At 40.8% G+C, this 144,179-nt stretch overlaps 3 protein-coding genes, 1 long non-coding RNA gene and 1 other non-coding gene across 12 annotated transcripts; 4 read left to right on the top strand and 1 right to left on the bottom strand.

Annotated features, from left to right (window-relative positions):
* The first annotated feature begins 7,935 nt into the window (after positions 1-7,935).
* Positions 7,936-41,510, top strand: KPNA4 (karyopherin subunit alpha 4). The gene is made up of 17 exons (XM_060242428.1): positions 7,936-8,389; positions 18,332-18,376; positions 20,427-20,516; positions 20,607-20,636; positions 20,715-20,767; positions 21,336-21,431; positions 21,580-21,665; positions 25,227-25,313; positions 26,676-26,845; positions 26,937-26,981; positions 28,280-28,411; positions 30,014-30,142; positions 34,212-34,316; positions 34,525-34,596; positions 39,002-39,164; positions 39,404-39,498; positions 39,623-41,510. The coding sequence occupies exons 1-17, from the start codon at positions 8,321-8,323 to the stop codon at positions 39,719-39,721; spliced, it is 1,566 nt and encodes a 521-aa protein (XP_060098411.1). The 5' UTR covers positions 7,936-8,320; the 3' UTR covers positions 39,722-41,510.
* Positions 30,962-31,275, top strand: LOC132574556 (small Cajal body-specific RNA 7). Its single transcript, XR_009555633.1, has one exon. It is a non-coding gene; the product is annotated as a small Cajal body-specific RNA 7 (non-coding RNA).
* Positions 41,511-62,290: 20,780 nt separating the features above from the next.
* On the top strand, positions 62,291-68,946 carry TRIM59 (tripartite motif containing 59). 4 transcript variants are annotated; one of them, XM_060242426.1, is made up of 4 exons: positions 62,291-62,410; positions 64,029-64,095; positions 65,404-65,577; positions 65,896-68,946. In XM_060242426.1, the coding sequence occupies exon 4, from the start codon at positions 65,899-65,901 to the stop codon at positions 67,072-67,074; it is 1,176 nt and encodes a 391-aa protein (XP_060098409.1). In that variant the 5' UTR covers positions 62,291-62,410; positions 64,029-64,095; positions 65,404-65,577; positions 65,896-65,898; the 3' UTR covers positions 67,075-68,946. The 4 variants fall into 4 exon arrangements, with proteins under 4 accessions (XP_060098409.1, XP_060098407.1, XP_060098408.1 ...); XM_060242425.1 differs by having other exon boundaries at positions 62,292-62,410; positions 65,404-65,507; XM_060242424.1 differs by lacking the exon at positions 65,404-65,577.
* A 7,488-nt stretch (positions 68,947-76,434) lies between these two features.
* Positions 76,435-138,244, bottom strand: SMC4 (structural maintenance of chromosomes 4). 5 transcript variants are annotated; one of them, XM_060242417.1, is made up of 24 exons: positions 138,021-138,244; positions 136,062-136,203; positions 134,817-134,995; positions 134,072-134,263; positions 132,325-132,501; positions 120,725-120,889; positions 119,472-119,599; positions 118,060-118,200; positions 117,763-117,913; positions 116,250-116,414; positions 113,133-113,366; positions 109,904-110,089; positions 107,695-107,856; positions 105,847-106,072; positions 105,684-105,763; positions 95,426-95,578; positions 93,057-93,183; positions 91,673-91,862; positions 90,788-90,932; positions 86,401-86,574; positions 81,479-81,661; positions 80,034-80,266; positions 78,762-78,945; positions 76,435-76,901 (listed from the first exon to the last, which is right to left on the bottom strand). In XM_060242417.1, exons 2-24 carry the CDS (start codon positions 136,189-136,191, stop codon positions 76,725-76,727), a joined length of 3,882 nt encoding a protein of 1,293 aa, XP_060098400.1. In that variant the 5' UTR covers positions 136,192-136,203; positions 138,021-138,244; the 3' UTR covers positions 76,435-76,724. The 5 variants fall into 5 exon arrangements, with proteins under 5 accessions (XP_060098400.1, XP_060098402.1, XP_060098401.1 ...); XM_060242419.1 differs by having other exon boundaries at positions 134,817-134,992; positions 138,021-138,223; XM_060242418.1 differs by having other exon boundaries at positions 136,062-136,249; positions 138,021-138,163.
* Positions 137,893-143,694, top strand: LOC132574177 (uncharacterized). The gene is made up of 3 exons (XR_009555593.1): positions 137,893-138,961; positions 139,162-139,364; positions 143,332-143,694. It is a non-coding gene; the product is annotated as an uncharacterized LOC132574177 (long non-coding RNA).
* Positions 143,695-144,179: the final 485 nt, after the last annotated feature.

Raw genomic sequence — 144,179 nt, 5'->3', positions numbered from 1 at the left:
TCTATGCCCTCTACAGCCTGTCATGAACTTTCACCTTTCACTACCCTGGACAATACTGGGCTGTAACTTGAAAGCCACTAGTTCAGTGATTGGTATCATTCCCCTAAAATTTCTGTTACATATTAAATTATAAAAATAGTATTTTTCGATTTAATATGCTAAATCCAGTTCTGGGATCACAAGCATAAGTGAAAAGTAATTAGCTTCCCCTCGCTGTTTCCCCATATAATACTTCTGAGTCTGTCCTCAAAACCACTTAAGCTCTTCTTTGTACTTTAAAAAAAATTCTGAAATGAAGAGTTCTGGATTATTTCTTAATATAGCTATGTGACAATGATCCTAATCTCCTTTACTGCTTGCAGAGGCACTTCTGCACGCAAACTAGGGAGGGTCAGTGATTTCCCACTGCAGACTTCGTATTTCCCTCCCCTTTCCCCACTCCCAGATACTTGCCAAAGTTTAGGAACAAATTTTGGAAGATATGGCCTGTAGCACTCTGTGTGTGTGTGGGGGGGTGTGTGTGTGGAATCTTTGCTGTGTGCCTGGCTTCACTCCCCTTATTTAAGAACCAGGACTATAGCTTCAACAAGTACATCTAAGTAAGCATTGGCAGTTGCTATGGGAAATGCAAGCTTCTTCAAGACCTTTGCTGAATCAGGAATCCTGAACCTTTAGCTCTTTCCCCCTTCAGGTATGAATTGGAAAAGGCACAAGGGACAGCTCTTTACGAACATCATAAAAACATGCTTCTGAACCCAACATGCCTCTGCCCTGGAGACAGTGGGCAAGAGCAGCAAAATGCTGTAGCACATCGACTACTGCATGTGATGCATCCTGAAGGCAGGCGCATCTTCGTTAGCACCTTCAATGCCTTCGACAAACACATGAACCTCATCCTCTGTGACTACAATGAGTTTCACAAGATCAAGTCTGTTGGACCGGGAGGGAGGGGGAGGCCCCGCTGCCAGCCCCCCACCCCATGTGTGGCCCTCAACACCCAGAGTCTCCTGGGAGGGCTGGGACTGGCAGTGTGTGTAGAGGAGCTGGGGAGGATGCATCCTCATTCCACCACCACCACAGCCTAACAGACTCAGCCAATAAAACCAAATGTAGGAGGGCGCTGACATTGTGGGGGGGGAGGGGGGAGGATCTCACAGCATGCTGGTCACTTCAGGACCATAAGAGAACTGGTGATTCCGTGAACCTGATTCCTGGCCCACTGCAGACGTTCTGCTGGCTGTGCCAGGGCCAGAGTGCCTTGCACTTGCAATAATGGGTTTAAATTAAGAGTAGGAGGGTACTGGCTGGATATCAGAAAAAAACTTTTTTACAGTAAGCATTGTTCAACGGTTGAATCATCTACACAGGGAGGTTGTGAACTCCCCTTCACAGGCAGTCTTTAAGCAGGGAATGGACAAACACTTGTCAGGAATGTTCTAGGCTGATCCTGCATTGAGCAGGGGGTTGGACTAGATCGGGGTGGCCAAACTTGCTTAACGCAAGAGCCACATTGAATAAACGTGAGATGTTTGAGAGCTGCAAGTCATGAATGTCAGATGTTTGAGAACAGGGAGGGAGAAAGATAAATAGGAGGGGGAGGAGGAAAGAAAGCAACATTAAATGCATTCTCCAAGTCACTCGCTGGCTTGGAGAAGTGAGTTAAAGTGATTTAAAGAGACAAATGCATTCTCCAAGATGGGGCAGTGGGGGCTTCGAGAGCCATACAATACATGTGAAAGAGCCACATGAGGCTCCCAAACTGAAAGAAAGTAACTTGAAATGCATTCTCCAAGCTGCTAGCTGATGAGGCAGTGGGGACTTTGAGAGCCGCACAATATGGGTGAAAGAGCCATATGCGGCTCCCAAGCCACAGTTTGGCCACCTCTGGTCTACAGTGATAACAGATTCGCAGAGAGGGAGTAAATTATTAAGATATAACAAATATGGTATTTATCCTAAAGAAAGACAATGCTGATTGTAAAAAAAACAAAACAAAAAAACCTCCTCTTGAAAAAAGTTATACATAAGTTTTGTTACTACCTCACAAACTGTAACTTGTATGCAACTTTAAGACCATCCCTTATTTTTTTAAAAAAACAAAAAAAATCGTATAAGGGAAATACAGAAAGAAAAACAAGGGTTATCTAACATAATTATATATATCAAATATGATTGTTACCACACATTTGTGTACAATACTTTTAACTGCTTCTCATTCTAAATTTGTCTGCTGCTTGCATAGTACACACTCCCTCTCTTCTCAAATCTCATAATTGATTTGTTTCTCAAATAAATTAATTTTGCCATTACTGCATATTCAGCAACTTTGTTTTCCCATTCTTCTAAGTGCGAACAGACTTCCAGTTTCCATTTTGCTGTGTACATAATTCTGGCCATTGTCACCTTGTATTTGAATAGCTCCCAATATTTTCAGCAATTTGTTAGGCAGTATATCTAATAGCTTAGCTTCCAAAGGGAATTTGAATTTTAATATATTCTGCATTTTCCAATGTATTTCCTTCTAATATCTTTTTACTTTTTTACATGTCACCACATAGGAAAGATTCCATCTTTGTCTTGACATTTCAGCATTATGCTTTGTAGTTTTTGTTTTCTCAATATCCTTTGGAGTTATATATCATCTAAAAAAATTATACCAATTTTCTCTTAATGCCTAGCTGGCTGTAAACTTAATGTCTTTTCCCCCTAACCGGTTCCACTGATGTATGGGTATTTGTTCTTTAAAATTCTGCATCCATGTAATCATACTTTTTTCACTTGTTCTTTTGTTTCTAGCTGCAGTAATAACTTACATGCCCATTTTAATAAATGCTCTTTTTGTTTTATAATCAGCTGTTTGAACTCAGTCACTTCTCTTAGCCCCACCTTTAGTGTTAATGATCTTTGGTCTTGAGGATGATTACTGACATTCCTGGGGCGGGGGGGAAGCATCTTTCTTTCAGGTAAACAGATTTCCCCTAATCCTTGGCAAGGTTTTGTGAAGGCTTTTAAAAAATGTTTCAGGATATTTTGAAATATGGCAATGACATCCTAAAGGAATAAATGTACATGTGACACTTTTTTTAAAAGGTAGACAGCCCCTTTGAAGCAGGAGGGATAGGCAAGACTGATGGCTGACTCAGCGTAAGTTCTATCAAACTAAATGTGTCATTCAAGGTGTGACACCTGGAGAAAACTGTATTCCTACAACAGGTGAAACAGTTGTGACCTGTCATTATAGATGCCTGCTTTCACTTTTTTAATGTATAATATAGTGGATTCAAAGCATTGAGGAGACAAGGCAACCGTGGTAACAGCTCTTTATTAGAGGCAGCATGGTACAGGGATGCCCGAACAAGACTGGAGAATGGGCCCACGGGCCAAATATATACACAACTACTGGTTCCCGTGCAAGCACATTATTGGGTCATTCAAACAGGCAGGGGGGCTGTGATTGGTGTAGGGCAGCAGGTATTTGGATCCTACTGTCCATTGCTCTGCTCTCATGGCTCCAATGAGCCCAGCAGGAATCATATACTAAAACCATAAACATAACGTAACGGTTGTGTTGTAGGCATCTACATTTCTAACACTGGCAAAGGGGGGGGGGGTGGAATCTGAGAAACAATGGTAATGCCCTGTCTGTGAGAGAAGAGTAAAAATGCTTGCACTTTGTCCTTTATGTATGTTTGTCCTGTGATGCTCAAGTGCTGTTCTGGGTGTATTTCAGTGCTGCATCACAGAAGAAGAGTATTGATTAGGACAGGACATAGGATACAGCACAGATTGGCCCTGATAACCTGTGGCCTCATTCCGGCGCAAATCAATAAATAGCAGGTAAAGATATATTCTAATTAAACCACATTATCTTAAATACATAAAAACAATCCTTAGGAGAATAGTATCATTAAAAACTTTAAAGGGGGTTAGACTTGGCATCAGTCCTCAAACTGCAAAAGATGAAAGTCCATTTTTGAAGTTCTCTATCTGTGGAGATCTGGGGCTCAAACCTGATTAAGCTAAGCAGTTCTGAGCTAGAAATGAGGCCATGTGACCTGAAAAAAATGTCCTGAAATTGATACAGAATACAATACTGCATGTAACAATAGCCTTCCAGTGTGTTATTGTAGTCTTCATACTTCCAGGAAAATAGCACACACAACAGCAAAAGCAGGATGAAACTGCTGCTGGTATTTCTGCTAATATCAGGAACAAGAATATTTTTATGATTTGCAGGAAAGCATTTTACAAATGCACTTTCTAACAAAACATAGAGAAAGTTGTATTTACTACCTGATCACGCCTCCTTTCCATCACTAAGATAAAGGATGAAGCCACTTCAGATGCCAAAATCCACAGCCTCATCAGGATCAACAGTAGCTACATTGCACCCAGCAGACCTATGTTGCCATATTGCACCTAGATTGCTTTTGGCTGTACCTGCCAATGAAACTAGCAAAAAACGGTGTGTTTTACCTGGAACCAGGATCCTACAAAATTGCTGTGAAATGGTAGTTCTGTACGCATTGCAGCAGTGGTGGACTGGGTCTAAAATATTGGTTGCCAGGAGACATAGGGCGCCCCCCCCCGCAACTCTAAGGCTATCATTTAATTTTTGTAAGAAATAAATAACATTTTCAAAAACTACATACAATTAAAACTTTTATATATATATATATATATATATATATATATATATATATATATATATATATATATATATATATATATATATATATATATATATATATATATTAGTAATTACAGTGTACATATATTGTACATATTACAGTAGATATTAAATGTAAATACAGATTGCATTTTCTCCGGGGGAGCTGATCTCTGCCAGCTGGAGATCAGATGTAAAAGCAGGAGATCCCCAGGCCCCACCTGGAGGCTGGCAACCCTATATACAACATAGATTTTAGTTGCATTGCAGTAATAATACTGGAACTTCTATTATATTTTCAAGCTACTAAAAGGTCATTAACATTTTTAACATATTGCCTAATGTTTAAGGAGGCTCACTTCATCAGGGGCCCACTTGCCATCAGGCAAACTGACACCCTGGCCAGTCCGCCATTGCATTACAATACAGGAAACATGAATACAATGTATTTACTATGTACACATATTATTTGCACACTCATTATTTCTTACATACAACATGTGCACACAATTTAAACCCAGCATTTATCAGGATGCCATTTTAGTTTCATTTTAGGGGCCATGGTTCAGTGGTAGAGCATTTGCTTTGCACCAGAAGGTTCAGTCCATGGTACCTTCAGCTAAAGGCACCAAGCCACAGGTAATGTAAAAGATCTCATCCTGAAACCATGGAGAGCAGCTGGCCAGATAGCACTGACGATAACTCAGTTTGTAAACTAAGTTTGTGTCTCTGAAGTGTGGTCTCTTTTGTACATTTTTTTAAAATGCTTGAATCAGATTTTTATTAACAGATTTTCAGTTTACAATAAAGAACACTGTAATCTATCACCTCAGATAATGCAGCCTTAGTAAGGATATAATTAACAATCTTTTTTTAAAAAACCAAGAAAAAGAAAGAGTAATCCTCTTTTGTATAAATGATGCATGAGTGTACATACATAATATATGCACATTCACTATTTTATTATTGTATTCATACGCACACACAATGACAATGTGAAAATGAGCTTTTGCAGAAAGATCAAATCTCTCCCGCCTCCCCATGAGAAGGCATAGTTAGGGTTGTCAACTCTGAGTTGGTAAATATTTGGAAATTGTCTTCAGTGGGGCATAATACCCTACAGTCCACCTCCCAAAGCAGCCATTTTATGCAGGGGAACTGATCCGTCAGTTGGCACCCCTAGGCATAGCTCATTTCATGCACAGCTTAAGTCATTCTCCAAAACTTGGGCCATCCCCACCATTTTTTTACCCAAAAGGGGTTAGACTAGACCATCTTAGATTCCCACCAGTCCGGCTTTCGTCCAGGTTATGGGACGGAGACAGTGCTGGTCGCCTTGGTAGATGACCTCCAGCGGCATCTGGATTGAGGTAGCGTGGCGGTGCTGATGCTGTTAGATCTGTTGGCTGTGTTCGACACGGTCGACCATCGGTTACTGACCCGCTGGCTTACCGACGCAGGGATTAGGGGGTTGGCCTTGCAGTGGCTTTCCTCCTTCCTTGATGGACGGGGACAAAGGGTGGCAATTGGGAGAAAGCTGTCCCAGAGGCACTCACTAGATTGTGGGGTGCCGCAGGGAGCAGTTCTCTCTCCGATGTTATTTAACATCTACATGCGCCCCCTTGCCCAGATTGCCCGGAGGTATGAGCTGGGGTGTCATCAATATACAGATGACACCCAGCTCTATCTACTAATGGATGGCCGGCCTGTGTCCCGAAAAATCTGGACTTAGCATTGCAGGCTGCGGCAGGATGGCTCAGGCTGAGCAGGTTGAAGTTGAATCCAACAAAGACAGAGGTCCTTTGCTTGGACTGCGGTGCCCTGGGAAGGGAAATCCCTCTTCCGGTTTTTGACGGTGTGCCACTGAAAGCAGCCCACAGGGTCAAAATCTTGGGGGTTCTTCTGGAGCCTACACTGTCAATGGAGGCACAGATAACCGCCACTGCCAAGTCCGCGTTTTTTCCTCTTCGCCGGGCAAAGCAGCTGGCCCCCTTTCTTGAGCGCCGAGACCTAGCAATGGTGATCCATGCAACGGTCACCTCGAGATTGGATTACTGTAACGCCCTCTACATGGGGCTGCCCTTGTGCTGAACCCGGTGGCTGCAGCTGGTGCAGAACGCGGCGGCTAGGCTGTTGTTGGGACTCCTGAGATGGGAGCATATACGGCCGGGGCTGCGCGAACTACACTGGCTGCCAGTGGTGTACTGGGTTCGTTACAAAGTGCTGGTCATTACCTTTAAAGCCCTATATGGCCGAGGACCTGCCTACCTGAGGGACCGTCTTTCCCCATATGAACCCCAGAGAGTGCTGAGGTCAGCTGGAAAGAACCAGTTGAATATCCCTGGGCCAAAAGAGGCCAGATTGAAGACTACCCAGGAACAGGCCTTCTCTGTCGCAGCTCCACTACTGTGGAACCAACTCCCAGAGGAAGTGCGGGCCCTGCGATGCTTGGACCAGTTCCGCAGGGCCTGTAAGACCATTCTATTTAAATTGGCCTTCACTTAATGCTGAGATAAGATAGATATGCTGAAGATGTTACTAGCCACTGAATTTCATAAGATCTATGTTATAGCACCTTAATGTTAATTTAATATAAGCTGTTTTAAATGATGGTTTTATCCAAATGTATTATTATGTATTATGGTTTTATTGTATACTGTATTTATGTGTTGTAAGCCGCCCTGAGCCTGCTATGCAGGGAGGGCGGGATATAAATAAAAAGTTATTATTATATTATTATATCAGGGGCGGCCAAGCTGTGGCTCTTTCACACATATTGTGTGACTCTTGAAGCCCCCACCGCGCTGTCAGCTGACTTGGAAAAGGTATTTCTGTTTTTAAATCACTTTTCCAGGCCAAGCCAGCCAGTGGCTTGGAGAATGCATTTAAAGTTGCTTTCTTTCCCCCTCCCCACCTATTTGCCTGCCTTCCTATCTTGTGGCTCTCAAACATCTGACGTTTATTCTATGCAGCTCTTCCGTTAAGCAAGTTTGGCCACCCCTGGACTAGTTGTCCAGCCCCGATCCTTCATTCACAACTCGGTCAAAAAGGCTCACACGACGCTGTAGGGTGAAGAGAGGAAGACTCCGCAAGCGGTGAGCGGAACTCCCCTTATCCGCTGGGACAGAAACAACCCCTTTCCGTCTCAAAGGCGTCCTCTCGCCGGCGTCTCCCCTGCGCCTCAGCCTCTCCCCGCCCCCTTCTTCCATTCCAGCCAATCGGAACGCGCCGCTCGGAAGAGGGAGGCGGCCTGGCGGGCGTGGCTGTTGCCCGTCTGTCTGAGAACGAGGCTGTTGCCTCCTCCCCTGTCCCGTGCCCGTCCCCTCCCCTCCCTCCTCCCCCACCTCTCTCGCTCGCCCGCTGCCTTCGCTACCGGCACATTCCGCCGCCCTACCAAGGCCTCAACCCACGGGAGCGGCTCGGGCGGGCGAGGAAGGAGGCCGCGCCATCCGCCAAGTCAGGCGCCGGGCCCGGCCGAGGAGAGAGGGTGGCTCGCCAGGGAGCCGGTGCGCTGAGGAGACTCGAGCGGGCGAGGCCGAGAGGCGGAAGGAAGCAGCGCCGGGAAAGGGGGGCCCCGGCTGGGTCCGGCCTGGGTGAGGAAGGAGAAAGAGGAGGGAGGAGGAGAAGAGGCCGCGCTCCCTGCCTCCCGCCATGGCCGACAACGAGAAGCTGGACAACCAACGGCTGAAGAACTTTAAGAACAAAGGCCGCGACCTGGAGGTAGCTCCTGACTGACTGAGCCGCTGCTTCTTGGGTCTCCGCTTCGGGGTCAGGGAGGGGCCCACGGTGGGCAGGCCTTGGCGGCCAGAGGAAGGGAGGGGAAGGAAAGGAAAGGAGGACAGGGCCGCTGCTGTGGCGTCTCTGCTAATCTCCCGCGGCGGTTGCGGGCCTTGCCTCCGGGCCGTGCGTGGGCCGTTCTGCCAGTCATGGAGGACGCGGCGGGGACTGGCTGGTCGGGGGTGGCTCGGGGGTTCTTCTCCTGGCGCTGGGGAAGCGCCGCCTGACGGGGGCGGGGAGGGGAAAGCAGAGGCCTAGGCCGCTTCCATTGGCGCCGCCTTGTGTTTCCCCTTTTCCCATCCGATCGGAAGCGCTACAAAAAAAAGGGGGTTGGGTTGGGAAGGTCTGGGAGACTTCCTTCAGTCCACCCCTCCTGCTATAAGATGGTGCGGCGGGAGGCAGTTAGGTGGGCCGGGTGGAAGGAAAGGGGGCGCCGCTTCTGGAGCGGATGGAGGCGCCCCTTCCTCCCCACCTACTCTCGGCTGCCTGTCGGATGACACGTGTATTTGTCTTTTAAGAAACCCTTACATTTAAAAATGGCGTTAACAGAGAGATGAAGTTAATGCTATACATACTGTGTTCAGCACAGAAATGAAGTTTAGAAGAAATTTCACCTGATAGTTGTTATGGTCTATGAGAAATATTTCCAAATCCTGTTCATCAGGCTGCCAGATCATGCTTTCTTTGTGAAAACAGTATGACTTACAAATGTCTTATCACAGCCTGATTTGGGATATACTCAGCTGCAGAAGGCCATCCTGAGATGAATAGATGCTGCTGTTTCCCTTTGTTTGAACAAAGTCTTCACAGATGTGTGTAGAATACTGGTTCAGCTTGCAGGAATGTAGGGTTCTAAATTTTCTGTGGCATATTACAGTGATGGCCCAATTTCTTGTCAAGTATGTGTCACAAGCAGTGTTGTGCAGGGTAAGAATGAGTCTGTACCTGCCTTTTGGGAGGATATTTGAGGCTGATTTTTGCTCCTAATCTATTGACTAGAGAAGCAGATAGGACTGTCGACCTGATCTGATTTTGTCATAGTTAGACTCACAGGCCTTCCTGCACCTGCCCAGGTATGCCCTCAAAACTCCTGCTACATGTACAACCTGTGCCTCCCATTACTGGCCTTGTATAGTACATAATATGCATTTGTATAGAATTGCTCCCAGCATGCCCAGAGTTGTCCTGTTTCACACAGTGTAGTGGAAGGGTAATCAAAAGTATTGGACTGTCTCAGTCCATGTTGCAAATTGCCCCTTGCCTCCCCTGTGATTCCCTTACCCCAGTTCTTCAGAGAGCTACAGCTTAGGGTTCTACTGTGTAGTCACACTTTAAATGTTTGCATTCTTTCATAGCAGAGAGATAAAATTCAGTTTGCTATACACTGGAAAACTTTTGGTCCACCACTAAACTGGCTTGCATTCCTGCCAGCATTTTTTTTTACCTTTGAATAACGTGATGGTGGATACTGATCTACAAATAATGAATAATTCTGCTTTTCTTACATTCTCATTCCATTTCTCCCCTCAAATATAAAAAATGATGGAATTATTTGTTCAGATCATTGAATCATAGAGTTGGAAGGGACCTCCAGGGTCATCTAGTCCAACCCTCTGAACAATGCAGGAAACTCATAAATACCTCCCCCTAAATTAACAGGATCTTCATTGCTGTCAGATGGCCATCTCGCCTCTGTTTAAAAACCTCCAAAGAAGGAGAGCCCACTACCTCCTGAGAAAGCCTGTTCCACTGAGGAACTGCTCTAATGGTCAGGAAGTTCTTCCTAATGTTGAGCCGGAAACTTTTGATTTAATTTAAGAAATTCTTTTTGATTTAATTTGATTTAAGATGTTGCCATGATTTTAATAATTATATAGTTTAAAAAAACTTCCAAGATATTTCTAATACCTTGAACACTTTTTCATCGTTCAAAAAGTGATGTACATCTTTAAAGCCCTTTCCTGGTTAATTTCTTTTACATATGTGCTCATGCCTTTAAATCTCTATTGTATAATGTCCCTGATTTTGATTCAGAAATACATTCCTCACAGAGCTAAGAATGAAATTGTGAGATGGACTTCATGTAGGAGGGATAGTTTGGAGCATCATAGCAAATGATAATGGCAGGAACATAGATGGCTTCAAGTTCCACTTCCCTGCCACCTCTGGAAGCAAGTTTGAACCCAATGCTCCTGGAGCACAGAGAGATTTCCCAGTACTAAGAGGATATAATGAAAGGTGAAATGGAAATTATGAGAGAAAGGGAACAAATCTTTCAAGAGTTAAAATTGGTAAATCATTATGGCCCCTCATGAATCAATTCAGGACTGTAGCCTGTGGATAACACTTCTGTCCTATTTTCCCTACCTCAGGTGGCCTTGAATTATTTGCGCTGTTAGGGAAATATGAAGGCTGTATATGCCTATATGTTTTCCTCAGCAGTGTTGATTAATTGCACATGGGATAGGGGAATTTGAGGTTAGGGTTAAACACCAAATCAGGAGCCTTGCAGCTGCTATTTGCCAATTTAAAAATGCTCAGGAGATCAGTTCATGGATTTCACAGTATTTTATTTTGTTGACCTTGAGTCATTCACAATCTAGCTGTCATTGTAATTGTGACTGGAGTTGTGCAATCCTAGTTTATCCCAGACCTCTAAATTAGCAATATTTTAAACTGTTTGTTTTAACTAAAGTTTTTATTGGAATTTTCAGAGAAAAGTTAGATGAGATATAATTTGCTTAAAAATACGTTTTCAGGGGTTTATACCTATGTGCCTATATGAGGTGCTATCGGATTACTCTTAAATTTATCATTTACTACTTCATTGTCCCCAATGGAGATTCAAACAAGCTTTCAGCATCCTTCTCCACTCTACAATTTTATCTGCTCAACAACTCCTCTGTGAGACTGAATGGCCCAAGGGCGCCCAACAAGCTTCCATGGCAAAGTGGGGAACTCAACCTTGGATCTTCCAGATCCTACTTGAGCACTCTTAACCATTACACCAGGCTGGCTCTCAATGAAATAAAAATTAAAGTATTCTCGCAGATACTATTCTTGGCAAACATGTGATCCTTGTGATGGAATGTAGGAAAAAGCCCTGGAGAAAACATGATCTGTGTCAATAATACTTCATGCTTCCTGTCATTTTGAGAATAAGTTGTCTAAGATTATTGCTTAGAGCATATGAGTTGAATCCTATACCTTCTTCTCACCAGAAGCCTTGAACCAATAAAGGTTCTGCTGATGCAAGCCACAGGATTTTTACTTATTTCTTCTACAATTAACCCACTTTGCACAGCTTAGTCTACATTCTCCCCACCTACCCCCAACTACAAGCAGTACCTTTTCAATGCTTACATGTGATTGCTGGGAGAAGGAAGAGTCATGAAAGATCTGCTTCTGCCAGCACCATCCAGTGGCTCTGCATGGGACCCAGTCCAGTGTCTTAATCTGTTAATTGTCACTTGGGAAATTTAATGTTTGTGACCTCCCTCTGTTGAAGTTAATAGGATAACCTGCATGTGCAGCATTCTGCATCAGAAAAACATTTCATGTGAATAAACCATAAGAAGCGAATTCTGCATTGTACTTGAGCATTACAGTAAAAGCCAGTTTGGTGTAGTGGTTAAGTGCATAGACTCTTATCTGGGAGAACCGGGTTCGATTCCCCACTCCTCCGCTTGCACCTGCTGGAATGGCCTTGGGTTATCCATAGCTCTGGCAGAGGTTGTCCTTTAAAGGGCAGCTGCTGTGAGAGCCCTCTCAGTCCCACCCACCTCACAGGGTGTCTGTTGTGGGGGGAGAAGATATAGGAGATTGTAAGCCGCTCTGAGTCTTTGATTCAGGGAGAAGGGCGGGGTATAAATCTGCAATTCTTCTAAAATATGTTTATGAGAAATCACATAATATTTGAAGCATAAGGTCAGTTTGAAGGTGAAGGAAAGATGGAATTGAAAAAATGGTTATCTGGCAGCTCATGATGGGAAGTGGGTCTGAAGTACAAAGAGACTAATTCAGTTAAGTTACCAGCAAATCCTGATTTAGCTGTATGACTTGATATGCTTCTAGGACAAGTGCTAGAACTAGGACTGCTGCATTTACCTGCAGCTATCCCACTTTGCAGCCCTTTTTTATTTGTGTTTGGAGGAAGGGGAAAGTAGATATGTGATGACCCCTTTGTCACTGCATATTGTTGCAAGATGTCACAGGATACTTTAGTATCACAGAAGATGCTGGACCTTGATTCCTGTGGAGTCTTGAGCCCGTTCACAGGATAGGGTGAAATAGAAATTAGCAAAAATAAATAAATAGAAATCAGCAAAATTATGACTGATTTTGCACAATAGTGTTGCAAGAAATCCTGAAGAATATGTTTTAGATTCTCTGCTATTTTTGTGGATATGGGTAAAGTTATTGATACAGTGGACAGCCTTTTAGCCTTCTCGTGCATGTGGGTTGGCCTTGGGAAAGATTTGGGGTTAAACGTCTTCCTGGAATGTTGAGGAATCTTTCCCTCAAACAGGTTTGTGGTATTTACTGGATTAATTTTAAACGGCTGGTGGTATGGGTACCTTTGTATTAGAATGTTCATTTAATTTTAATTGCATTATTGGAAGAAGAAAAAAACAAGAACTGAAGAAAGTGCCAGGACCAGTCAAGCATTTTGACAGCCTAGATAGCTATGCTACAAGATGGAGCAGGGTGGGGCATATTTCAGGATCTCTTGCTATGTTATCTAATAGTGTACCAGTAAACACTGGTGCACTTTGAAATATTTGCATAAAAACAGAAGGAAATACTGAAGAATTTGGAAGTTTGTTTGGTAGTCTTTGCACATTGAAGAGGCAACTCTTCCATTCGTTTTTGGTGTTTTCCAAGTGGCTGCAGTGGAAATTTACACAATGGGGGGGGGCATTAGATCTGTAATACATATGTAACAATATAGGGGTTTATCTTGACCTGGATAGCCACGGTTAGTCCAAACATATCAAATCTTAGAAGTTAAGCAGGATTGGCCCTGGTTAGTATTTGGATGGGAGACCACCAAGGATATCCAGGTTTGTGATGCAGAGGCAGGCAATGGCAAACCACCTCTGAATGTCTCTTTTTGAAAACCCTACAATAATGCCATAAGTGGGCTGTGATTTGATGGCACTTTTCACCACCAGTATAGGCTTTAGTGGATCATGGCCACAGAGCACAAATGCAGCAATTGAGTTTTAATTCAGAATCATTTTGAATATCCTTCCACGTTGTGATCAGAAATTTAAAGGACAGTCAAATAATGGTCCTCAGTACATAATAATTTAGGAACTGCTGCTGTGGAGGATGCTGTGTGTAAATGCTTTAATCAGGTGCCTTCATTGGTTCCCTTAATGTTTTCCTGCTGCAAGAATTGTTTGAATTCCTTGTGCAGGCAGCCTGCAAACAAGCATGGGCAAATTTTTATTTATTTACTGAGATGCAAGGTGAATTACAAAATATAAAAAACCAATGTGGACTGCACATATGAAATTAGAACCAAGATTACAGATATAATGCAGAAAGTGGATTATAAAGGTAGAATATAAACTGTGTGTGTTCTTTTAACTTTTGTGGGGATTTTTTTCATAGATGGAATTGGATAATACAAACTCACCCACACACACCCTGTACCAGCAGTCCTATCTTGAGACAGTTGAATCCCAAGGTTGTGAGATCCACAAGCACTGATGTGAAGGGATGAGGGCTGTACTGTGGAGAGGAAAGGAGACAAAAATTTCTTTTCTGCCTCTGTCAGTGGAGCTGTGTTAATGGATGAAGGGAAGGGTGGTTTTTGCCTTGTTTTCCCTTTTCAGTGCATCTGCCTGACCCGCAAGGGAAAAAGTCCATGCAGGCTGTAGGTCTGCAAACTCAGGAATCAACTCTCCCAGGGTTCAGTGGGATTGCTGGATGGAGGGAGCTCAGGAAAGATCACTGGTCATTGTGCTCTCTGATCACTCTGAGGTAGTATAAGGTTTTTATATAAGGGATTCAGGTGAACTTGCTCATTTTAATTGTTATATATTTTTTTCCTCAATTGTATTAAGCAAAGTTTTTTTGGTGTAAAATTTGAGGTTGGTAGAGATCTGAGTACAGGTAGAAACTGAACAGTAAGTGCTTTACTTTCAGTAGATCTCAAAATATTCTGCTGTCTTTACAAGCCGTATTTCATTTATGCCTAAGCTATTGTTGCTTGCTCAGTTTTTGCTAGTGTTTTAAACAAATAAGTGGGTTGCAAAATCCTTACTTGTGTAAGATTAACATTGAGGCCTTCAGGAAAAAATGAATGGATGTGCCTAAAGTGCTCAGTTGAAATGCTGATATTTTTAAAGCATGCTGCTGCCATGCTTTAAAATGTTACATTCTGATATATTTTCTGTCATTTAATGGGATAGCTTATTCTTCCTCACCAGCATTTTGGGAAGCAGGGGTTGGGTTTTCTTATGTATATGTCTATGGAAGGCTGAACCCTTTGAGGCTGGGGCTAACATGGGCATGGCAAAAACAGGCTTGCCAGTAATTTACAGATGCCATGATACCAGATATTGGGTCAACTTGCTCAGTTTTCTTGTGAAAGATGAAATGATTTTCTGTAAGGCAATAAATTAATGGAAGATTGTGTAATACTATGCAGACAAGACCAAGAGGATTCTTTCCAAGGCATATCACCCAGAGTTTTTTTGTAAAACTCTCCCAAATCAAGAAAAATATATCTTGCTCTCTTCCCATAACTGCTGTGTGGTGTTGATGCTGTCTCTTGAACCAAACTAATAATGTTCAGTTTCAACAGATGCCCAGTGTTCTAACACCAGGAAGTAAGCACAGCCACATCCAAAATGAGAGAGATGATACTAAGCATCTTCCTCTTTGGCAACTAAGGATCACTTTCAAGGGGAAAGAAAGGATTCCTGAAATTCTGGGTGGCTTCCCAAGCAGCAGATCTTCTCCTGAGAGAACCTCCCAGACTGGTGCTCTTGACAGCAGGCTGGGCAGCTTCCCCAAGAGAGGTCTTATAAGGAAGCCACACAGCCTGCCATGTTGTGTGTGAGGCTGAAGAGCTTCAGTTTCAGCAGCAGTCTACTGGTAAGAGATTGAGAAAGATGACTGCTGTGTGTGAAATGATTAAAACCATTTTGCAAAATGGTGCATGTTTTCACTTGTGGTGTTATACTAACAGCTACCACACTAACTGTTTGGACGCTACTGATAGCAGGGTAAAAATCAGACTTCAGGCAAGCTGTTTTTGCATTTATATAGTTGATTTAATATTAAGAATTCAGAGATTTTTTTCACATTGCAAAAATAGGGATGCAGATCCATTGCTGATGCTGTGTGCTTATGCCCAATTAATGTTCATTCTCCCCTCCCTCCAGTCTTTATTCAGTCAATCATCACAGTGCCTGTTTCACAGTGTGTGTGAGGGAGGGAGAAAGAGAGATGTGCATCTGCTTCTTTGCAGGAAATGGTTTTCAGGTTTGCTAGACATGTGAGCTATTCCCTAGTGCACCAGTCATTTACTGCTGTTGAGTTCTTGCATGTCTAGCCAAGAAAAAATTTAGATTGGCAGTTCTGTATAGTTTAATTTTGCTTTCCATTAACAGTATAATTGTAAAACATTTCTACTTCTTGAGTCTAAAAACGAATGTTATTCTAGTGCAATCAGCAGCTTAATTCAAAGTTTGTTCTCAACATTGGAAGTTGTTCTCAAACGGAAGTTGTAGTTACTTTTCAGTCCTATAGTGTGTTGACTTGTGGTGCTATTTCAGTGACAATTGACACACAGTTTTAAACTATGCTGGTTTGTTAGATTGATTGTGTTTTTATGCAGAGTTCCTAGACTTTAGCAGATACTGTATTCAGTCTTACCAAGGAATACCTTGGTGCCTGGTGGCAGGATGAAGAAATTAAATTTAAGAGAAAATGTATATTCATGGCAAATGTTGCCTTGTGGCTGTGATGCTTGTCTGGACCTGGCCTGATTATAGATTAATGTGAAATATAAGATCACTGGATTTATCCACACTAACTGGTATGTTAGTGCCATGGCTTCAATACATTACTGTTTGCAAGGTTCAACGTTTTGGTACTCTGCCATTTCTCTCTGCTATTTGGTCAGAAATGACTGTAAATAATCTCTTCAGGTTTTCTCAGTGATATGTGTGGTTATATCATTGTTTATAACAAAAACAACTGAAATATGATTTGGGGCCCACTTTCTACACTGTGGAGAGATTTCATTGTTTTGGAAGCAACATGTTTTGGGGATACAGTCCGCTTTCAAGGCATCACTTCTATTCTGAGTTGTGAAATTGATCCTCGTGTCTAAAAGTTTTCATGCACCTTGGTCTTTCCAGTTTTTGCATTCCTTATGACTTAAGGTGATACTTAGGACATAGTTCACAGTGTTCAAAGCACCTCATGTGCCAAATTCTTAGTAACCTCTTAGACTAAACCTGCAAGGTAAACTAGTTTTCTTGCTCTCATATTGTGGAGCTGTGGTTTGTCTGGTTTAGACTAGGATTGAAATGGAAACATCCCAGTTTATATTCTCAGCTACTAACACAATGCCAGCCTGACAGACACTTAAAACCTGTTTTTTTCAAAGGGTGATATTCTTTTACTGTTCCCTTATTTTGCTTTCCTTGATTAGCTTTTAGATGCTAAACAATGAAGTGCATAGCTGCTGGGATTTAATGTGGAATTTTTGAGGAAAGATCCTTTCAAACTTAACCCTCTGTGCTTATGTTAAGAAAGTGTGTGTATGTGTAGCAGCGCCTTGAATTTGATGCATTAACTTCCATTGAAGGGCTTTGGACAAACTTCTTGGAAAGTAGATGCAAGAAGACAGCATGGTTTTAACAGTATCAAAGCTGTGAATTTATAAGACAACTCTAAAAATATAGTTAGCTACTCTAGAACCTGGTTTGTTTATATAAATGTAAATATTGTATTTATTACATCTGCTGAATCACTTGTAAGTGGTTGTTGGAACACATCTTTACACTTCTGTATCAAGAACTGCATGCTTGTTGTTTTTAAAAACAATTGGCTGGCTGTTCTTTTGGATGAATAGGTCTTGTTGCTGACAGTCAAAAGCATGAGCAGAATGCTGACTTACAGGTGATTGCTTAAAACATTATCTGGTGCATCATGCGATGTGGTCTAGATGTTGCTGCATCATAGAATCTCACTTGAACAGAGAGTTCAGGCTGCCATCTTAATCCTAACCTGGAGCAAGTGTTTAAATCTATTGGTATTGTATACTGCATCCTAAATTTTTCATTTTTATCTAACAGTTTCAAGTGTTAAAGATGCAAGCAAAGAACTTAAGGCTCTTGTGTGTCACGTTTTGGATGATACTGCATTAATAAAGAAAAGGGCCTACACCAAAGGGGAAAAGTTCGTTCCTTTTATATGGAGGGTGAGATGTGAATGTCAGTAAATACAGATCAATACTAAATTGTTAGTTGATGGGGCAATATTAAAATTGAGAATATGTTTCTCATGGAATTGTATACAGAAGTCAACTCTAGCTTAGTAACTGGACTGAAAGAGAAATTATGATTCCAGTGTTGTTCGTAGTTGTGTACTGATTTATTGCCTTCACAGTTTTAATACTCAGATACCTAGTTTTCTTTAACTTGTTTTTTTAATGCCAACTGTTCATTTTTAAGCCTTGAGGCAAATTTATGAGTGCAAGTGGGGTGTTATTTCTTTTTTCAACTCATCAGGAATTATTTGAAGGAATTTCAGGTGAAAATTGCACCCACATATAAAAGTTGTTTCAGAAAGAATCTGGACTGTGCTTTAATGAATGTTGGAAGCAGAGTATAACTGTCTTGTTGTTGGACTTTGCAGACAATGAGAAGACAACGAAATGAAGTAGTTGTCGAATTAAGAAAGGTAAGGTTATTTAATATATTTGGCATTAATTTTTAGAACTGCTATGGACTCAGTGTGTGGAGACACTGGATTCATAGCGAAAGGGAGCACTTTTTATGCCCCCATTGTTCCTGTCTAGTCTTTCCCCTCTTCTTTATCAGGGTGCATTCTGTTCCTGTGTGTGGGAATACACATGCTGCCTATCTTAATCACTCTGAAGATCTGGTCTAGTGCAGCATTATATTTCCAGTGTTGATTATGTAGATCTGGGTCCTTTGGACACCATAGCACATGCTGACATCTTTCCTGGTACCCACCAAGTGTTTTGGAAAGTGGGTGGGACCAGGTTGGACACTAGCCCAGAGGGGGTTCTGATTGGTCACTGGAGATCCAAGTGGCTGGACAGATTAAAAGATAGCATTGTTGCAGTGACAGCTGCCACTGTCCTGTTGGTTTTATTCTCTCACTTCTCTTTTCCAGTGTATTTTTTAAACCACACCCTTCACTTGGGCTTCCTCTGGGTGTGTGGCTACACCTGCTGTGGTAGCCATTTTGTGGTTTTGCCCACCACCTTATGTCAGAATTCCAGAGGGGCCCACAGGATCAAAAATGTTGGGGAACCATGATGCAAAGCTTCCTGAAGCGCATGACCAAGACATGACAAGGCTTTTTAACCCATCAAAATCCAGAAGTTTGCTATCTCTGACCTTAGAGAATTTGTGTAACTTACCTGACCTCTAGCAATTGATAGGTAAATTAAACCACAGTATGTATAATATTACATCTTGCAGATAGTACTACAAATTAACTAGGAGAAATTTTATTCTTTTTGTACATAGTTCATCATTTTACAAACCTGTTATCCTCTCCTTTAGTTGTCTTTTTTTCTTAAGCTAAAAAATTACAAATGCTAACTTTTTCCCTAGGAGAGGAGCAGTATCTTTTTTGAATGCTAACAGGACAGTATTATCTGCTGAAGTTGCTTTGTGGGCTTTTTGGAGCTTAGCAGCCCTGAAGCGTTTGTTTTCCTTTACTATCCAAGACTTTTTTACTATCCTTGCCACAGTAGTTATTCAGATTGGTAAACAGCTGAAGCAGAAAGCTGCTCTACCTTTATCTGCCTCACCTCTCTCTGACTTCACATAAAGCATCTCAGCTCTACTAATACTGTTTTCTGTATATAATAATATGTAATAATGGATTACTTTTAAGCTCTGCACACGAGAGTGGATATTTGCTCATGTTATTTCCTTGCTCTGTGATGGACATTTTTTGTTATGTCTTGGACTTTTCTAGGTACTGTAGATACACAGGTTGTGCTTTTGGGATGAGTTATCTTGGACATATGTAATACGAAAATATGTTACAAATAATGAGGATGGTGTAAATTCAGTATATCTGAACAATATGCAGTAAATAAAATAAATAACCTTAGGTCTTCTGAAAATAATTGTCCTGATGATTATACAGGAATAATAACACCCTGCCAGTGTGTGCTCTTAGATACTGTAGGGGATCTCAACAGATCTTGCCGTTTCAAGGAGTGAATAGTTGCTGCTCTCAGTAGTGCTCTTCTGCTGTGGCTGCTGTTTCATGATGCTGCAGTCATGTAATACACATTTCTGTATATACTCTTCGTTAGTGGTATCATTTGTTTCCTCCCAGAAATTTTAAAGTTTTGTAAGGATAAAAACAGTATGAACTAAACATAGAAGTACAAACTTAACATATGTAGCAGCAGTAGAATTTCAGTTTCCTTGGTACATGTTAAAAGTTGGGCAGCAAAAAGGCTGACACATAGGCATAAGTCTCAGGAGACAGTAAAGCTATTGTATTATTGTTTCCTGATATTGAGCATGAAGAGAAAATCTGTTGGGCAAGTTAAGAGTGAATGTAAATACAAATAGCGTATGATTGTTTAGTATAAAAACTAAGTCATGTAACATCTTTCTGTACCACATAAGGCCTCTTTGTTCCCTAAGTAGGTTTTTAGGATACTTTGCTTTCATATTAATGACAATTTGGGGATATTGCTTTACTGGCATGTAATTATATGTTTTCTTATTAAAAGACAAAGAGAGATGAACATCTGCTAAAGAGAAGAAATGTACCTAATGAGGATATCTGTGAGGATTCTGATATAGATGGTGACTTCAGGGTGGTAAGAATTAAACTAGTATTATATATAATCAGTTGTTTATATGCTTTTATTAAAGCTTTTCTAACATTTGTAACTTCTGATTTGTTGTAGCAAAATACATCCCTGGAGGCAATAGTGCAGGTAAACATAGCCCCATTTTTCATTTCCCCATCCCATTTGATTTTCTGTAAATCTTCTGACCTCTGAACTTTTTTTTAGAATGCTTCAAGTGACAACCAAGGTATCCAGTTAAGTGCAGTCCAGGCTGCAAGGTAAGAGCAAAATGCACTTGGATTTCTAGCTTTACTGTGTCAGTTTCTGTCATACAGTATTCATTAATGGAAATAATTTAAGGATTTATTTAAGATCTTTATTAGCAGTGTTCTTAGAGATAGGTAACTATTTGATCTAAGGGTCTTGTCTGCAAGAGATATCTTGTCAAGTTTTTTTTTAAAAAAAACTTTGTTGTGTCCCTTGAAAAGTCAACAGGTGGATGTTACACTTGCCCTAGTATATCTGTCAGTTGAATCCAGGTTTATTTCAATTAAGGTGCTTTAGACATAGGATAATATTTCAGGAGCAGTTATGTTAGAAAAATAGTGGAGTATGTCTAAGGCTATCAAAATTGGTGAGAGTAAAAATTATTTAAATTGTTCAAATTCCTGGCATCTTTCTAATCAAGATATTTGAAGGGAAGAAAAGGGATGTCCAAAATAAATAACTGGTTACTTTCAATCTTTTTGGATACAAATGTTAGTGTTCTTCTAGTCTTGTTGGAACAATGTGAATGTTGCCTGCAAGGTTCTTTTTTTTTTCCTCCCTCTATGTGCTCCTAAACAGGAAACTACTGTCGAGTGATCGCAACCCACCAATTGATGACTTAATAAAATCTGGAATATTACCCATATTAGTGCATTGTCTTGAAAGAGATGACAAGTGAGTATTTATCTGTTTATTTTGCAAAATTTATTCCCCACCTTTCTGTCCTCATAAGGGCACTTTAAAGGTGTATATTGGTGTAAAAAGTTCTTTACCAAATTAGGCATTTGAAAGTATTGAAATAAAACTAAACTTTTTTTTATAGTCCATCTTTACAGTTTGAAGCAGCATGGGCATTGACAAATATTGCGTCTGGAACCTCTGAACAAACACAGGCTGTAGTTCAATCCAGTAAGTTTATCGCTATTTAATAGTAGGCAATGCATTAATGTGTACACAATATCTTTCACAAAAATTCCTTTGACGACCAAGTAATGTAGTAAAACTGTACACACATTGCATTTCTTGCTCAGCTGTGTTCACCATTGCAAACCAGTGGGTTGAAACTTATAATTTGGAAGGTTCTAAATAGGGATGGGCATGAACCAGTTCAGACTCAGAGATCTGGGCCAAACTGCCTGGTTCGAGGTTTGTGAGCTATGGCTCGGGAACTGTGTGCTCAGCAGGGACCTAGCCAAACTTTTCACTGTGGCTTGGAAGCACTTAGAGAAGAAATCCCACCCAGAAACATTTGCAGGAAAAAGCTGGTGGCGGTGGCCATCTGCAGCCCTGGAAATACCTATATAGACCTTTCCAAGCTTGACAGGCAGTGCTGCTTGTCAATCAGAAATGTCCATCTCCACTCTTCACGATGTGAGGGGGTGTATATAAGCAATGGAGCTGTGCATGTTGTCTTTGTTCATCTCAGGTCTTTTGGAATTCCGGGAGTCCTTGTGTTAATGAAATAGCATTTCTGGTGGGAGGATTGTTGAATCTCCTGGCCGTGATACGCACTGCCACACAAGAATTCTCATCAACCTTAGTCTGTCAGGGGCCATGGGGAATTGCTGTTCCCTAGGTTTTCATGCTGCAATTCCTTCTTTTTTGCCTGTTCATTTTGCTGCTGCAAAGGGTGTTACTGCTTTTCATCTTCAACTCCCCACTTTTCCCTGTATTGCCCATGTCTGGATCACTTCAGAGTGACTGCTTTGGGTTCCCTCACTCTTCTCCATCTCAAATCCCACCCCCCTGGGTTTTCTGTCAGAATCATCCCACAGTCATTGCCTTGACTTTGCCTCCTTCGTCTGCATCTCTTAACGCCCCCTCCACCTCACCAATTTTTGGTGTTCTGCTGCCTTTCTGCTCTTCTCCAAAACATCCCACTTTTCTGTGGGTGTTCTCCCTGTATTGTTCCACACTCATTGCATTGGAGTTGCCTTTTTTCTCTGCCTCCCTAACACTCACCTTACCACTTTCTGGGGTTTTGCTCCCTGCACTGTTTCAGGGTTGCTGCGTGGGGCTTGCTTTCTGCTCTTCTCCTATACCATCCTTCCTACTAGGTTTTCTGCCTGAATTGTTCTAGAGTTGTTGTCTTGGGGTTCCCTCCTTCATCTCTATCATCCACCCTACCTCACCACTTTCTGGGCTTCTGCTGCCTGCACTGTTCATAGTTGCTGCCTGGGGATTCCATTCTGCTCTCCTCCAATAAATCCCTCTTTCTCTGGGGTTACCGCCTGAATTGTTCCACAGTCATTGCCCTGGGGTTCCCCCCTTCCTGTGCATCTCTAACACCTACCCAACCCCTCTGCTTTCTAAGGTTCTGCTTCCTGGGGTTTCCTTTCCACTCTTCTCCTATACACCCCACTTTCTCCTCACTCCACACCCAACATCTCTCCAAAAAGCACCTTCCTGGGGGGGTCCCTTGCTTGGGGTTCCATAACTCAGAACCCCCTTCCCAAATTCAACCCACATGTAACTTTTTGGGGCATATGGAGGGGCATCTCCAGGAGACACTCTACAAGGATGCCTCTAGTTCAACCACGGTCTGTTTTGTACACTTCTGAAATGGTGCATGATCTCTCATTAAAAAGCACTGTCTGACAGCACCTTGTTTGGGGGTCTGTAATTCAGACCCCTGAAGTCCAGTCTTCACCAAACATGGTGGGTATATATAGGAAAGTCAGCTGGAGATCCCCTGTGATTTTGGAGCCTCTAGCCCTCCCCCTCCCACAGGTGCGTTTTTCATTTTGGTTCAGGTTCAGTTTGTGAACCAGTTTGGTTCATGAACCGAACCACAGTTTCCCGGTCTGTGCCCATCCCTAGTTCTAAGTATGCATCTTTTCTATGGGATTCGAAAGTAATAAATTGACTTGGAACTACAGATTGCAGAATACCTTTTGCTTCTTGATAATGTTAAGAAACAAGACTGCTTCATTCAAGCTCTTTTGGTGCAAAAAGCTTTAGATTCTTTGCATAAATTGCAGTTTGGAATATATTAACTGCCTTCAGAAACCGACTTAAAGAAACCATGCATAGCCAAAAGAAAATTTCTAGTACTATTACAGTTTCAATACACTATGAAATGTAGAAAAGTGAAATAAATGCATTGCATATTGTGTGTTAGTTGTACACTGATATAAATCCTATAATATAAAATGGAGTTCTTAATTTAACTTGGTTTGAGTAACAGTTTCGAGGGAGGAAATCCTCCTGTAGATTCCATTTTTAACAGATAGAATGAACAGTTATTGACTCATGTATATTTTGGGTTAATATTTTGGTTCCCTGACAGTAACTGCTGTATTTTTAGATCTGCATTTGGGCAGAACTCATAAAAATGCTGTTTTAAAACTTTCTAAAAGAAGGAGCACTGTTACGTTGTAGTCCACTATGCCCATTATTCTCCCAGAAACCATAATATAACATGAATCCTTCAGACACCAGGATGGGGAAGTATCATACATCTAATGATTCTCATCATGAGGATCAGAACTTCCGTACAATTAAAGTGGGCATAGCTAAGGAAGATGTTACTACAGACATGGGGACACCTACATTTGTGGAAAACTTAAAGCAGGAGGGACTTAAAGGGATAGGCTTGGAAAAGGAAGGCTGTGATGGGACAAGGAAGGCTTTTATGAAGACATATCGGTGATCACTGTAGTATTCATTTGGGCCTACAGGCGGAGTTGGATCTCATAGTTCCTTCTAATATTGTGTGCGGTAATGACAATTTGAATTAAACCGAGTTGGGTTTTTTGACCTATGCAAAAGGCTGCATTTTTCTTTAGCTTTCATAAGAAATTGTGCATGTATATCAGCTGTTTCAGTTTTATGTAAAGAAAAAAGTGTAGGAAAACTGTATTGCCAACAGAATTTTGCATAGTTGGAATATGCTACAGAAGTGTTCTTGCGGCAGAGGAATGGTGATGAGGAAGGCCACATGATTCATCTCTTTCTAAAGACTTGTGCTAAGAAGAGTTTCAGGCATTTGGCCAGTGCAAAGAAAGGAGGAAGCAAAGTGATTCCTAAGCCTTTGCATTGATATGCCTGTAATAGATTGATGCATCTCTTTCAGTGAGGACAATTTGTGCATCTTTCCGGAGTTGTGGGAGTTGTACTGGACATTGTGGTGCTGTGAAATAAGTTAAAAACAGGAAGGAACTCTTTACTCCTGAACAAATTCAGTTCCTAGCATTAGGCCCCAGAAATCCTGAATGATAACTCTACAAATTCTGTGCAGTTTAACAGATATGATTTGTAATTATGATATCAAATAATGGAGAATAGCTTTCTAAAACCAATTGTATCTAAAGTTTGACTTAAATAATATAAATCTTTCTTTTCTGAAAACTTGATAAAAGGAAAAACTTGAAGGTTGTCATTATGGCTAAATCACTGCTTTCCAGAATAATTTTCTTAGAGTACCAAAGAAACAGAGTTGCATTTTCATAACATTTCCTTATTTTGCAGATGCTGTCCCACTCTTTTTGAGGCTTCTGCATTCACCCCATCAAAATGTCTGTGAACAGGCAGTGTGGGCCTTAGGCAATATCATAGGTTAGTATTACACTATAGTCTACTATTGACGTGATGTTTTGATATCAGTCCTGTATTTTCTTTTATGTACTTTCACCAAAGTATCTTTTACAGTGGCACATCAAAGTTCACACAAATCACCCACATGGAGAAATATGAGTAATGCTTAGGTCAATATGTGTTGCCTATGTGTTGCAATAACTAAAGATTCAGTTATTTCTAGAAGAAGCTGTATATTATATAACTGCATAGACTTGCTGTGGCTCTTTAATTGGTTTAGGGGACAAATCAAGAATGGGGAAGGATTGAGTATTAAAGTTGTTACCTTAGGATAGTAGTTATTGTGGTCACCCTTATGTAATCCAATACTTTAAGATGTTGCTCTGGCAAAGGCACTTAGTGAAATTGTACAGCTATGACTGCAGTATGGAAAGACCATACTGTGAAAAAACTTGTGAAAGTTTTTTTTAATTACAAAATGCATAGCCTACCTTTTTGCCCTCACAAGGACCACCAAAACAACTAACAAAATATACATGATAAAATTACATTTTAAAACCATTAAAATAGCCCCTCCCCCAAAAAATCATCAAAACAATTAAAAACAGGTAAAATATGTACAAAGACATAACACAGCAATTAAAACATGGTCAGAGGGATGAGCACCTGGAGAGAGGTGATTGCGGGAACAATTCTGTGTCAACAGAAGCAGGAACTGCCAGGGAGCCAGTACCTGGTTTTTGTTTCAGAATGTATTGATTCCAAAAACACAAGTACTATGGCTTATAATTTAAACATTGTCATCCATAGACTGCTGTTCTGCATGTCCATGGACCACAGAGAAGGGATGGAGGGAACCAAGTGGATGCATGGTAAATAACCCATGCAAATGCCGACAGGTTCACAGGGCATTGATTAGGAACACAGTGCAGCACAATAATCACACCAACTTTGTGCTGCCTCCATAGTACTGAACTATCAGTTTTGCTTTCAGTATATAACATAATAATCCATTCCAGTAATTATTTAACACGTGACCACAAGCCTTGACAGTTAGAATCTTACCATTACCCTTTGCACATATTTTAAAGCTAACATTTTCATAATGCGGGGATTTTGGGAATTTTTGAATGTGCTTATGTATGCAAGGATGTTCTTATGCTGTGGGTGCATGCCTAATACTAGTAAAAGTGTTGGAATTGCACTGTTGTCATATAACTGTAAACGGTTTAGCTTTTCTAGCATGCACTCCTACATATAAATGGAAACAGTTACTTCCAAATCACTGGCTCAAAAGGCGATCTACCCTAACATAAAAAGTAGTTTTGCTAGATCACTGTTTATGGATTTTACACCATTGAACAAATTTAATGATTTGTGCAGGTGATGGGCCCCAGTGTAGAGATTATGTAATTAGCCTTGGAGTGGTGAAGCCTCTGCTGTCGTTCATCAGCCCGTCTATTCCCATAACTTTCTTAAGAAATGTTACTTGGGTAATGGTCAACTTATGCCGCCACAAAGACCCACCTCCACCAATGGAAACCATCCAGGAGGTAATGCTACTTTAATTGTTTGTTGATACTTTATTATGTTAATTTTGCTTCAGAGCTATAAATGCTTCTTTTTGTTTGTTTGTTCCTTTAGATCCTTCCAGCACTCTGTGTTTTAATTCACCATACGGATGTAAATGTGAGTATCAATTATGATAATACTGTGTTGTTGTTTTTAAAAGGCAGCTACTGAAAGCAAGTGTTCATGTTGAGTTAACAAGTTTATGACTATCAAAACATCAATGAAGCAGATCTGGAATAAAATATATTTCAAAAATCATTGCTGCTACAACACTGAGAGCTAGTACAAATGTAATACTCATTCCCTTAAAGGACCAAATCACAGGATTTTCCATGCTTCTGCTACCCTTCATCCTGACAGCCTTGACCATAATAGTGGCTTCTGCTGTTATTTAGGAGCACCATTGTTGAACATGTCATCTTAGTGTCCTACACAGAAACCTGAAATAGTTTGTGATACAAAAGAAGCAGTAGGAAAGAACAGAGACAGGGAAGGGCAGCTAGGGATAAATGTGACCAAATGCAGTCATATCTACTTAGTTACAGTTGAGAAGGAGAATTAAGGGGCTATTCCCAAAGTGGGTTTGGGGGAGGATTCAGAGCAAATGAAAGAAGTAAACTGTTTTGAAAGTACTTAGTAGATGGGATCCACACAGTGGCAGTAGTAGAGTGGATCTCTTTGCCCCCTTCCCCAGGCATCCTTCCATTTGTCCCTACTACTCTGCTTTGAGAGTCAGAAGAGCCTTGCAAGCCAATCACAGAACAGGTTGGGGTGCTGCCATGGTAAGGGGATGTCAGGTAGAATCCCCCTCTTCCAGATTGCCAGCAGAAAAAGAGGTGATTTTTTTAAAAAGCTGATTTCCCATTATTGATGCTGTGCTTAGTCCTGATGTGAATTTTCCTTGAGAGTCTTTTCATCCGCAGATAGGTGTTTTGGGACAAAAAGGATACTTGAGGGTGGGGAAGGAGATCTGCTGTGCAAACTCTTTCCCTGAACTTTCTCTGGACTGCCCTTGATGTGAGCAATCTCAAAACTGAAATCCTGCAAGCTCTTGGGGGGGGGGGGGAATTTGGTCACTGCCTAAAGAAGACCTTGGCAGTAAAAAGGTCCTCCTGATGAAAGTTGTGTTATCCTGATTAAGGGCACTGTGTCTCCATGGTCTTTCTGCAGTTCTGCATACAGGTTCTGTGCTCTTGCAGGAGCAGCTTCAGAGGATTATAGAGCTCCAACCCAGGAATTATTGCTGAACCACCTAGCTTATTTTGTGACACAGGAAACATTAAAATAACAAATCACCATAGAGTATATATTGTAAAGTTGAAGTGTCGTTACCATAAAAGTCTCACGTCTTATAGGAATTTTCTCTGCTTGTATTCCTCTGACGCATTGTATCCTTCTCCCTTCCTTTAAATTAGATATTGGTAGATACAGTCTGGGCCCTTTCTTACCTAACGGATTCAGGCAATGAACAGATTCAGATGGTGATAGACTCTGGGATAGTTCCTCATTTGGTTCCTCTTCTCAGCCATCAGGAAGTTAAAGTGCAAGTGAGTATTGGGCAAATTCTCTCTGTATAGAAAGACTTCATTCATGGTCATCATTAAAGTGGAAATTCACAGCATGAAACATATTTGTGCTTTTATTACTTCTGCACAGTCACTGTGTATAGCATTCTGACTTCAGAATATTTTTGTTTAGTGTCTAATGGCATTTTGTCTAAATTGCGAAAAATTGCAGACACATTGTATGCTGTCCTTAAATAGCCAGTGTAAACATGATGAGAGGGGCTAATTAGAATTTCTTATGGGATTTTTTGTAGCTAATTACTAGCCTTACTGTAATGCTTTAAAATATCAGAGTAGAGTTGTGGGAGAGGGGGTGTTAACACCGCTTTCTTTTTCCTTAATATAAATTGCACTGCCCCCTGTTGCTACAGTTAAGCTCACATCTGCAGATGGGGAAAACATATAAAACATTTGTTCCTATCCAGCAGAGCTGATTTACATAGGTAGTGTACATGTGAGCCCCTCCTGCTGGTATCTCTACTGATCTACTTGCAGTTTTAGAATAGAGGGATGAAAGAATTTAACAACGCAGTCTTAAAAACTGGACACAGCTGTTCATTTTTAAACAACTGCCTATTCCCATATGAACCTATCTTGAGCACTATGGTCATTTTGGGGACCCGTCTGAGGCTAGGCACATAGCAACCAAAGAAAGGGCCATTTCAGTCATGGCAGCAAGACACTGTAACTCTTTTTTCAAGATTTATCAGCTCCCCCATCACTGTTTTCCCCCAGCGGGTGAAGTTTTGTTGTTGTTATTCTGTTTTGGTATTCCATTATTGACCCTCCTTGTTTATTTTAATTACCATATTATGTGTATGGATTTTTAAGGTGGATTTTTAATATCTTTTAAACTGTCCATCACCTTGTGGTCGCTGATTGTCCGGAAATGTGGGATACGAATGCTAAACAATCCCATGGTACAGACCCTCTTTGGATATCTCTTGATCTGCCTTTGACCTGTGAATACATCTTGATAATCTATTTCCAGACTGATATATTATTTGACTTGTAATTTATATTATTTGCGCCTGCTATCTGACTCAGTTAAATGTTCAGTTCAGTCTATATTATAGCCCACAGGCGATACAGATGTAGAGCAAAACAAACAGATAAGTGCAGTATTATAAAATTATGTACATAAAACCTCTTTATACATTATTTGTCCTATCCCTTTGTTAAAGGGATAGAACTTGGGTACATGCACTGGATGTTACATCATCCTAGATTTTCATTGTATCACACATATTTCACCACATTTTATATCTTGCAAATCTCAATTTATGTCCCTCAAAATAGGAGGGCTGCACCAGTCACCAAGACAAAAGAAGGCAAAGACAAATGCTGATAGTGCAGTAGGAAAGTGAATTTTTTTGGCAGAATACTAGCAAGCTCCTAACATGTTTCGCCATAGCTTCGTCAGGGGATCTCTGAATGTTTTTAGCTCTAGCACTTTCCACACAGCTGCTAAACTCGCATAAAATTTTCAGATGCCTTAAAAGGTAACTATAACTATGGATATAAACTAGACCTAACTAACTCTTCCCCTTCCCACTCCTGAACTTTTGAAATATTTTGTTTCAGACTGCTGCACTTAGAGCTGTAGGCAATATCGTTACTGGTACTGATGAACAGACACAAGTAGTTCTGAATTGTGAAGCTCTTTCGCACTTCCCTGCCCTATTGACACACCCCAAAGAAAAAATTAATAAGGTATGTAAATGTATGTGGTCACAGAGCTCGCACTTACTGAAGCCTTCTGTTCTCTGGAAGATTACTGTGTGGTTGCCGATGTGTCACTTTCTTTCGGTCTTATAGAATTTTGTGACAGTTGTCAATTTCTGCACTTGCTGGGTGAAATTACTCTTTTTTATTTGCTTATTTTATAAAATTGAAGTTAATTTCCAGGGAGATAATTGGAAACATCAGGAAAAATCTTGTCAGATACCTTAATAGTCTTACCTGGTTGGTCATTCATTTTACACTTCACCTCCTCTCGTTTCTTTGTTTTTGTGTTTATTGACTGTTATGGAGGGCCTGCCTTGTATCAGTTCTGTGGCGCAAATTAATTTTTAGATCTTTGGTTTTTTAAAAAAAATCAAATCACTGGTTCCATGTGCAAAGTATTAAATAGGTTTTTGGAACTATTAGTATATAAAAACCAAGTATTAGCTAACTTCAGTTTTGCTTTGGCTTATTTGTGTTTTTTTACTACAGTTTCATAGATCATAGAATCATAGAGTTGGAAGTGACCTCCAGGGTCATCTAGTCCAACACCTTGTACAATGCAGAAAATTCATCCTCTGTATAGTTTAAAATCACAGAATAAGACTGACTGCTCTGGATCTTTTGACAGTTAACCTGTAACTGATCTGTAAAAACTGATGAGGATAAATGCCTTGCTCTATCAGATCAAGATGGTTTGAAAGAACTGCAACAATCGAAGGCTTTAGGTGGTCTGCTGGAAATTTGCTAGCAACCTACCAGTGGGCTTGTGATTTATTTTGTTTACCTTTGCATTAAGCTGACTCTTGGAAATGATGAAATAGAGGTTATTGATGATAGTGTAGGGGGGGTGTGAGAGAGAGGATGACAAATAGTTTTCTAATTGTGTGTTTGTGTTTGTGTGTGTGTTTAGAGGGTCATATAATGGTGCAGACTGTGGGCACTGACAAAGAAAACTGCTGATTTCGGAGTGCATCTGAGGCACATTTGCTAACTCATGGGGTCTTTGCTGCAATGTTGCCAATGATTAGAGCCCAATATGAGCTCATAGTTTGCACCTAGACATCTTAAACCTCTAACAGGTTCATTTTGTCATAAAAGGAACTTGTGATCTGATCAAAGAGTTCAGCTTAATGATTTTAAGTATGCTTGAAATAGGAAATTTCCTTTCCATCTGATGTGTGATGTTGAATAAGCATAGACTTAAGGTTTAATGGGGAAAGTTTTGTAAAGTGTTGATTGATTTTCACTGTAGCAGATTTATTAACCTTACTGACATTCTTCATTGGATAGGATTTTATTCCTTTAGCTAGGCCAATGCAATCAGAGTCATCTGCCATGCTGCATATAATATAACCAACATCATTCTTGTAGTCTGCAAAAATTGTAAAGCCTACCTTTAAAACAGCTTACATTGGGGGATTCTTCAAATAAAGGAGTGTGTGATCTGAAGGCTTCTTTATGCTAATGCATGACTTTGGGGGACTCCCTGCTCTTAGGATGTGCCTCCTCCATTGTGCTGGTTGGCCATGAGGGCTGGTCTACAGGAATGTCTCAGCAAGAAAGGAAGGCTATACATAAATATAAGGGTTGGATTATGTGCCTCTTCCATGTTAAATTGTACTGGAAAAGTGAATCTGTTAATTTACAGGCAGCACAAATTGCTTGATGGTGTTGTTATCAATTTAACCTTTATCTATAATACTACTGCTTCATGAAACTGGAAAACTGAGGGGAAAGTCCTCAAACTTTTTAATGCTGTACATCAGGGGTCCCCAAAATGGTGCCCATGGGTGCCATGGTGCCTGCTGACACCTTTTCTGATGCCTGCCAAGTGTTTTTAGAAAGTGGGTGAGACTAAATAGGGGGTTTGGCCAGCAAGGTTTCTGATTGACTGTTGGAGGACTGAGTGGCTGTGCAGGTTTTTTTTAAAAATGTTGCATTAGCAGCAGCTGCCACCCCAGCATCATGTTCCGAAAGTTAAGTTGTGGCAATCCTTTTCTGACTGCCTCCACCTCCTGTGGCAGCCCACCATGCTGTGTCAGAGTTCCAAACATACCCGCACACTGAAAATTGTTCGTGTTTATTTCCTCGGCCTTCTGATCACTTTCTGGATACAAATCAACATGTTGGAAAGGTATAATGAGCAAACCTAAGTGGTCCTTGAATAGTTAAGAGGCTTCAATATTCCTAGATAATTGCAGGCCAATTGTTAATTTTGATAAGCTGCTCTTGTAGATAGAATTCTGCTTCAAGGCTCACCACAGGTATATCTTTCAGTTCAACTCCCTGACCTGGAGCAGCATTCATTCTTCAGATTTGAAGCAGATCCTTTATTAGGAAGTGGCACACAATGAGTCATTAATATACACAGTTGTTCTAGTGCACTGGAATAAGTATGCATGTGGTTTGTTCTTGGATTACTGGGAGCTGTTTATCTCTGTCATTTCCCTATCTGTAAAGAATCTTTAAGCAGTCCTTTAGTCCCATGATCTTTGCCTATCAGTTTCTTAGCATATTTGTTAAAAAAAGTAAACCACTTACCCCCTTTGATATACCTTTAACTTAGAAGTTTCATTTTCTTTCTTTTTTAAGAGCCATATTGGTTCTGTACTGACTGAAATGTAGCTCTAGAACCATAGGTTGCAGATCCCTTCTCTGTGTCTTCAGAGTTCCCAGTTCAGTTATTCATCAACAAGGGCAAGTTATGATACATACTTGATTCAAAAGGAACAATCTCCGGAAGACAAGTTGTGACTGCTTGCCCAGTTGTGTGAAATAGACAAGGCTGAGTTAGCTGGAAAGGCTGATCCAGTAAAAGACATTTTGCAGCTGGGGCTGGCGCATTCCAGTAGGCCACGTAGGCAGTCACCTACAGCACTACCTGTCCTCAGGGATTGGCATCCCCTCCCCATGCGTGCCCTGGTGCCCCTCCCCCCCGCTGCCACGCTTGCCCTTGCTGCCTGCCTCTCCACCACCTTCCCCCAATTTGCTGCCTACCTGCAGGCGGGCAACAGTGGGGAAGGTGCATCGGGGGCAGCAGGTATGCTTGGAGGTGCCAGCCCTGTTTGTATCACATGAAGTTTGAAAGGGTTTATTTTTGTATTTGGTTTTTTGTTTGGTAGGAATACTGTTGGATAGTTACATTTCCATGGAAACACAAAGTTAATAATATTTTGTTCCATCAAGACAGTTGGCTCTTCAGTGAGTTTAATGTTGTGGGGCCGGGAAGAAATTGTGAAAAACAACAACAAAAAAACAGCTATTAAGAAAAGTAGAGACAATTTTATATCTACTCTAGCTCTAAAAAGCATGGACATTGTAAAGCTACCTTAACTGTCTGATGCTTTCTGCTTGGTTATAACTTAAGCTTCATACAGTAAGCTTTCATTGCTTGTTTGCTTTTTTCAAAATTAGTGTTACATCCAGCCTTTTAAATAGGTATGCTGTGGTGTTAGAGTTAACATGTGATCATATTCTTTTTAAAGAGGCATACAACATGTTAAGTGCTGCAGCCACAACTAGAAAGCGTAGTTGGCTTGAAGTTTTAAGTCGTTAGGAAGCACACATGTTGGCACATAGCATCCTTGAGTTACATATTTATTTGGGTTTCTGAAGACATGGAAATTCTAACTGCTTTAATTTTTCCTTAAATCAAGTAAAAGCCCACTGGTGTCCTGAATGTTTAAGGGTTTAGTCATTGGCAGAAAATACCTTCCTTAGTTCAAATGGGACATCACACCAAACAGTAATTAAGGAATTTGTCAGGCTGTGGTTTGTTATTGGCCAGCAAACTGCAATGAAAAACTGTTTTGAAGTGAGATACGGTGATTTATGCTAACATTGGTTTGATGCAAGGTCTAAAATTATAAACCTTTGCTTGAATAATTAAGCAGATTTTAATTTGATTGCAGTAGAAGTGGTAAACTTGGGATCTAGACATTACATTTGGCTGAATTGTGCTCTTACTGTACTCCTAACATATTTACAGAGATCAGTTAATGTATTAATTGTTCATGGTACTGCCAGTGTTTTAAAATGATAATTTTTGTTGCAGGAAGCTGTATGGTTCCTATCTAACATCACTGCAGGAAATCAGCAGCAAGTCCAGGCGGTGATAGATGCAAACCTTGTTCCAATGATAATTCACCTTTTAGATAAGGTCAGAGCCCCTCTCTCATTACAAAGTATCTTTCTTTTGTATAGATTATGTGTGTCTAGGAGATTTATGTCCTTTTTTTAAAAAATTCCATCCTTATGTTTGCTCTGTAATTTCTAGGCTGAGTAGATAACATGTTTACAATCCCCCTGCATATTGTCTGCATGGGGGTGACAGGTGGAGGGGATTAATCATGTTTTGTTACTTTTAGGGTGACTTTGGTACACAGAAAGAAGCTGCTTGGGCTATAAGCAACCTGACAATCAGTGGAAGAAAAGATCAGGTAAGTAACACTTGCTTGACCAAATATTTTATTTATTTATTATTTATCAAATTTATATTCTACACCCTCTTCCCTGGATAGGACTTGAGGTGGCTAACAACAAATAAAACACAACCCATAAAATCTATAGTTAAAATCTATCCTCTATCAAGTCAAGGTAGGATGCATGGATGGCAAAGACACAAGTGGAGCATAATTTACCAGCCTCGATCATTCAAAAGTTGCCTGAAAAAGAGTGGCCTTGCATGCCCTTAGGAACCTAGGGATGTCCTGTAAGGCACACACACCTCTTTGGGCAGCTGTTTCCACAGGATGGGGGCCACAACTGAGAAGGTTCATGCTCCTGTTGACACAAGGTGGAAGTTCGTGGACCAGCAACCTTCAATAAATTCTAAGATGATGATCAGAGAAGATGTGGAGGAACATGCTGAGATAGATGGTCCTTAAAGGTATGAGGGTCCTAGGCCATTTAGGGCTCTAAAGGTAAATACCAACACTTTGAATTGGCATCAGAAACTAAAAGGGAGCCAGGGCAGGTGTCGTAGAACAGATGTTATATGCTCTAACAAGGACATTCTTGTCAGCAGTCTGGCAGCTGCATTCTGGACATTCTGCATACAGTTTCCAAAGCATCTTCAAAGGTAGCCCTTTGTAGAACACGTTACAGTAGTCAAGTCTCAACGTGATTATTGCATGAGTTACCATGGCAAGGCCCACCCAAGGCAGATAGGGAGCCGTTTGTACCCAGTGAGTCCCTGCTAGTCTGTTGCAACAAAAACTGTGGTAATGTAAATACTAATACACAGGAGCCCCGTGGCGCCAGTGGTAAGCTGCAGTATTGTTTGCCCCCACATGCTTCGTCTTCAAAACTCACAACCTGAGTTCGATCCAGGCAAAAGCTGGATTCAGGTAGCTGGTTCAAGGTTGACTCAGCCTTCCATCCTTCTGCAAGTTTTGTTTGTGCTATTCCTAAGGAAATCCCTTAGAATCTGAGCCAGTTGAATAAGTTTTATTTGGGAGGGTTCTGTTCTAGTTCATGGCAGTTGGGATTGCAGAAACATCCCATGCTGGTTCAGGAAAGAAATCTTTGAACCAGTGTGTGGATTTCATTTTAGGTCACATTCCACCTTGTAACCACAGTGAGACTAGTCTTGACCGTTCTGAAGCCTGTCCTGATCTGTGGTAAGATCAGAGTGTTAAAATTAGGTTTTGGTAGTTGGATGAGTGGGCACTCATTTCTTTATTGTAATACCTGATCAAAGAGTAAAATGATTGCATGTCTTAAACTGGGTTCTTTTGTATATTCAGTGCTCCTTCTGGTTAATTTTTGAATTATTTGTTCCTACTGAGAATGTACAGGTTGAATTAAAATAATTGTAAACACAATGGTCATACTGGATAATGAAAATTAAAGCAAACACTAGGACCATACATGAAGATTTGATTTGGAAACGTATTTGGTATCAGAGCTCGGAAATTTACAGGCTTATGTCTAGAAATTCATTACCCACATTTATCACATCTATAGTTTAAAACAAATGGAAGAATTGCAGGGGAAAGGAAATACAGCTTCCACCTATGCTTCCAGTTCCCTTCCAGATGGCTCCTGCTTTCACCTGACCAGTCCAGCAGTGGGAGGGTAAATGTGAGAACCAGAGTGTGTATGACAAGGGGAAGATTGAGAAAAGGCACTAAATTCTTAAAGATTACCCATAGCAAGATACAAGGCTTAGTGCTCTGATGGGTTGCCTGTGCAACCAAAATGGTGCTGAAATCTCATGATGCCATTTTTTGTTGCCTCTTAGAAGCTGTACAAGTATGTATACATAAAGGTTCCACCTAATGTGCAGAAAGGGCTCTGCATGCACTTTGCCCCATTCACTGCACATAGGGCCAGGACTAAGCTGCTAGATATTGTTGTCTGATGTTTCAGCAGGAGGAGCTAATGGTTAGGGAAAGGACATCTGGCAATTGGAAATCTCCCTGTGTTTTTGAATGAGACACTCCTCAGAGCTTTTAGAAAGTGATATCCCTGTAGATTAAATGACAGGGTAGGGAAACAGTTAAAAGCAGTCTGGAATTTGAGTAAAAGGGGAGTGTGTTTGTGTATGTTTTGGCTGTGAAACTTTCCTTAACGTTTAGAATCTGATAGTTACTGACTTTTGGAAACAATGATAGCTGAAGGGAAGGGGCAGTGAATGAGAAGCAGTAGCTGACAATTTTGAAGCAAGGCTGCAGGAAGGCTGAAGATGAAGCATGTGGGGGCAAACAAAGTGTTCATCTTCTAATCTGACAGAGGGCAGTGGATTTGCTGCCTTGTAGGAGTGCCTTTTTGTGATATACAGTTTATTTATATGTAATATACTTTATTTTTTTTGTAGCATACACTATATGTATACAGTTGGAGCCTAAATGAAGGCAAAGACTCAGGGCTTTTTCCTCATCCAAAGGAAACTGAGCTTGGTAGCACTGCCCCTGTGATGTCTCAGGGAAGCTTCTCAGGGAAGCATGTAGTTTACAGGAACCTGCCTGTGGCAGCCTTTTGACTGGGGAGGGGGAGGCCTGTTTCTGCCTTTCCCTAAAAAATTTCATGTACACTGGAAGATAAAATCTCAGTAGAGAAGACAGTAAAATCCTCATTTTGCCCAGATGACTCTTCAGCCACAGCAAGAGCAGGTGATCAGAGGGGACAGCTTCACTCAACCTGTGAACACCCCTCACTCAGACTAACACCACTACCCCAGTCCAGCTCTTCTTTTCTAAATGGCAAATCCCCATATGCTCTAGAACAGCATTCCCCAACCTTTCTGACACCAGGGACCAGTTTTGTGGAAGACAATTTTTTCACAGACCCGGGAGGGGAGAGGGGAATGGTTTCGGGATGATACAATTGTGCACTTTGTTTTGGTGTAGTAGGAACTGGGTTTGATTCCCCATTCCTCCACTTGCAGCTGTTGGTATGGCCTTGGGTCAGCCATAGCTCTTGTAGGAGTTGTCCTTGAAAGGGCAGCTTCTCTCAGAGCTCTCTCAGCCCCACCTACCTCACAGGGTGTCTGTTGTGGGGGAAGAAGATAAAGGAGATCGTAAGCCATTCTGAAATTCGGCGTGGAGGGCAGGATATAAATCCAATGTCGTCGTCGTCTTCTCCTTCTCCTCTTCTTCCTCCTCCTCCTCCTCTTCCTATTACATTGTAATATATAATGAAATAATTATACAACTCATGGCCCGGTTGCTAACAGGCCACAGACCGGTAGTGGTCTGCGGCCCGGGGGTTGGGGACCCCTGCTCTAGACGAGAACAACATAATGCCCATGTTTGACATGCACAGGATGTTAAAATATAACCATCTTGATTCAGATACCAGACATCTCTTACACTGCAAAGCACCATATGCATTGTGTAAAGAAAACTAATATTAATAACCTGATGTAGAACAGGCTGAAAGGAAGATAATGTCCTGCTGGGACCAGGACCAAAGAGGTGGCTTCAAGGAGTGAGTATAGGGGGTACTTCTCTCCCCCATCTGTTCCCTGCACTGTCCTCCCAGAATGCACCTCCCAAATGAAACATAGAGGGCAATGACATTACCGTGCGCACCTAATAAGGATATTACCATATGCTGTGGTTTTCCCCCCAGTGGCTACCTGTGATTTTTACTGCCTTGAGCAAGTCTTTCACATTCCTCCATTGTTACAAAGAAAGGCACTTCTCCAGAAAGATACATGCACACTTAATGAGATGGGAGCAAAACTTCCTGTGAATTTTCCCCACTCTATGCTGTCCTTTCTAGGAAATTTGAGTATCTTCTGGGTTTGCAGAATCTGAAATCATCATCATGACTGGCCTTGTCATGTCTAATATATACTTTTCTCCTGCTTTCTCTTAAGTATTCCAAAGCAATTTATAGGTAAGGTCATAGTATAGTGCAAGGGCAGCCAAACTTGTTTAATCACAAAGAATAAATATCAGATGCTGAAGAGCCACAAGACATGAACATTAGATGTTGGAGGGAGGGATGGAAAGAAAACAACTTTAAATGTATTCCCTATGCCACTGACTGACTTGGCTTACAGAAATGATTGAAGGAGTCAAATGCCTTCTTCCGGGGTGGCAGGAGCTTCAAGAGCCACATAATACGTGTGAAAGAGCCACAGTTTGGCCACCCCTGGTATAGTGGTTAGTGTCAGATTAGGATCTGGGAAGCCCAGGTTTGAATCTCCACTCTGCCATGGAAGCTGCTGCTGCTGCTGCTTTTTTTTCTATTCCAAAAATGTTTTTTTCAAAAAGGATTTTTTTTTGTGTACTGAGAACTACCTTATTTTTCTGTAGGTTGTAAAATGCTGCTCTTTCAGCTCTTCCTTGTCCTTGATTGTAATTCAATTGGCATACTCTTTTCTTTCTCTAGGTGGCATACCTAATTCAACAAAATGTAATTCCTCCGTTTTGCAACTTGTTAACAGTAAAAGATGCTCAGGTTGTACAAGTAGTGCTGGATGGACTAAGTAATATATTAAAAATGGCAGAAGATGAATCAGAAACCATAGCCAACCTTATTGAAGAATGTGGAGGTATGATTGAATACTTGGCTAATGACACTATAGATTTGAACTTACTAGTTTCATTTCTTTGTAACTCTTGTATTGTAAATGATGTGGAAATAGTTTCTTATGGCTTTAAAGGACAACAGTACATTTGTAATTGTTTTGAAGAATGACTCTAATAATTATTTCTAGAACGGAATTATTTTCTTAATTTACTTTATAAAGCTAAGTATATAGTTTCTATTAATTTTTCTGAACTTTTATAGGGCTGGAGAAAATTGAACAGTTACAAAATCATGAAAATGAAGACATCTACAAACTGGCTTATGAGATCATTGATCAGTTCTTCTCTTCAGATGATGTAAGTAAATGTGTAGTCCAGTCTACTCAGTCGTATGGAATGTTACCGTTCATAAGACAGAATTTTTGTACTTGTGGACTGGAATCTAGAATTCTTATTTCTTGTGTTTGTGGTTTAATTACAGATAGATGAAGATCCAAGCCTTGTTCCAGAGGCAATACAAGGTGGAACATTTGGTTTCAATTCATCTGCCAATGTACCTGCAGAAGGGTTCCAGTTCTAGAGTCGTATTTTGGAAGTTAGGTACAATGCAGCACTGAATAAAAAAAGGTTTGATCCATCAAGCTTGGCTCATGGGATCCGCTGCTGCATTAAATCGGGAAAGAAAATGTGAAGATTTCATTTGGAATCACAGAAAAGCCCGAATGAAGTCAAGATGGCGAGTGGGTGCGAGTGAGAGTGAGTGGCAAAATGTAATGAAAAACTTCACACTGAATGCTTATATAGGTTGTTCAAAGGAAAAAAGGGCTACAGGTCAAAGATCTTCAGTGCCTGAGGAGGAACATTGACTTAATTAGCGCAAATGTGGGGGGGAAATGCAGTACTATACCATCATCAAGCCATGTAAGCATAAAGGAGAATAGGATGCCCATATAAGTCCAAGGAGAATGAGCCCAGGCCTTGCTATGAAGCACCGTGTGAATGGACAACATTGAGTGAATGTCTGGACTCAGTGCTTTGGGGCCACGTGTGTGTTTCAAATCTGGGGCTCTTTGCTCATGAAGCAGACTCCTAGTCTTGGAGTGGGGTGTGTACGAGAGTGTGGTTGTGATGCTGTATGTGAACGCATGCAAGCTTGATTTGCCTTCAGGGGGCTGATAATAACCCTAGTCAATCATCAAAAGGAGTGCATAAGTGTTAACACTGGACACGAAAAAGAGACCGGTTTAGCAGCAGACTATGGTTTTACTTCTGCAGCCTATGTTTTTTTCCCCCTTTTTAATGTATGGCTTATTACTAGTTGCTTGTAAAGTCAGAAAACTTTGAGGAAGGCTTCCCTGTGCATTTGCACCAGATCTATGATACAAAAAAAAATAAAGCTTTCCATATCATCAGAACTAATTTGTGTAGACTTTTGCATGAAATCCGTACACATTTCCCTCTTCCAACTATTGTGTTGCAGTACACAAATTGCCATAATTCTAGAAATCCGTAAAATATCACCCTTTTTCATTTTCAGAGATGACATAAAGCTATTTTTGCATGTGGTAATCTACAGCATAGCTCATTTTTAGATTTTGTTGAGTCTTGTAACCAGCTGTTTTTGTTGTGGTAGGATATACTGTGCTGTGTTTCAATGTTATTTGTTTTCAAACTTTGTTTTCTATGAAAATGATATGGAAACCTCAAAATAAAATTTGGTGCATATGTACTGCTGAATAAAGATTGGAGAAGAGATGTGAATAGATGTACAAATCAAGTCATGGTTGGAACACCGTTAATACCACCTAATCTGTCCAATTGTTCTAGACTTTTTATCTTTAGATGTAGGCAGCCATGAACAATCTATTTTGAGCCACTTTAGAGAGAACTTTGTGCTCTTAACTTGCATACAAAATGCAAGTGGTTTTTATAATTGGAATAATACCTCAGTTTTGAGGTTCTGCACACTAAATTAAAAGTGACATTAGAAATATGTAAAAAAAAGAACTCTTTATAAGGTGGCTCATTGTAGGAAATGCTGTGCCTTCCCCTTTGAGCACAAGTGTTGCATGAACAACAGTTTGCTATAAGAAAACATACCAGGTTAGCCACCATTAGCATCTATATCTACCTTGTGTTTTTTTAAAATCAGCTGGTAATTCTGAAACGCAGTAGAATGGATAAAAATTATTTTGTGATCATAACTCTTTGTTGGACTAGAGTATTTTTGCAGCATTCCTTGTCATCAGAAACATGGTTAAAAGTTTAAAACTAGATGCAGCAGAAAACTAGCTTGTGAAATTTATCCAAGTAGAATGCAGGCTAGGCTGTCTTGGGGAAAATAAACATTAAAAATTACAACAATGTTATATCGGTGTAAGTGTCTTTGACTTAACATGTATTTGTAGATTCTGGTAATGCAGCATTCACTTGGGTGCATAATCAAGTAGAACAGATTTATGAAAGAAGAAACTGCCCAAAATAAAACTTAATTGCCAAGTCTTTCTGTAAATTTCAGTTAACTTAGCTTAAAGTCATTCCTCTGTAGACAGATTTTATTTTTTTTGCAAAACATTTCCAAGTTCAACTGTTGGCAGTTTCCTGGATACACAGCTCAAATGTAGCACAATCAAGACAACACTTTATTTTCTGTAATATAATTCTATTTCAGATGTTCCTTCTTTACAGCTCTGTCTCAATACAAGCTGCACTAAAGCTTATCTTAGTACATTGAATCCCAAGACTGATCTTTCTGCTGACTAGAGAAAAACTGAAAGGGTAGGATTTGGCTAAAAAGATGAGATCCCTTGTTCCTGCTTCGAATTAACTGGATTGCAAATGTCATTAGATAGTATCCTGACTTACAATGTTATAGGTAATGTAGAAGGAACATAATCCTTACCCAGAACACTTATATTCTCAGCAGCGACTTAAACACTAAGACAGAGGTATTGAATTCATTTATTATGAGGGCCAGATCTGAATTCACTTTTGTTGGGCTGGGTCATGTAAAATGTAATGCCAGGTATCAGAAATATTTTAACACTGTCTGTGACTCACACCCGTCCTTAGCACCTAACTAACCACCCTTTGCTTGATATGCACAAGAAGTTTGGCACAGCTCAGAAAGCTACTGCCTGACAATCAGGTGCAACAATCAAATGCTTTTGATGAGCTGGAGCATGAAGTTGCTGCAGTTGTGGCAGCTACATACAGGTGGCCAAGTGGCATTAACCAGGGGAACCCAACAAGACCTGCCTTAAAGAAACTGCTATGGTCAGCAGACTTTGGAAAGGGGAGTGAGGCAGCTGCACAGTCCCACACCTCTGTCTGTCAAAGTCCCAAATTCAGCAACAGGTTTGAACCACAAGTTGAAATGTGATGCTTCTCACCACCACAAGCAGTCTTCAGGATGCATAAAACATGGGTTATGTTGTCTTGGCTAATGCATAAAGTATGAGAAACAAGCCAGGAGGAACTTGAACTCTTAATACAGGAAGGGGTCTATGACTTAATAGACATTACTGAAACTTGGTGGAATGACCCTCACAATTGGAATATTAGGATTGAGGGGTACAACTTGCTCAAAAGGGACAAATAAGGGCGGAGGAGTATTATATATAAAGGAGGTATGCACTTGTGAGGAAATACATTAATCTGAGCATAGAAGTTCAGTTGAGAGTCTGAGTAGAAATAAAAGGAGCAAGAAATACTGATATGGCAGGCGTGTGCTAGTATAGAGCACCAAGCCAGGCAGAGGATTTAATGAGACGCTCCTAGAACAGATCAAAGTCCTCAAAGAATTGGAACATATAGTCATGGGAGATTTCAATTACTCAGATATCTGTTGGAAGTCCAACCCTGCTAAAAACAAGGTCAAATAAATTCCTGACTTGTCTTGCAGACAACTTCATTTTCTAGAAAGTTGAGAGGGAAACAAGGGGATCTGCTATCTTGCCAACAGGAGAATTGATTGACACAGTGAAAGTGGGCACCCTGGGTAGGAGTGACCATGTAATTTGGGAATTTTAGAGTTGGAGAAGTGAAAAGCTGTATGTAGTTAGACATACAAGTTGGACTACAGGAAAGTAAATTTTGATAAAAAGTTATGCTATGGTCAGAAATACTTGAGAAGGGAGTTCAAATGATTCCTATGAGAAGGAAAAATGGGAGGAGCCTAAAGAAGCCAAGGTGGCTCCATAAACAGCTTTCTGCAGACTTGAGAAATAAAAAAAGATTCATTTAGGAAATGGAAGAAAGGCCCTGTAACCAAGGATGAATATAAACAACCAGTGCTTGTAAAGAGAGAAAAGCCAAAGCTCAGTATGAGCTCAGGCTAGTGAGAAATGATATAAGTATGCTGATCAACTAAATAGTTGGCTCAGAGTACATGGAGGGCCATTTCCACTCAGTTTCATGGCTGTCTGAGAAAAAGAATAGGAACAAAGCTAAGCTGTAGTTTTATAGCTGAAGTATACATTGCCACCTAAAAGGGACCCCAAAATGCCCATTAGGTCTAGAATCTAAAATTATCTAATTGCAGCAACACCTCTGCTTGTGTTATCCGATCACACACATGGTGTCTCATTGGGAACCCAGTTTAAAACTCAGTTTGGCTGGCTGGGAACTAAAGGGATGTTTGGGGCTGTTGGTCTCCAAATGTGTGACAGAGAAAGTAAGAGTGGACCATATTGATTTCACCGTTTGTATAAATAGGGAGTTGTCCAAAAAGACCGCCACAACCACGTTTAACTTTAAAAGGGGTAAATACACTGAGATGAGGCATGTGAGGAGCCACTCGTGGGAAGGGCGGGATATAAATCACGAATAAATAAATAAATAAAATAAAGGAAAGGTACATACGGTCAAAACCCTTGGGGAAGCTTGGACACTATTTAAAACTATAATCCTAGAAGCTCAGATAAAATACATACCACAAGTTAGGAAAGGCACAAACAGGCATAAGAAAAGGCCTGCATGGTTAACAAACAAAGTAATGGAAGCTGTAAAAGGTAAGAAGGACTCCTTTAAGCGGTGGAAAACCAGTCCAAGTGAGATTAGTAAAAGGGAACACAGGCTGTGGCAAATAAAATGCAAGACTGTGATCAGGCAGGCAAAAAGGGACTATGAGGAGCATATTGCAAAAAACAAAGACCAACAATAAAAATTTCTTCAAATATATTAGAAGTAGGAAACCAGCCAGGGAGGCAGTGTGGCCCTTGGATGACCATGGGGTAAAAGGATTACTGAAGGAGGATGGGGAAATGGCTGAGAAGCTAAATGAATTTTTTGCCTCCGTCTTCACTGTGGAAGACGAGAACTTTTTGCCTGCCCCAGAGCCACTAATTTTGGAAGGGGTGTTGAAAGACGTGAGTCAGATTGAGGTGACAAAAGAGGAGGTCCTACAACTGATAGACAAATTAAAAACTAATAAGTCACCGGGTCCGGATGGCATACATCCGAGAGTTCTGAAAGAACTCAAAGTTGAACTTGTGGATCTTCTAACAAAAATCTGTAATCTTTCATTGAAATCTGTCTCCGTTCCTAAGGACTGGAAGGTAGCAAATGTCACCCCCATCTTTAAAAAGGGTTCCAGAGGAGATCCGAGAAATTACAGGCCAGTCAGTCTGACTTCAATACCGGGAAAGTTGGTAGAAACCATTATCAAGGACAGAATGAGTAGGCACATTGATGAACACGGGTTATTGAGAAAGACTCAGCATGGGTTCTGCAAGGGAAGATCTTGCCTCACTAACCTGTTATATTTCTCTGAGGGGGTGAACAAACGTGGACAAAGGAGACCCGATAGATGTTGTTTACCTTGACTTCCAGAAAGCTTCTTATAAAGTTCCTCATCAAAGGCTCCTTAGAAAGCTTGAGAGTCATGGAGTAAAAGGACAGGTCCTCTTGTGGATCAAAAACTGGCTGAGTAATAGGAAGCAGAGAGTGAGTATAAGTCTTCGCAGTGGAGGACGGTAAGCAGTGGGGTGCCGCAGGGCTCGGTACTGGGTTTCATGCTCTTTAACTTGTTCATAAATGATTTAGAGTTGGGAGTGAGCAGTGAAGTGGCCAAGTTTGTGGATGACACTAAATTGTTCAGGGTGGTGAGAACCAGAGAGGATTGTGAGGAACTCCAAAGGGATCTGTTGAGGCTGGGTGAGTGGGTGTCAACGTGGCATATGCAGTTCAGTGTGGCCAAGTGCAAAGTAATGCACATTGGGGCCAAGAATCCCAGCTACAAATACAAGTTGATGGGGTGTGAACTGGCAGAGACTGACCAAGAGAGAGATCTTGGGGTCGTGGTAGATAACTCACTGAAAATGTCAAGACAGTGTGCGTTTGCAATAAAAAAGGCCAACGCCATGCTGGGAATTATTAGGCAGGGAATTGAAAACAAATCAGCCAGTATCATAACGCCAGTTTGGTATAGTGAGAGCCAGTTTGGTGTAGTGGTTAAGTGTGCGGACTCTTATCTGGGAGAACCGGGTTTGATTCCCCACTCCTCCACTTGCACCTGCTGGAATGGCCTTGGGTCAGCCATAGCTCTGGCAGAGGTTGTCCTTGAAAGGGCGGCTGCTGTGAGAGCCCTCTCCAGCCCCACCCACCTCACAGGGTGTCTGTTGTGGGGGAGGAAGGTAAAGGAGATTGTGAGCCGCTCTGAGACTCTTCGGAGTGGAGGGCAGGATATAAATCCAATATCTTCTTCTTCTTCCCTGTATAAATCGATGGTGCGGTCTCATTTGGAGTACTGTGTGCAGTTCTGGTCGCCGCACCTCAAAAAGGATATTATAGCATTGGAGAAAGTCCAGAGAAGGGCAACTAGAATGATTAAAGGGCTGGAACACTTTCCCTATGAAGAAAGGTTGAAACGCTTGGGGCTCTTTAGCTTGGAGAAACGTCGACTGCGGGGTGACATGATAGAGGTTTACAAGATAATGCATGGGATGGAGAAAGTAGAGAAAGAAGTACTTTTCTCCCTTTCTCACAATACAAGAACTCGTGGGCATTCAATGAAATTGCTGAGCAGACAGGTTAAAACAGATAAAAGGAAGTACTTCTTCACCCAAAGGGTGATTAACATGTGGAATTCACTGCCACAGGAGGTGGTGGCGGCCACAAGTATAGCCACCTTCAAGAGAGGTTTAGATAAAAATATGGAGCACAGGTCCATCAGTGGCTATTAGCCAGTGTGTGTGTATATATAAAATTTTTTGCCACTGTGTGACACAGAGTGTTGGACTGGATGGGCCGTTGGCCTGATCCAACATGGCTTCTCTTATGTTTATGTTCTTATGTTTATATTTGAAGACCATCCAAATTAGTTTGAAGAACTTTTCCAAAAACCCCGAGTTACATTGGTGGTGTGGGGATTAATAGGTGGTGTTCATGGTTGCTTTGTTGTAATAGTTTTTAAGGTGATTTTTAAAAGATACATCATTACAAATACTTTTTGGTCAGAAAGTTTGGAATGCATTAAATATACAAACTCCCCCCAAACTTTGGAGAAAGAAGGCAGGCATGTAAATTACAAGAGAGCAAAGCATTTTGAGTTGATTGAAGAGTAAGACTCCTGTAGCTCCTTAAAGACTTTAACAAAATCTGTGGCAGGTTATAGGCTTTTGTGAGTTACTGCTCACTTCTTCAAGATACAGCTGTATCTTGAAGAAGTGAGCTGTGTCTCACAAAAACTCATACCCTGCCACAAATTTTGTTAGGCTTTAAGTTGCTACTGGAGTCTTACTCTTTTCTGGTGCTGCAGACAGACTAACATTACCTCCCTTGAGTTGACAGAAGAGAAGTAAAGGTAGTCCCCTGTGCAAGCACCAGATCTTCTTCGTGGTCTCTGTGCATCACACTTGTGGGAGTAGGCGCCAGCGCCGATCTCGATCGGTAAACTTCAAAGCTGTGGATTTCCGCGCCTCCGGCCCAGTGCGCATGCCCAGACGCCCCACTGCGCATGCCCACTGGGACAGCCGCGGACATCCCGCCAGTTCTCTTCTGACCGCCGTGCTGATCGGTTGATCTCTCTGCCACGGTCGGTGAACTTTCTTTTTCCACCTTCGTGACGCACTACGCCCTGGACCTGCGGCACAGACAAGCTTCCTCGGTGGGCCGTGCAGTGTTGCAGTCCGTTTCTGTGTGATGGACTGGCATACCCTCCACCAGGTAGGCCTGAGCTTGCTAATCTCCCACAAGTGTGATGCACAGAGACCACGAAGAAGATAAACAGGTTTCCTACCTGTAACTGATGATCTTCGAGTGGTCATCTGTGCAGTCACACTACCCGCCCGCCTTCCCCGCTGCAGCCGGTCCCTCTGTGGGGCTAACGCGGCGGCCAGAAGGAACTGGCGGGATGTCTGCGGCCGTCCCAGTGGGCATGCGCAGTGGGGCGTCTGGGCATGCGCACTGGGCCGGAGGCGCGGAAATCCACAGCTTTGAAGTTTACCGATCGAGATCGGCGCTGGCGCCTACTCCCACAAGTGTGGCTGCACAGATGACCACTCGAAGATCATCAGTTACAGTTACCTGTTTTTATTTCCATCTCTGGGGTGATGTCACATCACGATGTTTTCATGGCAGACTTTTTACGGGGTGGTTTGCCATTGCCTTCCCCAGTCATGTATACTTTCCCCCAAGCAAGCAGGGGGGCATTTTAATAAGTCACTATCAAGGGATGAGCAGGCTTTGAGTATTTTGAGGGGACAAGCTTCAAAGTTTGGCAATGCTGAATGTGCTCTAAGGTGCAAAGCTAATCAGTTGCCAAAAATAAGCCAAATAAGTAGCAGTGAACTGGATGTGGATGGAAAGGGGAAAGTCTCATGATGTATACTGGAGCCATGGGAGACATTTTCAACAACAGAAGCCTGAAAGGATTATGTGCTACAAGAAATTTCCATTCCATCACAGATGCAATACTTTTTCAGAGGGGATACAAATACTTTGAAAATAACTTTTGGTAGTTCAAGCAATGATATTTGCACAAATATTGCTTCATTATTTAAACATCTTTTAGATATCTCATGTACTTTGTGGAAATATACTTAATGGCCACAATCCAATTAAAAAAACTTAAATAATGCGTATATGAATAATGGTGACATTTGCATAGCGAGAGATCTGAAAATTTCTCTGCAACAGTTACCACTACTGAAAGATGCAAACTGCTTTTAAAACATTAGACTTTTACTGAAGTGAAAATAAACCAGTAAATTTTAAGTATACAAACATTTTAAAAACCAAAACTTTCTCAACATTCTATAGAAGTCTCTTAAGATGTATTTAATAGGTTCTACATTTTGTTTTCTGTTGTCATTCTCACAGGACATGTTTCTTTTAGATGTAATGCAACCTTTGGTTGGATGCACTTATGAACTTGTCTTCTAAGTAGATCCTACTATTGAAAGTGGAGCAGTCTGCTCTATTTTGGATTCAGTCAGATTTTAATATAGAATAAATAATACCAAGGTGGAGGTAGGGACTTTTATATGGAAAGTGCTACTTTCTGGGGACAAGTTTGCCCAGGAGACAAGAGTACGTTATTCTCTTTCAGGATTGTTGCTAGATGGAAACAAGTTTTATGCAGGATGCTTCCAAGGAGGACTTAAGGATAATTCTTTTAATTTAAGGGCATTCTGTGAAAGTGGCCTATTTCTTCCTCCCATCTTCCTTAGCTGGCCAGCAACTTCTGTTAGAAGAACTCTTTTGAGGCTTAGCTTTTATCCACCAGTGCCCTGCTGGATGTGTAGTTTTGGCTGCCTTTTCTCCCTAGTTAGGGTTCTTGGCTTTTTTAGCTCTTTGCTTCCTCTCCTGCTCCAGCCTCCCTTATATAGCTACAGCTGCAGAGTCCTGTATCTCCCTGTCCGGGCTTTCCACTAAGCCAGCTTCAGCCGTCTGGCTTTCAGAAGTCTGGGATGTTTTCTCTCCACTTTTAACCCTTTGCAATTCAGACGCCAAAGAGAGCTGGAGTTCAGCATCTCCCCGCCCTGGATCTTCCTGGTCAGTTTCCTTCTCCCCCTGCTGCCTTGCGTCTTCCATGAAGGCGTGTAGCACAAGCTCTCTCTGAATTCCTCTCTGTGGCAAGGGCTTCGGTTCCCAGTGCTTCTCGATGCCTCTCTCTTCTTCTTCTTCCTCCCGAGCCGCAGGCTCTTGATGCTGCTGGCTTAAATCGCGCTCCTCTTCTCCGAGAGCGGATTGCTGCTGTTGCTCCTGCTCCGGTGGCGGCTTCCTTCCCCACAAGCGATCCTGCCACGGGACCTGAGCCAGCTCCCTCTTGAGATAGTTGTACCATTCCGCTGGCCCAGGGCGCTCATCGTCGCTGCTGGTCTCCAAGTCCAGAGAGTCGAAAATCCCTCTTTCGTCTTGCCACGACAAATACTTTGGAGAGCCGCTGGGAGACTCTTCGCTTTCTGCGCGGCCCGGGAGCTGCCTCCTGGGATCCCCCACGTCCCGCGAGGAGCGGGTCGTCGCCACTAGGGCCGGCGACGAGCAACTCATGCCGGTGGCGGTGGAGGCCAGAGCGCAGGCCAAGAAGGACAAGAAGAGGCTCTGCCCGGGGGTGGCGGTAAACTTCAGCGACTGCAGCTCGGGCACGACCCGCGTCCGGCCCCGCAGCACCGCGAAGAGGCTGGAGCCCAGCGCCGCCGTGCACGTGATCAGCAAGGCCGTGAGGGTGTGAAGCATCGGGCCCAGCCTCCGCCCCTTGCGCCGGCCCAGGAAATCCCACCCGATGGCCGACGAGCCCGTCACCACGCTGAGGAGGCAGCAGAAGGCGATGGCCATCATGAGGGGGCCCCCCGCCGGGCCCAGCAGCGGCGAGTCCGGAGACGGGTCGACTTGGTTCACTGCCCAGGACGCGCCCAGCACCACCTGCTGCTTCGAGTTGGTCACCAGCACCCAGCTGGGGTAGGCGCCCGCAGTGCTGATCACCGCCAGCGCCATGCTTTGGAGCAGGGCCGCCGCCAAGCTGCCCTCACGCCGGCTGCTGCCGCGGTTCAGCAGAAGCAGGCGGAGTTTTTGGGACTGTAGAGCTCGGTGGCTCCGCGGGTGAGCTTGAGCCATAACTGAAGCCACCGATTCGCCTCTCGCAGGTTCAACGTCTCTGAGGGAAGTTGGAATTAGCCGAAGGGGATTGTGGACTAGGCGGGCGGGCGGGCGGCCCGGGAGGGGGATGAGGGCCAAAGAGCGGGAAGGCGCCTCGCTTTTCCCGCCCGCGAGAAACGGGGGGGGGGAGTCGCTTTTCCTTACGACCAACGTTCTCTCTAAGCTGCAGAGTCTCGTGAGCAAAAATTCTACTTTGTGAGCTGCTGGCATTAAAGTTATGAGCGACTGCATAGATTACTGTGCTCTGGGGCCATTTTTCCTGACCTAAGACAAAAAATGTGTGAGCTAGCTCACACTAACTCAGCTTAGAGGGAACACTGCTTAGCACCAGGAAGCAAAATAACCCTTCCTTTAACAATGGAAAAGGTTCTTCCAGAAATTAAGTTCACTTTAGGTTTCGCCCATTAATTTTATGTAAATATTTTTAAAATATCCCCGCTTTTCATATTGACTCGTTGGCTTCCTATGAAGCCCACATTTACCTTAAAATCAATAAACCTCATGACAAAAAAACAACAACGGTATAATGCACAGACTCCAGCTGATGCAGGTACATAAGGACTCTGCATTCAACTACACTAATGCATTTTACGGCCAGATTTTTACTGTGTAAGAATAGCAAAAATCCAGATGTAAAACGCATTAGTGTAGTGTGAATGCACCCCAGTGTCCAACACTCAGGAGACAGAGCTGTATCCCATTTTAAACATATGTAAAGAATTATGGGCCTTGACATATTAGTTTAATAGTGGGAGGGGGGGCTAAGGTAGAGAGTGAGACTGTGGCATATAGTTAAGGAATATAAATGAAAATAATATAAACGTGCATTCTTTTACAGTATTGTGTTTTGCTTTGTCACACTATTCCTGATTTTGTTCTAGATTAGGTACATTTTGCCCTGGGTATTTTATCTATCAATTATATTTTTTTATATTGCCCCTTCTTCCAAGGAGGCTAAGACAACATAAATGATTCTCTCCCAAAAGAAAGAAACTGGGCATAGTTATCCAGTGCATTTACTGACAGATTCCACAGCAGTGATTGTCAGCAGAACTCATCCACACCCCCAATTTTCCTTGCCTCGCAGTCCCTGAGGTCTTTTTGTACTTAAAAGGATTGGTAGCTGATACATTTCTATAGCAACATGTAAATTACCAGTTTAATAAGGCACTGGAACAGTGAAAATGATGCCAGTGTACACAGGAAATTCTCATTTTCCCCATCCACACTAGTACAAAAGGTAACCATCTTTCAAAAGTGTCATTGCAAAGCAGGTTTATTATGAAAAATGGCAGCAAAGTAGGGGAGTGCTCAAGTGCACCACAGTACTATTGGATGCTGAGAAAAAGACTGTTTTGCATCTATGGCAGGGCAGAACAGCTATACTGAAGCAGCCAGAATGAGGATTTCAATCCAGGCCTTCTTGATGTTGGTGGGATACCAACCATTACAATTTACTGCCTCTTCTGCAAATTGTGTTTTTAAAAATGGGTTCCATCCAACCCGCTTTTCAGCTGGTAATGTCAACAAAAGGTAATACTTGGGATCATGGGACTTCTTTATTTATAGTTTGCCTTTCTCACATGGACTTAAGGTGGAATTTACATAGCGAGTCAGTACAATCAACAAAATGGGATATTCAATAACTAGTGCATTGGGATATTAGAAAGCTGGTACCACAACCAGAAAGAACAGGAGCATTGCATAAGTATTAACATGAGACATTAAGCAGTTCGGAAATTACATAATAGGATCCTATACAATAGGCTATATATAGCAGAAAAGACCACAAATCCCAATCATTTATCCAAGTAAGTTTGTGAAACCATTTTGCATTGTGCAGCCTTATTTAACTGCACAGAAAAGTCCTCTTGACTAGTTCAGTTTGCATAATTTGCAGAAGGCCAGGAGAATGGGAGCTTTCCTGTCCTCTATGGGCAGGCCATTCCACAAAGTGGGAGCCACAACAGAGAAAACACATGTACAGACAGTTCTTGATTTTGCCTATTTGCATGCTGGCACCCCTGCAGATTTGCATGGACAAAACCAGTACCAGGCTGGGGCTGTTGTAAGGAGGACAACTGGGCAAGAGAGTGGCCATTTCCACATGGGTTACCTGTCCTGGGTTCAATGCTGTCGGGCGTGGGTTTTTTCCTTCCTTCCTTGCAGCATCATGTTCAATTTTTGCACTTTCCAGGGTTTCTCCAGCTTTTGTCTGTTGGTTTTTTTTTTCCAATCCAGCTTTGCTCCAAATTTTGGGGAAAGATTGCCGTAAAGCCTGGGTGGCTAATAGAAAGGAAAATTCAGATTTTTCTGCCCTCATGACTGTCATTTTCTCTGACGCTATCCCTGAATTAGCCATTCCTCCCCTACTGGGAAGGCTTTTAATCTTTTTTAAAAAGTTGACAGTAGAATATTGATGGCTGGGGTGAATTAAAAACATCTTCCTGTCCTGACTCCATGAAGCTGCGTTATACTGAATCAGACCTTTGGTCCATCAAGGTAAGTATTGTCAACTCAGACTTGCAGTGGCACTTCAGGGTCTCAGAGAAAAGTCACTCATACATACCACATACTGCCTAATCCTTTAAACTTGAATTGCTGGGGACTGTACCTAGGACCTTCTTTGTGCCAAGTATATGCTTTACCACTAAGGCATGGCCCTTTCCCCTCTAGTTTATGATGGCCTTTTGTGGTTGTCACACAAGAGCAAGAGATGGTTGGAGGAGCTGATTCCACAACTTGTGGAAATACATCAGACTGTTATGCTGTCCCCAAGTGAATGAATCTTTGCACCAAAGGAGGAAGGCCTCAAATGAAGGGAAGGAACAAAATGATGTTTTGTATGTACAAATTATAGGTTTTATAATTGTTTTTATTGTTTTTTGTTTTATTTATATTGTAAGCTGCCTTGAGTTCTACAAGGGAGAATAGGCGGTTAAGAATGCTTTTTAAATGCAATAAATAAACAAAAAAACTTTTACCATGCCAAACAGTGGTTGTAAATTAAGGCTAGTTTCCACATTATTTTTGCATGCAAACTGTCTTGATAGTCCCTGTGTCCATATATATAACACAGCATATAAAGCAGCTGCTTATGACGGGGCTTTTTTTGTAGAAAATGCCCACAGGAGCATATTAGGCCACACACCCTGACATCACTTGTTTCATACAGGGCTTTTTGTAAAAAAACGAAACAAAAAACAGCCCAGCAGAAACTCATTTGCATATTAGGCCACACACCCCAACACCAAGCCAGCTGGAACTGCATTCCTGCTCAAAAAAAGCCCCGGATGTATATTCTCTGAAAACACTGCCAAAATTGGTAAAGTATTCAAGAAGAGTTAAAATATACCAGATAGGACCCAAATCCTTTTACCCAACAGGACTTCTAAGTAGCCACTGAAAATCTGATTGGTGTGCAAATTTCATAAAGTTGCCTCTGCACCAGCTGCCATCTTCACTGTCCGACTGCAGGTAAACTGTGCATGCAAGAAAATATTTTTAAACATTCTCTTCATTGCAAAAAGGCATCCTTCTGCCTAAGCAGAGCTTCTGCCTGAAATGCCGAAGAGTTGATATTAGAGATATGCTTGACCTTACTCTCCAGCATTCTATGGCTAGCTGTGCCCCCATAGCAGCCACTTGTGTCACCCTGTGTCAGAAGAATTCCTAAGGTGGCTGCAGGCTAAGAAAGGCTGGGGACCCCTGGTGCAGACAGTTTGTAGAACAAACTGTTTAGTAGTTTACCTTATCCAAGGGTTCAATGCAACACTATTGTATAATTCTAGAAATAAGCTAGAAAGCTGGACTTGAAGAAGTCAGTTCAAATCCCCAGTTTATCCTTTTGGTCAACCTAACCCAAGGTTGTAGTGAGGATAAAATAGGATAAGCCCCATGTATGAATTCCTTGGGGAAAGGACAGAATAAAAATAAGATAAATACATTTGTTTTTCAGTCTAAGCAAACTATTCTAATCCCCTTGACTAAAACAGGTATGGTTCTGATTTAGGATTGTACTGTACTGGAGGAAGCGGCATGTAGAACAGTACCAAATTGTAAGCAAGCTGCATTGAATGTAGGAAAAAAACAAGATCCAAATAGTTTAAACTGAATTAAATTAAAGATCAGCTTGTATTGCAGGGGGAAAAACCCAAATTGAATATACAAACTTTTACTGACAAAGTGCATCCAAAATAAAATTAAGATTATACAGTGTCAGATAGCAACACCAGTTAGAGGAAACATAGGTTTATATGGTTAACATTTTCATACTTAGGGAGGTATGAGAGAGGATTTTATCTTTCCAGACATAATTCCAGACATTTCCCAGATGTTTACATGACAGGCTTAAAATATAAATTTAATTTTATCAGGACAGACAGATGCTTATGTCTTCTGGAAAGATAAGCATATCATTATTTATGGCACAGTGGCAAATTTATATCATTATTTGCTTGTTCAAGATTACTTCACAGACAGTTCTCAGTATGTTTGAATTTTTTTCTTGTGCTTGATTCAATAAATTAAAAATAATCTTGTTCATATAATAGACATGAAAATATACATTAGATCTTTCACTTATGATGTATTGAGGATTACCTTGCAACAGATGGTAGATCACACTGTCAGCAAATGAAAGCAATAAAATTATCCTCAGCTTTTACTGAGCTATCTTTTCCCTGCAATGTCCAGGAGGGGGCATACTCTGCATTCTTTACTTTCTGTAGGAGAGTGCAAGGCAGCTTCTGACCAGGATTGCCTGTTATAAACTCATCAGAGAATCGCTGTAGCGCTTGACAGCGATGGTAAGCATAGGATTTTATTATTCTGTTCTTATCTCCTAAGACAGATCCAACACTTCCTTGGAAACAAACCCTATTTTCTCAATGAGCCTTATTACCTAGTTATTTATTACTTTTGTGTTCCCTTTTCCTCTGATAATGGCACTCAAGGGTACATGGGCTTCCCAAATCTCTCATCCAAACAGTGATCAGACCCCAACCTGCTGTGTTGTTATAGCATATCATAGTACCATGGATAATGTCAGCCTTACAGAATACTGTGTTTTTCTGATTCTGTTCAAGCAAACAACATTACCGTTTACTTAAGTGGAAGTGAAGCTAGATACAAAAGATAAGTAACTATAATGCAATTTGGAAGTTAGAACAGAAAAAAACCTTGCTTAATTAATTGGCTTCTTGCAATTTAAAAACAAAAACACAACCCTTGTCACTGTCTTAATTAAAACACCTTTGTGTCAGAGACAAAATTACCAACAAAACAGCTTCAGCACAGTGGCAAAAAAAAAAGATCTAGCCAGCACAGTGTACTGATTAGAGTGTTGAGCAAGGCTCTTGGGAGACCCAGGTTCAATTCCCTACTCTACCATGGAAGCTGACTGGATGACCTTGGCCCAGTCACACTTTCTCACCCAAACCTACCTCATAGGTTCGTTATGAAGATACAATGAAAAATGATACGAGCGGCCTTAAATTGGGGGGAAATTGAAGTAAATAAACAATCTGAAGTAAAAAGTACTTGGCTGTTAATGAACCAAATTACTAAGAATGCATGATAAACAAGTGGATATAGATAGTAAAGTGGAGAAGTAGAATTTCATGTCACAAGGCAGAGTACAAGAGTTAAATAAGGAGAGGAAGAATAACCCACTTTTTGCCCATAGCACTGGAAAGTAAACAACTGCGGTCTTCTATAGAAAGATGGAAACATTTTTATCTTTGACTAAAGAAAATAGGATTGAGAATGCTTTTCAACTTTCTTCTGGTTCATATAAATTTTTCTACAACATATATTGCTGATCAGATAGCTAAAAACTGAGGTGTTACCATGGTCAGATTGCTATCTGCTAAAGGTATGTTTGGATTTGTCTAGCCACATTGCCAGGCGTGTTGAACTAGTTAGAATAGTCTGCATCCTGGAAATTATGGATCCTTCAGGATTACAGAATATGGAGATTGTCTGGGGAAATCCTGTATAAGTAGGGTCAAAGCCCCAGGAAATAATAGCTAAGAAAAATGGAGACCTTTCATAGTTGATGGTGACTGATATTATAATCTCTCTGGTTTTGTCAAGATGATAAACCCATTTAATGGTTTAGAAATTCCAAGTCCTTATTAAGTCCTTGGGAAATGGTGTTAAATTTCTTGGTGAATCATCATCATTAGACAGTCTTTATTGCCATGCAAATAAATCAGTAGTTTCATGCTGGAGTCGTGCTTTGAAGTTCTCTATCTTGAGAATGATGGTTCTCAAATGGTTATATTCTTTCCTCTGTGATAAATATCAGGATGGAGATCATTGTGAGTACTTCTTTCTGGCGCTTGCACTAGGGCTACAACAAAGTTCTGTATTATCCCCAACTTTATTTAACTTCTGTGTGCAGTTATTACGTAAGATCTCCCATATCTATGGAATCAGCATGCCTGAAGTGAAGAAAATAACAAATTAGGTACAAGTGCTTAACACTGTTACATAATACATAATTGTAACACGATAACATAATTGTAACATAATTACATAACATAATAACATAATACATAATTGTAACACAGCTGAGAACCCAGACTAAATGTGATCTACTGGAGAAGGAAATGGCAAACCACTCCAGTAACCTTGCCAACAAAACCCCATGAACAGTAACAAAAGGCTAAAAGATATGGCGCTAGAAGATGAGCCCCTCAGGTCAGAAGGTGCCCAATATGCTACTGGGGAAGAGTGTTCAAGTAACCACAGAAAGAGTGAAGCGGCTGGGCCAAAACTGAAAGGACAGCTGTGGATGTGTCCGATGGTGAAAGAACAATCCGATGCTGCAAAGAACAATATTGCATCGGAACATGGAATGTAAGATCTATGAAAAGGTAAGCTATATGTGATCAAATGAGATGGCAAGAATGAACATCAACATTTTGGGAATCCGTGAACTAAAATGGACGGGAATGGGTGAATTTAACTCAGAGGATCACTACATCCGTTATCGCGGTCAAGAGTCCCATAGAAGAAATGGTGTGGCCTTTATAGTTAACAAGAGAGTGAGGAAGGCAGTAATGGGATACAATCTCAAAAAAGACAGAATGATCTTGGTCCATATCCAAGGCAAACCATTCAATATCACACTAATCTAAGTCTATGCCCCAACCACTGATGCAGAAGTGGACCAGTTCTATGAATATCTACAACACCTTCTAAAATTAACACCAAAAAAAAGATCCTCATCATAGGCGACTGGAATGCCAAAGTAGGAAGTCAAAAGATAACCAGAACAACTGACAAGTTTGGCCTTGGAGAACTAAATGAAGCCAGGCAAGGGCTAATAGAGTTTTGTCAAGAGAACAAGCTGGTCATAGCGAACATCCTCTTCTAACAAACTAAAAGGCGACTCTACACGTGGACATAACCTGATGGGCAACATAGAAATCAGATTGACTATATACTCTGCAGTCAAAGATAGAGAAACTCCTTACAGTCAGCAAAAACATCTGGAGCTGACTACGGCTCAGATCATGAGCTACTCATCGCAAAATTCAGGCTTAAACTGAAGAAAACTAGGGAAGCCATTAGGCCATTCAGGTTTGACCTTGATCACATCCCTTATGAATATACAGTGGAGGTGAAGAATAGGTTTAAGGAACTAGAATTGATAGACAGAGTGCCTGAAGAACTATGGATGGAGGTTCGTGACACTGTACAGAAGGCAGCAATCAGCACCATCCCAAAGAAAAGGAAATGCAAGAAAGCAAAGTGGCTGTCTGATAAGGCTTTACAAATAGCTGAGGAAAGAAGGAAAGTGAAAGGCAAAGGTGAAAAGAAAAATTCACCCAACTGAATGCAGATTTCCAGAGAACAGCAAGGAGAGATAAGGAGGCCTTCCTGAAGGAACAATGCAAAGCAATAGAGGGAAATAATAGAATGGGAAGGACAAGATATCTCTTCAAGAAAATTGGAGAAATCAAGGGAATGTTTCATGCAAAGATGGCCATGATAAAGGACAAAAATGGTAGGGATCTAACAGAAGCAGAAGAGATCAGGAAGAGGTGGCAAGAATACACAGAAGTCTTATACAAGAAGGATCTCAATGTCCTGGACAACCATGACAGTGAAATTGATGACCTTGAGCCAGACATCCTGGAGTGTGAAGTCAAATGGGCTTTAGAAAACATTACTAACAACAAAGCGAGCGGAGATGATGATATCCCAGTTGAGCTATTCAGAGTCCTAAAAGATGATGCTGTTAAAGTGATGCACACATTATATGAACAAATTTATAAAACACAACCGTAGCCACAGGACTGGAAAAGATCAGTTTATATTCCAGTCCCAAAGAAGGGTAATGCCAAGGAATGGTCAAACTTTCGCACCATTGCACTCATTTCACATGCCAGCAAGGTCATGTTAAAGATTCTACAAGCTAGGCTTCAGCAATATGTCGATCAGGAACTCCCAGAAGTTCAAGCTGTGTTTCGGAGAGGTAGAGGAACTAGAGATCAAATTGCCAACATTCGATAGATTATGGAGAAAGCACGGGAGTATCAGAAAAATGTCTATTTCTGCTTCATTGACTATGCTAAAGCCTTTGATGGTGTGGATCACAACAAACTGTGGGAAGTCCTTAAAGAGATGGGAGTACCAGACCACCTCACATGTCTCCTGAGAAACTGTATAAGGGTCAAGAAGCAACTGTCAGAACGGGATATGGAACAACTGATTGGTTTAGAATAGGAAAAGGAGTTCAACAAGGATGTATATTGTCACCCTGCTTATTTAATTTATATGCAGAGTACATCATGCAGAATGTTCGCCTGGATGAAGCAGAAGCCGGAATTAAGATTGCTGGGAAAAACATCAACAACCTCAGGACCTAAAGAACCTCTTGTTAAGGGTGAAAGAGGAGAGCACAAAAGTAGGCTTGAAACTCAACAAGGCATCTGGCCCCATCATACCTTGGCAAATAGAAGGTGAAGACATGGAAGTAGTGACAGACTTCACATTTCTGGGATCAAAGATCACTTCAGATGGTGACTGTAGCCATGAAATTAAAAGACGTTTGCTCCTTGGGAGGACAGCTATGGCAAATCTGGGCAGTATGATAAAAGTAGAGACATCACCCTGCCAACAAAAGTCCGTATGGTCAAAGCGATGGTATTCCCAGTAGTAATGTATGGCTGTGAGAGCTAGACCATAAGGAAGGCCAAGCACAGAAGAACAGATGCTTTTGAGATGTGGTGCTGGAGAAGACTCTTGAGAGTCCCTTGGACCGCAAGATCAAATCAGTCTGTCCTAAGGGAAATCAACCCAGACTGTTTCCTGGAAGGTCAGATGCTGAAGCTGAAGCTCAAATATTTTGGCCACCAAATGAGAAGGGAGCACTCCCTGGAGAAGATCCTGATGCTGGGAAAGATAGAAGGCAAAAGAAGAAGGGGATGGCAAAAGATGAGGTGGCTGGACAGTGTTACTGATGCAACAAATATGAATTTGAGCAGACTTTGGAAGACAGGAGGGCCTGGTGTGACTTTGTCCATGGGGTCGCAAAGAGTCGGACTCGACTGTGCGACTGAACAACAACAACAAAACACGATAATTGTTACAATTATTTTTAATAGTGAGTTTATATTATGAATTTGGCCCGCATAGATAAATTTTAGTTATGCCTTCTTCCTTTTTTGTTTTGTTTACATAAAAATATAGAAGACAAGTAAGCAATCTTTGATTTAAAAGGTAAGGTTAATAGGCCTGGCAGCTGGCAATGGTTTGGTGAGGTGGGAACATGTGGGGCACCAGCAGTAATAGCATGACCATATTTTGCTTCTTTAGAAATTGCAGGAAATGCTGCAGTAACCATTGCATTTCCAGCAATTCTCAGAGGTTTTCCTACAGCTGTCCCATCCAGGCACTGGCCATACTGAATCAAAGCAGAGTTACTCATACGATTTACAATCTCATTCTAAGACAAAGGTTAAGAGTTCCTTCCTCATGTCACACTTATGGTTCCAATTGCTCCACCGGAAGTGGCTTTTCCTATTTTTTATAGTTGTTGGGATACAATGATATGCATATATCAAATGTGTTGAATATTAAATTAAATCCCATCATCAGGATGCATTGAATTGAGCATTATAAAAGGTGTACTGCTCATGCTCAAACTCTGCATGACATAAAATGTATACAATTGTATCCCAACAACCATATAAAAATAGAAAAAGCCACTTCTTATGGAGGCAAGTGGAACCATAAGTGTGACAAGAGGAAGGAACTCTTAAACTTGGTCCTAGGATGTGATTGCAAGGCATGTGAATAACACTGCTTAGACTCAGTATGGCCAGTGCCTGGATGGGATAGCTGTTGAGGACCATGCTAGTTTGTAGAAGAAGAGCTAGATTCAAGTCCAGTTAGCACCATAGAGACCAACAACTTTTGTGAGTCAAAGGTCTTTTCACCAGATACTAAGGAACATTTTCTTGCATCTCTGGGAAGTCTGTCCACCAAGTATAGAGAAACATTTGTGGGTGCGTGCCACTGTTTCATTGCTCTGCATGGTACCATAATGTTCTGAAGCACTGATAACAATAATATAGTTATAATACAACCAATGCAAACATGAGGTTTTGAATTTGCTATAAAATCCAGGGCAGATTCACTATTGCTTTTAGGTCTCATCTATCTAAAATTAAGCATAGATGTAAATCAGATTCTTAAAGCACATGCCCTGTTCGCTCCAACAGTAAAAATCCTGAGGATGACCCTGGAGGTCCCTTCGAATTATATGATTCTTTGGAACCATGGTTTTGAGCAATGGCAGTACCAGGAAGCAGTGGATCTATGATGTTGGGGGTGAAATATGTGCTTAGGAGTTTGGGATGACCCAATGAAAAAACCCTGATAATCTATGAGGATCTGTGCTTTGAAACTATGTTTTTGCACCGTAGCAGTGCCACGAAGCTTTGATTTTTGTGGTGCAATCTGTGGCTGTGGACATGGTATGTGATTTGATGAGGAGCCTGGGGTGACCCAGCACAAAAATCATGACGACCCATGAGGAGCTGTGCATCAGAGCTACTTTTAAAAAATAATCTAGATCTTTTATCCAGTCCTGTTTTTGTACCACCTTGGCACCATAAAGTTGTGGATGTGTGATTGTGGTGGTGCTGCCTATAAGCAAAGATATGATCTAGAATATGACAATGGTTTCATTTTGTTTAAATGTAAAAATCATACAAATTAATGAGGATCCATGTTTTTGTATCTTTGGAGCACTCTGAAGTATTGGATCTAAGACTGCCAGGTCTCCCAGTGCCACCAATGGGAGATAGGGTTGCTAGTTCCATACTGGAAAAGTCCTGGAGATTTGGGAGCTGGAGCCGAGGAGGACAGGGACCTCAGTCGGGTACAATGCCATAGAGCCCACCCTCCAAAAAACATCCACCAGGGAAACGGATCTCAGTTCCAGGCGATCCCCAGGTTCCACCTGGCGGCTGGCATCTCTAACTGGATGTGTGTTTTGATTGTGCAGTCTGTGGCCTTGGCTTTGATGTGTTATTTGATACTGGATTTCGTGGAGTTCTGTTTAGCCAACTAAAACTAAACTAGACAATCTGTGGAGATCTGGATTTTGCTTTGTCTCCGCTTTAAAATGCTTGCAATTTTTGCACATTGACAGATAACAAGAAAGGAAGAACTGAACGACGCTTCGCAGCGTGTTCAGCTAAAAAGAAAAGGGGGCGGGAATGGAAGGAACATCTTGACTTGCACGACGAGAAGCTCTTGAGAATACCCAGAGCACTGCTCAGTATTCTATCCCTGCAGAAAACGTTACTGGAAGACTAAATGGGTTTTGCACAAACCCAGGAGAGGGCGAGGCTTGGGCGACGAGCGCTCCACAAAAATCGTTCGCGGCCGTTGGGCTCCCGCTCCTCTCCCCCCCTCCTTCCGTTTATTTTTGAACTGACCATCCCGTTGCTCTTGATTGGTTCGAGGCCTCCCGGATTCTCTAGTGCACATGCGCAGCACGGGAGAGCCGCGGCCCCTTCCCTTTCTCTTCCACAACGATTCTGATTGGAGGAAGTCAGAAGCCGCCGGCGGAGCCGCTTTCAGGAGCTGCTTGAGGGGTGGGGGCCGGGAGTTGCTGTCGCCTCGACCAGAAGGGTTGTTGGAGGTGAGTCTCTAATTCGGAGTGGGGCGGGAATTGGGTCGAGGTGGGGAGAGTTGCGAGGCGGTGAGGAGGTCTCCTGTTGCTTTGTGCTGGAAGAAGTGGGGGGGGGGAGCAGGTAAGGAAGGGCTGTCTAGAGGATGGCTAATAGAGTGCATCGATTTGTACAGCCTTGACTTGAAGGCGCAGCATCCTTAGAAGAGGGAAAGTGAGACCCCCCCCCCGGAAGCGCAACGACGCTGTCTAATATCTACCCCCCCCGCGTTCGTATCCCTTGCGAGCGATTCTTTCCTTACTCTTCTGCTGCCCCCTCCCATATATCCTCCTCCATCCATCCTAGTGAGCATTCTGATCTATAATCTTCCGTTTTATTATGTAACATCAGTCCCCCTAATCACTATGGATGGAACCGACTGACCAGAGAAACAGATATAATGGCCCATTCGTACTGATGCTTGGCTTTACCAGGGTCCTTCAAGCTCCTTTGTTGTAAGATTAAAACCTAATTCAGCGTTAATCGCTGTTTATTTAGTTGAGTCATTTGCAGTCTGCCAAATGCTAAGGAATGGGCTGTGTTGATAACTGTCAAAAAGGCTTCTTCAGAGTTTGCTTGAAAAATCTAAAATGATTAAAACTGACCTCATCTAGAATTTTGGTTTTGTATTTCCCCTTATGCATATTGTAATGTTTCTTGTCATATACTCAGGGCTTTTTAAATAGAAAAAGCTCAGCAGGAACATATTTGCATATTAGGCCACACCCCCTGACAACTATTGTTTCACACGAGACTTTTTGTAGAAAAAGCCCAGCAGGAACTCATTTGCATTTTAGGCCACATCCTCTGACACCAAGCTAGCCGGAACTGCATTCCTGTGCGTTCCTGTTCAAAAAAAGCCCTGCATATACTGTTAATTATACTAGACTGAATATTTATTTTGAATACTTCTTTAATTGCTTTTGTTCCATACAGAGCTCAGTTTACGCCAGTTTATTAAAACACAATTTAAATAAGTTTGGCAAACTTTCATTGACTTAAGACTTGGTTTGTTACTTCAGATTTTAGCTGCAGCACATGGCGAAACAGAAGAGCCTCCTTGATGAGTGCCTGAGAAGAAAGCTTCTTATTTGTGACAGTTGGCACAAATTGTGACCATGGGCACAGTTCACTGTAGATATATACAGGGAAATTATTCTTCATAGGCAGTTTATAAACATTTAAGTTCTAGGACATTTTCTAACACATGTCCATAAGCTAATATCTTGTGTGTCTCTCTGTGTGTGTTACTTAAACTGGAATTAATAATGTGAATATCCCCCCCCCCACACACACACCTTTTACCTGCAGAGGGAGATCAGTGGTTAACAGTAAAACTGAAGGAGGTGAAGTCAGTTTTTCTTACTGTATCATTACTGTGGAATGGTAAGGTAGGGAAAGCATAGAGGCAAACTTTACTTGTAATCCAACTCCTTTCACCAAAGCAGGATCAGCCTGTTTGTGAATTAGTAAGATTTTTCAAAATCTACTATAGATCAGAAAACAGGTCCAGCTTCTCATGACTGTTGCTTAAAATACTTCATCACAGGAAACTGAGATTCTTGTCTAACTCTTTTTCTTTTCCTTCAGATAAATCCTTTGTTTGTGTTAAAGATACTTGATCCTTTTGTTGTACCAGTTTATTGTCTTTTCAGTGGTGAGTGTTGGAAGTCTTGCTATTTGTTTCATTATATGCATTATCAGTTGTGAACTTTTCTCCAAGGCTCATTTACCACTCTTGGTTTGATTTTTTAAAATGCACAGTTCTCAGGTTTTTGTAGCTGTATAACTTGAATATCAAGACACCATATTATGATAGCAACTACTGGGCATAATTTCCAAAGTAGATTGTTTCCTCAAATCTCAGAAATCAAACAAGTATATTGTTGTAAATAGTACATTGTAAATAAGCTTTGGCAGAAAAGTGATATGTGGTTGAATTTGATGAACTACAAGTCTTCAAGAAAATTACTGTAATATCAAAAGTCTTAAGCCTGAAATATTTTGAAAATGTTATCTTGCTGTAAAGTGTATGGTAGGACCTAAAAATCATTTTCCTCTAGTGGAAAGGGAGACAATTTTTATTTTCCCTCTCTTCCTGTGGAGTCATGTATTCCTCTTAAAACTCCTTTGTCTTCCCTAGGCTGCAGTAGACAGGGAAGAGGTGGGAAGGTTATGTTTTGGTGACAGAAGTACATTTATCTTCACTTTATACATTATGACATCATTGTTGTTGAGGTGAATATCATACATTTGAGAATCTTGCTTTTCTTTTGGGAATGCGGATTGAATGGCTTTTCAGTATATGTAGAAGAGTACGGTGGAATTTTTTAATATTGGAGTCTTATACTTTCTGCAATGGATTTAGTTAAATTGAAAGATTTTGTGTATTTACCCAAATGCAAGACTGATTTTTTCCCCAGATATGCCACTAAAAAAGGAGGAGATAGTCTTACATTCTTGTATGTGTTAGTTATATCCAGTAGTAACTATATTTTTTGTGGAACATTTTAAAGAGGGTTATTTGTAACATGGTTAACTTACTTTTGGGGTCATTTTCTTTTTGAGTAAATAAATTACATAAGTTAAGACAACTTGTTGGCTGATTTTAGTTATGGGCAGATTTCTTTTTCTTTGCAGTTCATAGAAGCGCTTTAGTCCACTTTGGTTGAGCTGCAGTTGTTTCAGAGTGTAAAAGAACCTTTGGCAATTTTTTTCAATATTTTACAAGACAAGTTCTTAAACCATACCCTTATGCAAAGATGGAGTGTAGACGGTAGACTAGAAATGTTGATTTTGATCAGGATTTCAGGACTGTGAATAAGATTTAAAGTTAATTCTCTTACTCTGCCCTTTAAAAAAGATATATGATTAAAAGATATATTCAGCAGCCAAAGAGTGGCCCCCATGCAGACAATGGAGCAGGCAACTGTTTATGGTTATTATTTTTGTTTGTTTTCTTTAGTAGGGTGCCAAAGTGCCTGTAGCACAGAGGATAGCTGTAAGCACATTTGCTCAATAACACCAGCCTTCGTTCACCTGAGTTTTAAAATATCAATCCATCCACAGGTAATTTGTTCCAGTCAACTTTCCTTTGATCTTCCCTGGGTTGAGGTTTCCCAGGCCACTTTTTCATTGGGTAGGTGACAAATCAAGGATGCTTAGTTCACCTAAAATCCCCACATTTAACATAAACCCCCTCTCTCCAAAAAGGGGTTTCTTCATTGTACTCTTAAGACTAAGGTATTAACAGTTTCCAGACTTTACACTTCAGTTGTAACATGAGTTTGAGTATGTTTTTATATGCCATGTCACAATATCCAATAATCTATTTAATTTTTGCTTTTAAAATGATGACAAGTGTGTGTTGACATAGACATTTTACTAAAATTCTGATTTTCTTTCATTGACATGAAAATATCCATCTATAAATAAATCATTTTTTTTTACTTTTTAGGAAATGCATCATTTTGAAGAGGAACTCACTTGTTCCATTTGTTATAGTATATATGAAGATCCCCGTGTATTACCCTGTTCACATACATTTTGTAGAAACTGTTTGGAAAGTGTTCTTCAGTTATCAAGCAACTTTTCCATATGGAGACCTTTAAGACTTCCCCTGAAGTGCCCCAACTGTAGAAGCATTGTTGAAATCCCACCGTCTGGTACAGACTCTTTGCCTATAAACTTTGCACTAAAAGCTATAATTGAAAAATATCAGCAAGATGACCATCCAGATGTGGCTACTTGTACTGAACATTATAGGCAGCCACTAAATGTCTATTGCCTGTTAGACAAAAAATTGGTGTGCGGGCATTGCCTTACAATAGGAAAACATCATGGCCATCCTATAGATGATCTTCTAAGTGCCTACATGAAAGAAAAGGAAACTCCTAGTAAACTCCTTGAGCAGTTGACTGATAAACACTGGAGTGAAGTATGTTTGCTTATTGAAAACTTGGAGGAGCAGAAAGCCAAATGTGAAAGCATTGTCCAGGAGGATAAGAAAACTGTGTTGCAATATTTTAAGAGACTGAATGATGTACTAGATCATAAAAAACAAGCTTTGCTTGCAGCACTGGATGAAGTGAACACACAGATTGCTGCAGAATATGAGCCGCTCATTGAAAGGATGAAGGGAATACGAGAAGAGCAGCTTGAATTAATGTCTCTAAATACATCCATTCAGGAGGAAGAGTCTCCCCTTCTTTTTCTAGAAAAAGTTGAGGATGTCCGTCAGCGTGTCAAAGCTTTGAAGAAAAAGCCATTACCAAGTATTAGACCTGTTGAAATCTACCCTCGAATAGGACAGGTGTTAAAAGATGTGTGGACCAAAACTGAAATTAGTGAAATTAATAAGATTATCACTCCTCAGATAAAGTTGATTTCCAAAGGAAAAGTATGTCATGGCTGTGAAAAAGAGAACAGTAAACATAAAGAATTTTGGCCGTTGCTTCTAGCACTTACAATAATTTCATTGGTTGTGGCACATCTCCTTTCAGCTGAAGATGAAGTTGCCTTCCCTTATGTTCTGAATGTTTTGGAAAATGTTTATCATGACTCCAATAATAGGTTGCAGGCTGCAATGGAAGTTGTGCGCCAATACCTGTGTAAAGTAATTTCTTTGTTCATATGAATATTTCTAGTAGCAAGAGCTCCTATGTGATGATCAGGACAAGAAACAACATGGATTGAGTTATAATTTTTTGCAGATTTTTATAGCGGTTTGCTGAAGATGATATCCTAGGAAATAAACAGTGAGGATAGATTGCATTGACAGCTGGGTTACAGTTTCTAAACAGATCTCACCAACAACAATGGTTTGTATTGGGGTGAATGTTTTATTAAGAATTAAATTGATTCCTCAGACTTGCTGGTGTTACACATACAGGCTGCTACCTCTTCCAGCAAAGCTTACAAAGAGAAATTAGGGAGACATGTAAGGGCAGGCTGTGAGTCAGGAGAAACTGCTAATGAAAATCCTGTTCTCTTGAAACTAATTTTTTATAAGCATTACATCTTGCCAGGCGTCATTCCACAAGTAAGGGGTAGCTGAAATTAAAATTCTAGCAGTTCAAGGTATATTTAAATATCCTATAACCTTTTACTAAATTCCATAGGTGCCCATATTGGTGCTTAGGTGTAGAAAAGACCAAAGATTGCAAAATGCATTAAAAATATCTTAACCACTAAAAAAAATAAAATTGGACAATGGATCTTAAACTTCATTTAGGGTAAGGAAGTATTTGGTTTTTGACTTGGCAACTTTTGTTAAACATTAGAAATATTGTCTAATTGTATTTTAATGATTGTAATTAAGATTATTTACAGAAGGCTTACATGTTTAGTCTTTAAGAATTGAATTGTGATCATCCAAGACTGGTGGATTGTTTTGTTTGAACGTTTTCAGTGTTCACTGTATATATTTTGGTATAAGTTATCCAACCTGGGGATATTGCTGTAGACAACACTTGATATTAATACACAAACTATGTAGCCTTTCTCATATACTTCAGAATTCTAAGTCTTTGCTATGAAATAAATCACTCAACTTCCATGGACCTTAACTGTTGCATGTTATAGACTGGAGCCTGATCTTTGCAACAGCTCTGTGGGCTAATAATATGACAGGTCAGCCAGAATTTGAACTTGTCACTTCTAACATAAAATAATAAAAATTTGGAAATGGTATTTCCCCAGTGCTTGAGTTAGAAGTGCCTCCTGTACCTGCTCACTAAGGTTTGCACCTTATGTTTTTGAGACTGGAGAGTAATAACTAGCAGCAGGGGAGATGATAAAGATATGCCTCTAACCATGGCTAGTAATACTTTCACTCTTGGCAGGACAGTTGACCCAAAGTTTTTGTGAGGCTTCAGGAGGAAATTTGTCCTTTGAACCAGTGAACAGATTATGTTAGCACTGTACTAGAAGTTGTCACTGCCAACTAGATGTGCATTGTATGTGCTGAAATTGCCACTGCTACTGTAGGTGCATCTTAATTATGCCCACTCCCTTATAGTCTCATTTTGTGGGAGATGTGATATACTTTCATTTTGCTCTACACATGACATCTGCAGGTTCCTAGCTGTCAAATAAAATAGCAAAATGGGTTGTGTTAAGTATACCCTTGAATTAATTCAGTGTCATATCTTTTTTGTAACTCCCCAGTCTCATTATTCTTGGCCTCCATCCAGCTGTTGTGAAATCTAAACTTGGGCTATATATGTATGGTGAAACCTGTATGGTGAGCAGCTTGCCAGTTTACAACATCCTCCATATTTGGATTGCAGCTGGCGACCATACAATTACATGAGTGGCTAAGGTCCTTTCTCTAAGCCCTCAGGATTTGGGGCTAGTAGTGTACTTGGCTTCATGGCATTAATTTTTTAAAAGTATTACAAGTTATTTTTATGAGACTTGGATTGTTTTTAAATCTTAACCTGTTTCAATAATTCAGAATTTGTAATTTTCATCTACTAAGTATTTTAATAAACTTTCATTTTAGCTAGCTTTGCGGGGTTAGTGTTATTTACCTTTATCCTAAAAAGTGACACTATTTTGTGTGTTTTTACTGTCAAGTCACAGCTCACTTATGGTGACTCCAAACCTTTCCCTTAACTTAATACAGCAACAGGATGTGATTGAGTTTTGTTCCCCACACTCTAGTTTTGTGTGTTGAACTAAATTTCACTGAAAATAGATTGGATATGAGATCTATTCTTAGGCTGTAAAAGGCCAGATCCTGAAATTTAACAAGCAGCAGGAAGAGGTAAATCTAGACACAATTTCAATTTCAGACTTTGAACGGCATAGCATAAGAAACAGAAAAAGATTTAAATGGACAACATACGGATTAAACAGATTAGACATAAAATCAAGCATAGCCAGAGTTGTGTTGGAGAATGGCGGTCAAATATATTGCTACAGCACAGGTAATTTCTGAATTAGTTGTTCAGGAAAAATCGACAAGACAAATTGTTCTAATTGATGGTAGGCAGAGAGAATCTGTGAAAATTCCTGACAGGGTTTTTCATATAGATGACAATTAATCAATAAGTGAAAAATTGTATCAGGAGAGTTTGCACTGCAGGAACAGAGGCTTTCATGAAAAGGGGTTTGGAGATACCTCCCCTGCAAAACTTTGGAAGGAAACGCATTCAGTCTGGCTTACATAAAAGCCCTACAGTATGTAGAGATCACTAAATCAGTTAAATACCAGGAAATCCTACCACAACAAATGTCCAAACCTAAAGCTGGAAAGCAGACATTAGGTCTAGCTGGGCATAATTTAAATTTCTCTGAATCAAGTAAATCTTCTTCATGGTCTCTGTACTTCACTCATGGGATGAAGCACCAGTGCCAATTCCTGATCAGTAACCCCAAAGTCCGTGATTTTTCGCTGCCCGACCCCGGTAGGCATGTGTGACAGCCCCAGTGCGCATGCCCACCCGGTGGGCACGAATATCCCACCAGTTCCTTCTTTACTGCTGCGTCGGACAGACTTGGTGTAGTGGTTAAGTGTGTGGACTCTTATCTGGGAGAAGCGGGTTTGATTCCCCACTCCTCCCCTTGCACCTGCTAGCATGGCCTTGGGTCAGCCATAGCTCTGGCAGAGGTTGTCCTTGAAAGGGCAGCTGCTGTGAGAGCCCTCTCCAGCCCCACCCACCTCACAGGGTGTCTGTTGTGGGGGAGGAAGGTAAAGGAGATTGTGAGCCGTTCTTCGGAGTGGAGGGCGGGATATAAATCCAATATCATCTTCTTCTACTTGTTTTTCGTCACTCCGGTCAGTAGTTATTTACCTTTTTTCCTTCTTCGGGTTTCCCCCCCGCCCTTCTCCCGCCATCCCTGTCTATGGAAAAGCATTGGAGGTTTTTTAAGCGGTGCCTTTAAGTGTGGGAGCAACATCCCTCCTCCGGACAGACGTTCTCTTTGTCTGCTGTGCCTTGGAGAAGGTCATCGGGTGGAATCCTGCCATCATTGCTCAAAATTTTCCAAGCAGACTAGGAAAAACTGAGCAGCAAGACTTTCAGCAGCGCTGGTAAAATCGGCTCGCACCGCATATGTTGACAAGCACTTTGATGGCTGCCACCAGCATCGATATCGGTTCCGGCCTCGTTGAGCCAAAAGACCCAACCATTCCAGGGAGCCGACCGCCGCCACAAGCGTGCGGGGTCGGCATCCCATTCAGAACCATTGACCCCGGCCAAGAAGGCCAAAGGGGCCTGGGACTCACACTCTGCTGAGCCCAGAAAGCACAAGGAGAAAAAGATGTGCCAAGACAGGCAGACCCCTTCTCTGCCACCGAAGGACCTGGTGATCGTTTTGGGGGAGCCTCCAGAGAATATCCTCCCTTCATTGATTCGACCTAAGAGCCCCTCGGGTCCGACGAATGTTCCTCTCTCTCCGGCTCCGATCAGGAGGGCAACCCTATAGAACGGTCGGCAGACTCAAAGGAGGGCGGCGATCCTAGCTCGGCATCGGACTTAGAGGTTTTGCAGCCGAGGGATCACTCAACACCAAAGATGCCCTTAAGAACATAAGAGAAGCAATGTTAGATCAGGCCAATGGGCCATCCAGTCCAACACTCTGTGTCACACAGTGGCAAAATTTTTTTATATATATACACACACACACACACTGTGGCTAATAGCCACTGATGGACCTCTGCTCCTTCTTTTTATCCGTTTTAACCTGTCTGGTCAGCAATTTCATCGAATGCCCATGAGTTCTTGTATTGTGAGAAAGGGAGAAAAATACTTCTTTCTCTACTTTCTCCATCCCATGCATTATCTTGTAAACCTCTATCATGTCACCCCACGTTTCTCCAAGCTAAAGAGTCCCAAGTATTTCAACCTTTCTTCATAGGGAAAGTGTTCCAGCCCTTTAATCATTCTAGTTGCCCTTTTCTGGACTTTCTCCAATGCTATAATATCCTTTTTGAGGTGTGGCGACCAGAACTGCACACAGTACTCCAAATGAGACCACACCATCGATTTATACAGGGACATTATGATACTGGTTGATTTGTTTTCAATTCCCTTCCTAATAATTCCCAGCATGGCGTTGGCCTTTTTTATTGCAAATGCACACTGTCTTGATATTTTCAGTTAGTTGCTTCACCCCTTCGGGGTTCCCCCCCCGCCCTTCTCCTGCCATCCCTGTCTATGGAAAAGCATTGGGTGTTTTTTAAGCGGCGCCTTAAGTGTGGGAGCAAGATCCCTCCTCCGGACAGACATTTTGGAGAGTTTATCGGAGTGATTTTGGACACCACCCAGCATTTGGTTTTTCTTCCAGATTCCCAGGTGTTGGATATCATCTCCCTGGTTCAACTCCTTCAGGCGGTGAGATGCGCTTCTGTTCTGCAGATCCAATGCCTCTTGGGCCTCACGGCAGCTACTACCAATGTTCTGCGCTTTGCGAGGCTGAGGATGTGAGTCCTCCAGCTCTGATTCATCAGGAATTACAATCTGGTGAGAGATCTCCCATTTAAGATTCTACAAGTCCCTTCGCTGGTGCTTCAATCTCTGGATTGGTGGAGGATGAAGTCCAATCTTTGCAGAGAAGCTCCGTTTCATCTCTCTCTCCCCTCACTCACGGTAACAACAGATGCCTCACTGTGGGAATCAGGAGCACACCTTGGAGATCTCTGCATAGGTGGCCCATGACCCACATCGATGGCTCACCATCGTATCAATTTTTTAGAGCTCATGGCAGTTCATCTGGCCTTGAGGTTGTTTCTACCCCTAATCAGCGGTCAGATCGTAGCTGTGCTGTTGGACAACACGACTGCTGTCAGTTATATATATCACCAAGGGGGAACTGTGTCCAGAAGGCTGTGTGCATTGACAATGCAGCTTTGGGAGACCTGCATAGCTTCTCAGACTTTCATTGTAGCCACCCACCTACCTGGGGAGCTCAATGTTCAAGCGGACTCCCTGAGCAGGGGAGAGGTCTCCCATCACGAATGGGAGCTGAACTGGAGATACCTCGAACCTCTGTTCTGGGTGTGTGGTCATCCCAGAATAGATGTGTTTGCCACGGCAAACCATCGGAAGTGCGAACAATTCTGCTCCAGGGGAGGGACGGACCCAAGATCCCTAGGGGACGGTCTTCTGCTTCCGTGGGCGGACAAGTTCCTCTGCCTGTTTCCACCCTTGCCTCTTCTCACCAGAGTGCTTCACAAATTGGCCCAGGAACGCCCAGAGTGTATCCTAGTTGCTCCTTGGTGGCCTCGAAAGACTTGGTTTCCTGTCCTTCTAGCCATGACAGGGAGGTGTCACCACAAGTTTCTGTCGGAACCTGATCTCTTTTTGGCTCAAGGCGGCTGCCTGTTTCACCACTACATCCCTCACCTCAAATTGATGGCTTGGAGAGTCAGCTTCTAGAATTCTCTGACAGAGTGCAACATGCCATGTTGAACAGTAGAAAGCTGTCAACTCGCCACTCCTATGCGGGAAAGTGGTCTAAGTTCCTGTCCTTTCTACAGAACAAGGGTATCAATGCACGTTCTGCTGATCTTGAGCTTGTGTTTGAGTTTTTACTTTCTCTTGTTGATGCTGGAGTTAATCATTCTTCGATTCGAGTATATCTGGCTGCCATCTCGGCTCATCACGACCCTGTGGATGGCGCTTCGGTTTTTACCCACCAGCATACAAAACGTTTTTTGAAGGGTCTTCTGCGGCTTCACCTGCCGTCTTCTTCCTGCTTGGGATCTGACGCTCGTCCTGGACCGGCTCTCGAGACAGCCTTTTGAACCCTTGGCTACCTGCCTGTTGCATCTTCTAGCCTGGAAGACTGCCTTCTTAGTGGCTGTCACTACGGCCAGAAGAGCTAGTGGCTCTGCAATGTGATGCTCCATACATTTCTTTCCAGGACGATGGGGTGTCCTTGGCTCCGGACATCTCGTTCCTCCCTAAGGTGGTGTCTAGTTTCCACTATAATTTGGAAGTCTTTTTGCCTACTTTTTACCCTTCTCCTTCGGTGGAAAAGAGACGTCTGCATGCTTTGGATGTTAAGAGGGTTTTTTTTTGTGCATCACACCAAGCCATTCAGGAAGGATCCCAATCTATTTGTCTCCTATGCGGCACCTAGGTTGGGTCTCAAGATCTCTTCACAGAGACTAAGTGGATCACAGAAGCCATTAAACTTTGTTACCTGTTGGTGAAGCATCCCTTGACGAGGCCGCTCTGTGTGCATTCCACTAGGGCTATGGCTATGTCCACAGCGTTTCTGAAGGGTGCTTCTCTGGCGGACAACTGCTTGGCTGCAACCTGGGCATCTCCTCATGTCTTCATGCGACATTATGCTCTGGATGTCTGGAAGCGTTGCAGAGCACAGCTGGGTACCCTGGTTCTTCAAGCCGCTACTTCTGCATAACCGCCAGTTCCCTCCAGGTATGCCTAGCTTGCTAATCTCCCATGAGTGTGAAGCACAGAGACCATGAAGAAGATAAACAGGTTTCCTACCTGTAACTGATCTTCGAGTTGTCATCTGTGCATTCACACTACCCGTCCTCCTTCCCCTCTGCTGCCAGTCATGGTACTTGATAGGTGGCTGCGGGAAGGAACTAGTGGGATATTCGCGCCCATTGGGTGGGCATGCACACTGGGGCTGTCACGCATGCCTACCGCGGTCGGGCAGCGAAAAATCCCAGACTTTGGAGTTACCGATCTGGGATCGGCGCTGGCGCTTCATCCCATGAGTGTGAATGCATAGATGACCACTCGAAGATCATCAGTTACAGGTAGGAAACTTTTTTTTTTCTTAATACAACTAAAGATATACGATTCCTCAGAAGTAGACAGATCATAAAGTCAACCTTAACTGGTTAAGTTTGGACAGAAGGGCCACTGACCAAGCTGAAGTATGAGAGTCCCTCAACAAGTAGGGAATAAGACTGTTAGGCTCGGCCCTAAAATGAACATAGAGCCAGAACTTGAATGTTGCCATCCAAGCCTTTGATTCAATCAATGACTGACCTATTTCAGAACGGAGAACGAAATAAGACACACATTTTGGGACACCTAAGATCTGCCTAAAAAAGGCGGCTAAAACATTGCCCCTCATAAAGTTAAAAATGCTTAATATGGGAAGCAGAGTGTTTGGCAAGGTTAGTAGTCCTATTGTGAGGCGGTATCCAGCTGAGTCCATAATTAAAGGTAATCCTGATATTTTAAAAATTAAGGCCTATGCTGATTGTAAAAAAACCTTTTCAGACCTTATAGCTTCTAAAAAGAAAACTTATACCCAGAGCAAATGGGATCAATTATATAATTTGATAACATCTAATGATAACAAGGCCTTTTGAAGAATTATCTCAGGTAACTTAAAAACTGGTTCCATTACTGAGCCAGCTATTGCTGCTCAATCCTGGGTTGACCATTTTTCTAACATCTGCTGCTCCACATGTGTGTATTCCTAATATGGATAATTCAGACATCACTGATTTTCCAGTCTGGTCCCCAGTAACCTCAAACGAAATCAATATTTCATTGAGAGCTCTAAAAATGGGCAAAGCACCAGACCCAGATGGCCTCCCTGCAGAGGTCTTCAAAAAATTTGCTGACTGGTGGCTTTTACCCCTTGTGATATTATTTATGCTACCATCCCTGATTCTTGGCTTGATTCTATAATTCCAATTTATAAAAAGGGGTCCAGAACTCCCATAAAATATTTTTCCTATCAGTCTGCTATCAATAGCAGGCAAACTATATGCTAAACAATTGGGATCTCGTTTACTGGACTGGGTGCACCAAAATAACATTATTGGGTCTGAACAAATTGTTTTTTCCAAAAAGCTACCTGCGATCATTGTTACACCTTGGCCTTTTTAGCTGAAAAGTACATGAATAGTGGGACAAATTACACATTGTGTTTATTGATCTGAAGAGTGCTTTCAATTCAATCAATAGGGCTCTGTTATGGACCCTTGCCTTTTATTCCTTTTGAGGAAGCTTCACACTGACACATTTTGTCAAGTGAAATACTCTGCAAGTGATGACTTAACCAACAAAATTTCAGTGCTGGGGGGAGTTAAGCAGGGTTGCATGCTGGCCCCACATCTTTTCAATTTATTTTTAACAGATTTGGCCCAATATTTAAATTCCTTAAACGGCCATCGATACCACCATTCTCTCATGGTCAAGAGTGGGCTTGCACCGATATCTGAATGCCTTTCACTATTACTGTAAAAGCAACTCTCTATTAACTACTCCAAATCAAAAGTAATTGTCTTCTCAAAAAGTCTGTGCCCTTGGAAATGGCTTATTGGCAACCAATCTATTGAACAAACTCAAACTATAAATCTAGACACAATAGCACCTTAGAGGCCAACAGGATTTTCAGGGTGTAAGCTTTCCAGGGTCAAACTCCCTTGTTTGAGACCCAGAAAGTATGCATACCAATAGTGTAGATCTCTTTATAATCTAACTTTTGGAAAGCGAGTCAAAGCAACAACTGGTTTTGACATGGACTGCGCTATTTGTCTTGCATAAAGAAACCATTTTGAATCAAAGTACTGTGTCACCTTTAGTCTTTATGGCATCAATACTATGATCAAAAAGGCTCTTCAGCCCACAAATATAAGTGTTATAGGAACTGTTGTAGGTTCAAGAAGCATTTTTGGAGTGATATAACTATGCAGTTGTGATGAAAAGCTGGGAAGCCATCCATCTCAATCAATCAATGGTTCAGTGAAGCAGGCCAAGGTCACACACAGGGCTATATGAAGCAGTTAAAGACTCTTACTAGTCCTCTCCATATTCTTCTCACCACCAATAAGATACTTGCTTGAGGGAGGCAGTTATAGTATTTAAAGCTTATTTTACCAATGATTGACAAATTACAGCTTAGAGACAACTCAATATCTCTCTCCCTTCTGCTGTAGGAGGACTGCTGCAATTTCCTCTGCAACAATGAGGTGAGGAGAAGATAAAAGAGTTGGCCAAAAGAGCCAGGAAGCCCAGAGGATGAGAAACTCATATATAACGAAGATGGATTATATATATAATGAGTTTATTACACTTGTAAATAAAAACATGGTATAAAATGTAAAATAAAATTTACAACCTATAATCCCCAAGTAAATCTACTGTGGTTGTTAAACTGCAGACTTTTCATCCTGTTATGCTTTAAGCAATTCAGAGGTGAAGGATGTATCTTTTACAGAACGACATATTTTCAACAAGATGTTATATTTTAAAACATTTTTAAAACAAAATGGTGAAAGTTGTGTAGACAACGTTTGTTAGAAAAATCTACTTGTTAAAACAGAAGTAGTTTTCACTTTTATGAGCAGCCAACAGAACCAAGTTCAGCAAGTCCTTTCAGTGCAATCACTTTGGGATTAGTCGCAACACTTTTTGTTGTGTTGTAAGTCTTGTAGATGCCTATTAATCTATCAGCAATTTCAAACATGTTGTTCCGCAGAGAAATTATGATGAATTGTGCATTTTTCGTTTGTTCCTGGAAGTTGAAATATATTTTGTATTAGTACTGGTGGTAATACATTAAGGGACAAAAACCTCTTCTACTGGCTTAGAAGTAAAGGGCAGAGCTCCTCATCTGGCTTCTCTCTACAGGGAAGAATGGGAAGAGCTATCCTGTCTAAAACTATCCTCACCCCAGCTATGGAGATAAAAGCAAAATAGGGGCATACGCTGTCTAGTTCAAGTGGAATCATTCTAGGCGGTTTCTGATTTAATTAGGAATAAGGGTTGGATCGAATCACCTTTTCAGTTGGTGAAAATGGAAGGAGTCTTCTTAATAAAAAATGTACCCTGGCAATGCTGGGACTTGCATAGACAAAAGCCATGTTTCATGGGGTTATAGTAAGGAAAATATTTGGGGAAATTTGAGAGAAAAAAACTGGCTGGAACTAACCCATTGTATGCCAAGTATTAAATGCTTGTTGACCTTGCTATATTTAACAGCATAATTTCTAAAGTACTGTTTGTCCACATATGTACATTCTATGCTAGGGATTCATCAGGAAAGAAAGGAAAATAAAAGGACCATCGCAATGCTTTTCTATAGTGTTGTATGTGGACCAATATATACAACTTTTGTTTTCCTGTTCAAAAGTGCTACTGTATAGGACAATGTTTAGAGAGCTGAAACATTTACTGGTAAATGTTATGTTTCCAAAGTTATATCCATTCCATGGAAAGTGAAGAGGGACAATTTCCTCTTTCATATAAGACTAGAACTTGCAATTACCTATGGACACTGATTGTGAAGATACATAGCAAGCAAAAGAAAACCATCTTCACCTAACACATAATTAATTTATGGAATTTACTGTTGGAGGAAGGAATATCTATTTGGTTTAGAGTTTTAAAAAGCAAAGGAAAGGAAAGATTCCCTGTGCAAGCACCAGTCGTTTCCGTCTCTGGGGTGACATTGCTCTCACAATGTTTTCACGGCAGACTTTTTTCGGGGTGGTTTGCCATTGCCTTCCCCAGTAATCTACACTCCCCCGCAGCAAGCTGGGTACTCATTTTACTGACCTTGGAAGGATGGAAGGCTGAGTCAACCTCAAGCTGGCTACCTGAAAACCCAGCTTCCGCTGGGGATCAAACTCAGGTTGTGAGCAGAGCTTAGGACTGCAGTACTGCAGCTTTAACACTGTGCACCACGGGGCTCTTAATTTTAAAAGAGGATTAGACAATTCCATGGTCTATCAGCAGCTTTTAGTCATAAAAGCTAAATGAGTCTTGGAAGATTCAGAGTGGCTGGGACTGTTGCCTTGTCCTTACATATGAAGCTGCCTCATACCAAATTAAGCCACAAAAATCAGTATTGGCAACAATTCTCCATAGTCCTTCTGTCTTTCATGTTATTTGCTGCTTTGTCTTTATAACTGCAAATGTCTAGGACTGAACCTGGGACCTTCTGCATGCAAAGCAGAAGTTCTTCCACTAAACTGAAGTCCCCCTTCCCCTCACTTGTGGGATTGCTGAACTATATGGAATTTTTCAGATGATTTAGCAAAACCTTTCTGCTCTTTCTATGAAAGTATCTACAATGAAGAGGGGTACTGAGATGTAAAACCAGTGGAGTGAACCTAAAAACCTCTAAAAAGCCTTTCTCCAACTTAAGTAGCTCTTCTTCCACAGAAGAGCCACTTAAGTTGCAGGAAGGCTTCAGACTTGAGTCAAAAGAAAAAGGTGAGATACAAATATTTCAATCAATCAACTTTGCTCAGTGGAATGTAAAACGGGGAAAGACCCATCCCAATTTTTTGATCTTTTCTTATGCAAAACTAGCAGTAATTTAATATCAGTACACTAGTACAGGTGATTTAGACTACTACACAGTACTTACATATATGTAAAATGCTACAATGGATACATTTTTAAAGTCAAGGGCTGCATCAATTTCATCCATGAAATACAAAGGAGTTGGCTTGTAATGATGAAGAGCGAAAACCAAAGCCAGTGAGCTAAGTGTCTTCTCTCCACCAGACAAATTAAATATTTTCTTCCAGCTTTTCTTTGGTGGCCGAACACTGACAAAAATCAAGAGAATATTCATGAGGTTAATTGTTTCATTTTATTAATACTGACAACAAAAACTACATTTAATGTTTACACCACTGTCTATCTCTACTTTTTCATCCCACCCTTCCTCTAAGGAACTCTGGGCCTTCAACCACAGTTTAAACCCCACAATAACCCTGTGAGGTAGATTAGGCCAGGTCACCCTACTGAGTTTCATACTGGAGCCATCTCAACTAGGTTCTCTGGAGAGGCAGCACATATAATTTCTAAATAAATAAAAATACATAGTGCTTTTAGCACAAACATTCCCACACTGTAGACTGGGAGCTGAGGCTCAGAGGCTAGCCATACAATGGCTGCATAGCAAAAACAAAGGAATTCTAGGCTTGCTTGTAGACAACTGCACTACACTGGTTCTCACTTTAAATATAGCTTGACATAAGCAGCTGCCTTTGACCAATCTTACCCCAGTCCAGCTGTCAGCAGTACTCCAGGGTCTTAAGCAGAGGTTTTCCTCACTTGTTCTACCCAAATGTCTTAACCGAGAACTGACCCTGGAACCTTCTGCATGCAAAGCTTATTGTGCTCTACCACTTAAGTGGTGGAACCCAGTTAATGTACAATGGTGAAAAGCAGATTATCAAAATTCAATTTTTATCATTTATAAAGATAACTTTAGTTATATAATATAAACCTGTGAATCTGGAGTTCTGGTGGTAGTATCCAAGTTTCAGATACCAGAGACATCTCTGCTAACCCAACTCCATGAAGCTAGTGTTTAGTATTACAGTTGTATAACAGGATTGTAACTGAAAATGAATATTAGTCGTAGAGTCACCCAACACAATACTTCAGTACCAACACCAGCAGAAGCTATTTTGAATACCAGCTCAGGAAGCACACTCATAAGTTGGCAGCACCTCAGTATTGCACAGCCATGCCAGGACACTGTAGTAAAACACCCCCCTTTGATCTTCTGTCATTAATAGCAAAATACAGCATGGCTTGTTCTCATGTAAACATTTAATGATTGCACCATATAGTGATCATAAAATGGCTTCAAGCTTGGGCTGAGAAAGTTATAGGCAACACCTACCTGAACATGATTCCTTCAGAGAAAGGATCCAGACTGTCTACAAGCTCAAGTTCTGCATCTCCTCCCAAAGTAAGCATCTGGTAGTTTTCTTTCAGTTTATTTGTTATTATATTAAATCCTGCCATAAATTCATTAAGCCTTTGCTTTCTAAGATCTTCATAAGCTTGTCTAAAATTGTCTCTTTCACTGGTAATTTCATCCAGCTCAGCAACACGTTTCAAATATAATTCTTCCTGGAAGTAAACATACATAAATTGTTACTTACTGGGTATTTTCTTTATTCAAATATCACCCCAAGGTGATTCACACAAAAATATCCATATAAACAATCTTTTACAACATAGCCTGAAAATTCCAATCTAAAGCAGAACGTTAACAAATATCAACTAACCCAGTCAAAACCTTTTAAATCAGACCTATGTTATCATCAATAGCAATCACTACTAATTATTTTAAAAGTTACATATTTTCTGTTGGCCTATAATTGTTTACTCATATAAATAAAATAAATAAAATTCAGTAACCTGATGTCATATTAAATTATCAATAAGAAAGGCCTTTTTGACATTTAAACAAGATTTTCTAAGAATAAATGTTCTAGTTACAAGTTACAAATAATTCACAGATAACAGAAACTCAAAAACAGTTTTGATACCTACAAAGAACTGATAGATCAATTAAGTTTCATTGTAATTTGCATTTCCCCCCAAACACAAATGTATTTATAAAAAGTCTCAATTCTTTTTTGCTTTATGAAGTTCTAAATCCTTTAATATATCCTTACAAGGCTAGCAAAGAGACAAACTTTCACTGGAATGCAGTACTTCTTTGCAATGATAGAAGCAAAAGCACTTGCTTCAAAGTACAATACTCGCAAATTAATATGATCCTGTTATCATAAAAAACAGTGCACTGTCTTCACAAATGGCTCTGAATTTCAGTTGTCCCACAAGTTCTTTTCACATGGTCATCTAATGCTGTGATGCCATTTATCTGTGTTCTGTATCTTTGGCTTTTTTACTTTGTTAGTCTAGAAGCATGACACTAGACCAAGGATAACCAATTACTCCCTTAGCTCTGATCCATAAGGATTATTTTCAAAGTCCCAGTCAGGAGAGCCAGTTAAAATATTAAAGGCTTTCCTGTGAACCGAAAAATACTTTTTGTGTAGTGACATTCCACAGAGAAATTATTTGTTTACAATTTACATCCTGCCTAGTATGGATATACTTTATCTAATTTATCCCAGGTTCATGGTAAGTTAACAAATATGACACCTTCCTTGAGAATTTGCTACCTCACAGAAACTGTCTCCAAAAAGAGGACTCTACAGTGTTAAGCAGAAAATGTCAACCATAAAAAGAACAGAATTTGGTCCCAATCTTGCTACAGACCTGTATTTGATTTTAACTGTGCTATAACAATTGCAGTGTATAAACACTTACCTTTTTATTAAATTCAGCAATAGCACCCAAATTTGGTTTCATTTCATGACACTGAGCTTCCAAAAGAGCTATTTGACTAGTTATGATATTTGGGTCTTTAATTGCCTCAAGCTCTTCTTGACTGAGCACTGGAAGTTCTTCCACTTGTTCATCTTCTACAGAATGCAGAGAGATTTTTGATATCTAAAAAAACATTTCAAGCAATGAATACCCAGATCCTTTCCCCATATGCATAACTATAATGCTGGATGCTGAACATGTTATACTAGGCTATATGTGAGCAGAACAAATGAAATCCTATGCAGCTGAAAATCAATGGGTTTAGAGTAACATAACTCTGCGTAAGGTTCCACTGTTCATCATTCCTACTCAACATGTTTAGGATGCAACAAATTTGATCGAGCACTAGTAAATTACTACCCCAGAAAGAGTAAGGTCAGGAAACGATGTAATAAAATACTTGATAACATGGAATTTTTATTACACTGAATGGACATTGAAAGAACCCAACAGAAATAAGAGCACCCTCCCCCAGGTCAACAGGAGACTTTCCAGAGAGCCAAGAGAGATAACCTTAGATATCAATAAATATAGGATCATTGGCAGCAGCAGTCTTTTCAATGAAGAGAGAACATACTTGAGTGCATCCACTTCCAATGGGTCAAAATTCTAATCAAAAATTCCTCCAGCAGAATGAGGACCTCACAATTTTCACGAAAAACCACAGGAAGAAAGCCAGTGTGTGTGTGTGTGGGGGGGGGAGGGGTTAAAGGATCAGATTAGCATCTGGGAGAACCAGCTTTGAATGCCCACTGTCATGGGTAGCTTGTTAAGTAATCTTGGGCCAGTCAAACTCTCAACATAAACTACCTCTCAGGGTTGTTATGAGGATAAAACAGAGGAAAGAAGAACAAAACAGGATTGTACTGTTAGCCAAACTGCCTCTGAGATTGAATTGGGGAATTGTAATTAATAGGCAAATGGCAGGATCAGTAGAGACTCAATAATTATGATTGGTTTCTAAAATTCAAGGTGTGTTTCTTGGAAAATATAGGTTACACAATCATACAGTAACATTCACATACTCATAAAGAACTAAGAATACAGAGATGAAAACTGGATAGGGACATTTGCATTAGCAGGATTGAAGCAATGATCATGGGTGATACAAATTACCTGTCCGAAGGGAAGAGAAGATCTCAACAGCAACAACAGCAAGGGAGGGGGAATAGCAACAACCGACCAGCAGATCTTACTAAAGGGATAAGTGTCCCAATACTTGATCAAGGTATGGGGGTTATCTCTGTTGGCAATATGTGGGGGATACCAACAGGAGAACCCAGCACACCTATGGGTATGACCTTAAATAGTCCCTTTTCCTACCTTAGAAAAAGGGGGGGGGGCAATGGCCATTAGGGAATAGCCCTGATTGGAAGGGATACCTAATCCTTCCCCTATGGATTGGTTCTCAGGGTGGACCAATGAAGTCCAGGATTCTGCTACCATGTGGGAATTTGGGGTCCAGATGCTAACTACTTGTGACCCCCCCCCCCCCCCGGAAACCTTTAGCAAGACAAAAAGGAGGAAAGGAAAAACAATGGATATGGCCAGTTGGCAGCTGGTCTTGATGTTGGGCATTGACTTGTTGATGAGCTCTTGGCACTGTTGGTGCAACCGCTTTTCATCTGTGCCACCAGTAGTCCATATGCTTAGACGTGATTGCAGCTGTGGACATGATGTGGCTGCCTTGTAGTAATGGTGGCTGGGAAGAAGATGTGTTGTCCTTTTCCACCCTCCCTCTGAAAATGACTTTTCCTTTGTCTTCCTGGCTTTCTCAGCGTAGTGAAAACTGGTCAGGGATGAGGGATGACTGGGACAGTAGTCTTCCTGCCTGTTACTGTATGTTTGAAATGTGCATTCAGAGCATGGCTCTGTGTTAATCTCTGGGATAAATTCCCCATTCCTAGCAATATTTGGCAAACTGCTCAAGGAGTCCATTACAGATGGCCTCCCATAGTGCACAGTCCTCAATGGGTAGTTATGGAGGATTTTTGGGGAGACCACAGCCTGTTGTTCACAGTGCTGTGCTGCAGGAGCATGTGGTCCTTTGGGTAGGAACAAGTTCTGCTCTGGTGTGCAGCACTCTCTTGGAGGCTCTTAGCTATAAAAACTTACTGATGAGCAGGCCTGCTTATGTGCAGTTCCCATGTGGGACTAAGATCAACAATGAATGTTCGACGTTAAGTCCTCACCGGGAACACAAGTGAGTGATAAATGAAGCAATTAAAAATAGATGATGCTGTTAAAAAGATACTAGAAATATCAACATGGCACACTAGCAATACTTTTTAAAAAAGCAAATGGGGTGGGGGTTAAAGAAAAAGACTAAAACAAATCCAATTAGCTAATCCCAAGTCTGTTCAAAAGGTATTCAAGCGGAGGAGGATGTGCCCTGGCCACTGAGAAGAAGATTCACATTAACTACTAATGCTCTCCCCTCTCTTTTAATAGAGAAAGACAACATCTGAGATCAGCATGCTAGAAAAAGTAGTGTCTGCACATCAGACCCCTTTGAAGTACCCCTTCTCCCTAATTCTGGTTAATTCTCTCCAAAGCCGAAAGTGGAGACCCAAGTGGCAGAACTCTCAATACACTCCTGTGAGGAACATGTCTAGTGGACAGTGCAGTCCCTAAATGAATGGACACTGATTATTATTATTATTTATTTATATTCCACCCATTCCCCATGAGGGCTCAGGAATGCCTAGAGGGATGGGAAGGATGTTCTGATTCAAATAATTTCCCTGATCCAAGGAAGAGTTAAAAGCCTCCCTCCCCCACAAAAAAAATAATAAAATCTTCTGAAGTCTGCTTGTTTACTTGAAGTTGAATTCTGAGTACCCTATTCACAGAGAGTGTATGCCAGTCCTCTTCTCTAGTACAGGAGAAAGGAGCAGCAGCTGCTGCACCCTCTGATAACTAACTCTTTTTAGGACTGTTAATAAACACTACCCTATCAGCATGAATAATGACAGAGTAACCAGCTCTTCTGCCTGAGGGAGGGGCCACGGCTTCATGGCACAGAACACACTTTAGAGTTCAAATATTCTGCTTGATTCCAGAGATCAAGCAACAATACAATACCGTGATTAAGCAAAAAATGCCACCTACTCAGAAATATAAATCTTTTATATATTAACTCTCCAGACTTATTTATAACCAAGATTTCAATCCAACAATTCATAATACATTTTTAAAGTGACTCAGGTTCAAATGTCCATAGAAATACCGTATTTTTTGCTCCATAAGACGCACTCCCTCCCCCACAAAAAAAGTGTGTGTGGGGGGGAAGTGTGTGCAACTTAAGGAGCGAATACTGCAAAAAATTTACACAAACGCCTCTAAAAACTAGGTGCGTCTTATGGAGCGAAAAATACGTATATGCAGTCCAAACTCCAAACCTAAAAGGTAGAAAGTGCTTGTACCCGAAAAAAAAAATCTTTTTGTTAAGAACTTCCTGGAAAGGTTTAGAAAGACTTGACAAGGAGTTGGGGGAGGGTCTAGCTTTAGAAGTCGTGAACTGGAGCAAACATGCAACAGATTCCCCTGCCCTGAAATATAACAGAGAAGGGGCCTATTCTTCAGACTCGAAACCACAAGCAATATAATATCTGAAAGCATTTGTTGCAGATCCTGATGCAGATTATAAGAAACTTTACACTGGGATGGCCAAACTGTGGCTCGGGAGCCACATGTGGCTCTTTCACACATATTATGTGGTTCTTGAAGTCTCTGCCATCCTGTCGGCCAGATTGGAGAAGGCAGTTAAAGTTGTTTTCTTTCCAACTATCCCTCTGCCCATCATCTTCCTTTCTTCCTCTGATGTTCATCTTTCAGCTCTCAACATCTGATGTTTATTCTATGTGGCTCTTATGTTAAGCAAGTTTAGCCACCCCTACTTTATACTGAGTCAGTCCACTGTCCCTACTAGCTCTGTCTGGCTCTTCAGGGTTCCAGGAAAGAAAAGATCCTTCCCAAAGCCTAAGATCCTTTAACTGAAGGTGATGGGAACTGAACTTGAAAGCTTTGGCATTCAAACACATCAGCTCAGCAACTGAGCCCCAGTCTCTCCATACTGCTTTAAGAGATATGGTGGAAGACTGGTATATGCCAGAAGGGTAACTTACATCTTCTCAGTAGAGCCTACCTTTCTCCGGATGGTAGAGCAATATAGGCCTGAAGGAAAGGGAGGATAAAAGATTTGTAACTGTCGGCTGATTCAGGGCTCATTTGTCCATGACCAAGTCAAACAGGCCTAAAAATAAAGCTTTCCTGATCTAATGCAGCATGATTAATAGGTCTAACACCTCCTAGTCTAGTCTCATGTTCCTTATAAGTAGGGCTATAGTGCTGAATGAAACAGAGAAAGTTACGTAAACAGGCAACAGGACATTTGAGAGAAGTCAGTCAAGGCAGAGGGATAAAGCAGTCTTCACAGAAGTAGTGAAACTCTTTAGCAGCTAATAGTCATTCACTCATCTTAAGAGAATAACAGATACACTAATCATTCCTCAGCATAAATGCATGTATGTCTATGTTACTCTTCATTGAATGCAGGAAAGAAAAAACACTAAACTCACAACAGAACAAACTGTTTAACAGAAACTTCTTCATAAAATAGTAAGCACGGCATAATAGAAGTATTTGAAAAAGTAAGCCAGAACAGATTACCCCCGCGTGTTCTCAAATGAGATCTTGTTGAGACAGGCCCTAATCTTTTTAAGGCAAGCCTTTTAGAGGACCTTATAATTTGGTGCATAATCACATGTACATAAAAACTGAGGAAACAGTTATCAAGCCTCCCTAAAACAAAGATTTACCTTCTTTCTTAAAATATGTATATACAATAAAGTGTTTATTACCTCCTTTTGCCAATACTTAATCTTTGATTGATGTTCAGCAACATGACTATCTAGCTGTTCAATTTTAAGCCTAATACTCAGAGCTTTTTTTTGAAGTAGATGCTCTTCTTCTTGGATAGCTTTAATCTCCTGAAGAACAGATTTGTGATTCTGCTGAACCTCTGGTAAGGAGTCCTAAACAAAGATCATAAGTTAGCTGAGGCTTTGTTCGTATGTGACCAGAGAAGGCTTGAGTTTCTGGTGCTTCCTTTAAGCATTTAATTCTGAATTCAAACAATTCATGCATATACTACATGAATAACTACAGCTATTACCTGGAATTAAAAACTAGACACTTTGGAAAAGTTAGTTTTAAGCAGAAGTCTGATACCACTAACTGCAGAATTGAAGTTCTTTTTTAGATTGTTATATTATTCTATTATATATATCTGATTTTAACCTTGTATTATTGACTGTTGTTACCCGCTCAGAGCCCATTTGGGAAAGGGGAGGCTGTAAATTGAAAATAATAAACAAACAAACAATGCCAGTAAAAACTCAAGAGATCTCCAATGACAAAAATCATGTTCTGTCCAGTAATGTACAGTAATATGCGATATTAAGCAGAATTAATCATTAATAACCTTTCTAAAACAGTCAACTGACACCCAATTTTTCATTCTCTCCCCACCAGAACTTCTTGCATTTTTTCCTAGTATCCCAACACAGAAGGCTGTTTTCATCTAGAAGGCAGAACATCTAAAGCCCCATCACAACCATGTATAAGAGCACAGAACAGAAGTTTTATCTCACAGTGAATCTTCCTTCTTGGTGGTCCAGGGTTGGGAGAGTCTAAATGTCTGGTAAAAGCTCCTCCCGTATTGGCAGGCAGGCAGGGTTGCCTCCCCTGCACCGCTCCCCCCAATTCTTGCAAGGATGGAGCGTAGCAGATGGCTTCCTCCTCCCTTGAAGCAAGGCCAAAAAACTAGAGAGTGAAAGAGAAGCCCTTCCTGTACAGGAGTTACACATACACACAAAGCAGCGGTAACCCTGCCTGCCAATACAGGAGCTTCTCCCAGAGGTTCAGATTGCCCCCCTCCCCCCACCACTGAAAAATTTGCTTATCTACTTGTTCACCTGACAACAGTACAGATAGTTGAATGCTTTCCTCTGTCCACTAGGAGGCAGGTTCTTCATAGAAGAAAGAAATTGCCAGGGCTGGACTGGAATGCACCTCCCACTCCCCCAGAGCAGCTCTTGCGACCTCAGCAATAAGAATAACTAATCTTCTAGAGAAGAAATAACTAAGGATGAATGCTGAATTCTGAGTGTGTCCTTGATCACCATATGCCTTACTCCACTGTCTCCTACCATTTCAGAGCAGCCCTGGTAGAGAAAGTAGGCACAGAAAACCAGACACAAGGCAGAAGACTGGATTAAAGCACCTTTCTCAAATTAATGGACTTGTCTAGTAGTCACAGTGTACCAAACCTGCACAGAATAACCCAGACTTCCTAGTCTAACCCTTATGGCCTTCAGGGACAAATCTGTAGAAGACCCACCCTAGGGTAGAAGGATCCCTGACTGAGAAGACCAGGATGAGTGACAGCTGCATTGGAGAAGTCTTTGCACTCTGAAAAAGAACTGGTTGGCCTCTTTTCTTATCACAGAAGACTGGAATCTATGCTGCATTACTGTCTGTGTGAATCTCAGCATCTTTCTTTCAGAAGCTTCTGAAATTAGCACATAAACCAGCTGTGCCATTATCAGCTACAGAAAGGTTGATGTAGGAATTTCCTTGGGTTGACCGCCATTCCTTAATCACCAAGTCTGGAATCTCTCATTACAACAACCACTTGTGGATCACATAATGGAATTCCAGTCTGAAATATCACCAGGCTAGGCAAGACTGAAGGCTCTTAGCCAAGGATGATCATGCAATCCTCCCCTCCCACCTTGGCTGAGATGAAGTGATGGTAAGGTTGAAGGACCCCTTGAAGAACAATGACAGACACAGGAGTATCAAACAGGTGGCACTGAATGCTTTGACAGTCTGTAATCTTGACAACAGCAGTCTAGATTCTCATTTTGGGCAGCATCAATAAATATGACCAGATGCTGAATTTGGGCAGTCTCTTGGGCAGCATAAATAAATATGTCCAGAAGCCGAATTTGGTGTTATTGGGCGCTATGTGACTTCTCTCTATTGGTTATGAACCTGTGCTCTTGAAGAGAAGCAGTTATAGCTGCATGTTTTCATGTGCTAGGGCCTAATTAGCAAGATGGGTCATAACCTTTGCTAAAGGTTCCAACATTTGTTTTTGTTGCAAGGACTGTAACCAAGCTACAGTAGTTTGGCAGGTGATCTGTTCAGGGGAAGCTCCCTTTCCAACTCTTCTTTTGAAAAGGAGATGATATGTACAGTCTACTGGCAACAAAGGAAAAGAACATCAAAGATTCTACACAAAAATAAGCTAAAAAGCTCACAAGGCTGCGGCAAATGTGATGAGATCTGTGTTCCAAGGTGCTTGCAAGTCCACAAAAAACCTCCCCTTCCTGCCGTGTCATCACTCATGGGATTTCTGCACTCCCAGGATGAATGAAGTTGAGAAGACTCGTATTTCCCCTATTCAATTTATATGAGCGGGGTCTGACCCTGCATTCATGCCTTTCTCAGTTTTCTTGTTCTTTGATTTAAAATGATCTTCCCTTCATGTTGATTGTGAGGAAGGAGAGAAAGAGTAACAGGGAAGGACACCATCCTAGTTTTTATGTTTCCAGGAGGAATTTAATTTGAGGAAGTAGAGCCTCCATTTATTTTGCTTATCTTCTGGCACTCCAAATTATTCTACATCCCTTTCTGTCCCACTTACACTTGTGGGTTTTTAAAGCTTTTGCTGTATTCATTTTTACTCTGCAAGCCACACTGCTCTTTTGGAAGGTTGCTTCTAAATTTCCAATAAACAAGTAGCAATTCTAAGTAAAGTAGCACTTAAAATTATTCTCTACTGCCCTCTTGAGGTGAGCCACATAGCTGCACAAAAAAACTAAGACACAGAACAAGGAACCCTGATGAATGCCAAACCTGAGTGTGGTGGAAAGTCAGGAGAGGTTAGAAGCCCACCCTGTCATAAGAGCTGGGGAGGGGGAATGAGGGCTGCTAGAGGCCCCAAAATACCTAAGCAAAACACACAAACAATCAGGAAAAAAATTCTCAAAGCCAGAGAGGGGAACAGAGGGCATGTTTGGCATTCATAGGCAACTAGCAACAAATGTCCTGCTACCAAAGTAACTGCTGCCTAGACTCTCATAAATGGGAATGAGGACTGAAAATTTAAAAGCTTTTCTGATGACAGACAGCATCACCATTTTTGCATTCAGAATTTTTTTTGGAGGGGTGGTGGTGATGGTCAACTGTGTAACAGAATAATGTAGCTGCCCCAAATCCATTCCTCAGATGTTCCAGATTAAGAGGAAAAAAGGGCAGGTGAAACGGACAAGAGGCTGGCTCAGTGCTCTTACAGTCAACTTCTTACATAATTTTTTCTTCTTTGAAATTCTAGTCTGCAGGCCAAGGCCATACCATCTGGCTAAACCAGAACACACCAGAAGGAACCTGCAGTGGTTCATTAAGGAGGCAAGAAAAAGGCTGTCTCCAGGAAGAAGCCTCCTAGTCCTGCCCTGGCCTATTCTTTCTTCTGTAAAGAACCTGCCTCTTCGTGGATAGAGAGGAAAGCACTGTGATAAACAGAAAATAGTGTTTTCTGCAAGAACTTGAAAAACTGCTGGCAAGTTTTCAGTACTCATTTGCTTGCTGAGACCCAGAGACTGAGGGCAAACTAACAGTTGGTCCAGGGGTACTATATGCTTAACTGTGCCAAGATATGGTTATGACTTTTCCTACAGGCAAACTGCATCTGAACCCTTGAATTCTGGCATTCAGTAGCTTGCTCAGAGGCTATTTCTACTCATTCTGAGCACGCAGGCAAATTATAAGCCTGGGGTAAAAGATAAAAAAGGCACTGCCACTGGAAATCCTGCACTATGGAAGAGGTCCTCTAACATTAACTGTGATAAGACTTCAGCCTCCATCATGGGAAATATCGCTTCTTTGTATGTCTGAAAGTATTAATATTGTGGGCTATGGAGAAATAAATCTGACCTCATTTTTATGGAAAAGGAACACTACTTTAACAGACTATGGTTTAAGTGGACTGCATGGTATTCACTCGGTATTCTTTTCATAGTGTTTAAAAAAACTACTAATGCTGGACACTTGCCAGTGAACTCTTAAGTGCTTGCAGAAAAACACTAATCTTATACACTACAAGCACATTTAGTATACGCGCACATGCACACACAGTTCTAAGCTACATTCCATAAGAACAGAAGCCAGCAGCATACATACTTCAGCTTTTTTGCAGTTATTCATAACTTCAGCAGCTCTGTCCTCCAGTGTACTCAGCTGTTCCATTAAGTCTTGTATTTCCTTTTTATTCTGTTCAATTTCCTTCTCATTGGAAAGAACAGCATCCTTGGATTTTTTCAGGTTTCTAAGCACAGGGCATATAATGAAGCTAATATGAAGTCTTTCTTCTAATGGCATTAAGACCTTACAAATTATTTTATACCCCACCTTTCTCTCTAAGCGGCCCCCAAAGCCACTTACATTGTTTCCTCCATTTTATCCTCACAACAATTCTGTGTGGTAGGTTGAGAATGTGTGACTAATCTAAGGTCATTCACCAAGCTTCCATGACAGCAGCATGGGGATTTGAGCCTGGGTTTCCTTAGTCCAGCACTCTAATCACTACATCACAGTGAGTCTCAGTATAAAATTTCTGCAGAAAATAACTGAAAAAATGTGCCAGCAATACACATGTTAATATGGAGCATAGCACTGGACATTGATTGATTGAGATATAAAGGATTGGAAACAGGCATTTTTTGGAGGAGGCAGAAACTATATATCTAGATTCTTACTTTCTGCTACCATATTATCTATGATTTTCTTCCTTAGTGGATTTCCTATTACCCTATTTCTAGTCTCATGTATAATTTTTAAAGTACCCCATATACAGTTAATCTGTTTTTATGCACAGATTTACTTCAATCTGAATCTTCATTAAAAAAACAAAAAACCTCTCTTATCAAGCCGCAGGAAGAAACTGTTATAACCGTGTTCCAAAGCCATAAATTCAGATAGTCATTTTGTTTTACAATCTGGTATGTAATGCCATTTTATGCTCTTATGATGTTGGCAGAGTAAAGAATGTAAAACACTTTATAATACCTGTCTGCAGTCTTGATTGCCACCTGAGCTTTAGTAACAGCAGAAGCACACTGATCTAGTTCCTTATTTATCTTATCAAGGTTGTCTTGCTGAACTTTCAGTTTATTATCACTGATTTCAATTATGAGATTATGTAGTCTCTTAACTTCTGTTTCCAATATACCAGCCTTTGCAGCAACTTTGTCATAATCTGTCAAAAACAGAAGCAGTAAAATTGGGGAGGGACAAAAATCACTCAAGTTGTTACAGGTTCTAGGAGCAAAGTATTCAAGGAAAGAACTAATGAGGGCCTTTGTTCAAGTCCAAAACTGGAAAGGCAGCAGTGCTGGGGTGCCGTAGGAGGATGACTCATTGGTGCCCTCACATTTACATCTTGCGTCAGTTGAGGCCTCTTCCTAGTGGGTTGATAAGTGCACACTGAAAATATCCAGCAACCAGTATGAAAGAAGTCTGAAGGCTGGAAGGGCAAAGAGCAATAATTTTGTTTCACTGAAGTACTGGAATAAATCTGCACTCTTCTACTCAAATCCGAATACAGAGAAATACCAAAAGACTGATAATGTGAAGAACCCCAAGAGTCAGCATAATCTGGAGCTTTGCATTCAGGGAAGGTCCTTCAGGGTCAGGTAAGATTGTGCAACTTCTAATGTGCAGTTTTAAACAGATTTACACTCATTTAAATCCACTGAAGTCAATGGGCTTAGAAAGATATTTCTTTAAAAAACAAACAAAGCCCAAACAAAACACTACAACTTGAACGTTCACTCAGAATGCTAAATATTTTCCGAATCACTAACCTAAACAAGTTTAGAAGTAGGACATTTTTTGAGCAGCAGCAGTTTATAACAGCTCATTCATAAATACTATTTTACAAGTACTAGTTTGAAATAAAAATGAGATAGAATGCACATTAAGTTATAGAATGCATATTCCACATTCAAGAAATGTGTTTCTCAGTTACTGAAAGAAAAAACAAACACGTGCTTGAAATGGTGCAACGTTTCCTAGAATTTTTATAAAGGCTATATAAACAAGTAAAAACATAGAAGTCCACTACTTGAAAACAGAGAGGATTACCTTTATTGCTTCCACAGGAAAGCTGAAGACAACAGATAGTGAGTTAATTTGTGCCTTCAGCAACACATTTCTCCATAATGGAGAAAAGCACCAGTGGCTAAGTTAAAATACTGCCCTATAACCTTTTTACCCAAACTAATTGGAAGCCATGTCTGAATTAATTTTCTTACAAAGTGATTATCTTTTTAAATATGCAAAGACTTCATAACATTTTAAACAGACTGCTCCACTGGACATTAAGCCAACATCACTGCTATATGCATGTTAATTATGAACTCATCTCATTTCATAGGTGAAGTTAGCCTACCTTCTTTGTAGCTATTACATTTTTTCTCCAATTCCTTCTGCTTTGTTTTATCTGGAGCAGCAGCAATTACGTTGGCTTCAAGCTCTTTAACCTGGGCTTCTAAGTGAACTTCCTGTTCCGATAAACTCTAAACAATACAAACAGGTTTGTTGGTTGTCTGCATAGAATATCTGAATGCTGAACTACCATCCTGAAGCAGAAAAACGTGGCCAATCTCAAGTGCTGCAGCATTCCACTAGAGCAGAGGAGCTCATTAGGCCTCCATCCTTGCAGCAGTGATCTTCTGAAAAGCCTTCCTCCCCAGGTCAGGGAACCTTTTGAAGGATCACTCCATGAAATGTACCGTATTTTTCGCTCCCTAAGACGCACTTAGTTTTTGGAGGAGGAAAACAGGAACCCTGCAGCTCCTTCCCAGCCCCCAAGTCTTCCCCCCCAGCCCCAGCGCTCCTACTCCCAAGGAAGCGCAGGGCTCCCGCAACTCCGTGTCAGCCTCCCACAGACTGGCAGCGTCGCGCGACCCAAGCCGGACCCCCTCAGCACTCTTGGCCCCAGCTCGCGGAGGGGCACACGCAAATTGGACCTGCCCGCCGTCGCACACACGAGGATTGGACCCGCTCACCCTTGGCCACGCCCCTTTTTGCTCCATAAGACGCACGCACTCCCCACTTTTTGGGGGGGGGGGGTGCGTCTTATGGAGCGAAAAATCTGGTAAGTACTGCTACTGCCCTTTGCCTCTTTTCATTGTACACAAGCTGGATACCAACCCTAATTCCTGACTCCTGTCTATTACCTATACAGAATAATCAATATTGAGTTTTTATTTTATAAAGTTAAGTTTTGGAATTTACCACCATTGTTTATGGTTTTGTAAGGTAAGTGTCTCAGATGCTTCAGCTGGTACAAAGATGCAGCAGAGCATCTCTAGATTAGTATTGGGAAACAAAATCTTTAACAAAGTCTTTAGAAACAGTACTAGCTCTTGATTAGTGTATGGGCCCAATTAAATCGCTCTTGTTACTGATTATGTTACTGTAGAAAACTGGCTGAACAATAGGCTTTTAAAGAGCCAATTAATTCTGGCCGTTAAAAAATGGTACATTCTAGATCAGGAAACAAGGTGCATATTAGGAACAAAATCAAACATTAATCATGATGTTGCTCATTGCTGAAGCAGTGTATAACCCTGTTACAAGAGACTTATTTCTTTTTTTAAAATTAAGCTCAGATCACAGCCCCCCAAAAGGCTATGGAACAAGCCAGCAACTTAGTGGCTGAGAAATATATCAGTGCTCCCAGCCCCACCATGATACTGACAGGTTTGATGCTAAGTCAGTTGCCCATGCATTCTGTAATCCATCAGACTAAAATGGGGATCAGAGATGATGAAAGCTCCCTTCCCTTCGCAGGAGAAGCAGAACTCCTTAGCACTATTTAAAACTCCAGAGGATTATTCAGTCTTGCAGTATCTGCTGTCTCTTAATAACCTACCAGTAAATGCCTTTGCATAAGTTACTACAGTACTGTAGCCAAGTCCTGCAAGTCCATGAAACCCCCTCTGCCTATATAAGTGTCTCTGTTCTTTTTGCCAGTATTTCAAAAGACACCAAGCAGAATTCCAGTACGGAATGAAAAGAAATTGACCAGTTGTATCAGCTCTACTTAGGGGAAATGTTTCTTATTGTTTGTTCTCTAGGCACTAATATGAAGCTCAGGCATCTACTTGTTGTCAAAGATACTTGAGAGGAGTTTCAGCTCAGTAATACATTTAAGCCTGGCTCCCAAATCTGTGTGTGGAACCACTACGTGAAATGACCATCATTGCTGAAAGAACACCACCCCTTTTAAAATAAAGGTTCTAAGATCCATTGTATGAACTTCTCTTCTTCCTTTAATGTTTTTTTAAGCCTAATTACACAGAAAGAAGGGGAGGGGGAGATAGCTCACTCTGGTCACAAAAATATTTTAAGCTGGATTACTAAAAGGTAGGATGCCAGCGGCCTGGTGATATATGGGTCTTTATCTCATAAAAGAAAAGGCTCCAATTAATATTTGTGAGCTCATTCTTCTCAAGAATCAGGGTAATCCATCTTTTGTCTCTCCTCAATGAATCTGGGACATTTGATAACTAGATGAGCCAATGTACCTTATCTGTGAACTCTTAATATCCAATCACTGTTTCAAAACAATTCTCAAGTTGTATACCACCATTACCACGTGTTTTCTACATTTCAAAGCAAACTTAAAGCAGTTATAGCTGGTTGTTTCACCATATATTTTTGAAAAGTATTTGGACAATCTAGAGTTCACTTCCTTATTCTATCAATAAGTAGCAACATTTTTTGAAACCCTTCAGCCTTACGTAAAATTACCTGAATACTTGCACTGTACTTTTCCAATGTGCTTCTCATTTCTCTGACACTCTGGCTCAGCTTTGCTACTGTTTCTTCAAGCTGCACTCTTTGTTCTTGACACTGCATTGCTTTTTGGGAATCATTTTGCAGCTGAGATTCCATTTTACAAATCTATGAAAATAAAAGTCGTACATGTGAAAGTTACAGAGAAACATTACCTGTGTGTGACAGACACGTATGTAAATATGAGCAATCCAGTTCAGCAAAATCTATTATAGCACCTAGATTTTCAAAACAAAAAACAAGTTTTGTGAAATAGGGGATATGAAAGGCAATGGAAATCAGTTTCTGTTTGGAACAGAAAGAACTGGGCTGAGAAGAAATGCTAAGGGGAGAAGCCATTGTGTCAGAAAGCTCTTTGCCTGGAAGAACAGTTCAAGAACAAAAAACTAGAAGGCGATTTGGTAGACAGAATTTTCCAAGCTGTGTATTTTTTTTAACAAAGTGTCAGAACTAGCAGTAGTATTTTTTTTAAAAACCATATCAATATCCCTTCTAGACTGAATCATAAACTCCCATTTTATAGGAAACCCAAGACATTTGGGTGGAGGCCAAAGCCTAACATGTTAAACCTCCCCGTATTTAACCCCAAGTCACTCTGAGTTGGCATTGCCACTTACTATTAAGCTGGTACCCACAGTATGACATCCTGCCTATGTAAGAATCTCAACTTAATAAATTTCTATTTGGTGCAGACAGGCAGGATGGTTGTAAGTTCAAGTTTGGAATAATGCTAGGCCTAGGATAAAATTTTCAACCATGTGTAGACCCATCAAAAAAAAAAAAGGGGGGGGGGGTTCAATACCCAATCTAAGAATCTACTATTATGCAGCTAATCTTGCCCAAACAGTTAAAATGATTAGGACAAATCCGGTAGAAGCTTGGATCAGTATTGAACAAGAGTATGTTTTCCCCTTCTCTTTGAGAGGAACTTTTTGGTCTAAACATCAGAAGAGATCACATTTTTTACCAGCAAATCTCTTCCTGGAAAATTCATTAAGAATATGGGATAACCTAAGGAAGTGGATTGCACCGGGTATTTCTCTAGCAGGTAGCTTTTTCAACCAAGATTGGTTCCCACAATTAATTAAGGCTAACTCCAGCCATCCATGGGAGATTAAAGGGTTGGATAGAATTGGGGAGTGGATTCAAGGAAATAATGTTATTACGGAACAAGCAGATAAGAAATTAGGAGCTAATATCAATTGGTATCAATACCTTCAAGTTCAGAATACGGTCCACTCTCTTCAGAGGAAAGAAACTATTAGATATGAATTGATGCCATTTGAGTTCCTTCTTAAAAAGGAGGGCATTGGCAAGTTTTGCTTTCTAAAATATATAATTATTTAATTGACTCTCTTCATTCATATCCACCCTCTTATATTAAACATTGGAATTTAATGCTACCTCAAAGGCTAGAAGAAAATGATCTGGAACTCCCCTTCCACTAAGGCTAAAAGCATTGGTATTCAACTCCATTTTTAAAAAATATATTCACTTTGGTATTTAAACCCTGTAATGATGAGTAAAATCTCTAAAGTCCCAAGTCCAGATTGTTGGAGGAACTGTAAAAAAACAGGTTGCTTACCTGTAACTGATGATCTTCGAGTGGTCATCTGTGCAGTCACACACATGGGTCTTGCCGCAGGCAACGGATCCATACCTCGGAGCTCCAATAGCTCGCCTATAGCGCTTTTTGGCGCGCTTCCCTCCCGCTCTGGGGAGCAGGCATCAACCGCGCATGCCTGGAGCAGGGGGGGGGGGAGCGGCCATCCCACTCAGTTTCTTCCAGCCGCCACCGACAGTATATAAGGTAAACAACGATCACAGGAGGCCAGCAGCGGGGAAGGCTGGGTGGGCGTGTGTGACTGCACAGATGACCACTCGAAGATCATCAGTTACAGGTAAGCAACCTGTTATCTTCTTCGTGGTCTCTGTGCAGTCCCACACATGGGTAACTAGCCAGCTAAATGTCCTGGAGGAGGGTGCTGGTGAGAGGAAAGAGTTAGTCACACAATAAATTACATCACACCAAACAGGTTATAGATGTAAGCGGATGCACTCACCCATGGCTTCAATGGAAGATGGATCTGAGGACCGCTTGGCCGAAGGAGGCGTCTCGTCTCGCACGAACGTCCAAGGCGTAATGGGAGACGAACGTGGAAGGAGAGGACCACGATGAAGCAGCACAGATGTCCTCTAGGGAGACGCCCTGTAGAAAGGCCGAAGACGTCAAGACCGCTCTGGTAGAGTGGGCCTTAAGGCCTTCGGGTATAGGCTGCTTAGCCAGTTCGTAGCACAACCTGATAGCACTAACTACCCATTTAGATAGTCTCTGGGTAGAAATTTTGTGTCCCTTGTGAGGTTTACCGTAGGCCACAAACAGATTAGGGTCCTTACGGAAAGGTTGTGTACGAGCAAGATAGAAAGATAAAGCCCTTCTGACATCCAAGGAATGCAGGGCTCTTTGTCCTGCGTCAGTAGGGTTGGAGAAGAACGTCGGTAGGGAAGTCGATGTCGATAAATGGAACTGGGAGACAACCTTAGGAAGGAAGGCAGGGTCCGGTCGTAGGACAACTTTATCTTTATGGAATATCGTGTACGGAGCATCACAGCGAAAGGCACACAAATCACTTGCACGTTTCCCTGAAGTAAGGGCAACTAGCAATGCAGTCTTCCATGACAAAATGTTGAGCTCTATGGTAGCCATGGGTTCAAATGGGGTTTTCATTAGGCAAGAGAGAACTAAGGATAAACTCCAAGTTGGGGCAAAGGTTTTAATTGGCGGATGCAGGTGCAAGATGTCCTTGAGGAAGGATTTAGACAACTTATGTGAGAAAACCGTTTTGCCCTCAACAGGGTCATGGAACGCAGAAATAGCCGAAAGATGAACTTTTAAGGAGGAATAGCAGAGACCTGATCTCTGCAGGGAAAGCAGATAATCCAGAATCAGATTGAGAGGCACAGATTCGGCTTGGAGATGATTGGAAGCTGTGAACGAACAGAAACGCTTCCATTTTCGTTGATGAGTCTGGTGGAAGGCTTTCTCGCATTAAGAATGACGTTCGCTACTTCTGTAGACAGGAAGGAGGACGGATTCTCCACGCTGTCAGGGCCAGAGTCCGTGGGTTGTGATATAGCACCCTGCCGTCGGCTTGAGTCAAAAGATCGCCTACTAGGGGAAGGCGACGATAGGTGTGACAGGACATTTGAAGTAGTCTCGTGAACCATGGCTGCCGTGGCCACCATGGAGCAATGAGAATACAGTCCGTGCCGTCTCGAGCAATCTTGATTAACACCCGCGTTATGAGGGGGGTCGGGGGAAAGAGGTAATGTAGGGGACCTCTCCAGGTGTGCAGGAACGCATCGTTGCCCCTCCTGGTGTAAAAACGAGGAGATTTCGCATTGTCCCTCGAGGCAAAAACGTCTATCCTGGGCACACCGAAGCAGCGAAAGATGCGTTGGAGATAAACATGATTGAGGGACCACTCGTGGTCGTCTATCCGAATCCTGCTGAGGGAGTCGGCCAGAACGTTCTCCACACCTGGGAGGTGAATGGCAGTCAAGTAGATGTTGTGTTTGACACACCATTCCCAGAGCAGTATGGCAATGCGGTACAGCCAAAGGGATCTGGTGCCCCCCTGTTTGTTTACGTAAAACACAGTCGCCATGTTGTCGGTGGAGACCTGAACGTGACGACCTGTGACCAATGGCAGGAACGAATGGAGCGCTCTGTGAACTGCGATCAGTTCCAGGCAGTTGATATGAATGGCCCTCTCGGCCCGTGTCCAAAAGCCTCTGACAGTCTTGTCCTCTAAGTGGGCTCTCCATCCCCACATGGAGGCGTCTGTGGTTAGAACGACTGATGGCGGAGGAAGAAGGAAGGGCATCCCAGAAAGCAGATTCTCTGGTATAGTCCACCAGCGAAGGGAGTGCAGAGCTCTTTGAGGAACGGTGAGGAGAGTGCTCTGTGGCTGTACATGCGGGTGGTAAGCATGGACGAACCAGAGCTGAAGATGTCGCATTCTCAGCCGAGCGAAGCGAAGCACAGAAGTGGTTGCAGCCATAAGGCCCAAGAGCCTCTGAATGTTGTAGGCAGACTGGCGTGGGATGAGACGGACTAGATTGGCCAGGGAGATGATGGACTGTGCACGGTCCTGCGGAAGGAACGCAAGATGAGGGGATGTACATAGACGAGCACCTATAAACTGCAGGTCCTGGGTCGGCATGAGGTGTGATTTGGTGACATTCACACAGAGGCCCAGGGAGGCCAGCAGAGAGAGGGTTGTGTCGAGGTTCCTCTGCAGTTGGTGCTGAGTTGGTGCAATCAGAAGCCAGTCGTCTATGTACGGGAAAACTGAAATGTTCCGAAGCCGCAGGGGAGCTGCCACTACTGCCATGCACTTAGTAAACACTCTGGGAGCAGTGGAAAGTCCGAAGGGTAGGGATTGGTATTGGAAGTGTTGATGACCTATTGCAAAACGAAGATACTTCCGGTGGTGGGGGCGGATCGTTATATGGAAGTAAGCGTCCTGAAGATCTAGGGAAGCCATCCAGGAACCTTGAGGAATCAGAGGAAGTATGGACTGTACATATGAACATATGAAGCTGCCTTATACTGAATCAGACCCTTGGTCCATCAAAGTCAGTATTGTCTAGAGAAATCATTCTGAATTTCCTGTAAATTATGTGTTCGTTTAGCTTCCGAAGATCCAGGATAGGGCGCTTGCCCCCATCCCTCTTGGGGACCAGGAAGTACCTTGAATAGAACCCCGTCCCGCGGTGTTGAGGAGGAACAGGTTCTATGGCATTTTTCTGGAGCAAGTCCAGAATTTCTTGTTGGAGGTGAGGGGAGGGTGGAGTAACGGTAAAGTAACGGAGGTGAGGAGGTGAAACGAACTCGATTGCGTAACCTAGACGCACAATGGTGAGAACCCAAGAATCGGTGGTGATGGAATGCCATGTTGGGTAAAATGGAAGTAGCCTGGTGTGATAAAGAGGGCTCAATGGTATGGCTGCACTTGTATGAAAGTCAAAGAGACTGCTTGGTTGGTTGAGACGGCTTCTTGGATGGCTGCGCACATGGCCGTTGCTGGAAGGGCTGTTTTTGGTGCTGAGGTTTTTTCCTCCAGAGATCCTGCTGTCTGGGAGAGCGCTGACGACGCTGGAAGGAAGGTTTCCATGGTCTCTGCTTGCCGAAGGACTGGGTAGCCGGCTGTGAGACGCCCAAGCGTTTGGCCCTTTTACGCCCATCGTCCACAGAAGTGAGGATCTCGTCTGTCGACGCGTGGAATAGCCCGAGACCGTCAAACGGGAGATCCTCTATCTTCTGCTTAATGTCTGGCTGCAGGTTAGTCGAACGTAGCCAGGCGTGGCGACGTAGGGCCACTGAGGTCGCGAACACTCTAGAGGAGCAAGAGACCGCGTGTCTGAGAGAGTTTATCTGCTGTTTAGAGACGCGCAACAACTCCGAAACGAGCCCGGAAACGGCCTTCTGTGAGGAGTCAGGCATCGATGCAAGGTGAGGTGTTATTTGGTTTGCGAGACTGAATGAGTATGCCGCAAAATAGGCTAGGTAGTTATTCAGCTTAGAATTAGTAGAGGCAAAGCTGTAGATTTTTCTAGCCAAAGTATCCAATTTTCTGCCCTCGCGGTTGGGAGGAGCAGGGTGACGAGATTGCTTGGCCTTAGTGGCCGAATGGACTATAATAGAGTTGGGTGCCGGATGGGAGGCTAGAAACTTGCAATCTGTAGCATGCACCCGGTAGAGAGAGTCGAGACGTTTGGAAATAGCCGGGATGGAGGCAGGCTTTTCCCAAGATTCACGGAGGGCCTCCAGATGGACAGGAAGCATAGGTAGCGTTGAGCTGTCAGGGAAGTCGGTTTGAACAAGGTCATGCACCACATCGGAGACCCTAGGAGAGTCAGATGGCATAGGTATGTTAAGGGCTGAGGCCATTGTAGTAATGAGGTTGAGATATGCCTTAGAACTGTCCGATGGGGAGAGCCGAGTGGGCATGTCGGATGCAGGCGAGGCGGGAGGTCCCTCGGAGTCGGAATGGTCTGATGTATCCATCTCTGAATGTGAGTCCGGTCGTTGAGGCGACATGGACTTGGGCGGTGATCGGTCCCGAGACAGCTTCGCGCGAGGAGACCCTGATGGAGGTGGTTTAGGCACCGTCGCGGAAGGTGGCCTGGGAAGATCTCGGGTCCGAGGATAGGTAGGAGACTCGATGTCCTCACGTGACCGATGGGCATGGTAATGCTGCTCTCTGGTGGAGTCGACAGCCTCTCGGGTCCGATAAGCATCTCGGGTCCGATGAGCCAAGTACGGTTGGTCTCTAATGTAGTAGGGAGACGGGTGTCGATAGTGGTGAGATTCCCGATCCCCAGAACGGTATCGGGGAGAATAGGCATCCCGAATTCGAGGAGTTGAAACGTCACGGACGTACGGTTTGGGTTCGAAGTCCGAGTACTGCCTGTAGTAGCTTTGTTCAGATGGAGATCGAAAGTCTCTTCGGTACGCTGTACGGGGTCTAGGAGATGGAGACTTAGACGGGGAGTGGTCGTAGCGGTGACCCCGATAGTAATCCCGGTACGGAGACGGCGAGCGAACACGCTGGTCACGAACTGGAGAACGTGAGTGGAAGCACTGAGTAGAGACCTGAGTAGAAGTGTCCTTGAGTTGCGAGGAAGCTGGAATGTCCCGGAAGAATTCGGGACGGACACTTGGTGGGTCTGGTTCAAGAATGTCCGATGGTACCTCGCTGTGGATCGAAGGTGACCTGGAGCCAATCGGTATAACCTCAATCCTTGGGGAGTGAGGAGTTAGCTGTGGCATGTCTGAAATAACATCAGACGGTGCCGAGAGTTCCGGTGGTAAAATCGGATTCGAGTGCCCCGTCCCTGCCGAAGCGGACTGCGCAGCCGCCATAGCGTGAGCGGAGGTCGAAGCGGGCGGGTCGCGAGGTCTTTTCGGAGCCGAGGTCTTCGGGCTGGAGGCCCGAATCTCCCGCTCCTTGTGGGGGAGGCGGCGAATCCGAAGTGACTTCTCAATAAGGAAACTGCGAAAGCAGGCCGCTCTGTTCTTTCGCGCCTGTTTGCCAAAACTGGCACAGTGAGGGCAGGAGTTGACTCTGTGGGATTCCCCCAAGCAGAACAGGCAGTGAGTGGCCGTCAGAAGTAGGGAACTTGGCCCCGCACTTCCGACACCTTTTAAACGTAATTTTCCCTTCCATACGCTCCGGACGGGGAGGGGAAGATGGAAGGGAAGGGATGGAGGGGGGGAAAGAAGAAACAGCGCAGAAGAGGTTCCTTTTTTTTTAATATACCGTATATACTCGATTATAAGTAGAGATTTTCTGCCCAAATTTTGGGCAGAAAAACCCCCTCCTCGACATATACTCGAGTCACTATTCAGCCGTCAGGTAAAAAGGGAGGGAGAAGCCCCGGCGGAGCGGGATCCTTACCAAGTGGCGGCTCGGCCGGCGGCGGCGGCCCCGCTTTCCCCCGCGGCTTCCGTGCCTTCGCCTCCTCTCAGGGATGGCGACAGCATGGCGAAAGGGAAGGCTCGCCGGCCGGCCTGGGGTCGTTGAGGAGGGGGAAAAAAAATAATAATCCGCTCGCCGGCTTCGCTGAGGGGGCGGCAGAAGAGGCGCTTCCCTCAGCCGCGGAAGGCAAGAGGGCGGCGGAGCGGCTCGTCACGGCAACGCCGCCGCCGGCCCCATTTCGCACGTTGACGCGGCTTTTTTTCTTCCTTCCCCGCCCGGAAAAGGGGGACGGACGAGCCCTGCAGGACACGTGACCGGCGCCGGCCGTGGGTTCCGCCGCTCGGGGGGGGGGGGAGAAAGCGGCGGCGCTCCGCCTTCGCCGTGCAAGGGGGGGCTGGCAACAGGAAGCGGCGCATGAACTGTTTTGGTCAACTCCAGGTTGGGAAAGAGTACAACATAAATTGGAGCCAATTGCTGGAAATGTGTAGGATTCAACAAACAAAACACAAAAGAACACCCGCATTTGAGGAGGGGGAATCTGCAGTATTTCAGAGAATGCAGACTACTTTAGAAAGAACCCGGCTTTCCTGCATCTAGGGGAAAGAGCAGCTGTAGACTTGGAAGGGCAGGGAAATCTGTGCTGTAGGAAACAGAAAGAGAATTCCTGATGGCAGTTAACTGGGCACACTGGCCCAGCAGTACCTCCTTCAATGGAAGAGCTGCAGACTCCCAGTTTGGGTCCCTTCAGGCATTAGAGGAAGATGCCTTCTCTGCTCATATTGCTTAGAATCCAAGCAAATGCTTTTACCAAAAAAGCCTCAATTTAAAAGTATAGCAGGCATTGTACCTGTTTTCTTTAGGATACCAACAGCTGAAATTACAAGACCCTGATTTTAACTGATTTCAGGAATCACTTGGTTAATCCGTGCCTTCCAAGGCTCTAATTCTTGACAACAGGAAACCTGTTACAATACATTAGATTCGTCTGAGAATGTTCTTAAAAGGAGAGGTCTGACCGATGGTCTGGCTGGCACCGAATGGGATGCAATCCTACAGCTCACTCTTTTCTGGAAACAGTCAGGCAAACATACTATAAAGCATGTAAAAATGCATTATCTATGCTGTTATGTAACAGTGCAACAAATTAAATCCTTAACATAGATAAACAGCATAAAAAACCCTTCTACAAATATTTCAAGTAGTTTATAATAACCAGGAGTGGCCAAACGGTGGCTTGGATGATACGTGTGGCCCTTTCACACATATTGTGTGGCTCTCAAAGCCAGATTTGCTTAATGTAAGAGCCATCTAGAATGAACATCAGATGCTTGAGAGCCACAAGACATGAACGTCAGATGTTTGAGAGCCATAAGAGGGAGGAAGGAAGGAAAACAGAGGGGGGAGGTGGAAAGAAAGCAACGTTAGTTTTAAATGGATTCTCCAAGCGGCTGGCTGACTTGGCTTGGAGAAGTGATTTAAGGAGAAAAAAATGCCTTCTCCAAGCTGGCCAACTTGTGGGGCAGTATATGAAAGGTACCATAGGTTTACCAGTAACTGCTGCGTTTCCCACCCTCGGCTTATACTCGAGTCAATAAGTTTTCCCAGATTTTTGGGGTAAAATTAGAAGCCTCGGCTTATATTCGGGTCGACTTATACTCGAGTATATACGGTATATATATTTTGTAGGACGAAGAAAGTAGAAAAGGAATGGAAAGAAGAAAGAGTAGTACGATACCAAAGTAGAGGCGAAGTAGTAGGAGGAACGCAGCAAGGTAGGTGTTGTCCGGGCGGCGGAAGGGAAGAAACTGAGTGGGATGGCCGCTCCCCACCCCGCTCCAGGCATGCGCGGTCGGTGCCTGCTCCCCAGAGCAGGAGGGAAGCGCGCCAAAAAGCGCTATAGGCGAGCTATTGGAGCTCAGAGGTATGGATCCGTTGCCTGCGGCAAGACCCATGTGTGTGACTGCACAGAGACCACGAAGAAGATCTAAAGGCTCCCTTTACCATATTTAGTGGGAATGTTCAACAGTGTCAAATTTTTGAAATAAAGTGGTAGAGCAAATAAAACTTATATTCAATCTAACCATTCTAGTATATTTTAAACTTCTTTTATTTGATATCTGGCCTAAGTTGATGAGTAAAGATCAGAAATCTTTAATCTTGACAATGTTGGCGATAGCTCATATGATGCTGCTAAAAATTAGAAACTCCCATATACCCCCTTGATTGAAAAGTGGTATAAGTTATGGGACCAGCATGTAATGGGGTCTTCGAAAATGATACTGATTTGGCTATAGATTATGATTTGCTTTGGGCTCCGGTTTTGGAATTCTTTGGGAGTATTTCCTTTTTGCCTAATAGAATGAATTGTAGGTTATTTCTTAATACCTAGCATATTACGGTATGTATTATTTTTGTAAATTATTTGTTATATGCATCCAATGATCTAAATTGGATTCTTGCATGTTAGATTTATATTTTTATTATTTATTTGCCCTATGCTCCCTTTGTATTGGATTAGATTCAATAAAATAAAAACTATTAAAACTATTTTTTTTTTTAAAACCCCCAAGTGAGCTGAACAGGAGAACTCATCCAAACGTAATAAAGACAATGATGCAATACAGCAATTACTTAATTCAGTCTCTTTATGCAAAATGATACTTTCAGACAATAGCCAAGAAGGAATATATTTTTCCTCAGAATTTTAATTATATAATTATACTAACCTCATCTTCTGACATTTCAACTACAACAGATGATCCCATTCTACCCTTCAATACTTTTCCTCCTCCACCTGTCATTGTCCCTGTGGAAAGAGAAAAATACATTAGAATTGGCAATGTCATATTCAAACTGAATTTTAAAGTACAATTTTGCATTTTTAAATACCTGACTGTTCTATGATTTGTCCTTGCAGTGTAACAACTCTCCACCTCTTATGTTCTTGGAATGCAACTCTGGTAGCCTGATCCATGTTATCTGCTACTAAAGTATCACGCAAGGCAAAATAGAAGGCTTGACGAATCTTCTCATCTTTAACTTTTACCATGTCAAATAGACGTGGAACATTTTCAGGAGTCTGTATTGTATTCATGCTTTTCTCCCACACCACCATCTGGATGAAAGGCAGAAAAGCAATAATATTGACAAAGGACATCTGCATAAAAACAATATACACCCATATAGTTTAATTTTTGTAGTTTGTTTGCACTTTCATCTTCCTCCTAACAAATGTCTCAATACCTTGACATTTTTGCTTTCTGTAGGGCTTTCAGATGTAATCTGTTAATTAATCCTGCCCTTCAACTAAAATACCTCATATAACACTAATTTTGTACCTCTGATGGCAGCTATGATTTGAAAATTCAGACATCACACTTTTTATCTAACTTTCTTTCCATACAGCTCAGGATGGTTAGTGTACATAGTTTTCTCCTGCTAGGCTGTGCGCCTGGCCCAAAGTCACCCAGTGAACTTCACAGCTGTAGAGATCTAATTCTGGGATCTCCCGAGTCTCGTCAGACACCCTAAGTACTAAATTATACCAGCTCATACCAAACTATGGTTAATCTTAACAAAAAGAGCCTAGGTAATTGACCTTTCTATATAAAATTTGAGCATTCTTAATATCTGTAATGAAGACCAAAAGGCTAACAGGACTATTTAGATATTTTAGAATAAGATGCTCTTTATAAAAGGAAGGGAATTTGCCAAGCTGTAGCACTGCTGAGATAAAATTATATCTGGAACTCAAACTTCACACATTTATACGATTTATAGTGTATGGATAACTGCATTACATGGAAATTGGGTTCCTGTAGAAGCCCTAGTCTCATTGATAGTTACATTGTAGATTTTGTTGATGTACGTAGTTTGTGTATAGTATTTTCCTGAAGAACATATTGAAATACTAATGTAATAATTAAACAAAATGTTATTTTTCATATAAATCCTTTATTGTTCTAGAATGAATATGGGGAGAGAGTTGGCATCTTGATTTATTGCACGTTAGGAAGGGAATTGTCACGGGTGAGGAATTGTTTGAGATTAGGGGACTGTCCATGGGCAAGAAAAGGTTTGCCTCCCATACCTGTGGAAGAGGAGTACTGCATAGGTAGTTCTACCACAAACTAAGATGCCTACCCACTGAAACTATCGCAGAAATACTGTATGAAACTCTGGATGGCTTTGTGCCTGGGAGGTGAGTCAAACCTTCTCCTCTGTCTCTCCACCCCACCCCCCCAAAAGCAAGCAAAAGGCACTTTAACCTTTGAGTTGGGACAGACCCAGTTATAACAGACTGGGGGCAGAACACATTTCAACACCTCAGAACTACAAACGGGGCAGAACACATTTCAACACCTCTGTATAAACCTGTGGAAGGCAATAAACAAGGGCTAACACTAATTGCCAAATCTGATGCAGTATAATATTGTTCTGCATTTATGTTCAAAGACATACTTTCCTCCAAGCTGCTTGAAATTCTTTAATAAACATCACTGAACATACAGTAATATTGTCAAGATAAAAAATACTAATGACTAAGATAATCTTTTCATTGTGAGACTGAAATATTTTTGAAAGTCAGCTTCGGCAATAATAAATATGCTTAAGGTGTGTGTGTAGGGAGGGAGAAATCAAACACTTGAAGCATATCAGTGTGAACATAGCTACAATATGAACAAATTTACATGGTTTACATTTCATAGTATCTACTATTTCAACTCAAACACAAACCTTGTCAAGTCCAATAAAAGTTGCAACACCGATATTTTGTTTCTTCAAGAAATTAACACATTTTTGAGCTGTATCAATAGTATCAACAACAATGTGATCTAATGCTCCACAAGATGATGAAATGGCAACATCATATTTTTCATCTATCGCTCCGAGGTCACCCTATTGCAAAAAAAAGAATGGAAGAAGAAAACGGCGGGCACTTAAACACTCAGGTTAGTTGAGAGTAGGACCCAGCTTAAAAATGCTAAAGGAACTCAAGCAACTCTATTATTGCAACTAGCTTTTTTTTGTATGCCTCTAAAACTTACCAGGATCCATAAATGAGGAAGTGGGGCAATTGTGAACTCAACCCAAAGCAGTTAGGTAACTAAGCAGCACTAACTGCATCAGATATGAAACTGGTAATTTTATTCCAGCATGTCATTGGTTAGTTTATATCCCCCACTTTTAGTTTTTTTATTTGTCATATAGGACTGAAGATGGTCATGATTTTGATGATAGTTTGAGTGTTTTTAAAAATTATAAACTGGTTGCTTTTAATGAGACCTATTTTGCTAGCTGCTCTGAATAAATGTATTGGGAAACCAGAATTATAGCATTAATAAACAGTACGAACACCACCTAATGCTTCTAGAATTTAAGAGGTTTGAGTAATCAATGCCATACTTTTTCAGTATCAAGTTAATGCCACTCTTTTTCCTCAGTGGTAGACTGATGTAAGAATAAGAAACTTTAACTCATGAGAGTTAACTCTAAGGGAAACAGCATAAATTGCTTTCAAGGAACTATATGAAGACAAGCATGAGGGCAGAGGACCAGGACCAATTTTCACATACCTAATATAGCTAACTCTAAAAGTAACATTTGAACAGGAGGAGGGCTGGTTTTCATACCTCGCTCTTCGCTACCTGAAGGTGTCTCAGAGCAGCTTACAATCACCTTCCGTCCCTCTCTTCACAACACATACTCTGGGAGATAGGTGGATTGATAGAGCTCTCAGAGAACTGTGACTGGCCCAAGATCATACAACTAACTTCATGTGGAAGAGTGGGGAATCAAACCTGGTTCTTCAGATTAGAGTCCACTCCATGGCTCTTAACCACTTTACCACACTGGCTCTCTTCCCACTGATTCTACCTTTCTGCTTTAGCACCCTCCTCCAGTTATTCCTCAGAATTCATTATGTAGCATTTTGTGGCAATCAGGAGAGTTCAGAGAAGAGAGCATGAGAATTCAATTCCACTGAAAGCCCATTCAGAAAAGAAAACAAAAAGGAGAGGGAGGAAATGGAGACAATGGCAAGAAAAACAAAACAGGTCTAATGGTGTAAAGGCAGATGTATCTCTAGGAGGATTTTACCCCTCACATTTATCTCCAATGAGACTGTCTTTTTTGATCTATCAGCCTACTTTAAAAACCTCTTCATAAAGGATGAAAAAAAAATTCTGCATCAATTCTTTCTGTGGAACCATCTTCAGAAAAAAAGCTGAAGAACTCAAAAAGTATTATATTTAAGTTTCTTAAAGTGATCAAATGTTAAAGCACCCATTAAAATCCAGTCCCACCCTTGCCCCGATAGTGGGGCCAAACTGACCCTCAAAACTTAAGAAAAATGGATAAAAGCCCGTTTTCAAACTACAATTCCATTCTCCCTATTTTTATCAATTTTAATGAAGCCAACTGCCGGTGGCGTTTTAGGTCCCCTCCCATCTGTTTGTAAATTGCAATATACAGAATTGGAGTAATTCTGTCCTAAAAGTGGTGACGGTGGAAAGTACCACCAAATCGCAACCAACTTACAGCGACCTTGTAGAAGTGGTTTGCCAGTGCCTGCCTGCGTAGTGATCCTAGTATTCCTTGTAATCTCAAATCCAAATATTAACCAGCGTCAACCCTGCTTAGCTTCAGAGATCTGACAAGATTCGGCTATCCTGGGCAATGCAGATCTAGTCAACTGTATTAAATGTAAAATTGAATAGGGTGAAATCAACAGAATTATATTTATTATGTTTTTCTCCCTGATGTCTTTGCACTTTATCTAGACTTGTACTAAACCAAGGGAAATATTTCATCTATAGATTTTTTTTACAGCTGGTTCCAATGTTCACTGCAACCCTCAAGACTTGTTTTTATTATTTATTTTGGTGACTATATACCCTGCAGAGATTAGTAAAGTACACTTTTTATTCAGGCAAGAATAACTTACTAGTCTTCCATATATACCCGGGATTTGTCCAGCTTTCTTTTGCTGTAATAAAGCTTCAAGAACTTTTCCTCGACTTTTATTTATTGCCAGGGAACTTCTTGCTTCTTCCACCTTCTGACGCAACTCTCGAGTATAATTTTTTATTTCTGCTTCTTCTTTTACAAGTTTGTCAAGTTCATTCTTTCTCTTTAAAAAAATCCATTTATAATTATTGAAAATCCTACAAACTTTTAAGGAATTACAACTTTAGGGTTACTTACAATCTATCAATTAAAATATTTAATTTGTTTTTATGAAATATAAAATCGTAATTATTTTTAATCTATCCAATACTGAGATTTTTCTGAAGAAAATCTGTTCTTCCACTGACATGTCACTGTGGGATTAGAATGTAATTTATTTAAATTTCTACAACCTTTGCATTCAAAATAATCAATAGAACTTAAAACAATACTTTATAAACTCTGATGAATAATAAACATGTCTTCCCACTGTGCAGTGATATTTTACACTGATTCAGTTGGAGCTTATTCTAGGACAAAATCTAAGGGACCCAATTTGGAACTGACTCTACCATCCTATCATGATCGTCTGGCTGTGCAGTGGGAAATCGTGATCTAATTCTCTCCTTGCTTCCAAGTAAATGAATTTAGGGTCAAGATATTTGGTTGCACGGCAAATTTCAGATTTAGTTTCATCAATAGAAGACACACATGAAAAGATATTAGGTCAAACGTTTTTGGTGAAATTACATGAGTTGCAGAATTATGATTTCCTCAACAAAAATGTAATCATCACTTGGAAGAGACTGGAAATGAACGCATTATTGCCTTGAAAGCAAGCAGTGGTGACTTTCCTCTGCAAATGAATTGGGAAGAAAGTTTTTCTGGAATCCAGTGTCCCATTATTTATAGCTAATATTGTGTAGTGTGTTGTTTACGGCTTAGAACAAAGAAGTTATCACAATATAAACATTAAATATGCACAGGATGAGTTAGAACTCATCCAAATATAATAAAGACATGTGAGATGAATGGATCATACTTGATTTAACCATGAAGTCTTTTAAGTCTAGCAGAAGGAAAGTGACCATCAATGCACAAAAATCAGAGCATACAATGGCTTATGAATTTCTATACACAATTTACATTTCTAAATTACAATTCCCTACATGCATCATACTGAACAAATAACATCTATTTTCTGGATGGCAAAGGCATAGTCTATGTGTAACAAAATTTATTTTTATCTACAGAAGTATTCTAGATTTCCTCAAGAGTCACTGTGGAATGTAGTTTTAATGAGGATGCTTGAAAAACCTTTCCCTAAGAAGGGTTACTCTGAATATAATTAACATTTCCCACTGTACATTGATCAAACACATATATGACTGATGGTATTTTAGCATATCTTCTTCCCTGATGCATAAAAAATTTAGTTTGAAAACATAAGGAAGAAAAGGCCCCACAGGGAACAGAATGACTGAAGGTTTTTGGGGTATGATTCAATTCTTTAAAACACATAATTATCCCCGTGAAAAACAGCATATAGCATATCCCATCCATTTCTGCCATACTGACAGTCTTTTGTAGTCTTAATTTTAATCTATTTCTTATCTATAAGTGCAAATGGTCTCCATTTATAAAAGATCATTCCACTAGGCAATATATATATGTATTACTTGAACCAAAAGTTATCGGTGCTTTTTAACAACTTACATAACATTGTTTTGGTAGTCTTGACATTTCAATGTGTCATAATTTTAACCAATAGGACAAACATTCAACTATATGATCTGTAGTTCATACCACATCAGGTATGAATGTAGAATGTAAGGCTCCCAGCTTAATTGCTTCCAAATGTCCAGGAAAATATTTCATTAAACTGGATCCAAGTATTTCTGGAAAATTATAACTTCTTTTATCTCAACACTGGTTCAATTGAGTATTTTTTTTTAGAATTAAATACATGTACAGTAGTGTTAAGAGTGGTTCAATAGCACTCTTTTAAAACCTTTATTCCCAATTAAGTGTTCTATAGGACATCGCATCCTAGTTTGGGGAATAGATACCATGAGCATATTATCGATATTTAATTCAAAGATTTTGTGGTCAAGTTACAAAAGTAGTTTCTCAGTGCAAATCTATTACTTCTAGTCAGGGCATTCCACAGCAAACGTGCACGACCACCCAGAGCAGCCCCCCGTCGGGCATGCAGGGCTCTATAGGGGAAAGCAGAAGAGCAAAGCACTCTCCCTCCACCCACGCAATCTCAATTCATAACAATCATGTCTGAAAGGGGAGAGTCCCAGTCCTCCCCCCAAGCGCCCCCGGTAAAAAATTCATGGAGCACGTTTGCTGTGGAATGCCATGGCGTTCCACGGAGACTGCCCCAGAAGGCTCCGCTGAAGAAGGCGGCACAGCCTGGGTGCCTGGTGGAGTCTGCCGGTACTCGCAGTTCTTTATAGCGACGATAGTGGCAGCGGCCCTCCTGCAGACCTGGCAGGCAAAAAGGCAGGCCAGGCTCCGTCTCCCCACCTCGGCCCACCGGCGGAGGGAGAGGCAGCCAATGGGAACCGGTGCCACCCATCCCCCTCACCTCCCACCGCAGCGCCCCCCTCAGCCTCACTGGCGTACATTCTTCGCTCCATAAGACGCACACTCTCCCCCCCCCCACTTTTTTTGGTGGGGAAAGTGCATCTTATGGTCCGAAAAATACGGTAGTTAAGCCATTCGGCTTAACAATATTACACATATTAATAAATAGTCAAAACACATTAAAACAAACTTTTAAAAACAAATTGCACCATCTGTTATGTGCACAGTCTCCAAAACTGGTGCCACTGGACTCTGAAGTTTGTTTGACCTAGGCCATGTAAAAGTGGTGTCTTCAATCCCCTTCCCTTTCTCTCCCCCAAACAGGTACCTTGTGAGACAGGTGGGGCTGAGAGAGTTCTGAGAGAACTGTGACTGCCCCAAGATCAAGCAGCAGGTTTTATGTGGAGAAGTGAGGAATCAAACCCAGTTCTCCGGATCAGAGTTTGCCATTCTTAACCACACCTCACTGACTGTCCAGATCATTCCTAAATCATGATCAAAGTAGACAAATACTTCTAACTCCCCATTACTGGTTATTTAATAAGAACCTCCATCTTTCAATAGGGACTTGATTTTGACAACCTAAAATTAAAATGAATATGAAATACTCATTAAAATACAACCAATCTAACCTTCTTTAGATCGTTTTCAGCTTGAGGCAATTTTGATTTCAGCTCTTTGATAGCGGCTAATCTTTCCTTAAGAGTTTCTGAAGCAGACTGAAGAGCTTCTTTTGATTTGTTTAACTGAGATACTGCAGTATTGTGATGACTAAGGTAGAGATCAAGTTCTGACTGGGCCACATCAAAGTTTGAACGTGCTTCATTAACAGTTTTGCTGAATTCCATCAGTTCTTTTTCTTTATCCTATGAAAATATGGAAAAAAATAAATACTGCATAAAGTTGATTTTGCTCGCAATGGAAATGGACATAGCACTGGCTTCCAGCTACCTCAACAAATGTCAGGGCGTTTTCGCACTGACCTTAATCGGCAGCGACGTCCCTCTTCACCGCACAGGATCTGCGCGGATTTCGCACCAATTGCTGCGGAGCACCCAGAAGAGCCGCAAAGTCCTGCGGCTTTTGCGGCGCAAATGGAAACCGCCAAAAACCAGTTTCCATTTGCGCCGCAAAAGCCGCGGGACTTTGAGGCTCTTCCGGGTGCTCCGCAGCAATTGGTGCGAAATCCGCGCAGATCCTGCACGGTGAAGAGGGACGTCGCTGCCGATTAAGGTCAGTGCGAAAACGCCCTCAGTCTTCCACTGCCTGTACTGTTCTTGTTCATACGACCACTCCTTGAAGTTGAAACAACTCTTCCTTTGCTTAGTCAAATGCATCACCAGGCCCACAGTGAAAGGATGAATATGGGAACAAGACCTCCTTTAATATACAGTGCCCCCAGACTCTTTTAAACACTGTTTTCAGATATAAGGGAAAGTACACAAGTAGTTTTGTACTAAATGCCTAGGAAAGAAGTTTTAAGATGGATGAAGTTGAGTATGTGAAACCCCTTATGACCTATTCATTTTTATGTTCTTCTCCTTGTGTCATCTGATCTTTGTTTGTTCCTTTATTCATTAACATACATGGTAGCAAGTGGGCAGAAAACTGGAAATTTACACTATCTTGGGGATTACGCAGGGTCATGGAACAACAGGAACACAAAAATGAATGCTCAGTTTCACTAAGGCTATTATTTATTTTAATCTTTAATTGCAATTCACCTTGCTATACTTGCCACTGTTAAACCTTGTGCACCTCTGAACATATGCAGAATGACCCTTGGCACTTACCATGGGGGGTCCTTCTCCTCAGAGGAAAGGAGGACATCTTGGATGTTTCCCACCATCCAATCAGGGAAACACTTCAAAACACTTCCTCTTCCTGTATGGGGTGGAAACTCCCCTTTCTCAGTTCATTAAACTACAAGAAGTAGTTCCTATCAATCTTAAAGAACACCTTTAACTGAATAGAACTTTTAGTAACAAGAAAATATAACAGGAAGGCAGAGAACCATCTAAACAGATACACATCAGACACTCAGAGCTGGTAAGAGGGAGTGAACTGTAAAGAGTGCTGAAAGTGACAGGACGATAGAAGGGAGAGCAAGTTGTCCTTTCCTCTGAGAAGGACCCCTTGTGGTAAATGCCAAGGGTTATTCTCCCTCAGAGGTAGAGGACATCTTGGATGCTCCCAGAGCAGTAGCTTAAACAGGGTGGGAATTGCCCTATTCAGAAACTATGTGAAGTACTCTTCTTCTGAAGGCAGAATCTGTTGAATCATACATGTTCAACTTGTAGTGATGCACAAAAGTAGAAACTGAGTGACTGCCCTGCACACCTCCTCCTCCTTTTTTATCAAAGGCTGCATTGGTGGCTGCGCTTCTAACCTAATGAACTGTTATCCCTGGAGGAACTGTCATGCTGAGGGCTTTGTATGCCTCTAAGATGCACTGGCAAATGCATCGCAGCATAGCTAATGGCTGATTTGGACATATGCATTCCTACGTTAGGCGTTGTGATGTTAACAAACATAGAAGCAGTCTTACAAATGAGTTCCATCCGATGCAGGTAGACCTTGAGTGTGCACCATACATCCAAGGTGTGTCAAGAATGTTCCTTGGGATGTTTGGGATCAGGACAGAATGAAGGCAGGAAGACCTCCTGGGCCCCATGGAATCTAGAAGTTACCTTCAGTTGAAAGGTAGGGTTCTATGTGTAATTTTAATTTAATTTTTCAATTTATACCCTGCCCTATCCCACAAGCGGACTCAGGGCGGCTTACAACATTAAAAACATTAAAGTGAATCACTTAAAAAACCCACAGATATGTTCATCAGACATGTAGCACCACCTTATCCCTGTGGAAAATGCAAAGGTTCTGTTTAACCAAAAAGGCCTCTATTTCAGAGACCCATCTAGCTGAAGTTACTGCAACTAAGAAGATGCCATTTCAGTGGAATCCTTCTGATAGCTCAAAAGAACTAGGGTTGAGGAAGAAATAAAAGGCACTAAGGAGTAAGAATGAGGTAGAAAAAAGACTGGAAGAGATAGAAAAAATGGTAAGTAGCAAATACACAATGGAAAGGAGTAGGAGCCTATCCTACAATATTGCTCTCCCGTATTGAGGCAGGAAAGGAACTGGGAATGGGGAGTTTCCACACCATACAGGAAGAGGAAGTTTTTTGAAGTCCTGTCTCCCTAACTGGTTGGTGGAAAACATCCAAGATGCTGCCTCTGAGAATGTCTTCTATTTACCTACAACTGTCAAGATTCTGTTTTCACCTCCCAGAAAATGTGTGACTTGGGCTACAGGAGACATAAAGCTAAGACATGCTTAAATCCCAGAAACTTTCACTACAACAAAATCAGTACATCACTGCAGAAGGCCAACGGTCTGAGGGGACATAATATCCAGACATAGTAAAGATCGAGTACCAGGCTTCCTGGGTCAGGGGGCACTCAGGATATATGAAATACCAAGCCCAGCCTGTTAAACCACAGAGAAGAAAAATTTCACATCTTGAACCCCTCCACCAACACAGAAAATATACGGCTTTATAGTTGGAGTGTTAGCACATATAAGTTGCCAGTACTTTCTAGAGAGCAACTACTGCACAGCCAAGCAACTAAGATAATTACTAATTTAATTCTCAACATTCTGTAACCCTTCTTTTGTTCTTAAAAAAATATAATTGTTTATATGACTCAGAAGAAATAATATAACACATTGTAAGTATAGACACAGACCTCTTTCTCTTTTTGCAATCCGTGTGTTTCCTGCTTAAGGCTGTCCATAACCTCTTTTAGTTTTGCCTCTTCCCTTTCCTTTCCTTTTTCTAGAACTTCCCTCTTTGCTGTTGCTTCTTTGATGGTAGCCTCACTAGTGGCAGGAACACTTTTCAAGTCTTCAACCTATGTGTAAGAAAGCTAGCATTACTTGATATTAACTGAAACAAAAGGAATATTTTCCCCAATACGCAAACTTATCGTTTTGTATGAGTTTAGAAGTTAGTAACCAGATAAAATGTCCCATTTAAATAACTCAAAGAATGCCAGGATAAACACTATGTTGAAATAACTAGCCTTTAAAAGTGATGTTTAAACAATTGCCAGTGAAATATATCCACAAATTCTCACACACTGTTCATAGTGCTTTGTTGCACTTTTGATACCTCAGTTCATGACTGAACTTTCATTTCCTACTTACGAAGAAACAGATTCTCTAGCATTAATAACTGGCTTGCCATGCAGATCAAATCCAACTCTTTCACTCCTCCAATCCTGTCTCAAGGCCAAAGAGAGCAGAAAAGCTTATGGAATAGCCATAGCACATTGTTAAATATCCCTGCTAAAACTCAATGACAGAGATTACGGAGCAGCAGATATAGAAAGTTGATGTTTTCCCCAGCAGTGGAAACACTAAGAAGTTGAGGCTGCTCCAAGCTTGGGCTCTGAGCCAATACAGATGACAACACTGCCTTGAGTGAGAGCTACCCTAGAACAGTGTAATGGTTTATATGACACTGCCATGGGAAGGGAAGATTTTACATAAAACTGCACAAATGCATGGCAGAACATGCATCTGGATTTTTGTCTCTGTGCACTCTCTTTCAGACCGAAAAACAGAGAGAAGATGCATACGTTAGAGCAAACATATATAGCAGAGAGCTGCAGCATATTCTTGTACATCCAAGACAAGGGAAAACAATAGCATCAATAGAAACCACTGTGTTTATGGCTCAACGCTTTTAAACACTGTGCTCAATCCTGATTTCTTGCAAGGATTTTTTTTACCACTGCAGGAGACCAAGCAAATACCTAACAACAAAGAAGCTAAAGAATTATTCTTAATATTCAGTACTTCACTTTTGCCAGCAAAAATACATATTGGCCAATGTAATCTAGTTCAGTAGATTTTTGAAAGTTACTTTTAGTAAGTCTTTGTCACAGAGATGTCTTACACAGAAATAAAAAGCTGAAGTCAGTGAGATGTAGTTCTAAGTAAATATGAAGAGGATCAGGAAGCATTCATATCATGGATGTTTGAAATCAATGAGACTTACTTCAAGTAAAAATACTCTGGCTCAGATTCCAGGTTTGATATGCCTATTCACAGGTTCCTAATTTTTAATAGCATATCTCACTTAGAACATCCTTTGAGATATTTATCATAATGAAACATAATTTCTGTTTTGCCAACTATGTTTTAATAGTTTTCCCCCTGAAGACACAGTGAAAAGTTGGAAATTTACAGGTGTACCTTTTCTTTATCCTTCTGAAGCTGCTTCTCTAGCTTTTTAGACTTGCTTTTTGCATGTTTTAGTTTTTCCCTTACTTGAACATCCTCCAAGTCCAGCTGTGTAAATTTCTTTTTATTTTCTTCGATAAATGCAGTGATTTTATTGAGTTTTCTAAAGGGAAAATGCCAATTACCTTCACATTCAATTAGAATAGCACAATCACACTAGTTTTCTTTACTTTTACCGAAGATGAAAATGTCACACTTATTACTCAACAAATCTTGTTAATGCCTGTAACATAATAGCACTGTGCTTACTTTTCAACTTCTTTCAGAGCCTTGTTTTTATCTTTCATTTCATCCACCAGCTTACTGCTCCTTTCGTTAACTTCTTTAGTGTCTTCAAGTATTTTTTCTTTTTGAGTTTCCAGTTCACTTATCTGTTTCTGCAACTCATAACTGAGCAAATTTCAAAAGAAATTTTACATCATATCAGTACAGGAAAAAATTGTTCCCATTTCAAATATAGCTCCATCAGTAAAATATGCTCCATCCAACAACTGGCAGAAGCTCTGGATCAAACCCACTGATACAAAACTATATTTGTAACAAAAATAGTGGAGAACAGGGATTTATTAGACAAGATTAATTTCAAAATGTGCCAACCCTAATTTTATGTGTTGAGTTAATCTGCAGTACACAACACTTATCATTAGAATCAGGGGAAACTCAGTATGACACAGAAGTATAAAACCAGTGAATTATTTTCTAGTAAGGGCGGTAAGCAAGATCTGGACTGCGCAACAGCCTAAGCCAACATCCTAAGACACACAGGTAAAATTCATTTCCTTCTGCTGCTGGCCAAAATGTGTAACAATGCAACAATTTAAAAAGATAGAATATTTTACAAACTGTGTTCTTGTTTTGAATAATGATACTTCTACTGCTGTGTCACAAGCACAACATTAGGTCTCTTTGCTCAAAGTAATGGAATTATAAAGCTGCTCTTTAATTCAGTAATGCAAGTTTTACAGTATTAGCCACAACCCAACAAAGCAACAAAACTTGCTTGAATGCCAAGGTAATTTGTTTACTATGCTGTGGAGAAAGAACAGGATGGTGAACTGATGTTAGTAGGAGTTAACCACTACAATGTACCTCTTAATTTACTCAGAGAGGGAAGTAGGTTTAGTTTAAAGTGGAGGACCTATAACGACTCGCAGGGCAGGGACATTTCATTTTCCTTTGCACCCCCTCCCCTACTCTTCCTTTTCTGGCAGCCTCCATAACCCTTTACCTGCTTCCTTCATGCCTGTTATCTCCCCAAGTCCACCCCTGCTTCCAAGTCTTAGCAATATAGTTGTGGCTGCCTATCAGCCTCCAAAATGGCCAACAAGCATTCTTTTTCTTAAAGTTACAGGCATCATTTCTGCTATTTTGAGGAGTTTTAATTCCATTTTTTTTTAAATTGAGACTTTTTTTTGCAAGCTTGGGGCTTTCTTTGGGTTTGTAGAGAAATCCTCCATCCATCTGTTCCTAGCTCCATTTTGCTGATCTATTAATACACATCTATAGCCCAGTTTGGAATTAGATATGACCTTTCTTTCTACCTTACCCAATTCAGATCCTCAAAGTAAACAACAGGGTACTCATACACCACTGTTTATGAGTTATTTAATTAGTTCTGTAATAGTCCCATCTCCACGCCCTGCAAAGATAATCTTACTCACATGTAATATTGACGTATTTTATTCTTTTCCTTGAACATCTTATTTTCTAAAGAAAGAAATTCAAGGGCTTTGTTCCGTTCTCCTTCCAAGGCATCTTTTTCCTTTTCCACCATTTTAACTCTGTTCAACTGAAAGTATAAATATGAACAATTTACTGACTTGAACATTGGAACAGCCTTATTTATATGCTCATTATGTTCTTAATAAGCATTAAAACTTTATGACTGTCAGGGTATTTACTACCATGTGTACAAACATCCCCAGAAGGACAGGTAAAGTGAGCATCCAAATGGGCAGCCTCTTCTTTCCTGGCTACTTCAGTTCAGGAACACCTCACAAGTTCCTCCCACCCAATATGCATAATAATCCAAAATCTAATGAAAAGTTATAGCCCATGTGGTGACTGGGCCTGCATCAGCTAGCAGACCCCAGGTCTGCCTACCCCTCCTGGGATTCTGGCCTGAAGGGGCGGTTCCACTCCACTACCTCAAGAATATTGCTGCCACCACTTTCTCTGTTGTGGGCTCTGGTTAGGTGGGACAGCCTCATCTCCCTCCTATGCAACCAGAAACCTGCCTCAGGACTTCCCTGGAGAGTTGGTAACTGGCCATCTTACCACTTTTCTTCTTCCTAGGGATTCCCGACCCACTCATTGCATTTCCAAGCATTTGGGGAAACTATGGGGTACAGAGGGACTTCACTTCTTCAATAGTCAAAAGATTTATTTAAAACACTTAACTATTTACAGACATGTCAGAAGTGATCAGAAGTAATAAAACAACATAGCAAAAACACTCCATCCTCTCTCCCTACTAAAAACTCGTGCCCTATCTAGATGCTACACAGGGCAGGCACTTTATTTAGTTACTCTTGGATAAGCTGGTCACACATATTTCTCAAAACGGCCACTGACTCTGGCCCAGGAGCAGGACTTTGTCTGCTTCAAGCTCCAACTGACCACTGACTGGCTTCCTGCCCAAAACTCAATAATATCAACAGCAGTTCCCACCCAGGAACGGGCTTTCTCTCCCTTGCAGCATTCTGAGGGAGATCTCCTCTGACCTTGCTGAATTTCTTGTCCTCTCTACAGAGTTGCCCTTAGATTACAGGAGGAGAGGGGGGAATGAAGAGGAGACTAGGCCAAGTTTGATAGTCTCCTCCCATCCAACCCACAGAAAGCTAAACCCATACAAAAAATTGCATTTCTCCACAGCCCATTTTTACATTCAGTCATTAATAATGCAAAGTCTTACCTTTTCACCTCTCTGTTCGTTTAGTATCTCAACTCTTCGACATAATGTTTGAATGGGCTCTATGAATCGTTTTGATCCTATTATGTCTTCTAAATATTCAAGCATGCCTTCGCTGTGCTCATTTTGCCCTTTAGGTTTCATCATGGCTATTTGTTCAACTTCCCCCTAAAAAATATGATAAAAATTTTACAAAAAAAATAACTGCTCAAAGGTACAGGTGTAACACCACAAGGGAATGTTTCAGACTGAAGGCATCAGAAATCTTGTCAGTGATACTCAGTGACCTGAGTCACATGTGGGTCTTTCACCTGTCATTTGTGGCTTTTCTGAGCACTATTCCCCAATGTGGCATCTGCCCCATGTTTCAGAAATGTGGGCAAGGCCCTTAGCTAGTAGGGCTTGTGGCCAGCAGGTGGTTTTCACCTTGAAACAGCTGCCACCTGAGAAGCAGGTAAAGTCACACACCTCCCTAAGGTGTCAGGGATGAAAGTAAATATAGCTCTTTTGGTTGATGGTGAATGTGGCTCTCTTCAAACAGTGCAGTGAGTACCACTGTATTAGGCAGAACAGATACACTTGTCAACTTGATCAATGAAATATTTATGATGGCTTTCTGCTGGTACAGATCCCAAATACAGATTTTAAATTTCTACTCCCACCCTAAGACAATCAAGAAAATGTGCAAAAAACCAGACATAGTTTAACCACAATGACTCAGACAAGTTACAGTGAAATGTGAAAATGCTTTTACAGGTAAACCCATTGTACAATTATTAGATTGGATCAGAATTAAAAAAAAAAACTTGAACAAAACATTTTCAAAAAACTTGTATCTAAGAAAGTCCTAACTAACAATAGGCAAGAAGCAGAGGTTAGGAACAAAATAAGACCATTTTCAAAATCGACAAAAGTATCAAAAAAGAAACAGAAGTAACAAGACAGTTAAGGACTACCACACTGGGATGGATTGAGGCAGAATTTCTGCTTGTGATGGAGTTCTTGTGCAAGTTGGAAAAAAAGACTGCAGGGGCTACTTGCATTAAGAAATACTTCTTGTATCCCCAACTTGTGTTTCCACTTGCACAAGATCTCGTGCAACAAACTTCTAGCACTATAATATCTATGGAGGAAAGTCTTTGGTGTCACACAAAAATCTTATATAAGTGGAACCACATTAATTTCATTTACGTTTCCATTTGCACACTGCTGGATCAAACCGCTATGTTACTTGTGCAGCAACATTGTACACAAATCTTCTGAATTTACATGCAGAATATCCATGTCAGTGCCAAATAAATTCAATCTGAAAAATCCACAAGGCAAGACCAAATGAAACTGCTATATGGAAGTTATCACCCATACACTAATATTAGGGCCTCTACCCATCTCCCAAAGGAAAATTCTTAACAGAAGGCAATTGCAGGTTAAGTTGCCAAGGAATCATACAGATCAGTCATATATGTCCAAAACAGAAATCAATGTGAACAAATTCAACCCCAAGACTCTGAAGAATAGCTTTCTGATAGGCTGTCTATAAATTCAAACAGTGGAATTTTAAAGCTCTTTTAACTGGAAGAAGATGTGGCCCAAGCCTATTTAATTAAGAAATGCTAAAAATCCAAATCCAGGAAACAGGCAGGTTATCCACTTTAAATAAGTATTTTGAAACCATGAACGACTCACAACTGACATACTAGCTGTTAGATCTTGCAGGGACAGTTTCAAGTTTATTTCAATTTATATCCCGCCCTTCCCACCAAAGTGGCTCAGGGCGGCTCACAGCACATAAAATCTAACATAAAATTATTGAATTTAAAACATCTTACACAGTTAAAACAGTAAAATAAAACATATAACAGCGGTCTATTAAAACTACACTCAGTTTCCAATGCCAGTTAGTTATAAGCCAGCCGGAAGAGGGCTGTCTTACAGGCCCTGCGGAACTGGCCTCCTCTGGCAGCTGGTTCCACCAGAAAGGGGCCGTTACAGAGAAAGCCCTGTCCCTGGTAGATTTCAGGCGGGCTTCCTTTGGCCCGGGGATAACGAGCAGATTTTGAGATCCCGATCTCAGTACTATCTGGGGAACATGTGGGGAGAGAGGGTCCCTAAGGTAGGCTGGTCCTACGCCATATAGGGCTTTAAAGGTAATAACCAGCACCTTGTACTGAACTCGGTATATTATTGGCAGCCAGTGCAGAATCCGGAGCCCCGGCGAAATGTGCTCCCATCTTGGGAGCCCCGATAACAACCGGGCAGCGGCATTCTGCACTAACTGCAACTTCCGGGTTCGGCACAAGGGCAGCCCCATGTAGAGGGCATTGCAGTAGTCTAACCTCGAGGTGACCGTTGCATGGATCACCATTGCTAGATCGTCACGCTCCAGGAAAGGGGCCAACTGCCTCGCCCGCCTAAGATGAAAGAATGTGGACTTAGCAGTGGCTGCTATCTGAGCCTCCATCATTAAGGAAGACTCCAATACTACCCCCAGGCTCTTGACCTTGTGCATTGCTGTCAACGGCGCACCGTCAAAAACTGGCAGGGGGATTTCCCCTCCCAGATCCTGACAACCCAAGCAAAGGACCTCTGTCTTCGCCGGATTTAGCCTCAGCCTGAGCCACCCAGCCACGGCCTGTAACGCCCGGTCCAAATTTTCTGGGGCGCAGGCTGTCCGGCTGTCCATGAGCAGATAGAGCTGGGTGTCATCAGCATACTGGTGACAACCCAGCCCATACCTTTGGGAAATCTGGGCAAGGGGGCGCATATAGATATTAAATAACATTGGGGAGAGGACCGCCCCTTGAGGCACTCCGCAATCAAGCGTGTGTCTCCGGGACAGTTCACCCCCAATCGTTCATGGGCTGTACTTCCTTGTTTCATTGCAGGGCTACTGCCCCCTTGCCACCAATCATCATTGGCCTTACAATATTTCATTATTTAAGGAAGGCATTCACTTTTCCTGCCAATATGTCTGTTCTCTCCTACTTCTATGTCTCTCCTTATACAGTTTCTGTCTTGTTGGATAAATCCTTGACTAGCCCTCAGACTGGACTTTCAGTGGATAGCCAGCTTACAGGGTTCTTCTCCTTCCAGGGGCCACTGGAGCAGGCTTTTGGCAGTGTCCTCAGCCTCCAGACTTTCTTCGCCTCCTGATGGCGGGGCCTTTTTGTATTTATTTCTATTGGGGCCAGCCGTACTCCAATGCTGATGCCCAGCAGTCCCTCTTCTCTACACAGTCTCCTGTGTCATTATACAGGAAATGATGAACATTCAGAACTGGATTCTATGCATCGCCAGCAAAAGGCACTGAAAGATTCCTTCCCATCCCTCAAGAACATAAGAAGAGCCCTGCTGGATCAGACCAGCAGTCCATCTAGTTCAGCATCCTGTCTCACACAGCGACCCACCAATTGCTCTGGAGAGTCAACAACGGGGTATAGAGGCCGAGACCTTCCCCTGATGATGCTCCTGTCACTGAGATTCAGAGGTTGACTGCCTTTGAACATGCAGGTTCCCTTTCAGTTGCTGTGGCTAGTAGCCACTGATAGATCTATCAACCTATCTAATCTCCTTTTAAAACTGTCTAAAACTGGCAGCAAATTTGATGTTTTAATCACTCTATATGTAAAGGAAGTGTTTCCTTTTGTCCATCCCAAACCATATGAACCATATGTTATGCTATATCACAATTAACACTAACCAGAGAAGGGATATGGAATACATACAGGTAAGCGAGGAAAGTGAGAGGACAGCATGAGATTTCAATATGCTCTGAAGTTCCTAGCAATAATAAAGAAACTGCAGGGGTAATGTTAGCAGGCTGTCAGGCAATTCCTGGAGGGCTAATTTTCCATCAGCCACCTGTAACCCTCAAAAAGATTATGCCAATGGTTAGTAGTCATATGGATGAAAAAGAATGCAACATAGGTGGCTACACAAAGAGGAGAAAGACAGGACATCAGATTATCAGAACTGCCACTAGTGGAACAGTCAAGAGTGGAAATTTTACCCTCTTTCCTAGTCTCAGTATTGTATTGCATGGATTTTTATTAGCATGATTCCTCTCTCTTTGGTATCACCATCACTCACAAGTGGATGCTAGTGCACATGGCAAGAACAATTTGCTGCCTTCAGCATCTTCTGGTGGCATTGTACAGAAACCAGTCCATGCCTTAAGTTGACTTCGCCTCTAGAAGCCATCTCCACAATTTAGGAGCCAGAGTCATTTTTCATTCTTCAGTGTTCTATATTTTAATAACATTTTCTAATTATTGCTACTCAAAACCTAATAATGTTATTAACATTGCAACAAAAGTGCTGTGATATATAAATACAGGGGTAACCCTGGCTGTCATTACCACAAAAAAAAAATCCAACTTCTTACCACAGCCTGACTTCTCCCCAATTTTTCATAATTCCACTATTGCTTATAAAAGCTCCAATTAATTGAATGCTGGACCCAGTATAAAAAACAAATAGAAAAAAATTCATCCATCACCACTGAACGGTGTATAAAGTCAAATTTATACACAAACAAGATATAACAAAACGTTCTTGACTGCTCATTTTTATGTCAGACAATAATACATTGCAATGCAAAGTGATAAATAAATTGGGTTGAACTCAGCCAGCTTTTTTTTCTCAACCTCAGCCCCTTCCCTTCCTTACTATAACCACCATTCCACAGGACTTTTGTTCATGCATGTCCTATGTTCATAAACATAGCCTTTTGCTAGTTAAAATGAGATCTCTTTTACCAGTGGAAGAAACTGGGAGAACTTTGTACTTACACTGAGAATTGCCAAGAGATGCTATGATAAAATAATTGCTGAAATTTCTAGGTACCATGGCAACCTTGGCACTTGGATTTGTTGAGCCCTGATCCAGCCTACAGTTGTGGATGCTGTTAAGAGCCCAATAACATTTTATATTTAAGTGCATTCGATCTTATTGAAAGTGATTATGAGACTCTATCTTCTTACTATTTCCCTTTTCAAGACAATCATGTGAACTATCACAACTACAGTCTATGCCTCCTGTGCATACAAATAATAATAAAGACTCAGAGCTAATAAGATTTTAATATAAGCATGTTTTAAAGGGAAAGACACTGTATATTCCATAAGATCAGGGGTGGAATTCTGGCAGGAGCTCATTTGCATATTAGGTCACACACCCCTGATGTAGCCAACCCTCCAAGAGTTTACAAAAAAGAGCCTTGTAAGCTCTTGGAGGATTGGCTATATCAGGGGTATGTGGCCTAATATGCAAAGGAGCAACAAATACTGAGCCTAATCATGTATCTTGATAACAGCGACAGCAGGAATATTAAATGCCTAAAGGCACTTCATCATGAAGCTACAGATTATGCGCACACTTTTTACATATTATTAACAGTTCATAAATTTTGGAAGAGTAGCCATATAGGCCAGAATTCACTTCACCTGTACATGCAGCTGGCCAGGAAAATTTATGCCACAACAAATTTGTAAGATTAACAAACCAGTTCTAATCCCACATTAGATAAAACCAAAACTAGAATTATTGTACTTCAGTCTCATGGCAGATTTCCTACATGGGTTTTAATAGAAGAGGAGATTGGATTTATACCCCACCCTTCACTTCCCAAAGAGTCTCAGAGCCACTTACAGTCTGCATTGCATAATGTTCAGCTACAAACTAGGGACTAAAGAGTCAGTGAGGAATGGGTTGAGTCAAACTGCATAGTTTTTAGCCTGCCCTAAAGACTAGTAAAATTCTAAAAGCATTTTTTTTGTATTTGAGTATAGCTGATCAATCCACCCCATGCATATTTCAGTCTCTTTAGATAATAACAGCTAACAGCAAAACTGCAACAATAGGTGCCCACTCATCAGTGAAAACTTGAAACTGTCAATTTAAACCCATGCTATGTATTTGGATAGAGGGAAAATAAAAATAAAATTTAAAAATAGGTATGATACAAGTATTAAAAGGTGCCTATTTTAAAGGATTTATCCTTAATACAAACATACTAAAATCTACAATTTCTTTAAACTTATTTTTAATCCATTTCCATATAAACAATGAATCATAGCTTAAAACTTTATCGTTTTAAGGTCAAGAATGGCACAATAGATATGGCTTGATAAAATGAACATATAGCATTTACACATCACATCAGACTTTGGAGCCCAGGAAGTGACATCCTGTATTTTATCCAGTTCAGTGAATAATTTTCTCTGGGAGATTGAAAGGAAAAACACACACACACACACACGAAACCTCATACTCTGTGTGCTAACTACCCAGACTCTGTAAATATCTAAATTCTCATTAGATGTTTACAACTACTTATCAAAATTAATATCTATCTTGGAAAGATTTCAACTCAGCCCAACAATTTTTTTTTGTTTTTAGAAAATTTCAAGTACTTAGGCTATAAGCAGGGATCCAAACAGAGGCCTAGATTTTAAAATAAAATGTAATTTGTGATTTTATTTACCATCCTAATATTGCTTAATTGGCTGAACCAGACAAAGTGTGGGAATTCCTAACCACAGGCCTCCCTTTAAAAAAATAGCAGTTGGAGGATGTGCATGGCTAGTGAATATTTTGTAAGGGCAAATAGCAAAGTAAATAGCAAGGGCTATAAACAACAAACTGTGCATTCTTTTTCACAAAGTCATATATGTAGTAGAAATAAGATAACTATTTTAAAATCAATCATCCCTTTATGGGCAGATGTGATACACATCACACTATTCTGCTATATATTCGCCAAAAAGGGCATTTTCATTTTAGACTACTTTTTCATTAAGTTTGGTATATCCTCTTTCATTAGCCAGTTTTAGCCACCAAAGCTATCTTTTTGTATTATTGAATGTGCAACTGTACTGCAATCCAGACTATGGAATCTATAATTAATAATAGAAATTAAGGACTATATTTCATACATGTTTAATTTACATAAAAAAATTTCCTACATTTTTGCTAGAATTTTAATAATTTTATTTAGAAACACATGTAGATTATTATAATTTTATCAACAATAATTTAACCATATTATTCTATAGGGTAAATCATACATGAGCAGAAGAATTCCTACAGAATTAATTCTATTATTTTGGGGTACAAGTACATCTAGACAGTCAGATTACTGTTTTAAAAATATTATATCATTAGATTTTATGAAATACATAATTAGATTTTACAAAACACAAGTCATACAAATCCCCTCATTATTTTTTGTTATTCTGCTGAAGGGGTAGAAACAGTGGAGATAAAGAGCATGAGATACTTTAAGTTTGGGTATAATACCTTCAGTGAATTCAAGCAACTTACTGGGCTGAATTTTGTTTTAATTTACCAGCCCACCATATTCTGATTTCTCATAGGTCTTTAAAGTAAGAGGAACTTAACATCACTCAAACTGTTACACCATGTTGATAGAGTTGATAGTATGTATAGTGTTATATGCTCATCAGATTAAGAGTACCATACCAGTTCATAGGATAATATTTTACTAAGTAACATTTAAGAATGTCACACTAACTGTATATAACTTAACTACTTAAAACTTTACTACTGTTTGACCATAGCAGATTATTATTTTAAAGCTTGGGGGACCTCAGAAAGAAATCTATTACCTGAAAAGGCAAGACAATTATATATGGATAAACTCTAAAGAGGATTTGCCTGTTTAACTATATTACAAATGAACATAAGATCAAGCCACACCTACAACCTTCAGACCATCTTCACAATAAAAAATTCACTTTGTTCCTAAAAGCCATAATATGTTCAAAATCAGTTCTACTCATCAATTTAATAATTTAAAAAACTACTTTCAATTGAAAGTTTGATTAATATTATTTTTAAACATTAGATTAAAAGTATGAACCGTAGGCATTATAGGAAGGGTTCACAGAAGCTAAATTTATATGAAATATATAGTGATATTCAGAAATATGTTTGGATACATACAAAATAATCACAACTTATTTATCTGAATGGAAGAAAATTAAAAACATGCTTACTTCTCCTACCTGAAAAGCGTGGGGGTGCAAAATGCTCGGTTTCAAAGGATCATATAACAATTTTTTAAAATTACTTTTCCATTAAAAACACACAGATTAAATGTGTTTTCAAGGTCTCAGGGACAGAATTTTCCATATAATTTACTATTATTTGTGACATATGCTAAATAGTTTAGTTTAATAAGAATTTAAAACTGCTAGTTTACTCCCCCCCCAGCAGGGATCATAAAAGTTAATTTGTAAAAATAAAAATAAAAAATAAAACCATTGCAAACTAATATTTTGAAACTAGCCTAGTTAATGAATTATAAATACAAACATGTTCCAATAAAGTATACAAATATAATTTCTTGAAAATGAATCCATTACTAATATACACTATATTGTGTTAAAAGCTGCTATTCTATATAAGGGCAGAACTATCTCAAAATGCTGATAATATATTTTAAATATGTTATAAGTAATAGACCATATACCTTGGCTAGTATTCAATAACGCCATATAAAGGGAGTCACCCCCTCCCCCAGTTTACCCTCCCATAATAACCCCCATCCCCAACTATTAGAAGACTGTCCCTGAAGATGGAGGGGGATACTTTTGCATGAGATTCAGCCTTGGCATATTATGGGCTGCAGCTGGAAAGTGAAGCTGGTGACCCTTCAGAGCTATTTCTATCTGCACCTCTTTGGATTCCAGTCAAACTGTATTGGTGTTGACATTGGCTGCCCAGCAACAAATAGCAAGTTATAACAGGTTTATGGAATCTGTTGCAGGTTTCTAGAGATGCCATATTGTGTCTCATCAGGATATTCTATAGAACAATCTTGAACTGTTTATAGGCATGAAATAATCTCAAATGTGGTGCATCTAGTAGGCCACATCTGAGAAAGATTTTCCTACTACATCCCCCAAACAATTGTCTCAGAGCTCAATGAATCCACTGGAACAGCATTCTAATAGGCAAAAGTACAAATGAGCTTTGGGTGTTTTAATCTAAAAGTAAATGTTCTTGTTCAGTTTTGGCGCAGCTGTTCAGAAACAGCTTAAATGGACAAAAATTCAAGTTTTTCAGTAAAGTACACTCACAATAATTTTAATTCAGTCATTAATTTTTAGCAACTACAATAGAATATGACCAAAGAGTAAGTTCTTCTTAAACAATGTACCTTATTCCCTTTTTAAAACAAATACATCTATTAATAGAGCTTTTAAAAGAAATCATAACTACACCCTTTCTAAGCACGATAAAAATCACTACATAATTGTACATCAACTTATTTTTTAACAGTTGCGTACAGCAGTTTAGAAAGCATCTGAAGTACAAGTCATAAGTCTGTTTACAATAGGTTCTTTTCCTTGGTGATTTAAATTCTTTTCATTAAAATCAATCCACCTGCCTTCCAGTGTACTAAACGACATCAGAAAAAAGCAAGTTTCATAGTGAATCAATCCACTTTACTCATGCATTAAGTTACACATTTTAAAACTTTTAAGAGCAGAAAAGCCTAGCTACTTTAGAACAATAATGAATTGCTTGAAAATAGCAGTGATATTATCTGTTACCAAACCAAATACAAGCAAAATTAGTTAGCTCCTTGCCCAAGAAAAATGCAATTGCTTCTAGAGATATGGTTTGCCAGGCCCATTATTTAAGATGCCACGGGTAGATGTTAGTTAAGGGTAGGGCTGGTGCCTTAAAGATTATATTACAATTCTGCATAAACTTTGGCACTTCCCAAGAGAAGTGATATATATTATTTAATTTGGTTATATTATTTAATTTAGTTCCCAAGAGAGCAATATATATTATTTAATTGGGGGAATTTTTAAATGGAGCCCTTTCCAGTATACTTTATACTCCTTTTCCCACTATGAAAACTGATCTTTATGCAATCAGGTATGAAGCAGATCGTTACAAATTCATTCATCTCTTAATATCTAAGTTCATTATGTTTTGAAGTTATTCTTTCACTTATTATTGGAAATTATCTTTAGCATTATTTAAGTGAATGACTAATGAAGTCAAAAGCATTTTTTAAAAATTAAGAGCCCTGAATAAGGATAATGCAAACATTGGGATCTATATATTCAAGTACTATTCTTAATGCTGTGATTTCCAGAAGTCTTAATGAAGTTAAGAATAACTTAATGAAGGTAATGATACCTTGTTTGCATTTGGTAAAGTGAGAAGCCTCATTAACAAAAGAAAGCCTAAGCAGTATTTGAATATGTACAATACATATGTACAATACATATGTACAATACATACACAGTATTTGAATATGTACAAGCTCATGATACAGGATTCTATGTACAATACATATTCTATGTACAATACATATGTACAATACATACACAGTATTTGAATATGTACAAGCTCATGATACAGGATTCTAGAGAACAGTGCTTACAGGCCAGAGCTATAAGCCATAATTCAAAGGGCACCTTGTGTCTGCACAAGTGGCTCAGCACATGTAAGACTTCTTGCTCTCCTCCTACAGCTTTGCCTTGCCAGAGGGCATTCCCAAAGCCTTCCTATGACTCAGGAACAGTTTTGGAGGTTGATATGTGTCACTTACCACCTAGCTCTGTTATTAGCAAATCCTCAGTTTCCATGTGATTGTATAATATCCTTCAGGTTTTAACATAAATAAATTCCAGCATTAAAAGGGAAACCAGTCATTTCACTTGTTTTAAAATTACTTTAGGAGTAATATCTCTGAATAGTAACCATGCATGGTTTAAAGGGCTATTTTATAGTTTGTCAGTATTAATAGATTCAACTGAATATAATTCCTACTCAGTTTAAACAAACATTTTCCCCACATGATTCTTTTGTAGATATTTAATGTAGTGTCTGGACCACCATCATGAAACAAAATATTAGTATATATCAAATTACATTAAATTTTCTTCAAGGAAAAGGAATTGTTGGTGTCACATGAAACTTTCTTTAATCAGTACAAACTATGGGAATTTATTGTTGAAAATGTCATATAATTTTAGACCTTGACTTCTACAGTTGTGAAAATCTTGCACAAAGTGTACAGTTTTATAATACAACATGGAAATTTGTTGCCTTAGTTGTACATTTAGTGGTTATTTCCAGATCTGTTCATACATCTGAAGAGAAGATGTTAAAAGAACAAAGTAATGTTCATTACAATTGTTTACTTGACTCTATACTTTAAATGTACAGACATTACCATTTTATATAACAAAAAGTAACAGTGTTGCTTAATCCCTGCTACGCTTAAACAGCACAATAATATTGGTGTTAAGATTATCTTTACTACACCAATATTTACGTGCTGCTAGGGCGGAACAAGTATAACAATTGTTCTACTTCATTTCCCTATCACAGTGCAGCACTAGACACCACACTAAAAACTTCAACTGATTCTCTTCCTTAAAATTCTGAAGCAGCAAATAATGACTTGCATATTTACTATGACATACAATTCATGATGTGCTGCTAGGGTACCTTAAGGTTTCCAAGCACAAGGCTCACCACAATACCTGGAAAAATTTAGTAAAGAAAAACTTAAGTTCAGTAACAAAAGAAAAAAAAATTAAAAGGATTACCTGTAAAATTAGGAACCTGTTATGGTCCAGGTCAATCCCATGACTTCGAAGCAAAATTCCAACATCCTTAAATGTTGCTTTCTTCCCACTAATATGGTATACTGAAGAATTATCTTTGTAGGCTGTTCTGGAGACACAGAAATGGCTGTTGGGAATGACTTCATAATCATCCCCTTCCTGTTTTGAAGGAAAACAAAACCAGAAAAATATTAAGCCACAGAGCTCCCCAGTTTTCAAGTGAACTAGCTTTAGCCTCACAAATGCTATACCCTAGTTCACACTTCCTCTGAAACCTACAGCAAGTTCTATGCTGTACCATATTAGTTATGCAAGCATTTTTGTTGCCATATATTGACAGCACAGAGCCACTGGTCAGATTGTCTAAACTTTGAGAAAAGACTAGAATTGCCCAACGTGCAGCCCCATCATATGCATGCTCACTTGGAAAGAAACCTATTGTAGTTCAATGGGATTTACTCCCAAGCAAATATGCACATAATTGTAACCTTTGTCTTTTCTTACTTCTTGTACTGTAGAACAGTAAACAGAATATCTGTCTTACATGTATTTTTAAAAGTGTAGGTTCTTACACAGTTAATTGAAAAACCACTCTATTTAAACATGTGTTTACTAAGCCTGGACTTAAGCAGCTTTTTTTGTCAAGCTGTACAGTATATTTTGGTATCTCTCCCACCCATCCCCTCAAAAAACTATTTTTTCCACAAAAATGTTAACACAAATTAACAAAACTGATTTGATTTGAAGCCTAATTTAAGGGTTTAGTTTATTCAATTAATATCCTACCAAAAACAAATTTAAACATTTTAATATTTAAAAAATTTAATTACATATCATTTAACTGGACTTGTTTTATTCATTTATATTTCAAAATTTTATTTATATTTCAAATTTACATATATTTAGTAACATTTTAGTAATTTTAAAAAAAATTAACACTGCACTTTCTTCCACTCAGAAGGCACCCCCTGCTCTGGTAACTGAGAACACATCTAACAAGTATCTCAGCTGTATCCACAGAATCCCTCTCCCCCCCCACCCCGAATTATGCAGTGAAAAGACTTTCATCCAAACTTTGAACTGTTCATTTCATAATTTAAATTATTGTATTTAGTCAAGCACATCTGTATCCACCCTTCACTTCATTAACTTTTTACCAAAGCACAATCTTACTAGAAAATAAAAGGTAGATGGTCCTGAACATTGTTTCAAGCGTAATTAATAAGGCTTGTAAATAATGTAACTCAAAATATGATGTAGTACCTGCAGGTCTGTAACTACTATTAAACCCATACCAAAATATTTTTAAAAATTAAACTCATATATATTGACACTGATAGGATAATTTTAAAGGCCTTTCACAGCAGCTTAGTAGTTTAAATACACATATATCCCCCTTGCTAGTTTGAACCATAGAAAACGCCTTTGTTTCAACAGCAATCCTGTAATCTTAAATTATATGCGTATCTTGCTCATATATATTGTAATGAAAACAAAAAAAGCTTTACAGGATTAAGTTAAAATAGACCTACTTATCAATTACTAATTAAAATTTAAATATATTGTATTCCTCTCAGTAAACAATATTCTGAAATAAAATGTTAAAATGCTCAATATTTTCCTCATTTTATATTTATCTGAAATCAAACAGGTACACAAAATTTAACAGTAACAGTTCATGACATCAAGGGTGCTGAAGCCTCCCCAGCTTAAATGAAATGAAACATACCTTGTCAATGATCTTTTGAAAATGAACTTCTACAGTGCAACTCTGAATATCTTTATGTTCATCAGAACTGTGAATCAGTACTGAAAGCTTTTTGGATCTTATTTTTTGTGCCCGACAACCGAACACAAAGAGCATGGAATCAATCACATTGGACTTTCCACTGCCATTTGGTCCAATAATGCATGAAAAACGCTATGTAACAGAAAAAAGAAATCACTCAAGTTTAACAGTTACAAGCAATTATGCTTCATTGCTTTGGAGACAGTTTAAAATACTGTTACACCTAGTGCAGGAAATTGTGAACTACTGGAAAGCTTAGTTTTTACAGCCAAGGGTAAAAAGTACAAGCTACTCAAAGACATACAGTTAGCTCAAATTTCTAAAGTGTTATCCCGTAAATTATATAAAAGAAAATGTATTCAAAATTTTACAGAGAAATGTTTATAGTTAGCATCACAAACATCAAAATGCTTCAAATTACGCAAACTTATATTGTGCAATTTAGTCATCTATTATTATTATTGAGCAGTTCAAATACAGAAAAGATTTTATTCAAGTTGCATAAACTCCACAGAAAGCAAGATTTTGAAAAGAGAACTACAGACAATAGTAATCCTAACTTATTCCAGTTTAACCCGCCCCCTCCGCCCCCGTGTCAGTTCACAATATGTAGTTTTCATTTACTTTAAGCAGTAGTCAGAATAATCTTACCTCAACCTAGAAGTCACTTAAAATGCAAATATACCTTATGAAATGGTCCTAGAATCTGCTCCCCAGCATAAGATTTGAAGTTCTGGTTTACAATGTGAGTTATCATGAGACGAGGAGCTCCAGCTTCATTGGTCATTGCTGGAGGTGGGGGAGGAGAGATGCTACTCAAAATCTCTTCTAAACTTCGATTGTCAACTACTCCGTCTGACACTGCTAGAGATAGCCAAACACAGACAGTCGCTCACTTAATGACCTCAACGATCTTAAACATCTCATTTATGATAAAAAAACAACAAAACCTAAGAATCATCTTTTCTTCCACAAGCATTACTACACAAGAGCAAATACATTTCCACCCACAGGCTGAAATACCCTGAAACAAGTCTAAAACACAACTCTTCTATTTAGTAGTGGACAGTCAACCTTTAATGAGCTGTATTCTAAAACCAGCCCAACACTTTTCAAATTGATACACTGCTCCAATAGACTCTACCAACATAAATCCAAGAAAACAGGCAAACCTTCCTACGATCTTGTTTTCTCAGGCATGCTCAGAACTTACGTACACTGTTAAGGAGGTGGTCTGCTGCACAATGCCCTGCAAGCTCTAATGACAGCAGCAGCACTATTCCTCAAAGACAGGAAGTTTGTCACCAAAAAAAGGCTAGCCACTTAAATTTCAACTGCAGTCAGAACAGTTTTTTTTCTTTTTAACTCCTTGAGACACATTCTTTGAATGTCTGATATCACTTTCCAGAAATTAATCCTTTCACCAATAAAAATCTGCATCTCTTCTCAACAAGTGTATCATGCTTCCTTTTGCCTACTTTATGCAGACATTTTCAGTACAAAATGTACAGCTCAAACATGTTTAAGATATATGCAGTGATTGCCAAAAAACACATAAACCACAAGTAGCTACTCTCACACCACCTCAAAATTATATCTGTTTAAATCATTGGTTGCTGTTCTGGCATAATGTAAGACGTATGGACTGAGCACTAGAAATAAGTAACACTGGCTTGGTTCGAAATAAAGAAACTGTCTTTGACGCCATTTTCAAACAAAAAATTTTCAACCAACACGTCAACTTTTAGAGTAAGCTGGTAAAAATTGGGCTTGTCTTAGTCTGAAATGAAGAAACTGCCTTTGAAATCATTTTCACACAGAATTTTTACAATGAATAAGAAACCTCCACAGAATAAGCTAGGCTGCCTTAAGTTGAGCACCTTTGCAGCCAAGTTTTTAAGCCAAAAAAATATGATGATAAGAGACTGACCTTGCTGAAGTACTTCTGTGATATGTACTCTGGCTTCTTTTTCAGCTTCCCCATCGTTGGAGGACTCTTCCAAGGACTCATTGCCTCCATGATGGGCTGCCGTAGATATTTTAGTTTTTTTCCTTGGCATGATTTCTGCTGGCTGTTCCAATTCCAAAAAACGAAACTACATAAGAACCTTATCCTCTCTGCTAACACAAACAAGAAAAACCTCTTGACCTAAACACTGGGCATACTACTGTATGCCCAGTGTCTAATATTAAGCCAAATTTAGATGAACTTTGTAATTTGGCATACTATCATGACAGGTATGTTGCAACACAATTTTGCAAGTTAAAAATGAAAACCTCCATCATACTTGTCTTACCTTGTTAAGAACGAACAAAAATAAGTACCCCAATAATGTACTGGTAGACAGAATATATAAACGCTAAAATACACAGGTGTGATTTTAACTGTTTCATTTGAAATGTAAGAAATAATTCCATTTATGCTTAAGACGCTGAAACAGTCCTAATACTTTTTTAAAGTTCTTACCAGCATGCTAGGCCAGTATTTTAATTCTGAAAGGTAATGACAGCCAACTAAAGGGACATAGTTTTTAACATTTTGAAATTAATGTTGGATCAGTAAACAATTCAATATGAAACACCACAACTTGGTACACAAGAACAGTGTGTGTGTATATATATATATATATATATATATATATATATATATATATAATTTGTCTTTAAGGGACTAGAATCTAAACTATGAGATCTCAACAAGCAGCTAATAAACTGATCTTGAGGATGTTAACTAACTTCTGATTAAAATTTTAAAAATTATTGTTAGAAAATTTTACCAAATGACTGACAACAGGTTTTAAAAAGTCTTTCACTACATCCAATAAGCCTTGATAATAGAGACTTATTAACAGCACTTTTAAAAAGTCTATCGTGCATGATACAAAATTATTGGAATGGTTCTGTTTCAGTGACTTTTATAGACTCTTAAGAGTCCAGAAGAATCCAAAGGATTGGACCAAAAAGTGTCCTAAGGAAAAGACCAAAGTTTGCCTTTAAAAGTTAAAAACAGATAGGCTTAAAAAGCAACAATCTATTTGCTTTTGTGCACATTATATCAGAATTGTTATAGAAAAAATAAGGTTTTTTTAATAAACGAAGTAGGCTTTTACTTAATAACCATAAATCTATCACCTCCTACCCACCCCCTTTCTCCTTCATAGTTGACGTCCAGTCAAGGGGGGGGGGCAAATTTAGCGATGTTTTTCTAAAAGCACTTGCAGAACTACTGCCAAATATCACTCATCAGGTCAGGATCCCGAAATTATGCCTCTGTTGTGAGCTAGGAGCAGATTTTTTGTTTTAATAAAGGTCGGCATTTTCAAGAATTTAGTTGAAACTCCCCCCCCCCACCCTTTGACGTGAACGTGCCTCTTCATTGGACTTAACTGCCAGAGCAAAAATACGTGGACGTTATATTTTAAAAGCAGTACTTCACCGCTAAAAAGGCTAAGAATGAAGACCACAACAATTATTTTTATGGAAAAAAAAATAACCCAATCCTGACAGCCTCCCCCAAATCAGACTAATAAAGAACTGTGCAAAGATCAAGATGAGGGAGGTGACTTGGTATTTTATCGCTTGCAACGGAAATCGCCAGCAAATGCAGCCTCCCACCCTTCTCAACGCCCTCAAAGGAAAGAAGAGGGTAAGATAGAAAGGCGGCCAGCTGAAGCAGAAACGAAGACTGCTGCCTTTTTCATCCCCATGAAGTAGTGGGGATTTTCCCCTCCTTATAATTCGAATAAATATTTCATCCTCACCAAAGAGAACCACTTAATCGGCAAGAAAAAAAAAGAGTCTCATTCAGCAGTCTAAATCAGAAAGAGGAAAGCTTCTCAGATCTCTCCTTAGGCAAAAGCAGAAACGAGGAGTCCACCGATCTGCTTACCAGGCAGCTACAAAGTACACTTTTCTCAGCAACCGGCAACTCTAGTCAGCGGGAGCGCGGAGCCAGGCGAGTCTCGGAGCAGCAACGATAAGCGCACTAGAAAGCCCAGTTTCTTGCCTGCAGCCTTGGCGGCTTCTACACTCGAAAATGGCGCCCAAACGCCAAACTCGAAATGAAATTCGTTAGAAAAGCGCAAAGCATGCTGGGCGAAGAAAGGGGCAGGCTTCCCACAGGTTTGAAAGGAGGGGGAGAAAAACCTCCCACGCCGCCATCTTGTTTTCCGTTATTTAGCGGAAAGGCGGCTGAAAATATTTTCACGTTCTGTGTCCTCAGAGTTTTTGTTGTTGTTTTAAAAATGTGACAATATTTGCGAGAATAAAATATCATTTTATTTAAAAGGGGAACAGAGTTTGAGAGGGCGAAGCGGGTTGAGAGAGACGTAGCCCCTCTTGTGGGCGCGCGAGTTGGCGGCGTAACCTAGCAACGGACTGAAAAGGAATGGAATAGTGAAAAAACAAGGAACTGAGGGTTGTCGGGGTTTTTTTTTTTTTTTTAAAAAGATGATTATAAATAGAAAACGAATGTTAAAAGTGCGCATTACTGTATGACAAGTTTGACAGGATGGATCCCTGACGTCAGGAGTGGCGTCACGTGCCTCGCCGGTCTGCGAGGTGGAAAGAAGACTTAATAAAACCTCGCGGGGGAGGAGGAGGAAGGTTGCTTGGGGTTACGAATAGGAAATCTCGCGGGAAGTAGCTATAGAGACCGAACGGCTTCCCTTTTACAGTTGACAACAGCGGAGGAGTAAAGAGCCGGGAGCACTTTCCTCTGTGACAAATTAGGGAGTCACCTGGAATACCTGGCCCATAGAGGGACCCCTGCTTCAGGAAGCCTGCTTGGAGGAAGACCTGCTCTCTTCCCGGTGCCCCAGATTTCACAAGGTAAGAGTTGTGCCCTTGTGATTAGGTCCTCGCCTTAGAGATGTAAAGGTGCTCGCCTGAGAGATGCAGGAGGTACTTTCCTCATACACTTGAGAGAAGAGCAGTAGTTTAATGATGGGTGGCTGGGGTTAAGGGAAGCGCATTTGTAAACCAGAGTCAAGCAAGTGCAGGGGCACTTTACCTTATTATTGTTTTGTTAGTCTTTAGGGGGCCGCTGGGCTTCTAGGCTTATTTGGATGCAGCGGACGAACACGGCTCCCCCTCTGGAATTGCTTCTTAACTAGAATGACTTCGCTGCAATTGTGCAAGTCTGCAGTGTTGAATTTTCCGAATCTGAGACTGAGATGGGGTTTTAAGAGCTCTGAGACTGGGCTTCCTTGATCTTTGTGCCTCAGCAAGAAAGGTGGGTTGTCAATAAAATAAATTATAAGTATGGATTTCTTTTCTGCTGTGTTTGAAACATGACCAACCTCAGCCTTGCCTAACTTGTTTATCAGAGGCAATAGAGGAGGGGAGCTTTAAATAGCAGCCAAAGATGCCTCTACCATGTAAAGTTCAGTATGACCTTGCAGCCCTCTTTAACACAATGGGATACTATACAGAGTTATTCCAAACTAATCTCACTTATTACAATTGATTTAGACTGGAGTAACTGTGGATAGGATTATGTTATTTGTTGGGAACTGAGACACATTGAATTAAGTGGGTTTTACTGCTGAATAAACATTTGAGTGCTGTGGAAAAAGAATCCAGTCTGTCTTCAGCTTGAAATATCTCTTGGGTTTGTATTTAGGAAAATTTCTTCCCATAATCAGAGCAGCTTTCAGAGCCCTGAATATAAAGGAGTGGTTGATATTGATGAGACTGTACTCATGCTTTGTGTCATGCTTGTTGAGTTCTATATTGTGTTAGATGAAATATTGTGATAAATATGCAAATCTTTGGATCTGTCAGTTATTCTATGGATAAAAAGTATGATGAGGCGATGGGGAATCTATACAAATTGTGCTTACAAATAAGACAATGGTATTTCAAACTGTTGTTGGATTGTTGTGCATGTAGTTACCAGATTTGCAAGTAGCCATAGATGATGCAGGTGTGTTTTTGTGAACAAAAAGCCACAACTGGGGAGTTAGTGCTAAAATATCTCTTGGAGATGCATTTAAATCAAATAAGAAATTGGAGGCTGTGAATTAGGTGCTCAGAACCATCTGCAGCCTCTGCATTTATATGATTCTTGTCATATCCAAAACGCCCTAAACCATTGTTTGAGGCAGCAAAAGTGGGGGATTTTGTTTCAAAAGACAGATCCCAACAGCAGATCTTAACATACAATTTAACACTGTGCTATAAAATGAGATACTGAACTTTATGTCAGAGCAGATTCAACAGCCTATAATCGCATGTTTGCCCAAGCCTATAATCAAGGATGCCAACTATGATTTAGTTAGATTTTATTGCACACTAGTAGGCATGGTTTTGTGAGGTCTGGGTCTTGATGATGCAGACACACACACCCCTCTCCATTTTAAGCATGTGCTGTTTGTAGAATTGGGATTCATATCCATGCTAGTGCTTGTCAGTTATTAATAATAATCCCATCATTGTCACTGGGTGTTCTTGGTTAATCTTAAATGATAGGAGTGACATGGGTGTTATTCCAATATGTTAACATGCTCCAAGGCTGTACAAACAAATTGTCCTGAAGCAGAGTTGAACAGAATTAAACAGCTGAACACTGAGCAGTTTCTGGTGGGTAGTTCATGTGAGCAGCTTGCTGAGATTCTTCTAAAGACTGCCACAGTGGGTCTTCTTCTGATCTACCAAGACACTATTTTTCTTAAGACTCTGTATTCAGGATCCTGGTGTAGATTAATAATGCCTTAACAGTTAAGAGATTCTCAGTATACAGTCTTGCTCTGTAAAGTTAAAACATACCAGTCAAACTTAAAGATTTGGGGGGGGGGGGGGATGCAAACAACAGAAGTCTGAAATTCCTCTGTAATAGATATATGCTACATAATCAAGATTAGTTGTCAGACTTAGTTACTGCTTAACAAACTATAACCCATTTCTTTGTTCTTGAAGTAAAGATTTTTTTAAAATAATAGCATTAAAAGATGCAGTTCTCCTTCTCTATGTGTATGTCTATAAAAGGACTGTGGATTCAAGTTTACATTGGTGGTTATGATTATGGAACAAAAAGGTAATTATCTAGACTAATGGGTGGTTGTGCGTGTCTCTAGCCTTAAAAGATTCATTAGGGTCAGTACTGTTCCTAAAACATCCCAACAAATACCTATCTTTCTGTGTGTTTGAGATTTCCATTGAAGTAAACTCTATATGTTTATTTTCATGCTGTTCAGAGATGATTTAATATAACTACTGTGAAGCAGATAGTTTGTGTTTTTTTCTGAGAATAGATTCAAGTGGGTAGCTGTGTTGGTCTGAAAAAATAGAAAAAAGTTTCAGTCCAGTGGCACCTTTAAGACCAACAAAGTTTAATTCTGGTTGTAAGCTTTTATGTGCACAGACACTTCATCAAGTAATCTGTGGGTGTTATTCCGATATAACAGAAAATGAGACTTGTACTTTGGATATTTCCAACAAAATAAACAGAAAAGCAATACTGATAGCAAAACAAGTTTCAAATCAGTCCTATAGATGAAAGTAGACAATAATAGAGGACTTCTATAGTAGCCATAAGAGCCCCATAGCGCAGAGTGGTAAAGCTGCAGTACTGTTCACGACCTGAGTTCGATCGCAGAGAAAGCTGGTTCAGGTAACCGGCTCCAGGTTGACTCAGCCTTCCATCCTTCTGAGGTCAGTAAAATGAGTACCCAGCTTGCTGGGGGGAAACTGTAGATGACTGGAGAAGGCAATGGCAAACCACCCCGTAAAAAGTCTGCCATGAAAACGTTGTGAAAGCAACATCATCCCAGAGTCGAAAACGACTGGTGCTTGCACAGGGTGCTTGTACCTTTATAGTAGCCATGCTAAAGCCCACATAGACAACTTTATAAAATGAGGAAGGCAGAATTGTGGTAAAAGCAATGCCAAATACGGCATATCTTTGACTAACCAATTCTTAAAATAACTCAATTTCTAAACAATGGACCATGTAAAGCTTATAGGTGTTCCATAATACTGCTGGCAAGATGCCACTGGCACAGAGCTTGACAGGTGAATTATTTGAGCTTGGTGAATGAAGTCAACAGCTGGATTTCTTTTTAAGTTTGTTTTAGGGAACTTATTAAAATTATCATCGATTGGCAAATAGGAAGATGGATGCTGGCTTCATTCTTTGCAAGAGGAGGAGAATGGACTCTCTTGCCTCTATAGGAAAGGAAAATCTCAAGACAGGCATCCTGAGCATAACCTGATGTATATATATGCACATGCTCACATTTCTGTGCACAATATGAATACACGTACAGAGAAGTTTATGGAAATTGTTTTCCAGGAAAAGGAAATTTCTAAGCCACTTTCTGTCCCTGATATATATATATGTGTGTGTGTATGTATATATGGGTTAATACAATTTGTCTAAATATAAATAATGTGTTTACATAATTTAATGTTTTAATTATCTAATTCATAAATAATAAAATGTCTTGCATTAGCCTGCTCCTGAACTGCTTATTCTTTTTGATTAATGTAAATTATTGTGGAGTACTTTACCAGTTTGTGTGTTGTGTCATTCAAAAATTGTATGGTTCAGCACAAAGTCAGGTCTTTATAGAACTCTGGAAGATATTCATTTCAGCAGAGCAGAATAGACAGTTATGTCATTTTCAAAGCAGAGATCAGTTGAACGTTTAAAAAGAAATCCAGTTTCATTGGTGTGGTGGTGCTTCATTGGACTAAATGGGAAATACTTTACAGAATATATAATTAGTATCCTGGGGCAAAGTGCTCTGTGTGTAGAGGTTATATCTACTTGAGACCTTGGATGAACCTCTGCCTAGTAACTCTTTAGTGGATTGTAGTATCTATGTTGCAGGAATCTGAAAAGGTTAGAGGGCATATGCCGTGAATAACAGTATATTCTCTCATGAATGCACAACTGTCCATTAATTAACATTAATGGGAGTTATGGCCATTGAAGAAGCACTCTGAAGTCCATTATTTCTACAGAATCTGTTGTAAACATTTTTGTTTTCTGAAGATAATGCATGACTTGCTTGCTATTTTGCATTTAATAGCAAAGAGCCAGTCCTAACTGTCTGCCTGTGTTAAGGAATTAGTAGGGTCATCTTATCCTTTTTACGCAAGAATTTGTGTGGATATTGAATCATAAGTATGGGTACCAATTAAAACGTAGGTATTGACATTTTATTCTAATACAGATTATTCTTTTAATATTCCAGGTGTAACCTGTGCAGCACAAGCAAGATTCTCTCTGTGTGTTTTTTTTAAATCAACACAATCGATGTGTTAACTGGATTATCAATACTATTAAATTTAATCACAATGAGATTAAAGACATCTCTGTTGAAGGAACCCAAACATATCCTTTGTTTTGTAAACAGTTTTATAAGTAGTTGACAATATTCTGACATTGCTCAATGTTTGTAGTGAGACGTGCATTTTCTTTATCAGAAATATATCTTTCATTTATATGAGCTATCCAAATGAAAAAGTAATAGTTCCTTCACACACATTATTCTTACTGAGATTTTTGCTCTTTTCTGGAATATTCAAAATTAAAGATCTCCACAATGTTCACAATAGATGAACTCGTTTTCTTCCTCCAAACCATTCAGTAGGTAGTAACATTGGTCCATTAGCCAAGGATAGTGAAGTGAAGCTTCTGTACCTTAGATTCAACAGTAGCACATTTCTCCAAGAGCTGACACTGCCATATGCAATATGGTGAAAAGTATGGTTTTATACTGCAGTCCATCAGGCCAAGTTTGTATCTCTGTGCTTTATTGTAATGGCATTTTAAAGTTTTAATGGAAATTTTGGCATCAAGTTTTCAAAGCATAAATTATGGTTTGTGTGACTGCAGCAAAATATGGTCATTGGATTGAAGTTGGTCAATTTAATCCATTGCAAATGATTTTCAAACTAAAACATTACAGCCAAAAGTCCAATATTAAAGGCACTGTTGGAGCAAGAATCTACATAAACCCAGTCTGACAGCTACAGTATGACAGCCGGTGATCTAGCTGCCAGGCTAGGTCACAGTGACCTGATCAGCAGACCGGCTTGA

This window comes from Heteronotia binoei, chromosome 6 (genome assembly GCF_032191835.1).
Source record: "Heteronotia binoei isolate CCM8104 ecotype False Entrance Well chromosome 6, APGP_CSIRO_Hbin_v1, whole genome shotgun sequence".
In the NCBI taxonomy this organism is placed as follows: Eukaryota; Metazoa; Chordata; class Lepidosauria; order Squamata; family Gekkonidae; genus Heteronotia; species Heteronotia binoei.
The sequence above is the reverse complement of the archived record's forward strand: the minus strand, read 5'-3'. Positions and strand labels throughout refer to the sequence as shown.

Coding starts and splice junctions, on each gene's coding strand:
- TRIM59 (XM_060242424.1), top strand. CDS start 65,899: ATGCATCATTTTGAAGAGGAACTCACTTGTTCCATTTGTTATAGTATA.
- KPNA4 (XM_060242428.1), top strand. CDS start 8,321: ATGGCCGACAACGAGAAGCTGGACAACCAACGGCTGAAGAACTTTAAG. Junction 26,982..28,279: donor TTCACCATACGGATGTAAAT/GTGAGTATCAAT, acceptor CCTTTAAATTAG/ATATTGGTAGATACAGTCTG. Junction 30,143..34,211: donor CCAAAGAAAAAATTAATAAG/GTATGTAAATGT, acceptor TTTTTGTTGCAG/GAAGCTGTATGGTTCCTATC.
- SMC4 (XM_060242417.1), bottom strand. CDS start 136,191: ATGCCAAGGAAAAAAACTAAAATATCTACGGCAGCCCATCATGGAGGC. Junction 93,184..95,425: donor AGTACAGTGCAAGTATTCAG/GTAATTTTACGT, acceptor TGTATTGTTTAG/AGTTTATCGGAACAGGAAGT. Junction 90,933..91,672: donor GCAATCAAGACTGCAGACAG/GTATTATAAAGT, acceptor CCCTGTGCTTAG/AAACCTGAAAAAATCCAAGG.